This window comes from Canis lupus, chromosome 34, assembly GCF_011100685.1.
Source record: "Canis lupus familiaris isolate Mischka breed German Shepherd chromosome 34, alternate assembly UU_Cfam_GSD_1.0, whole genome shotgun sequence".
Lineage (NCBI taxonomy): Eukaryota > Metazoa > Chordata > Mammalia > Carnivora > Canidae > Canis > Canis lupus.
This window is the reverse complement of record NC_049255.1, coordinates 2,092,042-2,236,220: the sequence shown is the minus strand read 5'-3', so window position 1 is coordinate 2,236,220 and position 144,179 is coordinate 2,092,042.

The window sequence follows — 144,179 nt, the reverse complement described above, 5'->3', positions numbered from 1 at the left end:
AGTGAACATTCTTACATATGCATTTTTGCTTAATAACTCTAAAGGTCAAAAGGAAAGTACATTTTAAATTTTGATAAGTGTTACTTAGTCTGGTCTCTTTCTGGAAAGATTATAACACTTTATTCTTTTATTGCAGTGTCTGGGAGTGTTCATTTTACAATATCCTTTTTTAACATGCTCTTTATTTTACTCAGTAATCCTTGTATTTTATTAACGATATACAAAAACAAACTCTTGATCCCTACACCCCAAACTGCACCTCAGAGTCATTCCTGTCTCAGCAGTGGCATCTTAACTTGTACCGGGGTTCTCCAAAGGCAGGGCTTCTAATGTCACAGTCTTGAAGTCGAATTCCTGTCTCTGTTGTTCAAGATTTCAACTGATTGAATGAGGCCCACCCATATTATGAAGAATAATCTGCTTTACTTAAAGTCTACTGATTTATTCATTTAGTAACTTTTAAAAGATTTTTATTTCAGAGAGAGTGAGAACACAAGCTGTGGGGGAGGGGGAGGACCAGAGGCAGAGGAAGGTGCAGACTCTTCTACTGAGCAAGAAGCCCACTGGGGGCTCCACCCCAGGACCCCAGGATCATGACCTGAGCCAAAGGGAGATGCTTAACTGACTGAGCCATGCAGGAGTCCCAAAGTCTACTGATTTAAATGTTAATCCCATCTGTAGAGTATCTCACAGTAACATCTAGGCTGGTGTTTACCAAACAATTAGATATCCTGGACTGGACAGGTTGACACATAAAATCAACCATCATAGCCATCTACACATTGCTCAGGCCAAAAGTCTTAGAGTGATTTTTTGACTGGTCTCTTTAGATTCCTATAGGTTTTACCCTCAAAACACATCTATTATCATCACATCAATATCTATCACTGTGCTCCAATTACACTGATTCTTGGATGACCACAATGGCCTCCAAGCCACTCTCTCGCTTTTATGCTTCCTGCCCCACACTCCATCCTCCTCCAGCACACATATATTCTCTATAAACACAATCAGAATAATTTTATTAAGTTCACTCCTCTGCTCAGAACGCCTCAATGGCTTCCTATCTGAAGCCAAGTAAAATCAGAATTGCTTGCTGCTGATAAGGCTACAGCTCTGGGCCCTGGCCTCATTTCCCTTCATCTTATGTCACTATAGGCACATTAGCCTCTTTGCTGGTTTTTGACAAAAGTCTTACATCAGAGCATTTTCTCTTCCATTCCATCTATCTAGCATTCCCTTCCCCAGATATCTGTGTTGCATCATTCCTCATTGGATTGAGGTGTCTGGACCCAAATCATCATAACAGACTCTTTCCCTAACAAGCCTTTTTGAAAATACTCATGCCAAACCCTGAAAGTCTCTATGCCTATGATGATGGCTTCTTTTCCTTCATTGCAATGATCACATTCTAATATAAAATATATGGATTATGAACCTGTCAACATGTTCTCTGTTAATTTCCCTCCAATCCCCACACAATGGAATGTAAGTGCAATGAAATTGGAAACAGGACCAGAATTTTTCACTGTGGTGTCTCCAAGTAATTAGAATTGATTGTAGCAATACAAACTGCACTCTAAAAATTTGTAGATTCATTACTTGATTTGCAATATTTATTTAATTTAAATTCCTCTTTTTGAATTATTGAATGAATGCTTATATATAATAGACTCATGCTTTACTAAACAAAATATTTTTATTCCATACTTTCAAAATTCTTCAGTGTGTCTTTCATCTCCCTTTTATAAGTAGGAGAACAGAGTCAAATAATTTAACTATTTGTTACAGAGCTAATAAGAGACAAAACTATATTAAGATTCTGGATTTTGTGACTTAAAGACTGTAATACTATATATGTCTATCTCTATCTATATTCCATGTGAGTAAAATAATGTTCAATCCTCCAAGAAGACACAATGATTTTAAATGTGTATGCACAAAACAACACAGTTTAAAACTATCTGGAATAACAACATATATAGCTGAAGGTAGAAACAGAGAACACACTTATCGTTGGGGACTTCCTTATCTTTCTCTTGGCAACTGATTGAACTATTGGACAAAAGATCAGCAAATATAGGAAGACCTGACCAACACAAATGAAGGATCTACCAATAGAATGTAATAGATGTGTATAGAGCACTTCACTCCAAACTGCAGAATTTATAGTCTTTTCATGCCTAAATGGCACCTTTACCATAATAGGCCAGATTCTGGGGCATAAAAACAAAACAAACACAAAACGTACAGCCAATATGTGAAAAGATGGAATACTTTCCTCTGCAATCGGGAACAAGGCAATGATGTCCTCTCTCACCATCACTAATTAACATTGCATTGGAAGTCCTAACAAGTGGAATGCAATGAGAAAATGAAATTAAAAAAAAAAAAAAAGTAAAGCTGATAAAGCTTCTGTTTATGTGGGAAATACCAAGGAATCTACCTCTTAGAATTATAATTGAGTTCAGTATGGTCATCCAATGCGACATCACCAGACAAAAATCAATCTCATTCTGTGTACTAACAACAACTTTGTGGAAAATAAAACTTAAAGGAACAAAATAACATTTATATTTGCTTCAGAGAAAATGAAAGATTCTTAAGTATAAACATGCTTAAAACTATATGCTTTAATTGTAATACTTATAAAATAAATCAAAGAAGACCTATATAAATGGAATGGTTTATGGTGTTTATGATTTGGAAGAGTTTATATAGGAATAATGTCAATACTTCCCAAATTGATCCATAGTTTTTTTTTTAATTTATTTATTTATGATAGTAACAGAGGGAGAGAGAGAGAGATCCTGGGTCTCCAGGATCGCACCCTGGGCCAAAGGCAGGCGCCAAACCGCTGCGCCACCCAGGCATCCCTGATCCATAGTTTTAATGCAATTCTTACCAAAATTCAGGAAGTTTTTGTTAGAGAAATTAGGCTACCCAATACTGTCTTACTATATGACACAGTAATTAAGACAGAGTAGTACTGGCTGAGATTTAGACTTACTGAATAAAGGAAAGGAATAGAAATCTTACAAAGATACATAAATATGCCAAACTGATTTAGGGCAAAGGTGAAAAGTCAATTCAGATATTTTACAAAAGGTGAATGATTAATCCAAGTGGTGCATACACACTGTAGAGTACTACTGACAATAAAAAAAGAACTGACACACTCAACAATTTTGATGAAACTCTGGGAAATTTTGTTAAAGAAAAGAATCCAAATCCAAAATGTTACATCATTTGCGAATTCATGTAAAAATTTACAGAAGTGAACAACGTATTAGTGGTTAGCAGAGATTAACAAAGGGGGCAGGGTGAAAGAGAATTCAGTAGTCATAACAGAGCAACATGAGGAATCCTTGTGCTGATGGAACTATTTTGTACCTTGATTGTTGCTGTGGTCACACAAATTTGGATATGTTTTAAAATTAAATAGAACTAAATACACGCACAGAAATGAATGCATGAATAAGTTTGATGGATCACCATAAATTTCCTGATAGTGATAGTGTAATATAGCCCTTCGAGAAGTTGCCATTGGAGGAAACTGGGTGAAAGATATATGGCAATCTCTGCATTGATTTTTTAACTTTGTGTGAATCTTGATTATCTCAAAATAAAAGGTGTTAAAAAAATACAATTACAGCTTTCTGTGTATTTCTCAGTTGATATATCCATTTAGTTTTTTGTTGAATTTTTAAATATTGCAAATAGTGTTTCAAAAAATCTGGATATTATCCATATAGAGATCATACAGTGAAGAAAAATACTGTAAATCCAATATCTGTGATTATAATCTTTGGTCATCCTTTATATCTACTATACTGTAGAACATTGACACCTTACAAATTTATTCAACAGAAACGTAGAGGCTGGCCCCTATGTGTCAACATCTAAAATGGAATTTTATTTAAAAGCACAAAAGTATGATACTTTGATTTCAGAGTCAGCCAGGGTAGCACCTGTACTGCTAAATTGCCAGAATTTAATATTGCAGTTGTTGAAACCCATGTTATAAGGAACAGATTTAATCATTTCTAGTGAGCCCAGTCTTTCTCGAGAGAACAGCATGCAGGAAATACCCACTCACTCAAGGGAAGAGACAGCTATTGAGGTAAAGTACTTGGAGAATGAATCTTATGAAAGTCTGTATCCTGTTAAGTACAGCTCTTGGCTGTAAATAATCCTAAAATATGGAAAAAGACTCAGGAAGGCACAGGATTGATTACTTTCTCTGGCATTGTTAGGTAAGCTGAACCTGAATTAATACCATTCAAAGTAGTCTTTACTAATCATCTGTCTCACGTATGGGGGAGGGAATCCTTGTCCATGTCATTTTCTTCTCACCCAAGTAGGAAAGCTCGTTTAGGAGCAAGAAAGGGAGATCATTGCATGGGAACCTGATGCCAGCTTCAAAGAAAGTGTATCTGTACCAGTATCCTCCTCTCTTTTATTAAAGGGAATACTTGCTTTCTCAAAGGAGAGTACATATTTACCAGTGGGATATCAGACTTTTCACTGGAGAGGATGGTGAGGGATTATAGATCACTGAAAACTCAAACCCAGTATTAGATATTCAAATTAAATTTGGCCAGAATTTCCTTTCAACCCTCAAAACTAATAACTGCTTCCTCAGCATAGATTTCATTTTCAGTAGCACCATTAGGTGTTTGAAGGTTCAGAAACAAAGAAAACAGACTTAGCAAATATCTATATCTTCCTGTAGCATCTAAGAAATCAAGCTCTTCACATCAAATAAACTCTTCTCCATAAATAAAATTAATTATAGTTCCCAAACTAGTTTTCATGAAATGTCTGTGAGGACTCAGTAGCCCAGCTTTGTTTAAATATGTTTTAGAAAAAGAGTGTTGCATTAGATAGGTCAGGGTTTGATATGCTGTTATAACAAACAAACTCAGATGCTTAGTTACTTAATGTCAACAAGTTCATTGACCACATCTACAAATTCCCCACTGGGCCACTGAGTTCTCTTCCAAATGATGAAGCAGGCTGATTGTGTTTTGGTCACGTAAAGATCTGGCATTCAGAATCAGAGAAAACTGGAAGAATGTACATAGGGCTTTAAATGCTTCAGAAAGGAAGTAACCTGTGGCACTAATGCCAGTAGATATTAGTCACAGGTAGTCCTGTGACCTTTCCTAAATTAAGGGGGCTGAGACATGTGATTTTTCTATGTGCCTATGATGGAGAGAAGAGCTGCCTATTGTCAAGGCAATAACAATCTCAACTATTTCTTTTTTTTTTTCTTTAAGATTTTATTTATTTATTCATGAGAGACACAGAGAGAGTGAGAGGCAGAGACACAGGCAGAGGGAGAAACAGGCTCCACCGCAAGGAGCATGATGCGGGACTGGATCCAGGATCAGGCCCTGGACTGAAGACGGCGCTAAACCGCGGAGCCACCCAGGCTGCCCAGTCTCAACTATTTTCTGAACATCAACTACTGGGCGTGCTTCCCCCGACACACAGGCAGAGCACGTACTTGTGCCCTCTTCAAGAAAGACATCTTACCTTCATCTAATCTGCTGTGCAAGTTCATGGTCTAAATTCCCTGAGTCATTTACTGTCGCCTTCCATGGAATCCAAATGTAACAACTCTTGGTGTTCATACTTATGCAGTAAAAAGACAAGATGTGTCCCTTAGACACACACACCCAGAGGAATGTTGTTAAGTGGAAGAGATAACCAATGAAATTCTCTCCTTTGAACAGAAGGAAAAAAAAACACATAAGGTGCTTGCATAGAGCAATTTTGAAATCTCATAGGGCCTACAACTGGAAGGCTTGCTATCCTGAGGGCAATTGGCACTATTCTGATTTGCCAAGGGGATTCCTTTGTCTTGTCCTCTCTTCTGTCTGGCACAGTATTTCTCTCTGGCACGTTCTGTTTTCTCATTATTTTTCTTGGCCAAAATCTTTGTGGATGTTGGTGAATACACACAAGTTTCTAAGCCTTGTTCTCACTTGAGTGAAGGTGAAGTACATTTTTGTTTTGATTCTTGAACAAAGTACTTTTGAGATTTCATGGGTAATACACTTATATCAAAAGAATAGTAGACTTCTTATCTATTTGGTTTTAGTAAATTCCATGAATCAGTAAATAAATCAAAATTTATTTGTAGATAAATGTATCTGTTTATTTCTTTGTTTTGTTACTCCCTTCTTTTCCCTATATCTTAGTGTTCACTATTTTGTAACCATATTGAGCAAGAAACGAGAAGATATATCCTTAATCTGATCCTTACTCTGAGTTATTTTATCCACTATGGAGGTTCTGGCGAACAACACATTCTTTAATCAAATGAAATGTTTTGTTGGGTTTTTATCACTCAAAATATTTTAAAAACCCATCTGTAGTTATTGGGAGCTGAGTCTTCTTGCAAGACCCTAAATTCTAGTTTCTATTTTATATACTACACATTTTGTACTTCTTTTTAAATTAGGTCTTCTAATGGCTAATCCATTAAAACCAATCAACAACTACGAAGGATATAATAGAACGGTTTTTGTCACTGTGTGGATGGTGAGGGTGGGTGAAACTAAAGATCCTTTAAAAAGCAAATGTTTGGGGTTGTCAGGGTGACTCCATGGTTGAGCATCTGCCTTCGGCTCAGGGAGTGATCCAGGAGTCCCCGGATCAAATCCCGCTCGGGATCCCTGCAGGAAGCCTGCTTCTCCCCCTCTGCCTATGTCTCTGCCTCTCTCTCTCTATGTCTTTCATGAATAAATAAATAAAATCTTCAAAAAACAAAACAAAAGGGGATGCCTGGGTGACTCAGTGGTTGAGCGTCTGCCTTTGGCCCAGGGCCTGTTCCCAGGATCTGGGATAAAGTCCCACATTGGGCTCCCTGCAGGAAGCCTTCTTCTCCCTCAGCCTGTGTCTCTGCCTCTCTCTCTTTCTGTGTCTCTAAAAAATAAATAAAAAATCTTAAAAAAATGTTTGTTATTAGAATATATTTGGACATTTATGCAAAAACAAATTCAGAATTTTAGTTTTCTGATGAATACAGATATAAAATTTCAAAATTATTTCAAAGCTAAAAATAAAACTATTGTTTGAGGAACTGACCCACAGGCAAAATAATTTTTTTCTTTTGATTATAACTCAGTTTCTGTTTTTGTAACTATTGATGCTTAAATTGCCAAGCATATAAGCTTATTGACGGTGTTGCTTTGCTTTTATGTACTAATTGGATGCTGCTATCTCCTGAATGCCTGGTTAGGGCACTCTAAATATTTTCAGCATGCTGATAAATCAAAGGCGTTGATTTCAGTGAACTATATGTCAGCTTATTATAGAAACAAAAGTTTAAATATGCATATACTCTTGTGATTACTCTGTGCATGTTTAAATTTAAAACATTCAAAATACTTCAAAATATTTTATCTTTGGTAAAGTATGTCATCAGTTACTTAGGCCCTAGTAACGTGGCTCTCTTGGGGGAAATGCTTTTCCATTACTTTTCTCACTCACAGAAACTAGTATGTTCATTCTCTTCACCTATAACTGTCACTCTCGGTGTTTCTGTAAAAGATGGTTGATAAGCAACACTTGGAATCTTTACTTTTTTTTATACTAGTGAATTGAAACATAATCAGTAAAATCAGTATAATCTGCTGTTCTCAAAAATATATAAAAGCTCAAATTGTAGAGGTATATTTATCAGTATCAGTTGACTTAATAGCTCAAATCTATGTACTTAAACAGAAACCAAGCTATCAAGAGGCATTCCTTTGTTATATGTGCTTGACTCCCCTATTTTAAAGCAATTTATCAGTAGTAACATTGCCTAATTACCATTATTTTTAAACTCAAATAAGATTTTTATCATATAAAATAGATGAATAATATGAAAATTTAAGTTATTCTCAGTAGAAAAAAATTAAAGGACTTGAGGATAATAACCAACAGAGTCATAATCAGCTTGATTTCAGTCAAATTTGGCAAAGAGAAATATCAATAGGTCTCTGGGATTTTCCCTATGTTGGGCTCCAGGTGCTGGTCATGCACTGGAATGAAAAAGGGATCATATATATGCTGCAGCTGCTTTAAGATCCTTGGCACCCCCCAGTAACCTCTCTGTGTGAGTAAGCCAGACTGAGATTCAAAAAATTGTTCATCTGGCAGAGACAAGTTGTACAGCAGCAGACCTCTGAATATGATTTGGTCAATAGAGTTTAATTGCCTGTGTTTAAAGTATTAGTGATTGATTTGCTAACATGTATTCAAATGTCCCTGACAGAGAGCATGCTGACTCAGGGGAGATTGATGGAGGCCAGATGACACAGTTGCGCTAAGTCTGAGCAATACTGAAATGTAAAACTGTGGCAATATGTCTGTGAAATTTTGCCCTGTACACTTTTTTTAGTGTTTCAACATAAAAAATAATCGAGATTCTTTGTGGAGGGAGAATTATACATATTAGGGGATATAATATGGGGGAGTTTAGCTTGCAATGCATAAAGGGAAAAATTTAAATTTTGTAGTTAATGTAATTAATCCTATAGTTTTATTAGAAATTTCAGAATTGTTATGGATTAAATTATGCCTCTACCAAAATTCACATGTTGAAGTCCTTACTCCTAGTATCCTAGAATGTGACTCTGTTTGAGGACAGGGTCTCTCAAGTGGTAATTCAGGTTAAGTGAGGTCACATGGGTGAAACCTTAATCCAAAATGACTACTGTCCTTATAATGAGAGCAAGAGACACCAGGGATGGGCAAGGACATAGGAAATGACAGTCAGCAGGCCAGAGAGGTCTCAAGAGAAACCAGTCCTCCTGGGATCTAGATCAGGACTTCAGACTCCATTATCATGAAAAAATTAATTTCTATTCTTAAAGCTACTCAGTCTGTGGTATTTTGTTATGCAAGCCCCTAGGAAACTAATATAATGGGACTTATGTTTGTCTATAACATTTAACATTTGTCTTTATTTTTTAACATCATTTACTATACGTAGACATGTTTTCAGAATGTCAGGGATCCTATGAACTTTTAATAATTCTTTCCATAAAATATGTGACTCTTCACATTATGGTATATTTTTCTTCACTTACTGAGATGATGATTTTTATTATACCAAGTTCAGTTTCCACACCTCAAAGCTGATTATATACAGCAAGTTCAACTTTTATGTATGAAAAATACCCTTCCCCAAGGTTATTTTCAGGTTTCTTAATGAAGAGGAGGATTTCAATTATTTTTTTGTTGTTGTGCTTCATAGATTTCAATTAGGTAGAATAGTGACTTTGACAGAAATAATGGTATTTATTTATTTTTTGTGAATATGAGTGCAATTTTTAATAAATACCTTTTGTTGAATGTGTTAATGTTCGATCTGGTTGCCATGATCATTACAAGGGAGGGTATTTTGATCAAGACACCCAAATGAAGTATTTTATATTTTGCATCCCTTACAGGAGAGAATTTACAGAAAAACAGTTCAGGTACAAAGCATTAATACAGAGAATTGATTTTTTTTAAGGTTTATATTTGATAGGTTGCCAAAGATCTCCTTTCCAGAAAGTGAAAACCAGTTAAGGTTGGTTATTATAAATTTATCATGACCTTTCTAATGTTTGATATCTTGAAATTAGTTAAAAGCAGATTTATTATTCTCTTTGAAAATAAGTCATAGAAAATGTTTATATATCCATATCTACATAAATATACATATAGTAAAATGTTCTTTATGTCTATACAAACCTGAACTGATTTTGTACAGGTTATGTTTGGCTATTCATATAATTCTTATTTATGCTGTATGTTCTGTGCACATAAAACAAGGAAAAGAGGGAGGAGGGGCAAGAGGGCTGAGGAATAGGGTCCCCAAATCACCTGTCTCCACCAAAATACCTAGAAAACCTTCAAATTATCCTGAAAATCTAGGAATTCGGCCTGAGAATTAAAGAGAGACCAGCTGGAATGCTACAGTGAGGAGAGTTCGCACTTCTACCAAGGCAGGAAGACGGGGAAAAAGAAATAAAGACACAAAGGCCTCCAAGGGGAAGGGGCCCCGCGAGGAGCCGGGCTGAGGCCGGGGCGAGTGTCCCCAGGACAGGAGAGCCCCGTCCCGGAGGAGCAGGAGCTGCACCGACCTTCCCGGGGGAAAGGGGCTCGCAGGGAGGTGGAGCAGGACCCAGGAGGGCGGGGATGCCCTCGGGCTCCCGGGGACACTAACAGGCACCTGCGCCCCGGGAGAGTGCGCCGAGCTCCCTAAGGGCTGCAGCGCGCACGGCGGGACCCGGAGCAGCTCCGGGGGGCTCGGGGGCGGCTCCGCGGAGGGGGCTGAGGGGCGGGAGCAGCTCGGGGGGCTCCGGGGCGGCTCCGGGGCGGCTCCGCGGAGGGGGATGCGGGGCGGGAGCAGCTCGGGGGGCTCGGGCAGAAGAAGAGGCTCCGTGCGGAGGGGGCTGCGCGGTTCTAGGAGCAGCTCGGGGGGCTCGGGCGGCGGCTCCGCGGAGGGGGCTGCAGGGGGGGGAGAGCGAATCCAACAGCGCAGGCGCCGGAGCACAGGGCGCCGGGACACAGCCCAGGATCCGGCCTCCCCCGGGACAGGCAGAGGCCGGGAGGGCCCAGGACAGCGAGGACGCTCCTGCCCCGAGCTGAGCAGATCAGCGGCCCCGCCCCGGAGCCTCCAGGCCCTGCAGACGGAGAGCTCTGGAGCTACTGCAGGAGCTGATTCCAGGGCTGCAGAGCTGCCGCCGCCACTGCGGTGGTTCCTCCTGGGGCCTCACGGGGTAAACTACCCCCACTGAGCCCTGCACCAGGCAGGGGCAGAGCAGCTCCCCCAAGTGCTAACACCTGAGAATCAGCACAACAGGCCCCTCCCCCAGAAGACCAGCTAGACGGACAAGTTCCAGGGGAAGCCAAGGGACTTAAAGTATACAGAATCAGAGGATACTCCCCCGTGGTTCTTTTTTTTTGTTGTTTTGTTTTGTTTTGTTTTGCTTTTTGATTTGTTTCCTTCCCCCACACCCCTTTTTTCTCCTTTCTTTTTCTTTCTCTTTTTCTTCTTTTTTTTTCGTTTTTTTCTTCCTTTTTTTTCTCTTTCTCTTTTCTTTCCTTCTTTCTCTCCTCTCTTTTTCTCCTTTTCCCAATACAACTTGCTTTTGGCCACTCTGCACTGAGCAAAATGACTAGAAGGAAAACCACACCTCAAAAGAAAGAATCAGAAACAGTCCTCTCTCCCACAGAGTTACAAAATCTGGATTACAATTCAATGTCAGAAAGCCAATTCAGAAGCACTATTATACAGCTACTGATGGCTCTAGAAAAAAGCATAAAGGACTCAAGAGACTTCATGACTGCAGAATTTAGATCCAATCAGGCAGAAATTAAAAATCAATTGAATGAGATGCAATCCAAACTAGAAGTCCTAACGACGAGGGTTAACGAGGTGGAAGAACAAGTGAGTGACATAGAAGACAAGTTGATGCCAAAGAGGGAAACTGAGGAAGAAAGAGACAAACAAAAGACCATGAGGATAGATTAAGGGAAATAAACGACAGCCTGAGGAAGAAAAACTTACGTTTAATTGGTGTTCCCGAGGGCGCCGAAAGGGACAGAGGGCCAGAATATGTATTTGAACAAATTCTAGCTGAAAACTTTCCTAATCTGGGAAGGGAAACAAGCATTCAGATCCAGGAAATAGAGAGATCCCCCCCTAAAATCAATAAAAACCGTTCAACACCTCGACATTTAATAGTGAAGCTTGCAAATTCCAAAGATAAAGAGAAGATCCTTAAAGCAGCAAGAGACAAGAAATCCCTGACTTTTATGGGGAGGAGTATTAGGGTAACAACAGACTTCTCCACAGAGACCTGGCAGGCCAGAAAGGGCTGGCAGGATATATTCAGGGTCCTAAATGAGAAGAACATGCAGCCAAGAATACTTTATCCAGCAAGGCTCTCATTCAAAATGGAAGGAGAGATAAAGAGCTTCCAAGACAGGCAGGAACTGAAAGAATATGTGACCTCCAAACCAGCTCTGCAAGAAATTTTAAGGGGGACTCTTAAAATTCCCCTTTAAGAAGAAGTTCAGTGGAACAGTCCACAAAAACAAGGACTGAATAGATATCATGATGACACTAAACTCATATCTCTCAATAGTAACTCTGAATGTGAACGGGCTTAATGGCCCCATCAAAAGGCGCAGGGTTTCAGACTGGATAAAAGAGCAGGACCCATCTATTTTCTGTCTACAAGAGACTCATTTTAGACAGAAGGACACCTACAGCCTGAAAATAAAAGGTTGGAGAACCATTTACCATTCGAATGGTCCTCAAAAGAAAGCAGGGGTAGCCATCCTTATATCAGATAAACTAAAATTTACCCCAAAGACTGTAGTGAGAGATGAAGAGGAACACTATATCATACTTAAAGGATCTATCCAACAAGAGGACTTAACAATCCTCAATATATATGTCCCCAATGTGGGACTGCCAAATATATAAATCAATTATTAACCAAAGTGAAGAAATACTGAGATAATAATACACTTATACTTGGTGACTTCAATCTAGCTCTTTCTATACTCAATAGGTCTTCTAAGTACAACATCTCCAAAGAAACGAGAGCTTTAAATGATACACTGGACCAGATGGATTTCACAGATATCTACAGAACTTTACATCCAAACTCAACTAAATACACATTCTTCTCAAGTGCACATGGAACTTTCTCCAGAATAGACCACATATTGGGTCACAAATTGGCTCTGAACCAATACCAAAAGATTGGGATCGTCCCCTGCATATTCTCAGACCATAATGCCTTGAAATTAGAACTAAATCACAACAAGAAGTTTGGAAGGACCTCAAACACGTGGAGGTTAAGGACCATCCTGCTAAAAGATGAAAGGGTCAACCAGGAAATTAAGGAAGAATTAAAAAGATTCATGGAAACTAATGAGAATGAAGATACAACCGTTCAAAATCTTTGGGATGCAGCAAAAGCAGTCCTAAGGGGGAAATACATCGCAATACAAGCATCCATTCAAAAACTGGAAAGAACTCAAATACAAAAGCTAACCTTACACATAAAGGAGCTAGAGAAAAAACAGCAAATAGATCCTACACCCAAGAGAAGAAGGGAGTTAAAGATTCGAGCAGAACTCAACGAAATCGAGACCAGAAGAACTGTGGAACAGATCAACAGAACCAGGAGTTGGTTCTTTGAAAGAATTAATAAGATAGATAAACCATTAGCCAGCCTTATTAAAAAGAAGAGAGAGGAGACTCAAATTAATAAAATCATGAATGAGAAAGGAGAGATCACTACCAACACCAAGGAAATACAAACGATTTTAAAAACATATTATGAGCAGCTAAACGCCAATAAATTAGGCAATCTAGAAGAAATGGACACATTCCTGGAAAGCCACAAACTACCAAAACTGCAACAGGAAGAAATAGAAAACCTGAACAGGCCAATAACCAGGGAGGAAATTGAAGCAGTCATCAAAAACCTCCCAAGACACAAGAGTCCAGGGCCAGATGGCCTCCCAGGGGAATTCTATCAAACGTTTAAAGAAGAAACCATACCTATTCTCCTAAAGCTGTTTGGAAAGATAGAAAGAGATGGAGTACTTCCAAATTCGTTCTATGAGGCCAGCATCACCTTAATTCCAAAACCAGACAAAGACCCCACCAAAAAGGAGAATTACAGACCAATATCCCTGATGAACATGGATGCAAAAATTCTCAACAAGATACTGGCCAATAGGATCCAACAATACATTAAGAAAATTATTCACCATGACCAAGTAGGATTTATTCCTGGGACACAAGGCTGGTTCAATACTCGTAAAACAATCAATGTGATTCATCATATCAGCAAGAGAAAAACCAAGAACCATATGATCCTCTCATTAGATGCAGAGAAAGCATTTGACAAAATACAGCATCCATTCCTGATCAAAACTCTTCAGAGTGTAGGGATAGAGGGAACATTCCTCAACATCTTAAAAGCCATCTACGAAAAGCCCACAGCAAATATCATTCTCAATGGGGAAGCACTGAGAGCCTTTCCCTAAGATCAGGAATAAGACAGGGATGTCCACTCTCACCACAGCTATTCAACATAGTACTGGAAATCCTAGCCTCAGCAATCAGACAACAAAAAGAATTAAAAGGCATTCAAATTGGCAAAGAAGAAGTCAAACTCTCCCTCTTCGCCGATGACATGATACTCTACATAGAAAACCCAAAAGTCTCCACCCCAAGATTGCTAGAACTCATACAGCAATTCGGTAGCGTGGCAGGATACAAAATCAATGCCCAGAAATCAGTGGCATTTCTATACACTAACAATGAGACTGAAGAAAGAGAAATTAAGGAGTTAATCCCATTTACAATTGCACCCAAAAGCATAAGATACCTAGGAATAAACCTAACCAAAGATGTAAAGGATCTATACCCTAAAAACTATAGAACACTTCTGAAAGAAATTGAGGAAGAACAAAGAGATGGAAAAATATTCCATGCTCATGGATTGGCAGAATTAATATTGTGAAAATGTCAATGTTACCCAGGGCAATTTACACGTTTAATGCAATCCCTATCAAAATACCATGGACTTTCTTCAGAGAGTTAGAACAAATTATTTTAAGATTTGTGTGGAATCAGAAAAGACCCCAAATAGCCAGGGGAATTTTAAAAAAGAAAACCATAGCTGAGGGCATCACAATGCCAGATTTCAGGTTGTACTACAAAGCTGTGGTTATCAAAACAGTGTGGTACTGGCACAAAAACAGACACATAGATCAGTGGAACAGAATAGAGAACCCAGAAGTGGACACTGGACTTTATGGTCAACTAATATTCGATAAAGGAGGAAAGACTATCCATTGGAAGAAAGACAGTCTCTTCAATAAATGGTGCTGGGAAAATTGGACATCCACATGCAGAAGAATGAAACTAGACCACTCTCTTGCACCATACACAAAGATAAACTCAAAATGGATGAAAGATCTAAATGTGAGACAAGATTCCATCAAAATCCTAGAGGAGAACACAGGCAACACCCTTTTTGAACTCGGCCACAGTAACTTCTTGCAAGATACATCCACGAAGGCAAAAGAAACAAAAGCAAAAATGAACTATTGGGACTTCATCAAGATAAGAAGCTTTTGCACAGCAAAGGATACAGTCAACAAAACTAAAAGACAACCTACAGAATGGGAGAAGATATTTGCAAATGACGTATCAGATAAAGGGCTAGTTTCCAAGATCTATAAAGAACTTCTTAAACTCAACACCAAAGAAACAAACAATCCAATCATGAAATGGGCAAAAGATATGAACAGAAATCTCACAGAGGAAGACATAGACATGGCCAACATGCATATGAGAAAATGCTCTGCATCACTTGCCATCAGGGAAATACAAATCAAAACCACAATGAGATACCACCTCACACCAGTGAGAATGGGGAAAATTAACAAGGCAGGAAACAAGAAATGTTGGAGAGGATGCGGAGAAAGGGGAACCCTCTTACACTGTTGGTGGGAATGTGAACTGGTGCAGCCACTCTGGAAAACTGTGTGGAGGTTCCTCAAAGAGTTAAAAATAGACCTGCCCTACGACCCAGCAATTGCACTGCTGGGGATTTACCCCAAAGATACAGATGCAATGAAACGCCGGGACACCTGCACCCCAATGTTTCTAGCAGCAATGTCCACAATAGCCAAACTGTGGAAGGAGCCTCAGTGTCCATCGAAAGATGAATGGATAAAGAAGATGTGGTTTATGTATACAATGGAATATTCCTCAGCTATTAGAAACGACAAATACCCACCATTTGCTTCAACGTGGATGGAACTGGAGGGTATTATGCTGAATGAAGTAAGTCAATCGGAGAAGGACAAACATTATATGTTCTCATTCATTTGGGGAATATAAATAATAGTGAAAGGGAATATAAGGGAAGGGAGAAGAAATGTGTGGGAAATATCAGAAAGGGAGACAGAACGTAAAGACTGCTAACTCTGGGAAACGAACTAGGGGTGGTGGAAGGGGAGGAGGGCAGGGGGTGGGAGTGAATGGGTGACGGGCACTGGGGGTTATTCTGTATGTTAGTAAATTGAACCCCAATAAAAATAAATTTAAAAAATAAATAAACTGACCTGAGATATAGCTAAAAGGAAAATAAAAAAAAAAAAAACAAGGAAAAGAATAGAAAATAATTTTGTCTAATTTTATTTAACATATACAAATTCATTTAACATACCAAAATAGTTCATTAAGACATTAAGACATGTAGTAATCCATTTACTCTAAAACTTATTTACTGATTGGCCCATGTCACCTGTAATCTTGCAGAAATGAAACTCTAAGAAAGTATCGACTAGCATTTATTAATATTATATTTTTAATATACTTTCAAAATGAATTTCTTTTAATGATAAATCAGATTGAATAATATCTCTTCACTAGTATTCTAAGTGTTCCTTTATTCTTTGATATCAAGTCACATAATTTTACTTTTAGCTAAATTCAGGATTAATATAGCAGATGAAATGTCTAAAATTTGAAGGCAAACATCAGATAAGTGATTATGACAATGTGTTTTGTTGGTTACGTCATTGTTAATGTGAATCATATGTCATTTGGGATGTGTCTGTGCCTTAATATATACGCATTTTTGTGTTCTTTTTTTTTAATATTTTATTTATTTATTCATGATAGTCACACAGAGAGAGACAGAGAGGCAGAGACACAGGCAGAAGGAGAAGCAGGCTCCATGCACCGGGAGCCCGATATGGGATTCGATCCCGGGTCTCCAGGATCACGCCCTGGGCCAAAGGCAGGCGCCAAACCGCTGCGCCACCCGGGGATCCCAACATTTTTGTGTTCTATAGAATATATATGCTGTCAAAATTTGACAATGTCTTCAAGGCTGATATTTTCATTGCCTTACTGGCCTTGACACCATGCCTGCATTATTTTCTGGTTCTTAAAGCTCTTTCTCTGTTGGCTTGAACTGTTAGGAATATGCTATCAGTTATTTTACTTCTTTGGCTTATAAAGCTGTTCCCTTAAAAAGAGAAGATTTGGGGGATGCTTGGGTGCCTCAGTTACTTAAGCATCTACCTTAGGCTCAGGTCATGATCCCAGGGTCCTGGGAGGGAACCTCCATCAGGCCACTTGCTCAGCAGGGGGTCTGATTCTCCCTCTCCCCCTGCCCATTCTTTCTCTCTTAAATAAATAAATAAATAAAATCTTAAAAAAAAAAAAAAAAAAAAAAAAAAGAGAAGATTTTGACCCTAAGAGCGTTTCTTGAGTTGCTTCTAAGTCACTGGTAGTTTCTTTAAGACACAATGGTTTGTCATTTAATCGCATTAAATTTAATACTTCATTTTCAACCTAAAGTAGTTTAAAAGGTTTTCTATCTCTTCATGTATTGACTTATATATCCTTTCCTGATATGTACATATGTATGTATTTTTCATGTGTCTGTATTCTTTACCCTTATCCTGACCATGCTATCACAAACCTCATAGTTAAACTGCTCTGCATAACTGTGCTGTATGCTTTTTTCTTTTTTATAATGAAATTCTTCAGAGAGCCTCGGAAGAATGATGGGACTTTTCATGATTTTATTGTTGTTTTTGTTATTTATTCCTCTAGAAAACTGTAACTCCATGTCTGTTGAGAGATTTGACTCTGGAATTTCAGTAATCCATACAAGAAAAAGTATTTAGACCTAGAAGTATGAGTTTACAAATATTGTTGAATTCAGTCCATTCTGTATGGAAAGAACAAACCCATCAAATTTTCTTCTACTTGCCGAGACAAAAGTGTAGACAATCATAGCTAGCTTGTTTTGCAGCAACAATGATGGTAATTATAATAATATCCTCCTTTTGTGAATATGAAGTATTTTCTTCTAAAAATAATTTAAAATAATTTTAATGATCATTCATAGTAATTTTATCAAAGGTTTAAATAATATGGTACACTGATTACTGCACAAATGGAATATTTTCTAGTTATTTTTTGTATTATCAAAATATTATTTCTTTCGAATTCATGTGTTATATCCACAGATGCTTCACATTTGTATTTCTAATTTATAGAGCTATGTTTTGTTAAAATTAGATGTTTTTACTTTGATGGTTGTCTTTGAAGAAAAAAATCTGCTTTTTAAGAACTACCTTCCTATTTATTTTGATTTATTTTGTTCTGAAAAAGCTTATCATACACTCAATAAAACACAGGCTAGTAAAAGAAAATCATTTTTTCAGAAAATAAAAAGGTAAGTCTATTTGATGCTCACACTTTTTTCTTACCAAGTAGTTTATATCTCTTCTATGAACTTTTAAAAACCTGTCAGATTTACATTCTTCTAAAATTATGATATAAAGGAAGATTTTCTATCAGTTCTTTTAATATGCCATAAATATGTTTTATTTCTTTAAATTCCTAAGTGATGATGTGTAGAATGCCAACTTAGTCTAACTCCAGAGTCATCATATTTTCTAACTACACAGTCATAAAGAAGCAATCAAACATTTTATGAAAATCTGACTTGTATGACCCAATACCAAATAAAAATCTAAGTAAAGCCAATAAGTATTTAGAAGTTACCTGGTGGAGAGCCAGCATTCTGCTGTACTTGAATTAACAAAGAAATCAGATTCTTAATTTAAGGCACCAATACTCAGGGAGACCAGTATGTATTTAATTAATTATTTAGGAAGTATATGTGATCACTTATATATCAATATAATGATATTATATGGAGATATCAATATAAATTGATGTAATTTATTTTATTTAGTATGTTTTGAAAGAACATAGGTCAAGAGAGATAGGAAGGAAATATGAAAAGGCAAAACTAGAAAGGAAGAATGCAAGCAGGAGTATAGGAAGTGTAGAAGGTAATCAAAATGAAGTCTAAGAGTAAACAAATTAAAACAAAAATGATTGAGATTGAGGGAAAAGTGGTTGATAAAAACATTAAGACGGGAATGTGGCCAAGGTATGATTTGGTCATCTTCTGTTTCTCCACATCCCTTCTCCACCTTCTATGTCCTTTTCTGCCCTCCTGTCTGGTTGTCAGTTTGCATGACTGACCTCTAGGTTGCATGACATGGGTCAGGTCCCTTTGCCCTCTGATGTCCAGTACAGTAGGACCACAGGGCCAAGGACAGGAGACAAATGGTAGGAAGGAAAATCGTTGGATATATGACTCCCTCCCTCCCCCTTGCCTGTCTATGGTTTGGCAGTGTTTGTATTTCTCTGTGAAGGCACAGAATTCCAGCAATGAGTGGTTTCTAATGTTTCTAAGAGCACAGCTCTCTCTCTAAGCACCTACAGACCCAGGTGATTCTATTTTTGCTAGTTTCTTAAAGCTGTACTATTCATTCCTTCTTAATATCCTTAATCTTGACCATACTTTGTAAGTTGTCTCCTTTTGAACTTTTTGAATTGTAATTTTAGATGTTTTATATATGTTACGTTGTTTTAGATTATATACGTGTGTATGTATATGTGTGTGTGTGTGTATAATGATATAGCAGTTGGTAATTGAGTGGCCCAAGGAGAAAAGTCACAAAATTAGATGATGAGATACAGATTCATTTTATGGATCCTCAGAAAACCTCCATGATGAAAGATACTGGGAAGTAATAAAATATGGCATGGAGTGGAGGATCACAATGACACCCATTATCACTGATGTTACCGAGGACAGAGTGCAAGTGAAAGGTGAGGCATTGGGAGACAAGTGTAACTAGCACTTGGTGGTTATGGTAACAGTGTTGATTATTGTTGTTGATTGCACTGGAGGGTATACATGAAGAACGATAATAAGAGAGAGCTCTAAATTCCTATCTCAAGATGCAGGTTGACCTCTATCAGGCTACCTTTATGGTAGATATTGCCTTGGGGAGTACACACGGCTGAAGATTGGTGACAAGGATTAATTGTAAAAGTTGCAGAGTTGTGGCCCAAATAAATACTTTGTAAGGCACTGATTGAGAAGAAATGGAGGGTCTCCCAGGAACAACGCATATAAGGGACTGAGGAAGCAGAATGTGCACAGGGAGAAACTGAAGTGCAGTGCATTGCCACAGAGATTTCAGCTGATCTTTTGGGGAGCTCTGAAGCTAGGATGATTTTTCAGAGTGGTCCTGAATTGAGGAAAAGGAGACAGGCTTGTTATCCCCGTATCAACCAGCAATTTAGGGGTCCTCTGAATGGGGTTGTTTTCAGTTAATATATTGGTGCATTAGAAACCACTCACAAATTTATAAACTTAATAAAATAAAAATAATTTAATATTTTTCATGATTTGGTGCATTTCCCAGTGATGCTTCTTTTGGTCTCGTTTGATGTCACTTATGTGGTTGTATCCAAATGATGGTTTAATTGGGGCCATTTGTCGTCAGGACTAATTTAGCTATTGGCCTCTGTGGGTGACCAAGATTTCAAAAGCTAAGGTCAATGTTAAAATATGCTAGCCTTACAAATTCTAGAATCCAAGGATGCATGGACTTAGTCATTATTTTATTGAACTGATTGCTGAAATCACTTGTGTTTATTTTTTGTTCACTGCATTCAAGAAATAGCAAAGAAGGGTGTAACTATACTAGACATCATAATTGATCCCAATAACCAAGAGGAATTTGGATTGCTGCTACTGGATGGGTATAGTTTGGGAGACTTCTGGGAGCATTTCTTAGATTTTTCTTATTCAATAATAACACCCAATGGGAAATAGTGCAGATACAACACTACTAATAGCTGAAATCGTTTGGTGTGATTCATCATTCCATATCTAAAAGAAAAACAAAACTAAATAATAAAATAGCTGAGTTACTGAAAAATGTTCAAAAGAAAATGTAATGAGTGTTATCCAGTCTGGCCTTTTTAACATCTGCATATGCATTGTAGCAACTACTGCATATTAATTACTTGTAGACCATCCTCTCTTTTCTCAAATACTTTAAGTGAAGAGGGCTAGAGTATGTTTTGTAATTGCTGGGAGGATTTGTGTATCTTTGGTGCTTAAAATATGATGTATTCAAGCTTTGAGAATTATAATTGGAATTTAAACTAAAATTAGGTGATTTATTTTACCTTTGTGATTTTGCACTCAGCCACATGAGAAAAGTATGTTCTACTTGTAAAAATTAAAAATTGCTTGTGAGTTGAGCTTATATGAATAATTTTAATTTACTGAATTTGAAAGTCTTAATGTACTTTGGAATATTTTGCTAATAAACTTTAAAGCTTGCCCAAAGCCTAAAGTTAGGCTTTGAAGAGCTTCAAATGGCTATTGAATATATTATGCTTAAAAATTCTTTTAAAAGTGATTAATGAAATTGCATTAACAAAATCTTAAATGTGAGTAAGAATTGAGTCTGTTCAGGCAGAGTACATAGAACATTAATCAAATTTCCTGAGAAAGTGTCCTAGAATTAATCATAAATAGAATAAAATACCTTCTATGCCAAGTGGAAATAGGTTTTAAACTTTGTTATTACAATAAATTAACATTAATTTTAAACCCAAGACACAAATAATGATCATTTTGTACACAATAAAAGCCCCTGGTATTAAAATATAACAACAATTCTTAGGATACCCTGATGCCTTTCTTTCACATGCAGAAGAAAAATTAAAGTTCATTATTCATAGCCTAAACGGCCCCCATGATGCATGGTTGACTATATACTTCAGCAATTAGGTCTCTTGGTCGCTCCTTCTCTCAACATCTCACCCACGCACCTTGGGCTATGCTGTTGGCAGTTTGCTCTTCCTAGTGGGTGTTATCCTCACATCCTCATAGAATTTGTCTCTCTGTTCTTTAGTTCTGAGCCTGAAAGTTGTCTTTTCCTGATCCCGAGGCTTCCAAGCACTCTTTCTGTCTCTGTCGTGTTGTTTCCCTGCTCCATAAGATTGCCAACCACCATGTAATCTCTGTTTGGTTTTGGTTTATTGTATTCATTTGTCCATTGGAAGATGAATTTTAGAGGGTCAGGTGGTGGTTACCCTGTTCCAGGGCTGCATTCCTAAGTTAGTCCTTTGATCTTAATATGTGCTCAGTTAATGTTTAACTAGAGGTTTTACCCTCTTCCTGTTCCTTTTTTATTAATATATGTCTTCTGACTCCAGGGTCTGAAAGTAGGAAGACATGCTCTATATTGTTTTAAAATATAAATATTAGTTGATAGTGTTAAACAATAAAATTTTGTAAACCCAGAAGGTTTAGTTTCAGCCCACAAAGAACTATCCAGGCAATGAAGATTTAGAAATAAAAAAACCTTAACATCCTCCCTGCCTCTATAGGAAGACTGAACTTGAGCTACCATCGAGGTCCTGTGCATCTAGCTCTTTTGGCTTTTGTGAGTCCACCAATGTAGTTACTATCAGGATTTCTATTATTTAATCTATAAAATACAACCTATTAAATTTTTAAAAGTGTTTTGGCATTATTCAAAGCATAATAAAATAAATAGGCTTAATTTTTGATCTTCAACAATATCATTTGATTGTTACATGTGTGTTTTAACAGAAAAGTTCACACTTTCCCCATGTTTGTATTCATTTTTGTGACTTTAGCGATAGGCTATGCATAATTTAATTCTATAAAACTTAGTTCCTGTAAAAGTATAAGAAGCCAAGCCAAATATGTTACATTGATGATAAAATCCAGAAGACCATGAAGAAACAATCTTAGTGAGGAGCGAATGCCCTGTTCCATGTCATTCCTAGTCCACTTAAACTCTTATTCTGTTGGGAGTTTTTACAAGAATTTTTTTAATAGAAGCTTTCATGGAGTAATTTCCCCTCATTTCATAATATCTATTAGTCATTTCTTATGTATTAATATGATGATTGTATTTGGTAAAGACTAAACTGTGAGTGATGAATAACATTTTCAAAAATACATGGTTACTCATTTTAAAGTAAGAAATGGTAGAAGTGGTGAAAGTCAAATCCAGGCCCTTCCTCCCTTATGAATCTTGGCCATTTTGGAGGGAACACAGTCTGTAGTCTGATTTAGTAAGGAGATAGAATAGTCGCTCTATCATGCCCCAGGTTGCCGCAAACTATGTTGGAAAATGTATCTCAGTCCTCAATCTCCCTGACAGCTCGTCCTTTCCTGTTCTCTCTCCCAACTCTAGACAAGGCCTTTTGAGAAGAAACTGTAGCATTTCTATAGTCCGTGGCATATGCATAAATAGCCTGCTCACATCTTGTAGAGCACAGGGAAGGGGTGTGTGTGTGTGTGTGTGTGTGTATGTTTGAGTATATGAGAAATCATATGTTTGAGTATATGAGAAATCAATAAATAAACAAGGGAGAAGTCTGAAAGTTCTTTTCAATTTGATAGTTCCAGTCTTTCTATCTATCTATCTATCTGTTTCTCACAAGGACTGGCCTAAGTTGTAAAATGCAAAAAAATATTACATATATTTTCTTTATCTTTTAACATCAAACATGATAGAATAAAATATGTCAAAATGTGGAACCTTGTTGGTGAAAGTAGGAAGCCTCAAATAGTGATTATGTGTGTTCTATATTTCCAGGTGAAAAATATAGTGGACAGAATAAATAATTTTCAGGAGGAGTGGCTGGAAGATCCTTGCTTTTCTGTCAATAGAAAGTTCTTCAAGTATGTTGCATGTTTTGTTTGTTTGTTTTTGTAATTGTTATGTGGTTTTTATTTTCCCTCACAAGAACATGGGTTTATAAATGATTGATAGTACTGGCAAAATCAGACATTCAAGAGATAGACTTAAAAATATAACTATCAATGGAATAATGAAGCATCATATGTGTCAAATCATGTCATCCACTATAACTCATTAACAGTGTTGCCTCTCATGAAAGATTTGGAAATTTATGGAAATGTCAGATGTCAAAAAAATTCATTGACGAGCTGGAAGAATTTTTTTTATTGTGTGAGCTTTGAAACACTTGTGAGTCTTGCTTATATGTTGGGCTTTACTTTGTTAAGAAAGAATATCCACAGGTAACATGACACGACTTTCTATATAGGTATGAATTGGCCTCTACTAGGTTTCCTAAAATACTGTGCTCAAGGACAGGAAAATGTAATTCATTTGGAAATCATCACGCTGCTAGCTTCTCAAGATTTGAGGGCAGAGAAGGGGAGCCAACTACTTTAAGTACTTAACAGAACTCTAAATAATACTTTTGTGTTTAAATACTTGTTTTGTTTTTGAGAGAGAAATGAGAAGACACTATTTAAAACAATTTGACAAGGAATTTATTCATGGCTTCCTAGCTTGTTGGATATTTTTAGCTACATAAATGAAGGAAAATAAAATTTCAAGGCTCAGCAGGCACCATCAGGTGCTTTACTGGGGGAAAACAAGCAAATAAACAAAACTCTAAATGGTATTTTTGGTCAGTCACTCTTTAAAAGGTTAATGTCAGGGAATGATATAAGCCTTCCAGTACTTGGAGGTTGAGCTGCTACAGGTTGGAGTCAATAGCGATAAATCCCTGTAAATTTCTAAGCAGACTGAAGATTTCAGATATTGGAAATTACTGCAGGATGTGTTCTTAAGGTCATTTTTTTTGTTTAATGTTATGCTCTATATCTTCAATGCTTCATTTTCTTCTGCTTTTTTTTATAGGAGCCGTATTTTATTTGCTTACCTTGTGTGTGCATGTTTTAGTTCTGGTAAAAAAAAAAAAAAAAAACATAATGTCTGTTTTTAGTCATTGTACTCTTTACCTTTGTGCCTTGTGCAAACAAATGAAGATCAACCAGATTAAAGTAAAGTCTGTTCTGAACTTGCTAGAGCAAGAGAGTCCACCTTTATCACTCTTGTTTTGGCAGACACTCCAAGGCAGGCAGAGGAGTGGGAAAGCTTTAGAGTGGAAAACAGGGGAGGCCTCAGGGTGCTCTGACTGGAGGCACAGAGGAGCAGGAGGCTGGCCACATGGAAGTGGAGTACACTATGTGATGGGTCAGGGGAGCACATGAGGTTTTCTCTGGTTAATCCGAAATTTGAAACAAGGACAAAAATAGGGAAGCTGTCAGTTATGAAACATATCCTGGCCATTTTGGCCAATTGTTACAGAAGATATTATTTGCCTTCCTGAATTGTCACTGGAGATAGAGATCTGGCTCCTGCCAGCCTTAACAGCGGCTGGCTTCCTGGTTGTTGATGTAGAGAAGGGGCTGGTTTCTGGGGCCGGTTGCTGCAGGCCTGGGTCAGAGCTCCATTCTTCTACACAGCCTGGCCATTGTCCACTTTTATACTCCATCTCTCAGCTCGGATGGTATGTCTTTCAGCCAAGGAGATCCTCTGTTCTCTGATCTTTGGTGACTCCTACAGACTCACCTTTGCGCTGTTTTCTGCATTCACCCTGCTTGGGGTGTGATAGCCTTCCTTACCTCAGCAGTTTCTGTTTTTCTTTATAAAACATTTCTTGCCAAAATATGTACATGGCTCTGTTGCATTCTTTTTAAAAAAAATATTTTATTTATTTATTTATTCATGAGAGACACACACAGAGAGAGTCAGAGACACAGGCAGAGGGAGAAGCAGGCTCCACGCAGGGAGCCCAATGCAGGACTCGACCCTGGGTCTCTAGGATCAGGCCCTGGGCTGAAGGCAGCTCTAAACTGCTGAGCCACCCCGGCTGCCCTTTGTTGCGTTCTTTATTCTGGTCTCTGCTCAACTATTACTTCTTCCACTCTCTCTCTCTCTGTGACTATCATAAATAAATAAAAATTAAAATATATATATATATAAAAAGGGATCCCTGGGTGGCGCAGCGGTTTGGTGCCTGCCTTTGGCCCAGGGCGCGATCCTGGAGACCTGGGATCGAATCCCACATCAGGCTCCCGGTGCATGGAGCCTGCTTCTCCCTCTGCCTGTGTCTCTGCCTCTCTCTCTCTCTCTGTGACTATCATAAATAAGTAAAAATTAAAAAAAATATATATTACTTCTTCCGTAGGAATTTCCATGATCGTCCTGCACATACCACAACCAACCCAGTTCAGTCTACTTGATTTACTGTGTCCCCTTCTTGGAGATTATCAATACCTTCTTCAACTGTAAACTTTTTGGTTAGTGTTTCTCTATCTCTCATTTAAACTATGAGGCATTGTGGATATTGCCTTTCATTCGCTGCTATACTCCTTCTTCTTACAATAGTAAAATGTACAAAGTACTTTTCATATATTATCAGCTAATGAATAAAGCCTGTATTCCATGATTTAACAAGTTTAGAAAATAATGTGTCATTGATCATATTAACCATGAAAACCTTAGCTCATTGTCCGTTTCCTTTCCCTTTCTTATGTCTCCCAATTTTTATTTGTTTTATCACATTGAGTTTTTCTAAATGCAAAGTTTCTATCTCAAAATTGTCCTGAATTTAATGTTAAGATAAGAAAAATTCAGTAACATGCTGTCATTTAAAACATTCAGAGATAAAAAAGCACTGATGGTCACCTTATTTAGCTCATCCCTCCCACCCAAACCGTACTTTTCTTCCTGATGATAATCACTGTTGTTATCTGTTCTAGGTTTTCAGATAATTGTGTATTCATTTATATTTGTGCTATATTGATCATGCTAAATGAATGCTAGATCTATAAACAGCAAATCCCAAATTATCAGGAACTTGATATAGTAAAGGTTTATTCTTCATTAAGTCAGAGTCTGATTGAAATTTATTGGTTCTCCAGAAACCATGTATCAATAATCCAGCTTTCTTTTATATTATGCAATGACAGATTAAAAATCATGTGATCCCCAGGGTATCTACCAAAGGAGAGGAGAGATTTTATTTTTTTATTTTTTTTATTTATTTTTATTTATTTATGATAGTCACACACAGAGAGAGAGAGAGAGGCAGAGACACAGGCAGAGGGAGAAGCAGGCTCCACGCACTGAGAGCCCAGCATGGGATTCGATCCGCCCTGGGCCAAAGGCAGGCACTAAACCGCTGCGCCACCCAGGGATCCCCAAGGAGAGATTTTAAATGAGCTTGAAGTAGATCAAGGCCCAAAAGGAGAGGTCATCAATATGCTTACAGTTCATTAAAGATTCCATTAAAGGAACACAAAACTAACATAAAGGGCAGTTGGAAAATAGAGTCTTAATATAAATTCAAACAAAATAAATGGAAGGGAGGAATACAAATAATTAAGTCAGACTTAGTTTCTGAGAAATAAATGGTATTGAAAAAACTTCTAGCTAGATTGATCAATAAAATGATAGTAGACACAAATTATTAATATCAGTACAAAACCAGATGTCAACAGTAGATCTTACACACATTAGAAGGAAAAATGATATATTATTAACAAATGTGTACCAGAACTTTATTTATTTATTTAGTTAGTTAGTTAGTTAGTTAGTTAGTTAGTTATTGGCTTTTTAAATTTTTATTTTAATTCCAGTTAGTCAACATACAGAGTTATATTAGTTTCAGCTGTACAATATAGTGAATGAATAATTCCATACAAGACCAGGTGCTCATCACAAGAAGTACACTCCTTAATTCCCATCACCTATTTCACTCATTTCCCCACTCACGTCTCCTCTGTAACCATCAGTTTGTTCTCTAGAGTTAAGAGTCTGTTTCTGGGTTTCTCTCTCTTTCTTTTTCTTTCCCCTTCACCTGTTTGTTCTGTTTCTTAAATTTCATATGAGTGAAATCATATGATATTTGTCTTTCTCTAATCTATTTCACTTTACCCTATACTCTCTAGCTCCATCTATATCATTGCAAATGACAAGATTTGATTATTTTTTATGGCTGAATATTTCATTGTGTATATACATACTACATCTTTATCAGTTGATGGACGCTTGGGCTGCTTCCAAATTTTGGCTATTGCAAATAATGATGCAGTAAGTATGGGGTACATGTATCCCATTGAATTTGTGTTTTGTATTCATTGAGTAACGACAACGACCATGTCCTATGGTTACTGGATTGTAGGGTAGTTCTATTTTTAACTTTTTGAGGAAAATCCATACTATTTTCAGTGACTCTACCAATTTGCATTCCAATCAACTGTGCAGGAGGGTTCCTTTTTCTCCACATTGCTCATCAACACTTGTTGTTTCTTGTATTGTTGATTTTAGCCATTTTGGCAAGTGTTGGGTGATATCTCATTGTAGTTTTGATTTTCATTTCCTTGATGGTTAGTGATGATGAGCATCTTTTCATGTGTGTGTTAGCCATCTTTATGTCCATGGAGAAATGTCTGCTCATGTCATCTGCCCATTTTTAATTGAATTATTTGGTTTGGGGGGTGTTTTATAAGTTATTTATATGTTCTTTGTTTTATAAGTCCTTCATATGTTTCATATCTAAGTCTTGATCAGATATGTCATTTGTAAATATCTTATCCCATTCTGTAGATTATCTTTTAGTTTTGTTGATTGTTTCTTTCACTGTGAAGAAGCTTTTTATTTTGATGTAGTCAAAATAGTTTATTTTTGCTTTTGTTTCCCTTACCTCGAGAGAATATATCTAGAAAAATTTGTTATAGATGATGCCAAAGAGGTTCCTTTCTAGAATTTTTATGGTTTCAAATCTCACATTTAGGTCTTTCATCCATTTTGAACTTATTATTGTGTGTGGTTTAAGAAAGCAGTCCCACTTTCTTTCTTTTGTGTGTTACTGTCCAGCTTTCCCAACACCATTTGTTGCAGAAACTTTTTCCCATTGAATATTCTTTCATGCTTTGTTGAAGATTAATTGACCATATAGCTGTGAGTTTCTTTTTTTTTATTCTGTTCCATTGATCTGTGTGTCTATTTTTTGTCACTTTAGTACTGTTTTGATTACTACAGCTTTGTATTATAGGTTGAAGTCGAGAAGTGTGAAGTCCATCTTTGCTTTTCGTTTTCAAGATTGTTTTGGCTATTTAGGGTCTTTTGTATTTCTATACAAAGTTTAGGATTGTCTGTTCTACTTTTGTGAAAAATGCTGTTAACATTTTGATAGGGATTGCATTAAATGTGTAAATTGCTTTGGGTAGTATAGACATTTTAATAACATGTATTTCCAAAACATGAGCATGAAATGTCTTTCCATTTATTTTTTGTCATTTTCAATTTCTTTCATCAGTGTTTTATAGTTTTCAGAGTGCAGGTCTTTCACCTCTGGTTAGGTTTATTCTTAGGTATTGGTGCAATTTTAAATGGATTGTTTTCTTAATTTCTCTTTCCGCTGCTTCATTATCAGTGTAAAGAAATGCAACAGTTTTCCTTTTTTTTTTTTTAAGATTTTATTTATTTATTCATGACAGAGGGAGAAACAGGCTCCATGCAGGGAGCCCGATGTGGGACTTGATCCCGGGACTCTGGGATCATGCCCTGAGCCGAAGGCAGATGCTCAACTGCTGAGCCACCCAAGCCTCCTGCAACAGATTTCTTTAGATTGATTTTGCATCCTGCAACTCTACTGAATTTGTTTATCAATTCTAATAGTTTTTTTTTTTTTTTTGGTGGTGGTGGGATTTCAGGTTTTCTATATACATTGTCATATCATATGTGAATAGTGAAAAGTTTTACTTGTTCTTTATCAGTCTGGATGCCTTTTATTTCTTTGTGTTGTCTGATTGCTGTGGCTAGGACTTCCAGTACCATGTTGAATAAAAATGGTGAGAGTGGACATCCTTGTATTGTTCTTAATCTCAGGGAAAAGTTAGCAGTTTTTCACCATTAAGGATGGTATTAGCTGTGGCTTCTTCATATATGGCCTTTATTATGTCGAGGTATCTTTCCTCTACTTTGTTGAGGGTTTTTATCATGAATGGTTGTTGTACTTTGTCAAATGCTTTTTCTGCATCTATTGAAGTGGTTATATGCTTCTTATCCTTTCTTTTATTAATGCGACATATCACATTGATTGATTTGTGAATATTCACTTCAACCCAGGAGTAAATCCCAGTTGATTGTGGCGAATGATTTTTTTAATGTATTGTTAAATTCAATTTGCTAATGTTTTGCATGTATATTCATCAAGGATACTGGCCTTTCTCTTTTTTAGTGATATCTTTATCTAATTTTGGTATCAGGATAATGATAGCCTCAAGGAGTAATTTTGGAAGTTTTTCCTCTTCTATTTTTTGTAATAGTTTGAGAAGAATAGTTTTTAACTCTTCTTTAAATGATTGATAGAATTCACCTGTGAAGCTATCTGGTCCTGGACGGTTATCAGTCTGTACAGATTTTGTACTTCTTGTTTCAGTTTTGGTAGGTTATATGTTTCTAGGGATACACTCTTCTAGGTTGTTCCATTTATTGGCATGTAGTTTTTCATAATACTCTGTTAGAAGTATATGTATTTCTGGAGTGTTGTGATTTCTCCTCTTTCATTTGTGATTTTAATTGAGTCCCCCCCCCCCTTTTTTTTTGAGTCTGGCTAGAGATTTATCAATTTTATTGTATTTTGTTTTTCAAAGAACCAGCTTCTGATTTCTTAGATATGTCCTATTAATTTTTAGTTTCTATATCATTTCTACTCTAATCTTTACTATTTCCTTCCTTCTGCTGATTTTAGTTTTGTTTATTGTTCTTTTTCTAGCTGCTGTAGGTGTAAGGTTAGTTTGTTTATTTGATATTTTTATTGTTTCATGAGGTAGTCCTATATTGCTCTAAACTTCCCTTTTGGAATTACTTTTGCTGTATCCCAAAGGTTTGGACTATTATGTTTTCATTTTCATTTGTTTCCATGTACTTTTTTATTTCCTGTTTTATTTCCTGGTTGACTCATTCAATGTTTAGTAGCATGTTATTTGACCTCTATGTATTTATGGTCTTTCTAGATCTTTTCCTCCAGTTGACTTCTGGTTTCGTCATGTTGTGGCCAGAAAAGATACATGGTATGACTTAGATCTTCTTGAATTTAGGCTTGTTTTATGGGCTAATATGTAATTTATTCTGGAGAATGTTCCATGTGCACTTGAAAAGAATGTGTATTCTACTGTTCTAGGATGGAATGGTCTGATGATATCTGTTAAATCTGTCTGTTCCAATATGCCATTCAAAACCATTGTTTGTTGTTGATTTTCTATTTAGATTGTCTGTCCATTGATGTAAGTAGGCTATTAAATTCTCCTACTATTATCATATTATTGATTAGTTCCATGTATTTGGGTTTTGTGTATTTGGGTGCTCCTATGTTGGTTGCATTAATATTTGCAATTGTGATATATTTATGTTGGATTGTTCTCTTTCTTATTATATGCTGTCCTTCTTTGTCTCTTGTTATAGTCTTTGTTTTAAAATCTATTTTGTCTGATATAAGTATTGCTACTCTGACTTTCTTTTGACACCGATTTGCATGATAGATATTTCTCCATCTCCTCACTTTCAATCTGCAGGAGTCTTTAGGTCCAAAATGTGTCACTTATGGGCAGTGTATAGATCGATCTTGTCTGTTTATTCCCTCTGTCACCCTACATATTTCAATTGAAGCATTTAGTTCATTTACCTTCAAAATTGTTATTCATATATAAGTATTTATTGTCCTTTTATTATTTGTTTTGTGGTTGTTTCAGAAGATGTTCTCTGACCCTTTCTTGTCTTTTTCTTTCATGGTTTACCGATTTTCTTTAGTAATATATTTGGATTTCTTTCTCTTTGTTACTGCATATTTATTAGTGGCTTTTGATATATGGTTACCATTAAGTTTGCATATAAACTATTCTGCATATAACAGTCTATATAATGTTGATGACCATTTAAATTTGAACCCATTCTTTACTGCTCTCGTCATGTTTTAGGTGTATGTTGTTATATTTTATATCCTTTTATTTTGTGAGTTCCTTAATTGATTTTTTATAGAAATATTCACTTTTAATGCTTTCATGATTCCTATCTTCATACTGTTACTTTTGGTGATTCTCCTTTACTATTTCTTACAGGGCTGGTTTAGAAGTCATGAATTCTTTTAGTTTGTGTTTGTCTAAGAATCCAATCGTCCTTCTATTCTGAATGATAGCCTTGCTGGATAGAATATTTTTGTTGGCTGCAGATTTTTCGCATTCAACAGTTTGAATGTATTAATGCCACTCCCTTCTGGGAAAGTTTCTACTAAAAAAATCCCCTGCTAGCCTTATAGGTTTTCTATTATATGTGACTGTCTTATTTTGCTGCTTCAAAAGTATTTTCTTTATCACTATATTTTGCCATTTTAATTACAATATATCTTGGTGTGGACCTCCTTTTGTTGATTTTTTTAAAGTTTGCCTTTAAATTCTAGTCAGTTGACATGCTGCTTTTGTTGATTTTGATGGAGGTTTTTTGTACCTCTTAGATCTGGATATCTGTTTTCTGCCCTAGATTAGAGAAGTTTTCAGCTAATATTTCTTCAGCTAAATTCTCTGCCTCTTTTTCTCTTTCTTCTTCTGGGATTCCTAGAATGCAAATGTTATTATGTTTAATGGAGTCACTGAGTTCCCTAAGTCTATTCTCATTTTGCATAATTCTTTTTTCTTTCTTTTGTTCAACTTGATTACTTTCCACTACCTTGTCTTCTAGGTAATTAATTCATTCCTCTGCTACTTCTAGCTGGCTGTTCATTCCATCAAATGTGTTTCTCATTTCATATACTGAGCATTTCATCTCTGCTATGTTATTCTTTATAACATAGCATTTATATAGCATTCTTTATAACATAACATTAAGGTTCTCACTCATGTCTTCCACTCTTTTCTCAAATCCAGTGAATATCCTTATGATCATTACTTTAAATTCTCTATCAGGCATGTTAGTTATATCTGTTTCACTTAGATCTCTGGCTATAACCTTGTCTTCATCTTTCATTTGAGGTAAATTTCTTTGTTTTCTCATTTCATCTAACTCTCTGTGCCTGTTTCTCTGTATTAAGAAAGTCAGTAGCATCCCCTATTCCTCAGGATATGGTGCTTCTGAGAGTATCTCCAATGTGTGCTGTATATCCTCTGTTGTTTTCCTGGCTGCTTTATCCTTCAGGCCAGTCATCAGCAGAGGCTCTGTTTGCCTGTTGTGGGAAGTATTTGGTCCCTGGCCTGAACATGGCACAATTCAACTATGTGTGCTCTGGTATGTTTATGAAATGAGACCCGTTGCCACCACCACCAGCCCCAAGGCTTTGCAAAACTCCCATGTCAAGAGACATGGTGTGATCAGGGTTTTGGGTTGGTCTTCTTGGGTTATGGGGAGGACCTTCTGAGACTGAGGCAAGTGTGCCTGGGAGTGATGGTCCCACCTAAACATGGGGGTGGGGGCTTGGTGTAAGCAAGTTAGGTAGTTAGTACTGGCACTGTACTCAATCCCACAGGTGGCCCTGTGCTTATGCTGAGGGGCAGGGAAAGGAAATGGCACCAGCTAGTTCCTTTGTTCCCGGAAGGATTCTCTGTGAATGCTGCCTCTTTGAGATGTACTGTGAGATAAGTGAATAACCTCCCCACTGTGTGCCCCAGGTGTTCCTCAGAACACTGCTTCCTGCTGTGTGTCTTCAGATTGTTTGCCTGCCTTATCTCCCAGAGCAGTGTAGTGCCCTCTGGGCTCTATCTCAGCCATGCCCAGTGACCTTTAAAACTTCAAGCTTTCAGGGCAGCCCAGGTGGCTTAGTGGTTTAGTTTGCCATCAGCCCAGGGCATGATCCTGGAGACCCAGGATGGAGTCCCATGTCTGGCTCCCTGGATGGAGCCTACATCTCCCTCTGCCTGTGTCTCTGCCTCTCTCTCTCTCTCTCTCTCCCTGTGTGTGTGTGTCTCTCATGAATAAGTAAAAAAATATTTTAAAAATACTTTAAAAAAAACCAAAAACTTCAAGCTTTCAGCCCTGCTGGTTGTAAGAACTCACAAAATTCAGGCCATCTTGCTTTCAAAGCCAATTGTGATGTGGGTTTGTTTTCTCCCTGTGTGCTAGTCTGTCTTGCCTTCCTCCACGACCCTGCTCTGGGCTCCCTCCCCACTGCAGCGGCCACAATCTGTTTCTCTCCCATGCGGCATTTCTTCACCTCCTGCCTTCTTTGATGTGGTCTCTTTTCTCTACTTTTAGTTGTGGAGTTTGTTCTGTAAGTCTGTAGGTCAATTTCTGGGGGAATTCAGGATGATTTGATAGTTATCTAGTTGTATTTGTGGGGTGAGGTGAACGTAGAGTCTTCGTACTCCTCTGCAATCTTCTAAACTATAAAACACATTCAACACTTTAGATGAAATTGACAAATTCTAAAAACTGACAAAAGAATAGACACGAAGTCTGAATTGCTGTATAAAGGAATAGAAACTGAATTTTGTGTTACTAGTCAAGTTTTAATACTTTCAATATTCAAGACTTGCTCAAAGTATTTTACATTTGTACATTATTCAAAATAGTACTTTTCCATTTTTTATTATCTTTCAGTTTATGAAAATATATTTTTTGTTTACTGCTCTTGTATTCTTATTTCTTAAAGTCTTCATTTGTCCTAGCAGATTTCTTTTTTGTAAATTCCCTAAGATTTTGTATGCATATTAGCACTTATTTATGTATTTATTTATTTATTCCAAAGAGTTTGAAAAAAGAGTTTCTCTAAAAACTGTGTGACTTTTGTTTCATATCATCACTGTGTGACTTCAAAAATGTTGACATAATCTCTGATTTGCCATGATGCTTTATTTCATATATGTTGCTCGATTTTATTGGCCAATATTTAAGATTGTTTTTATATTGATGTTCATGAAAAATATAGGCCCATCATTTTATTTTCTTTTAATATACTTGTCTCATTTTGCTCAGGGTAATTCAGGTCTCATGGAGGAGTAAGATGTGTTCTCTTTGTTTTCTTAAAGAGTTACTTTACTAAATTAGCTTTCCCTGTAGAATGTGCACTTAATTCATGCAGATCACTCATGAAGTTCTAATTAGAAATAATTTCCTTACCCACCCAATATAAAAGAATTTCCCATATCAATGTCTGCTCCCCTATCTGACATACTATTTATTTATTTATTTATTTATTACTTTGCTAATCGTCTGTCTTCCACCTTTAAAATTCATAAGAAGAGAGGGCGTGTGTGTGTGTGTGTGTGTGTGTGTGTGTGTGTTTAAAAATTTTTATTTAATTATTCATGAGAGACACAGAAAGAGAGAGGCAGAGACATAGGCAGAGGGAGAAGCAGACTCCATGCAGTGAACCCGATGTGGGCCTTGATCCAGAAACTCCAGGATCACGCCCTGAGCCGAAGACAGACGCGCTTAACCACTGAGCCACCCAGGCATCCTTCTGCATGTGATTCCGTTGCTCCCCATACCTACAACAATCCCTGGAAAAAACTAATTATTGAATAAATTTATGTTGAATGAATCAATGAAAAATCTCCTCCCTGTTTGGCAATCTAACCTAAAGAAGTGATTTGAAATGTAGCCAAATATCTGTTGAAAAATAAAAATTATTACAATATTATTGACCATGGAAAATTACTGATATGACCTTGTATCTTGGAAATATGAAATAATTTTAATAAGCTTTTGGCATAAACACATAAACAGTATACATAGTGAGGTGCTTCAAAGATATTATGAAATATGTATTATATAATATTATCTATATTGTACCCATGATATCTTTGAAACTACAAAAGTACACAGAAAAGTACATTGGATGAAATGCAACTAAATTATCACTAGGATCCTGTTGAATTAGGTGGCAAATTTTCCCTTCAAACTTTCCTTTTTTGAAATAATTACTAAGTAAACACTATTAATTAAAATGGTCTGAGGGTAAATAAATGTGTTTTTATGCAGTTTTGTTTTAAAAAATCAAACACAGATCTAATTTTCTCAAGGTTCAATTTTAAATTCCCTTTGGAATTATTTTATGACTGTGAACTGTGTTTTTATGCTTAATTATATACCTCATCTATGTATTCTTTTAGTTATGAGAGAAATTAATTTCTAAACCGTGGATAGAACAGCTTAGTTCTATCAGCCTAGTCACATCAAAATTCACTGTAGTAATCAAAGATCTTAGGTTCCAGATCTTAGGTTCTATTAAAAAGCCATGTCTTCATGTAGAAATCTAATTCACAAAAGGATTTACTGGAAATTCACCTGAATTATACCAAATACTATTCATAGAGTCACAGTTAAATTGCATTTTGATTATTCTGTATTTATCTCAAGAAGTCATCATATACAAATTTAACCTGTTGCTCAGATGATATTTGAAAACATACTTTTTCTCACTAGTTGCACAGAAAAGGCATTGTGGATTGACATGTGGGTTCTGGAGCCAGAGTGCTTGGGACTAAACCCTACCACTACTGTGGCCAGAGAATGGCCCCTCCTATGCCTCAGTGGCTTTGTTTTTAAAATAAGAGAATAGTAACTTTCACCTAGGTTTTCTTGATATTTAAAACTAAATTATGTGTGTAAATATCTTAGAGCAATATCTATCATAGCATTACATAGAGCTTGTTATTTTATTCATGTTTTATTCCATCTTTCTGCCTTACTGCTTAGTCTTTCAGATTTTCCTATTTTACTTGCTCCTCGTCAAGATGGCTAACAGATAAAAATAATGTTACTTATCTGTCACTGGGGTGAGGGAAGCTCCATGATGGTCCTGGGATGTGTACTGCCTTCTGTCCTCTGAATTATGACCAGCGGGTAGCTGCTTGTGCATCGTACTGCCATAGTGGACTAATTAATATCTGAAATTGGTAGCCTGTTGGTGCTAAATGTTCTTCTGAACCATAACCTCTGTGTGACTCTAGCCTCCTGGCCTATCAGTCACCTTGTCACCACTCACTTGTCATTGTCTATTATATGCTGAATGTTTGTGTCTCTCTTGGCCCAAATCCTATGTTGAAATTCTAACTCCCTATGTGATGGCATGAGGAGGCAGGGTCTTTGGGAGGTGATTAGGTCATGATAGGAGAGGCCTTATGAATGGGATTAGTGCCTTATAAAAAATATCCTAGAGGGATCCCTCATCTCCTCTGTCACATGAGGACACAGCAAGAGGATGGCTGTTTATGAACCAGGAATGAGGCTCTCACCAGACACCAAATCTACAAGTGCCTTCATGTTGAACTTCCCAGCCTCCAGATCTGTGAAAAACAAATGTTTGTTGTTTCAGCCGTTCAGTTTATGGTAGTTTGTTATAGCAACCTGAATGAACTAAAGACATCATTTATACTCCAATATGAAAGGGAAAAGAAGTCATTTTGGATTTACTATCCTTTCCTCCCTCTCAATGCACCAATTCTGCAACCTCATTCTTTGAGCCCTGGAGTGGAGAGATTGAGACACAAACCTCCACCAGTCTTAGCATCCCCATAACGTACTGGGGCGAAGGGAAGGTGTTCTCTATCTTCCACACTGTGGTGCTTGTTATTTTCCTGGAAAGTTTATTGATAGACATACGAGAGGGTGTGAGAAGAGAGAAGCTATCACACTAATAAGTGTATACATAGGAGACACAGCATATCTGTTATGCATGCATTCATATCACATAGAAAACCACTCCTTTCTCTTCCTTTATCCTACCAAGCTAAAGCTGATATGTATCAACCCTTTCCACACATGTTAAGCAAAATCATCAGATCTATGTGTATGTGAGTTGCCCCCTAGTTATTCCCTCTAAGTGACTGAAAAAATTAATTAAAAAAGTCATATGTTCATTGGTTTATGAAAAATAGAAAGTTAATTTACATGTCAGTTGTCAATATCCCAATCAAATATTCCTTGTTCTCAGTGAGGAGTCTCCTGCCTATGCCTACCAGATAAGGATTTCCTTAAGATTCTGGCAAAAAAACAGCAAAGCTTGTCTGTGTTGCTCTGTGTTAGTGCTTCTCTCATTAGGTAGTGATTTCCCTTAAGTCATGTATTTATACTTCATTGCTCAAGCAGTTATACATTGCACATATTCTAAAAATCTTTAGTGAATTAATGGAAGCTAGTTTCCATTCTTGAATTTAATAGGAACCCTCTCTCCCTACCAAATTTTTGTTGGATGAAGGAGTTTTGTTAATACTTTCAATTGTCATTGTGTCAAAAAATAAATAAATACAACTTTGCAGGTCGTGATGCTATTTGCAGTTCACATGTGAACACACAGTAGAAATTTGGGATCAATAATATCTCAATGCTTGTCTGGAAATAAGCCTGTAAACATGTCCTTTGTGCTTTTATATTTTTATTTTATTTTATTTTATTTTATTTTATTTTATTTTATTTATTTATTTTATTTCCTTTCTGCTTTTAAAATAGCCTCCAGAGATTTAGTGTCAGGAACAAAAAATACCAAGTACTATAGGCCCTTTTCTGTGGACTGTACACATTGCAAAACAGTTCCCATTGCAAATGACACTGACATACCAGCTCTGTTTGTTATGAGATTTATTTCTTCATGCTTGGCAATTATGAATAACCTTTGAAGGGAAAAGAAAACACTTATAGCTTGGCAAGTCATGTGTACCATTTCAGAAATTCCCCCTAAGTTCAAAGAACAAGTAAATATCACTGACGCCTACAGACTTAAAATTCTCTGCCAAAAATAAATGATAAAAGGAGTTTTCTCCTGTTTTCACATCACAGATTGTTTTATAAGGTGTTTCTTTAGAAGAATAGGTGAATTTTTGGCCTCAAATTGCATTGACTTTTTAGATCCTGGGGAATTCCTCCCTTACTTTCATTTCTTGCTGCAGTAGTTGTTCAAATTTTTAAAAATTGATCAAATAAGTTTGATAAAAAGAAAACCATCCTTCTGATGTGACTAAAGCTAATGGTGATACTTTGGTCACAGAGAAATAGAGAAATGAATTTCACAAAGATAATCCAAAGCTCAAAAATCTGTTCTGTCCTGTCCGGGGCGTTAATTAAAATAGAAGCTGCTAGAAAGGACACTGAAGGGAAATATATGGCGTCATTATTTAAAGTGCATTCAGTATTCTTATAATTCAGAATGTGTACATAGAAAAACATTATTTTTCTCAAGCTCAAAACTGAGCGGAAATGACACATTTAACAGATAAGGTAAAGAAAAAACTCTGATATGTCAGAGATGAAAATGTTTTTAGAAATTCGACAGAATACCAAAATAAAGGCCCTATAATAGAAGTGTATCCATCAAATATAAAATATAGAGAGAAATCCATTTTGGTGACTTTCCAATCTTGTTCTTTATCAGGCTTATCCTCAGGCTTATGCAGGCACAATGAAGTGCAGGCCTCTCAGGAGCTCCTGCTCAACCCCTAGTTAAGGATACAAAGAGGTAAATCAGAAGCTGTGAAAACCGACTGTATTCCATACAAAAGAAGAGCTCTCAGTTATTTCAGTTCCAAACAGAGAAGATATAAGGCACTGAAATCCTGATGAAACACTGATATTTAGGTGACTGGAATTGTCAATTTCAAAGCATTAGAACTGAAGTCACCTTATAAACTTTGCGCTTGTCAATATGGTTAGAACAACACACACAACCTAGCAGGTGGTCCATCCACCAATATACTGTGATTTGGGGAAATACAAGAGAGAAAGATGATCTGTTAACAAAAGTATGTTGCCATTTATGCAGGCAAATTTCTGTTAGTACAATGCATATATCCTGCTTTTTACATATTTGCTTAAGCAACTGATTCTATATTTCTTAGTTGTTATGGGTATTTTCCTTCAAACATCTTAAATATGTCAACAGAGAGTGAAAAACACGCGGGCTCCACAGGTAACTTATTAAAATGGTAAAGACCATTTATTGTAGGTTGACTTGAGCATTTTAACTGACTTTTATTCTTAACACAAAATAATCTTGAATACACTATATAAGAATGCACAACAGCATATATATTGGTACAATGAGTTTATGCATAGCTCCATAATATTTGCTGTGTATGTATGTGTGTGTGCCTGAGAGAGAGAGAGAAAGAGAGAGAGAGAGATGTGTATTAATATTTCCATGTTTTCATGGTTAGTAGAATAAAACTTATATTCAGAGACTTGCAACAGACAAGTAAGTCACACTCCTTACTGCAATATTTTTGAAAGAATAACAATTTCTTTGGCCAGTTGACTTACTTTCGTGAATCATATTCATCTTTCTGTATTTTCGTGTATATTGCATATATGTAAATGATAATACTGAATGTGAGAAATTTTAAGGTGTATTCCATGATTTATTTCCATGTGTGCACACTCACTGCCACCATACTAGTGTCATGATAAAAAGCCTGGTTGTGCACCTGGACTCCTGAGTTCAAATATGAGATTTGCCATACACTATCTGTGTAGAGTGAATTACCAAATCTGTATTTTTTCATTTGTGAAATGGGGTTAATAGTAATGTCTGTCTCATCAGGTTCTTTTTTTTAAATTTTTTTAAATTTTTATTTATTTATGATAGTCACACAGAGAGAGAGAGAGAGAGAGGCAGAGACACAGGCAGAGGGAGAAGCAGGCTCCATGCCCCGGGAGCCCAAAGTGGGATTCGATCCCAGGTCTCCAGGATCATGTCCTGGTCCAAAGGCAGGCGCTAAACCGCTGCACCACCCAGGGATCCCTCATCAGGTTCTTATGAGGATGAAATGTGTCAATATATTCAAAGCACTTAGAGGATTGTCTTTCTCAGAGTAAGTGTTCTGTTAGCTATAAGAACAATGATTATACGTGACATTTTGTGTTCATTTTAATAATTCTTATTATTGATTTTGGGTTTAAGAATTATACCAATTGATGATTTATTTTGCTGTGTTAATATATATATATAATCATGTGGAAGAACTAACATTGTCGCAAGTTTTCTAATGCTAACTACATATGGAATTGCATGGGGATATAGCTTTCATCACTGAAATACCATGTTAATTCATATACTTATTTGCTGTCCTCACTAGAAATTTTATCATGAGGTTACTTCCAATTCTAAACTCTATAGTGAATGTGCACCATTTAGTTATCCAGCTCTTGTTATGTCTGAGTGTGCGGGTCCCTTATTTATGGGCTGTACCCAGATCATTACTCTCTGGGTCTTAGGACATGAGCTCAATTGATTTTCATAGGTAGATGGTTGGGGGCTAATCTCTGAGTTTCAGGCCCTAAAGGGTAACAAAGGTGGTCAGGTTTGAACCCTCCACTTCAAGAAGAAGTTCTGGGTTTTGAGTTCCCGCCTGGTTGTGGGTTGATGCATCCAATCTGGGGTTTATGACAAGGCTATTTCCTCCCCTCTTCTAGTAAACTTTGATATGATTTTCTACTCTTACTTATTGCATCATTTTTACTCAGTAAGCCATTGATTTTTTTTTTTTAAATAGGAAGTTGTTCTATATATAGCTGTAAGCTCAGCATGTCTGTAAGAAGAGTGAGTCCAGGGGGCACCTGGGTGACTCAGTCGATTAAGCAATGGACTCTTGGTTTCCCTCAGGTCCTGATCTCAGAATGATGAAATCAGCCCCAGATTGGGCTCCACACTCCACAGGGAGTCTACTTGAGATTCTTTCCCCTCCCCTCTGACTCCCCCTGCTTGAACTTTCTCTCTCTAAAAATAAATAAATTATTTAATTTTTTTTTTAAAAAAAGAAGAATGAGTTTGCATCTCCCTATGTCACTTTCATCGAGAATAAATGGTACTGGGAAAACTGGACAGCTACATGCAAAAGAATGAAATTTGACCATTATCTCATACCAAATACAAAAAATAACTCAAAATGGATTAATGGTATGAATGTAGGCCTGAGATCACAAAACTCCTAGAAGAAAACAGGTAGTATTGGCATTGATTTTTTAATCTAACACCAAACACAAAATCAACCAAAACAAAAATAAATAAGTGGGACTTCATACAAAAATTTTTCTGCACAGCAAAGGAAACCATCAATGAACTGAAAAGGCAACCTACTGAATGGGAGAAAATATTTGCAAATTTTGTATCAAATAAGGACTGATACCCCAAGTATATAAAGAACTAAACTCAATAGCAAAACAAAATAAAACAAAAAACAGTAACAAACAACATCATTAATCATCAGGGGAATGCAAACAAAAACCACGAGGAAATATTACTTCATACCCATTAGAATGACTATTATAAGAAAGAGGAAATAACAAGAGTTGGTGAAAAAGTGGAGAAACAGGAACCCTTATGCACTGTTGGGAATATAAATAAGTGAATAACCACTATAAAAACAGTATAAAGTTTCCCTAAAAAATTAAAAATAGAAATAGCATATGATCCAGCAATTCCACTTTAGGATATTTATTCAAATAAAATGAAAACTTTAACTAAAAAAGATATGTGTGCCCCCATATTAATTGTAGCATTATTTATAATAGCCAAGACTTGGAAACAACTCACAGTGTCCATTGATAGAGGAATGGATAACACACACACACACACACACCGAAATATTACTCAGCCATAAAAGAAGAATAAAATCTTATAATTTGTGACAAGGATGGGCCTCCTGAGCATTGTGTTAAGTGAAATAAGTTAGTCAAGGAAGGTAAATATTGTGTGATGTCTTTCATATGTGGAATCTGAACAAACAAACGAACAAAACCAAGTTCATAGATATAGAGAACAATTTTGTGGAGAGGCACATTGTGGGGGGAGAGGGAGATATGGATAAAAGAGGGAAAAAATTCAGCTACCACTAATTCTTAGATAAGATAAAGTTTATAAATGGAATATTACTCAGGCATTAGAAATGACAAATACCCACCATTTGCTTTGACATGGATGGAACTGGAGGGTATTATGCTGAGTGAAGTAAGTCAATCAGAGAAGGACAAACAGTATATGGTCTCATTCATTTGGGGAATATAAAAAATGGTGAAAGGGAATAAAGGGGAAAGGAGAAAAAATGAGTGGGAAATATCAGAAAGGGAGACAGAACATGAGAGACTCCTAACTCTGGGAAATGAACTAGGGATGGTGGAAGGGGAGGTGGGCGGGGGGTGGAGGTGACTGGGTGAGGGGCACTGAGGGGGGCACTTGATGGGATGAGCACTGGGTATTATTCTATATGTTGGCAAATTGAACACCAATAAAAAATAAATTCATAAAAAAAGATAAAGTTTATAATTTATTATGATTGGAACATTATACCTCATGTATCTCTCTCTATATATATATATGCATATATACATACTAATAAATATATCTTGAATAATTTCTCAGGACAATATTGCAATATACATACTGAAGCATGAAAAACAAATATCCTATTATCTTGAGTAAGATACTTAAAATACAAAAAAAGAGTCAAACAATAGCCTCAATAATATAATACAGTCTTATAAATAGAAGGACAATTATCCAGTAGGAAAAGAAATGGGCAAATGACATCAAAAACTATTTCAAAATGGAGAAAACATGTGTAGCAAAACACATCAGAAAAATGTTCCAATTCATTTACAGGGTAATTCCAATGAGGACCACATTGATTCAGTTGGTGAACATTAAGAAAAGTGGCAATACTGTATAGTACAGTATGGTACATTGTAGGTAGGAACTTAACATAATGCAATCATTTTGTGAAGTGGTTTAGCATTACATGTGAAGACCAAAGTTCACATATGCTATGATTCAGTAAATCTTCACCCATGTTTATGCCCCAGGGAATCTCTAGCACCTGCCTCTCAGGAGAGAGCTACAAAAATACGTTTAAATTGGCACTGCACCAGATATTTAAAAACAAGGATGGAACATCAATCAAAATCTTTACTAATAAGGAAAAGGAATAAGTTGCTGCAAATTGCCAGTAAGTATTTATATGCCTCATCAAGAAAATTAAATTGTAACTACCCGTAGCAATATGGATGAATTGTCCTAACACTGAGTTAGAACAACAACAAGAAAAAAAAAAAAAAACAAAAAACAGCTACAGAAAAATATACACCCCATGATACTATTGTTGTGGACTTCAACAACTATGTGTGTGTGTATCTGTGTGTGTGTGTACACATTAATATGAAGTGCATGCATCAATCCCTAAATACATTAAGAAGTGAGGAAATGGTAAAATTTCGTGGAAGGGCCTGCAAAGGAAATATGTAAGTTAGGATGTCAGAGTTGGTTAATGGATTTGAGGATGTTCATTATATTGTGGGAAGCAAATATCTACATGCATACATAAATTTCACTGTATATAATTCAAATTGTATCTCTTTCAGTATCAATTAATAAAGCAGTCTGCACATTCCTAGGTGCCTCTTTTTCTCTCTCTTCTATTTCTTGCAACATCTAGAATCTGATTTTTCTAAACTGCAAAGTAAAGCTGAAATAAGCTTTAATTCTTGACATGCTAAGAGAGAATTTTGTAGGGAAAGAACAAAGAAATAGGATTTCTTTTGTTGTAAGAGAAAAAAAGAAAGAATGAAAGAGAAAGAAAGAAGAAAGAAAGAAAGAGAAAGAAAGAAAGAGGAAAAGAAGGAAAGAAAAGAAAAGAAAAAAGAAAAAAAGAAAAGAAAAGAAAGAAAAGAAAAAGAAAAGAAGAAAAGAAAAGAAAAGAAAAGAAAGAAAGAAAAGAAAAGAAAAGAAAAGAAAAGAAAAGAAAAGAAAAGAAAAGAAAGTCTTTTATCACTCCTTGTCACATAAGTCTAAACTGGCACTTGACCAAAATTTTGTCAGTGAATCCAACACTGTTGAGTTTTCCTCCCAGACTTCTTCTATTTCTCCTTCTTCTTCTTCTTCTTCTCCTTCTCCTCCTCCTTCTCCTTCTCCTTCTCCTTCTCCTTCTCCTTCTCCTTCTCCTTCTCCTTCTCCTTCTTCTTCTTCTTCTTTTCTTCTGGCTCTTTCTAAATAAGTAAATTATACTAGTTATACTACTTTCTATTCTGGGAAAAAATTAAGTGAAATCCTGATGAAATAATCCTCAGAAAGTGTTACCTTACACTTAGGTATTACAAGGAATTCCTAACACATACATACAAATTAGAAAATGTTGTAGTCTCAAATGTGCTCTAAATGAGTTTAGACCTAACAATAAGTGTCATTTGGGATTCTTTTTCTGACATTTGAAGGACATTTTATCAAAGTAGCTAAACAATCAAATCTTAGATCTTAGATTCAGTACTGGAGTCTATGTTTGAAACCTAAGAGCTGACACTTTCAAGCTCTACGACCCAAAGCAAATTATATATCCACGTGTGCCTCAGTGTAAAATGTAAAACTGTAAAATGGAGATGGTAATCCTCTCTACTTCCCTGGGTTGTTGTAAGGATTAAGTTAATTTAAAAATGTAGAGGAATGAAAACCATTTCTGACAACACGGGAAGTACTAAACAAATATTTGCTATTTTTTCTTCATAACAAACCTTTGTTCACCCATTCAAAATTTTGCATTAAATAAGTAATAAGTGTTATGTGTTCTGTTAGATGCCAGATACATTGTAATGTGAAATTTATACTAATCTCTCTACATAGAGATTAACTAGTAATGAAGGTACTTTGACCAGAAAACATTAAAAAAAAATTATTTCATATAAGAGATGATGGAATGGGTGAATTAGTTTAGTTTGATGTGTGATGTGAAGTTTCCTTGAGGAAATAATATTTTAGGTTGCATCTAAGAAATGAAATAAAGGAAGCAGCTGGACAAGATATTTCCAATCACAGTGAGCAGAGACCCTGATATCAGGGAGAGGGAAAAATGGAAAAGACGATGTTTGGGAGAAGAACAACGCTTTTAGAAATAAAGAGTAAATTTCCCTTGGTCTGGCATTCTTTGCATTATTTTATAATTTCTTTAAAACCTGTTGAGGGGCGCCTGGGTAGCTCAGTTGATTAAGTAAGCATCTGCTTTTGGGTCAGGTCATGATCTCAGGGTCCTGGTTTTGGGGTCCCTGCTCAGTGGGATGTCTGCTTCTCCCTCTCTGTCTGCTCCTCTCCTGCTTCTTCATGCTCTCTCTCTCTCTCTCTTTATTTCTGTCTCTCTGTCTCTGTCTCTCTCTCAAACAAATAAATAAAACCTAAAAAATTATAAAACCTGGGAAGAGAAGGGTATTACTTAGTGGTCCTCCTTACAATTTTCCTAAATGACTTCAGCATATCTTGGTCAGTATCTGTCAACTGAAAACCTGAAAATAGCATACGTACCTTCTAATAATTTAAAAAATTTAGTCAAGAATTTTTTAGTAGTGAAAATTCTAGAACAGAAAGTGAAGGGTATAGATAGAGTTAGCTGATTCAATATAAAGAATCATACAGTACTGATTATGAGAACAAACCGATGGGAAAACTTTCTTATCATGGAAAAAGTTACTGATAAGATTCTTTGAAAAATTTGCTCTATGAAAAAGAAGACATTTAATGGTACAATATTTTAAGGCATTAAAGATATTAAACAAAGTATGAACAACATGAAATAAGATGACATTTAGAATAGTTGAAGGCATACTGGTAGGATAAAGAAAAGAAAGCAAGAACACCACAATAAAATGAAAGGATTTGATATATTTATGGGAAAAAAATCCTGTAAAATGGATTCTTCAGATAAACCAGCAGGAGGAGAAACAATGGAGGCAAATTTGAGACTATCCCAGAGCAGCAATAGAAAGCAATAAAGAAAAATGAGTTTCAAGAAAATTATTCTTTTGGATACATATACACTATAGATACAAAATGCACATAATTTATGTATTTGAAAATTTATGTGTAGAGCAGGAAAATGATACTGAAACTATTCAGAATAAATATAAGAACATTTCCTAAAAGAAAGAAAAAGAATAAGCAGTTCAAAACACTCACTGTATTTCAATGGCTCAAAAAACATTAACAAATATAAAAAAGACTGAGAGATTTTCTGGTAAACTCATTGATCTTCAAGTTTAAAGAAGAAAACCTGCAACTATTCAGAGAAAAGAAACAGGAAGTCACTTTAAAAGGAAAATAGAAAGATGGTTTTAGATTTCTCAACAAATTTAAGTGACCACAACAGAGAAAGCTCTATAATGTATGCAAACTAAATGAATGCAGCTCAACAGCTCTGTGACCTGGTGGCATATCATCCACTACAGCACAAAATAAAGCTGGGTTTGACAAATCCAAGGCTTCAGGAAGCAAAGCACTTACCTACTCACTTTTAAATATTATACTGGCCTAATAATGTCCATTTCAGCAGAATTATACATAAAGAACCATGAGAAATAAAAATATAAAATGGAATGCAAAACCTATAATTTAAAAAAATACTTAATATGAATCATAATTTAACACTAATACAGCGATTCAAAATATATGGGGATATTTAACCAGTTTGCTAGAGAAGAAAATGGCTAAGAAATTGTGAACATATATTCATTCAAACATTCTTAAATTAAAAAAAATGTATGTATTGAATGTCTACATGTCAGATATTTCTCTAGATGCTGTGAATACTGTAGAGGAAAAAAAAATGAGAATTTCTTCCTAACAGAGCTTACATTCTAGAGAAATGAACATTAATTTTAACATTAGGTAAATATATGTTAAATGAGAATGTGCATAGACAAAAAAGTTTAAAAAAGGCAAGGGAGCAATGGATAAAATTGAGATTGCGATTAAAATTTTTTTGAGATTTTAAAAAATATTTTATTTATTTATTTGAGGCTGAGGAAAAGGGGGGGGGGGAGGGAGAGAGAATCTGAGACAGACTCCTTGCTGAGTGGAGTCCAACACGGAGTTCAATCCATGACTGCAAGACCATGACATGAGTCAAAACCAAGAATCAGATGTTTAACTGACTGAGTCACTCAAGTGCCCCTTAAAGATTTTATTTATTTATTTGAGAGAGAGAGAGAGCATATGTGAGGATAGAAGCAAAGGTAGAGGGAGAGAGACAAGCAGACTCCCTGCTGAGTATGGAGCCCAATGTAGGGTTGATCCCAGGACGGTGAGATCATGACTTGAACTGAAACTGGACACTTAACCAAATGAGCCACCTAAGCACCCTGAGTTTGCAATTTTAAACTGAGCTTTTGATGGTGACCTAAGTAAAGTGTTATTTGGGCAAAATCATGTATATGACCTTTAGATCCCTTGTGATCTGGATACCTAGATCTTATCATCGTTTTGATGCTGAACTTGGGGTCAGAGGAAAGGGGGGATTGAGAAGTTTGATGGGAGAGAGCAGCTCCATTGGGAAAGCAAGTCTTTGCACATACTTTCAGCTTTGAATGGCTGCCCGTTGGTGCAACTCTTAGTTAACTCTGGACAAATTCAAGCATCATCATGCATAGAGTATGCCACCTTCTCCTCATACCACACACACTTCCTCTCCTGCACTCATACTTTGCTGTTGACCCTGAGCAGGAGAAGAAGAGAAGCTAGAGGACTGATTGCTTTTTCTGCAATAATGAAGTCTGGCTGTATTAATGCATTAGGCAAAAACTTGCTGAATAACAGATAAGAACTGGTGAATACATTTTTTCTTTCCACCTTTCAACAGACTTTACTGACAATCATTTATATGACTTCTTAGAAGAGGGTCTTGCAAGATTCAGCAATCAATACTGCTTGACATTAAGTGATGGCCACTTGTATTGGTTTTCTATTTTTCTTTGTCTCATTCCTTCCTTTTCTGTATTTTTTTAGTCATGGGGTTGCACTTCCTAAAATATAGTAGAATATAAGCATATGCCACAGGATCTGCTTTTGGGGAAACTCAAGGAAAAATGCCCTTGATAACTTTACAAATTATAATAACAAATATAAATTCAAGAGTCACAGCTAGCTTATTGTACATGTTTTTCTGTATTGGCATCATATCTCTCTAAGGAGTCAAAACCGACCCCTTGTGTTTTTGGGAAAGTAAGTGTATACAGATTTAGTAGACAAAGTGTTACCTAATAAAAAAAAAATGCCCTGGAAATAAGGGTGTTAGGATCTTAGCAGATGTTCTGAGACAGTAAACTGCATCTCACGAAACCAGATGTTTTATGAGTGACAGACTGTCCCTGTTTACACCCTCGATAGAAGAAGCTTATTTTCTCTCTCAAGGATTAAGGTGTCTCCCTTCACTTCTTTCCACTTCCTTTTCTTTATCCAGAGAAAAGAAAAATAACAGAAATGAACCTAAATTGCCTTGTGTTTATTTAGAATGTTTTTTGGATCTATGGACATTCATTTCTCATGTATTAAGTAAGGGAGAAGGTAGTACACTTACGAAAATTCAGTTGACACTGGTATATGAAAGGGGCTCATAAATTTAAAGGGTACACATGCCATGGTTTTGGATAAGGGAATGGTGATGCAGATGAGATCATGCTGTATGTACCATATTCTCAGAAAAGCTCTGATGTCAGCTGCTGCTGTAGTGGACAATTCTGTGCAAGATTAGCCTGTGCTGATGGCATCCTGTCTCATGCCTACACTATGAGTCTTATTAATTTCTACTCCAGTTCCAAGTTCCAAGTTCTTTTCTAATACCTGCAAATGTGATCCTGGAATGTAAGAGAGCTTATACCTAGGATCATCCTTTGGCCACATGGATAAGTGCTCCAGCTACCATACATTTCAGGGAGAAAACTTTTAAAGACAATTTATACACTGCTTGGGAGGTGTCAGTAGAATTCAGTCTGACTTTCCCACCTTTTGTGTCTCTATCTTATGGCTTTCACTCTTCTTTCTATAGTCTTCTTCCCAGTAAAATACCTCCACTTACATCATGGATTCAAGCTCTGCTTGGGTGGGAAGTTCTAATGGAATAGGGTTTTTATTTCAGAGGCAGAATACAACTTTTGCAGGAAAAGGGAAGATCTGATGGTAAGTAATAAGCAACTAGAAGAAATAAAATGTTTTGCAAGGGAAGGGGATAGCAAGGAAACTAATAAAGACAAGTCTTAGCTTCTATATAGTTTTATGTGGGTATGACCCTATTTATATGATTAAGGATTCTCATTGTTATTTCAAATTGTTTCTCTTATTGCACAGTAGTTTTCTGTGACATAGGTGATCAAATTTTCTTTCTATATTATTTCTTTCTAAATAAGAGTCACTCTTTGGAGACAAACGTAAAGATTCTGTAGAAAATCTGATATAAGTAGGTAACTTGAAGTAAGCATCCCTCACCTCCAATCGTGTAACCACCACCACCATGGACTGGAAATAAGGAAAGTAATAGTTCATGCAAGTGCCTCAGAATGTTGAAAATTGGTGGCAACACAAATTTTCTGTCACAAAATTATTTTATGATCTAATGACACCCAGGGGAGCATGATCTTAATATAGTCAGATTGAAGGCATTGCACACAAAGAAAAAGCAATCCATTGAAGTTCACTCAGTAAGAAAACTCAAAGAAAGAATCCCAGAAGCAAATCCTAGGAGCAGAAAACCAAGTCTCAGTTATAGTTTTAATCATACTGTTAAAATGGATACATGAGATAATTTTCTAACTCTTTCTATTTTGACTCCATGATCAAAACATAGCTACTGCTTAGGGATTTCTGTGTGAGAAGAGTGAGAAAAGAACCCACGAGTTAGTGGACAGGAAATATCATGTTACTATATGGAAATATGATGGGGAAATGTACATAAAGTCAACAATATTAATTCATAAGACATGGGTGGTTTTTTCATTTATTCTGAAGCAATTTTTATATTTAGATACAATGTGAGATATTTCATACCAAAGAGCAGCAATTGTAGGCTAAAACATTTACTTGGGCTTAAGGGAATCATAATTTAGGAAGATCACAGATTCAGGGACTTCGTTTTCCTTTAATTTTGAATTTCAAGGTGAAAATCAAGTAGTCTTATATAAAATCAATAACTTTACAGACTTTGATTAATGTTCACATATATACATTTCACATAAATAAATTAGTTCTACTTCTACTCTGAATTGATAATCTTCCTTTAAATATTTTAAACTGTATTTATTAATTTACAAGCCTTGATTTTATTTTAAAGAATGAATTGCTTCCTGATTGAAAAAATTTGTAAATTTATAAAATAAATTCCTGTGTACTTAAACAACATATGTATATCTAGTAAACTAAAGCTATAAATATGATAAAAAGAGTTTGCTAAAACATTCGAATACTCTTTATGTATTAATTAAAATTGCCATATCTTTCTAATTAAAGTCATAAATCTAAGGTCACTTTCATATTCTTAGATTGAGATCATAGGCCTGACCTATTGCTTTTTAAGTTTTGTTTTGCTTTGTTTTTTAAAGATTTTATTTATTTATTAAAGGGAGAGAGAAAGAGAGAGAGTATGAGCAGGGTAAAGGACAGAAGGAGAAGCAGACTCTCCGTTGAACAGGGAGTCAGATGTGGGGCTCCAATCCCAGGACAACAGGATCATGATCTGAGCCGGAGGCTTAACTGACTGAGCCACCCAGGTGCCCTTGGACCTGTTGTTTTTATAAAAAGCTAAAATCTTTCAAACATTCAATTAATACTTCAATTAATAAACAGATTATTCCTAAGTTAACAAAAATTGTCAGTGGGATATATATAATCTGCTTATTCACCTCTATATTTATTTCCCTGTTTAAACAAACTTGGATACTCATCTATCCCCTTGGGTAATCAGATTGTCTTATCAAATATTTGAGAGTTATCAGGTCAACTACTTAGGACCACATGATACTTAAGATTTGGCAAGTGTAGGTTGTAGTAAGGGCCTGATGACTGAATTTCTCAGGTTAAATAATTTCCTACTATACATGAACATACTGAGGGATTTTTATCATTTGATGATATAAGGCATTTCCATTGCTAAAACTTCCATCACTACATTGAGATTGATTTCAAACATTCATTTTCCAATTCAAATTACTTCCATATGTAATGGGTTCATCTGATTAGAATAGATATACATTTGCATACACACTGATGCAAATAACTAATTTTACAACTCACTTAGATTCTTTATTACATGAGAATTTAATATACTTTCAATATTTAAAAAAATTAATGACATTCTTTTGAATTCTAAATACCCCAATAACTTTATCTGACTGTCTGTTAACAATTTGAATGTCAGGCAAATGAAATAAAAAACAGGAATAGAATTGGAAAATCAGATTATCTCTCTGGGTCCAATAAAGTTGTACCAAGCCATCTCTCAATCATTTTAGACATGCTATATCTATGCTCTCTAAGCAAAATTAAAATAATAATTTGTATTCTCATGTAGCCTTCAGAAGGAAAAGAATAGTGGTATTATCATTGTCATAAAGTAATTTAAAATGCCAATTCACTTTATATACTTCAACTTATTGTATCGTGCAAAATCTCCAAAGATCGTATTTTATTTAAATTCAAGTTAGTTAACATATAGTGTAGTATTGGTTTCAGGAGTAGAATTTAGTGATTCATCACTTACATATAATACCCAGTCTCATTATATCAAGTGCCCTCCTTAATGCTCATCACCCTCCACCTAACTCCTGCTCCAGCAACCCTCAGTTTATTCTCTATACTTAAAAGTATCTTATGGCTTGCCTCCCTCCCTGATTTTATCTTATTTTATTTATAAGATAAAATAAAATAAAATCCAAATATTTTTATTTTTTAAGAGATTCCTTTATTTATTTGTGTGTGTGTGTGTGTGTGAGAGAGAGAGAGAGAGAGAGAAGGAGGGGGGGGAGAGAATGATTGGAGGGAGGGGCAGAAGGAAAGAATCTTCAAGCAGACTCTCCACTGAGCCCAATGTGGAGCTCCATCTCACTATCAGAGATCATGACCTGAGCAAAAACCAGGAGTCTGAAGCTTAACCAACTGAGCCACTCATGTGCCCAGGATCCAAAGATTTTTTAAAAAGCAAAATTACAGTCTTAATTGCATACCTGAAAGAAAATCCTTGAAGTTATGTGGAGATAAATGGGAAGTGTTGGCTTGGTTGTAGGGAAATTCCTTAGGAGGCTTCTGCAGAGAGGTAGGCATGAATAATGTAACCTAAGTGGGTTTGTAAAAAATGAAACACAATTGGAAGATATTTAGGAAGCAGAGTGGTTGGGAAGTATGTGAAAAATAGGTGGTTGTCTAACACAGCTGTGAGAGTTTGGCTTGAGTTGTGGAGTTATTGTCAAAGAGAGTTATCTTAATTTTGCATTTCTTGTGACAAATGCAATTTCTCCCTCTCAAAAGTGTTTGGTGAAAGGAAAAGGAAGGAAGGAAGGAAGGAAGGAAGGAAGGAAGGAAGGAAGGAAGGAAGGAAGGAAGAAGGAAGAAGGAAAGAAGGAAGAAAGGAGGGGAAGAAGGAAGGAAAATGGATGGAAGTAGGAAAGGAAAGTAGGAAGAAAAATGAAGAGAGGGAAGGAAGGAAATGAAGGAGAGTCAAACTCCAGATAGAGTGAATTGGACCTTATTCTGTAACCCACCAGGAAGAACTATTGAAGAAGCTGTAAACTGTGACTTTGGAGCTCATAAGCCAGTTCTCAACTAAAGAGGATAATTTAGGAATCACCAGCTATGGGTACAAATCTAATTCCAAAGATAGCTCATAGATTGTAAAGAAAATAGGAAGGGGAGGAGGAAATAAACACCATGAGTGGTTTGGTGAGACAGAGAGAGGAGCACTTAATATCATATCATCCCTGTTGCACTAATAAACTTCCTTTCCTGTTCCATAAGAAGACTTTAAATAGATGCCATATTTCAAAACCTGTTTTTCTACATCACACGTTAATGCTGCTGCTGCATCATATTTCACAAAGAAATTAAAGGCAACTTATACCTATTCCTCTCATCAGTAAATTTGAAAATCCTCTGTATTTGCTCTCTTTTCCCTTTGCCCCCTTTTGTAATAAAGGAACCATTGTTCATGTACTCTAGCTTCTATGTTTTCAACCCCTTAATGACCAAGAGTTTGAGCCTTTTGTTACTTTATCTGTTTTGGATTCACCTTTCTCTCCTTTTCTGCAGTGAAAATATATCCCCAAATGCCCTCCAAAACAAATGATCCAATTTCAAAAATGGGCAGAAGACATGAATAGACATTTCTCCAAAGAAGACATCCAGGTGGCCAACAGACATATGAAAAGATGCTCAACATCATCAGGGAAATGCAAATCAAAACTATGATGAAGCATCATCTCTTGCTTCTCAGAATGGCTAAAATCAATAAGACAAGAAACAACAAGTGTTGGCAAGAATGTGGAGAAAAAGGAACCCTTTTACACTGTTGGTCGGAATGCAAACTGATGCAGCCACTGTGGAAAATAGTATGGAATTTCCTCAAAAAGTTAGAAATAGAACTACTTATGATCCAGCAATTGCAATACTAAGTATTTACCCAAAGGATACAATACACATTTGAAGGAACACATGCACCCCAATGTTTATAGCAGAATTATCAGCAATAGCCAAATTATGGAAAGAGCCCAAATGTGTATCAACTGATGAATGGATACAGAAGATATGGTATATATATATATATATATATATATATATATATATATATACCCCAATCATCAAAAAGAATGAAATCTCACCATTTACAAGGACATGGATGAAGTTAGAGAGTATTATGCTCAGTGAAATAAGTCAGAGAAAGACAAATACCATATAATTTCAGTTCTATGAGGAATGTTAGAATTGAAACAGATGAACATGGTGGGAGAGAAACAGACTTAACTATAGAGAACAAACTGATGGTTAGCAGAGGAGAAGTAGGGGGAGGGTGGTGAAATAAGTGAAGGACATTAGAGACTACATTTATCATGATGGAGAAAGTTTTTTAATGCTTACATATATCCCATCTTAATAGAATTTTCTTTAGGTGCCCCCAAAATCTACTTAGAGTAGTTTAGAAAACATTGTATTTTCTCACAAATCAAGAGGTCTGGAGATGGACTACTACTCCATGGTTCTATGGTTACACAATTCCTTAACCAACACTTAACCAACTTCTCAGGTGCCCTTATTCCAACTCTTAAATTTGAGAAAAAGTATTTAGATTTTCACAGGTAGACATATTTATAGGTCCAACATATTACAATTGGGGGAAACATTGTAGAGAATGATATCATATTCAAGAAACTTATAAATGCTTCTCATTTTCCCACTATTTTTCAACTTTCCTGTATTGCATTTCCATTTGATTTTATTCATATGCAACATGTCAAAACCTCTCAAAAAATTAACTTATAAGCCTGATCACATTTTTTAAAGATTTTATTTATTTGAGAGAGAGAGCATGAATGGAGATGGTGAGGGGGAGAGACAGAGGGGGGGGAAAGAAGCCAACTCCCCACTGAGCAGAGATCCAGATGCAAGGCTCCATCCTGAGATAATGACCTAAGCCGTAGTCAAACAGTTATATGACTGAGTCACCCAGGAGCCCCCTTGATCACATTTTAAATATGATTTTGACTTTCACAACAACTTTTGGAATGGAATCTCAAGAATCTAAAATTGGAGCATTTTGTAAACAAGTTGTTATGAGGAAACAAAACTCTCATTGTAAAGATTTTATGTTCTTAGATATTGTTTATGTTCTATAACTGTATTTATTTTGTATAAGAAAAAGAAAAGCTAATGTACATATTTAAGGATAACAATACAGGAAAATAAAAAAGTACTACCTTTTAGTTTTATACTTTTATTATTTTGTATGTTGATTTAGAAAAATAAAACCCAAATTTTTATTTAAATACGTGAACATAAATTAGGTAATATGACCATTAAAGCAGTGATACAGGAGGAGGGGTAAGATGACGGAAGACTAGGGTCCCCAAGTCACCTGTCCCCACCAAATTACCTAGATAACCTTCAAATCGCCATGAAAATCTACGAATTCGGCCTTAGATTTAAAGAGAGACCAGCTGGAATGCTACAGTGAGAAGAGCTCGTGCTTCTATCAAGGCAGGAAGACGGGGAAAAAGAAAAGACACAAAGGCCTCCAAGGGGGAGGGGCCCCGCGAGGAGCCGGGCTGAGGCCGGGGCGAGTGTCCCCAGGACAGGACAGCCCGGTCCTGGAGAAGCAGGAGCTGCACCGACCTTCCCGGGCGGAAAGGGGCTCACGGGGAGGTGGAGCAGGACCCAGGAGGGCGGGGATGCCCTCGGGCTCCCGGGGACACTGACAGACACCTGCGCCCCGGGAGAGTGCGCCGAGCTCCCTAAGGGCTGCAGCGTGCACGGCGGGACCCGGAGCACCTCGGAGGGGCTCGGGGCGGCTCCGAGGAGGGGGCTGCGGGGCGGGAGCAGCTCGGGGGGGCTCGGGGGCGGGGCGGGAGCAGCTCGGGGGGCTCGGGCGGCGGCTCCGTGGAGGGGGCTGCGGGGCGGGAGCACGAATCCAACAGCGCAGGCCCCGGAGCACAGGGCGCCGGGACACAGCCCAGGATCCGGCCTCCCCCCGGGATAGGCAGAGGCCGGGAGGGCCCAGGACAGCGAGGACGCTCCTGCCCCAAGCTGAGCAGAGCAGCAGCCCCGCCCCGGAGCCTCCAGGCCCTGCAGACGGATTGCTCTGTATTTACTGCGGGGGCTGACTCCAGGGCTCCAGACCTGCCGCCACTGCAGTTGTTCCTCCTGGGGCCTCACGGGGTAAACTACCCCCACTGAGCCCTGCACCAGGCAGGGGGCAGAGCAGCTGTCCCAAGTGCTAACACCTGAAAAACAGCACAACAGGCCCCGCCCCAGAACACCAGCTAGCAGGACAAGTTCCAGGGGAAGTCAAGGGACTTAAAGTATACAGAATCAGAAGATGCTCCCCCTGTTTTTTTTGTTTGTTTGTTTGTTTCTTTTTCTTTTTTTTTCTTTTTTTTTGCTTTTTGATTTGTTTGCTTCCCTCACCCCATTTTTCCCCTTTCTTTCTTTTTTCTTTCTCTTTTTCTTCTGTCTTTTTTCTTTTTTTCTTCCTTTTCTCTTTTTATCTTTTCTTTCCTTCTTTCTCTCCTCTCTTTTTCTCCTTTTCCCAATACAACTTGTCTTTGGCCACTCTGCACTGGGCAAAATGACTAGAAGGAAAACCTCACCTCAAAAGAATCAGAAACAGTCCTCTCTCCCACAGTTACAAAATCTGGATTACAATTCAATGTCAGAAAGCCAATTCAGAAGCACTATCATACAGCTACTGGTGGCTCTAGAAAAAAGCATAAAGGACTCAAGAGACTTCATGACTGCAGAATTTAGATCCAATCAGGCAGAAATTAAAAATCAATTGAATGAGATGCAATCCAAACTAGAAGTCCTAACGACGAGGTTAACGAGATAGAAGAACAAGTGAGTGACATAGAAGACAAGTTGATGGCAGAGAGGGAAACTGAGGAAAAATGAGACAAACAATTAAAAGACCATGAAGATAGATAAAGGGAAATAAACGACACCCTGAGGAAGAAAAACCTACATTTAATTGGGGTTCCCGAGGGTGCCAAAAGGGACAGAGGGCCAGAATATGTACTTGAACAAATCCTAGCTGAAAACTTTCCTAATCTGGGAAGGGAAACATACAATCAGATCCAGGAAATAGAGAGATCCCCCCCTAAAATCAATAAAAACCGTTCAACATCTCAACAAATTCCAAAGCTTGCAAATTCCAAAGATAAAGAGAAGATCCTTAAAGCAGCAAGAGACAAGAAATCCCTGACCTTTATGGGGAGGAGTATTAGGGTAACAGCAGACCTCTCCACAGAGACCTGGCAGGCCAGAAAGGGCTGGCAGGATATATTCAGGGTCCTAAATGAGAAGAACATGCAACCAAGAATACTTTATCCAGCAAGGCTCTCATTCAGAATAGAAGGAGAGATAAAGAGCTTCCAAGACAGGCAAGAACTGAAAGAATATGTGACCTCCAAACCAGCTCTGCAAGAAATTTTAAGGGGGACTCTTAAAGTTCCCCTTTAAGAAGAAGTCCAATGGAACAATACACAAAAACAGGGACTGAATAGGTATCATGATGACACTAAACTCATATCTTTCAATAGTAACCCTGAACATGAATGGGCTTAATGACCCCATCAAAAGGTGCAGGGTGTCAGACTGGATAAAAAAGCAGGACCCATCTATTTGCTGTCTACAAGAGACTCCTTTTAGACAGAAGGACACCTACAGCCTGAAAATAAAAGGTTGGAGAACCATTTACCATTCGAATGGTCCTCAAAAGAAAGCAGGGGTAGCCATCCTTATATCAGATAAACTAAAATTTACCCCGAAGACTGTAGTGAGAGATGAAGAGGGACACTATATCATACTTAAAGGATCTATCCAACAAGAGGACTTAACAATCCTCAATATATATGACCCCAATGTGGGAGCTGCCAAATATATCAATCAATTAATAACCAAAGTGAAGAAATACTTAGATAATAATACACTTATACATGGTGACTTCAATCTAGCACTTTCTATACTCGATAGGTCTTCTAAGCGCAACATCTCCAAAGAAACGAGAGCTTTAAATGATACACTGGACCACATGGATTTCACAGATATCTACAGAACTTTACATCCAAACTCAACTGAATACACATTCTTCTCAAGTGCACATGAAACTTTCTCCAGAATAGACCACATACTGGGTCACAAATCGGGTCTGAACCGATACCAAAAGATTGGGATCGTCCCCTGCATATTCTCAGACCATAATGCCTTGAAATTAGAACTAAATCACAACAAGAAGTTTGGAAGGACCTCAAACACGTGGAGGTTAAGGACCATCCTGCTAAAAGATGAAAGGGTCAACCAGGAAATTAAGGAAGAATTAAAAAGATTCATGGAAACTATGAGAATGAAGATACAACCATTCAAAATCTTTGGGATGCAGCAAAAACAGTCCTAAGGGGGAAATGCATCGCAATACAAGCATCCATTCAAAAACTGGAAAGAACTCAAATACAAAAGCTAACCTTACACATAAAAGAGCTAGAGAAAAAACAGCAAATAGATCCTACACCCAACAGAAGAAGAGAGTTAATAAAGATTTGAGCACAACTCAACGAAATCGAGACCAGAAAAACTGTGGAACAGATCAACAGAACCAGGAGTTGGTTCTTTGAAAGAATTAATAAGATAGATAAACCATTAGCCAGCCTTACTAAAAAGAAGAGAGAGAAGACTCATATTAATGAAATCATGAATGAGAAGGAGAGATCACTACCAACACCAAGGAAATGCAACCGATTTTAAAAACATTATGAGCAGCTATACGCCAAGTAATTAGGCAGTCTAGAAGAAACGGACGCATTCCTGGAAAGCCACAAACTACCAAAACCGGAACTGGAAGAAATAGAAAACCTGAACAGGCCAATAACCAGCAAGGAAATTGAAGCAGTCATCAAAAACCTCCCAAGACACAAGAGTCCAGGGACAGATGGCTTCCCAGGGGAATTCTATCAAACGTTTAAAAAAGAAACCATACCTATTCTCCTAAAGCTGTTTGGAAAGATAGAAAGAGATGGAGTACTTCCAAACTCATTCTATGAGGCCAGCATCACTTTAATTCCAAAACCAGACAAAGACCCCACCAAAAAGGAGATTACAGACCATATCCCTGATGAACATGGATGCAAAAATTCTCAACAAGATACTAGCCAATAGGATCCAACAGCACATTAAGAAAATTATTCACCATGACCAAGTAGGATTTATCCCTGGGACACAAGGCTGGTTCAATACTCGTAAAACAATCAATGTGATTCATCATATCAGCAAGAGAAAAACCAAGAACCATATGATCCTCTCATTAGATGCAGAGAAAGCATTTGACAAAATACAGCATCCATTCCTGATCAAAACTCTTTAGAGTGTAGGGATAGAGGGAACATTCTTCGACATCTTAAAAGCCATCTACGAAAAGCCCACAGCAAATATCATTCTCAATGGGGAAGCACTGGGATCCTTTCCCCTAAGATCAGGAACAAGACAGGGATGTCCACTCTCACCACTGCTATTCAACATAGTACTGGAAGTCCTAGCCTCAGCAATCAGACAACAAAAAGACATTAAAGGCATTCAAATTGGCAAAGAAGTCAAACTCTCCCTCTTCGCAAATGACATGATACTCTACATAGAAAACCCAAAAGCCTCCACCCCAAGATTGCTAGAACTCATACAGCAATTCGGTAGTGTGGCAGGATACAAAATCAATGCCCAGAAATCAGTGGCATTTCTATACACTAATAATGAGACTGAAGAAAGAGAAATTAAGGAGTCAATCCCATTTACAATTACACCCAAAAGCGTAAGATACCTAAGAATAAACCTAACCAAAGAGGTAAAGGATTTATACCCTAACAACTATAGAACACTTCCAAAAGAAATTGAGGAAGACAGAAAGAGATGGAAAAATATTCCATGCTCATGGATTGGCAGAATTAATATTGTGAAAATGTCAATGTTACCCAGGGCAATTTACACGTTTAATGTGATCCCTATCAAAATACCATGGACTTTCTTCAGAGAGTTAGAACAAATTATTTTAATATTTGTGTGGAATCAGAAAAGATGCTAAATAGCCAGGGGAATCTATAAAGAACTTATTAAACTCAACAGCAAAGAAACAAACAACCCAATCATGAAATGGGCAAAAGACATGAAGCAGAAATCTGACAGACGAAGACATAGACATGGCCAACATGCACATGAGAAAATGCTCTGCATCACTTGCCATCAGGGAAATACAAATCAAAACCACAATGAGATACCACCTCACACCAGTGAGAATGGGGAAAATTAACAAGGCAGGAAACAACAAATGTTGGAGAGGATGTGGAGAAAGGGGAACCCTCCTGCACTGTTGGTGGGAATGTGAACTGGTGCAGCCACTCTGGAAAACTGTGTGGAGGTTCCTCAAAGAGTTAAAAATAGACCTGCCCTACGACCCAGCAATTGCACTGCTGGGGATTTACCCCAAAGATACAGATGCAATGAAATGCTGGGACACCTGCACCCCAATGTTTCTTGCAGCAATGTCCCTAATAGCCAAACTGTGGAAGGAGCCTCGGTGTCCATCGAAAGATGAATGGATAGAGAAGATGTGGTCTATGTATACAATGGAATATTCCTCAGCCATTAGAAACGACAAATACCCACCATTTGCTTCAATGTGGATGGAACTGGAGGGTATTATGCTGAGTGAAGTAAGTCAATTGGAGAAGGACAAACAGTGTATGTTCTCATTCATTTGGGGAATATAAATAATAGTGAAAGGGAATATAAGGGAAGGGAGAAGAAATGTGTGGGAAATATCAGAAAGGGAGATAGAACATAAAGACTCCTAACTCTGGGAAACGAATTAGGGGTGGTGGAAGGGGAGGAGGGCGGGGGCGTGGGGGTGAATGGGTGACGGGCAATGAGGGGGGCACTTGACGGGATAAGCACTGGGTGTTATTCTGTATGTAGGTAAATTGAGCACCAATAAAAAATAAATTTATTTTTTAAAAAAGTAGTGATACAAGGAGTTTTATTATATGTGTGGTGTTCCAAGAAAATATATTTTCTTTCATTGCTCGACTATTTTGGCTATAATGTTCTATTATATGACTCAGATGATTAAAATATTGGATTTTATTAATTACTTAGAGAGTAGCATTTGAATTTCCAGATTATTAAATGGCCATGCAAATTTAAATTTCCATATTAAATACTTCCAGGATTAAGACAGCTGACCACAAAAAAAAAAAAAAAAAAAGAATGAAAGAAAGAAAGAAAAAAGAAAGTCATGAGAAACTTTTTTAAAAATAGAAGGTAGTACTGACTTAATGACTTCTTATTTGGAAAAAACTCACCTTATAGATGTGGAGCTTGATGGACATGGGATATTGTTAACCTTGAAAACGAAAGGCCTGACTTTTGATACAAAGCTAATACTGCCATCTCCCAGAAAAGGTAATTATTTATCATGAATTTGTGTCTTGGATATAGTCTGCGCTCTCACAGATATTAGGTTGAATTTGATCAAAATGAAATACAAGATTGTCTTTAGTATGAAAGAGATAATGTTGTATTGGTATCATCATCATCATCATTTGAGCCTCTATATCTGGCCCTTACCATATTTTACATGTGTCATTTTTTTGTCATTTGTCTTTTGCCCTTTTACTTGGTTTAATTTGGTTTGATTATCTGTAGCATGCGAACAACAGCATCAACACATAAACATTATAGAGGGCATTCACATTATGCTAGGCAGAAGGCTTTTTCTGAATTGTATATGGGGGAAGGGGCATGAAAATACTGGGCAGCTAATATACACAAAAAGAACACAGACTAAAGAAAAATTCCCACAGGTACTCCAGTATCTCAGTCCAGCACTTCCATGTTGATGGTATGCCTTTGCAAAGTTTATAGATGAATTTTCTTTTGTTCTTTACACTAACCTATTATTACCTGCACAAAGTTTCTTCTTAGCAAGTTAATGTTGAATTCTGTTCTTGGTGACCAAAAGATCCCTCAGAGATTCAAAAAGGTTGGTAAATATATCAGTAGATATTGTGTGCCTGTCTCAGCTTATCCATAACCTTCTGTCATGGTAGGATCTGCCCTTGTGATTCTGATTGTAAGACAACCCTAGCAATAACCATCAGGAAACTTTGGAAGGTCAAGATTTATTACTTAGAAGTCCTGGAGATTACATGGCACATCCGAAAGTTCACAAGAAGTGGGGTGCACAGGCCCGGGATTCTGCTTTGTTAGGGTTGAGAATGGGGGCCAGGGTAGATATAATAACAGATGGTAGCTACACTTGAAGTGGGCATATCAAAATCTATAGAACTCTCTATAGAACTTGATCTACCAATTGTACAACTTGAAAGTAATGTGATGTTGTATGTCAACTATACTCAAATTAAAAAAAAATAAAAAATAATAAATAAAAAATAATAAATAATAAATAGAACATAAGAGATGGAATTTAAAGCATGAGCATGAGGAAGAGAAAAAAAAAGTGGCCCCAAATCAACCATGATATTTTTTAAAGAGAGAGGACAGAGACATAGGCAGAAAGACAAGCAGACTTCCCACAAGGAGCCCAATGCGGAACTCAGTCCCAGGACCCCAGGATCACACCCTGAGCCAAAGGCAGATGCTCAACCGCTGAACCACCCAGGTGTCCCTTAACCATGATTTCTTAAACAAAGGAGCCTCAGCGTGGGGAGGCAGCCTAGTTTTTTATCAAGTCCTGCAGCTGGCCATGTGCTTATTGGAGACAGACCTCTTTGAAGTGGATGACTTGTCAATATAAGCTTAATGTCAGGCACTTACCTTACCAAAACAGGGAAAACAACTGGCTGGCTTTACACTCCACGGGGGTATTTTTAAAAGTTCAGAATGAATTATACATGAATAAGTGCCCTTATGAAGAAATGGATAAAAACAATAATTAGGAAGATTGTGATTATAAAGTAAATAATAAAATGTGTGAAATAAATCTCCACCAAATCAGAGACACATAATAAAATATCTTTGCAGATTCTTAGGATGGAAGTTAGAGACAATTTGTGTTCATTCAAGTTAAAATACCCAGTGTCTTAGACCCTATAGTATAAAAGTATGTGATTGTGATCTCAGGACACAAGATAAAATTTTAGTATTTTAGGGCTATATATGCTAATTTAATCTAAATTTTTTTACTTGACAAATAATGACATTAAAATTCTTTAATATGTCGTGATTTTTTTTTAATTTTTTTTAATTTATTTATGATAGTCACACACACACAGAGAGAGAGAGAGAGAGAGAGAGAGAGGCAGAGACATAGACAGAGGGAGAAGCAGGCTCCATGCACCGGGAGCCCGACATGGGATTCGATCCCGGGTCTCCAGGATCGCGCCCTGGGCCAAAGGCAGGCGCTAAACCGCTGCACCACCCAGGGATCCCAATATGTCGTGATTATTACTATAATTATTTTAGACAAACTAATATTTAGTGTCAAATATTGAACTTTAATAAATGTAAATTCTTTTGGAGAAAACCCAATTAATTCTTTCATTGGTGAAATGACCATCAAATCCTACTCTGATAATAAATTCAACACGTGGAGTGAACATACATAAAGCAAAAAGATGGGTGTCTAACAAAGACATTTCCATATGACCACTAAGTTATTCAAAACAGAGAGTTGTATAAACCTTAAGTGTTTGTCAAATCATCTCACCTACAAATATTAAGAGAAATTATCAAGTAAGTAGTTGATGTGCAGTAACATATATTTGTATAATCTACATGTCACTCTTTGGAAATGAAAAATACACACAAATGCTAATTTCATTTCTTTTTGCCTTTTATTTTGTTATTACACAGAAGAGAAACTTCTTAAATATTAATGATAGTTTTTCCTCCAAACCTATTTTGATATGATCTTGAAAGACCATAATGCCTTAACATTCTTTTAGACAGTAGATAATATTTCAGTTATTCATATATGTATTATGTTGTGATGAATGTAAAGGACACAATGAGAATTTAATAATGACAACTAGAAATACGTTTCTTGTAGTTGAAGATTCTTATAAAAATATTTAACAGGTAGCTGATTCTTTTATGATATTTAAGTACATAATTTCTATTTAAACTTTTGCTTTCTAGTGTATATTTGAATATCTTTGTTTCATTATGAACTTAAAGTAGATTGTTGAAATTTCTTAGAAGTCTACACAGACACTTGTGTCTTAGTTAATATGTAAAACAAAACCTCGATATAAAAGAGTTTTATCTCAAATGAATATTCATTATGAGGCTACTGCTTGCAAATCTCAAGGACCTTGGGCTATTTCAATGATGCATTATATAACACAATAGAGAATCATCTCAACCAAGAATACTCCTCAATATTGCTGAAGTTTTCAACACATTTTCAACCATTGAGATGTGGATTGTGGATGACAAGAAAGATAAGGAGGGCAGCTATATTTGCCCTGACTTAAAGTTTTCTACTTTGGGAAATTAAGTAAACTATGTGTGTTTTCATTTAATAACTATGATTAAATTCTATTGTCACATGAGGCACTGATGATAGCTCTTCCCCAGGACATCCTGGTACACATTGGCTGCCAAATCCAGACTACTTCATTGAGGTTGCCACTCTTCTGTCTGGTGTCAGTTCTTGCCTTGCCCACTGAGCTTCTGAAACATGAAGAAGGTACTTCAACCATTTTCTCTTCTCTAAGATACTTATATTACAGTATAATAATATATGTTAATATAAATCAATAACATTATTTTTGTTACATAAAATGCATAATACAATTTCTCTTATTTTCATAGTCAGAGTTTTGCATTTTTTAAATTTAATTTTATTGATATTATTTTCTTCTCGATTTCGCTTACTCTTAATTCATCTGATTTGTTGTCAAAACAGTAACTCCTTCCTAATTATGCCTTTATTTAAATTAAACCAAATGGGAGTGGATCAGGACATACACAGAATACCATGAATGTTTCAATTTTACTCTTCTTAAGAACTGGAATTGTTTATATTGCCACATATGTCATGCTTGATTGTCTAGTTACCTAAATATACTATATAAAAAGTAATGACTTCCATCCCTTTGACTTCAGAAATCTGTGATGCTATAAACCTGTTAATGATCAGAGGAGATTGTGGTGATTATGACTGAGAGGGTGATTTGCAGGCAAGAAAACGTCTTTTTTTTATTATTTGTAACTACAAATGCAAATTAATCAAATTCATTTTTATTAAATTTAATAATACAGTTGTTATTGCTTACATATTTATACTTCAACCCAATCTACTAAATTTAAACAAGTATTTCTACAGGCCTGGATTTATAGAATCATCTATAGAAGGTTAAAATTATCTAATATTATTTTTTAAAGATTTTATTTATTTATTCATGACAGACACAGAGAGAGAGAGAGAGAGGCAGAGACACAGGCAGAGGGAGAAGCAGGCTCCATGCAGGGAGCCCTGACGTCGGACTTGATCCCAGGTCTCCAGGATCACTCCCTGGGCTGAAGGCAGCCCCCTCTAATGTTATTTTTGAAGCTAGTTCACGAATCCCGATTTTGTACTCAAATTCTTGCAAATCAGTATTCATGGGTCATATAAATGTATTTATTTTATTATTTTATTTATTTGAGAGAGAGCATGAGCTCCTGGAGGGGCAGAGGGAGAGGGACAAGCAGATTCCCTACTGAGCATGGAGCCCAACACTAAATAGGAATTATCTAAAACTTTCAATGCCCTTTGGCTTCCAAATATTAGTTACTTATTTGATGAAAACCACTATAGTAACTTTAAATATTATAATAATTTCTCAAATTTGTATATTGACTTACAATGTCTAAGTTATAAAGGTGTTTCTCATGCCTATTGACTCTAAGTTATGTAATTGTTATGTTATTATTTTGCATAAAAAAAGAAGTTATTTCTCTCACTCTTCTGAGAAGATGAAGGCACTGAAAAATATTGAATGAAGTAAACAGAGTTAAATGCTACTCCGTAATTAGTTTCATGAATTCATCTTTTTTTAGTTTATCACTTAAAGGCCTTGATTCATTGCTGTTCAATTGCATTTATTGGTACACTAGGAGACTTTGTAAAAAAGTGGTATGTACATGTTGATTCATATTTACAAGCCACAGGACTTCCCATGTGATCATTACATTAATTGGTCTAATGAAATGTGTTACTCTTACAATGTTCTTTCAATCTTCCATTTTCAATCTGTCACAAATTCTTATGGTGGATACCCAAATTGCAGCTGAATCATGTCAGGATTTTCATCAGAAAATTAGGAGACACACTCAGTATCTGGAACCACCAGATTTCTTTGACCCACCATGAACATTCCACTCTCCAACCTATCTTAACTATTCTTTCCAGAGTCAGATCCAAAACTCCTCCTTCATTGCTGAGTACTACAGTCTAAAAATCTTTAAATATTTTATTTTCTAATGATATTACAAATGTATCCAGCCTGCTTTCTCAACTATATATCATTTGGTCATCCAATCAATCTCTCTACCATCTCCTATACCTGCTTACTTCTCTATTCAACTTAAAATTCATTGTCTATTATTTCAATATTATTATTGCCATTTTCAGAATGTGTCTTGTCACTCCCTTCTGACAAAACTGTAATTCATGTTACCTAAATCCTATACAAATAGCCAAGAATTGGAGATGAAAATCATATACAGGCTGTGTGCTACTACAATTAATTCATAGCCACTAATATCAACAAAAGCTTTATAACTACATATGTTTTTTTAAGTTTGTGTTTATTCATTTATTATTATTTTTTTATTTTTTAATAAATTATTTTTTTATTGGTGATCAATTTACCAAAATACAGAATAACACCCAGTGCTCATCCCGTCAAGTGTCCCCCTCAGTGCCCGTCACCCACTCACCCCCCACCCCCCGCCCTCCTCCCCTTCCACCACCCCTAGTTCGTTTCCCAGAGTTAGGAGTCTTTATGTTCTGTCTCCCTTTCTGATATTTCCCACACATTTCTTCTCCCTTCCCTTATATTCCCGTTCACTATTATTTATATTCCTCAAATGAATGAGAACATACACTGTCCTTCTCCGATTGACTTATTTTACTCAGCAGAATACCCTCCAGTTCCATCCACGTTGAAGCAAATGGTGGGTATTTGTCGTTTCTAATGGCTGAGGAATATTCCATTGTATACATAAACCACATCTTCTTTATCCATTCATCTTTCGATGGACACCGATGGCTCCTTCCACAGTTTGGCTATTAGGGACATTGCTGCTAGAAACATCGGGGTGCAGGTGTCCCGGCATTTAATTGCATCTGTATCTTTGGGGTAAATCCCCAGCAGTGCAATTGCTGGGTCGTAGGGCAGGTCTATTTTTAACTCTTTGAGGAACCTCCACACAGTTTTCCAGAGTGGCTGCACCAGTTCCCATTCCCACCAACAGTGCAAGAGGGTTCCCTTTTCTCCACAATCTCCAATATTTGTGGTTTCCTGGCTTGTTAATTTTCCCCATTCTCACTGGTGTGAGGTGGTATCTCATTGTGGTTTTGATTTGTATTTCCCTGATGGCAAGTGATGCAGAGCATTTTCTCATGTGCATGTTGGCCATGTCTATGTCTTCCTCTGTGAGATTTCTCTTCATGTCTTTTGCCCATTTCATGATTGGATTGTTTGTTTCTTTGGTGTTGAGTTTAATAAGTTCTTTATAGATCTTGGAAACTAGCCCTTTATCTGATACGTCATTTACAAATATCTTCTCCCATTCTGTAGGTTGTCTTTTAGTTTTGTTGACTGTATCCTTTGCTGTGCAAAAGCTTCTTATCTTGATGAAGTCCCAATAGTTCATTTTTGCTTTTGTTTCTTTTGCCTTAGTGGATGTATCTTGCAAGAAGTTACTGTGGCCAAGTAACAAGATTCCATCAAAATCCTAGAGGAGAACACAGGCAACACCCTTTTTGAACTTGGCCACAGTAACTTCTTGCAAGATACATCCGAAGGCAAAAGTAACTGCATATGTTTTGTATTAACCATTTATAATTGATATCTTTGAAAGGCAGGCTGCCTACATTACTTGTTAGGACCAGTACAAAAAGAAAATGCAGGTCAACAGCTTTCTTCTCATAAAGCCAGACAAAGTGCCTAAAGGCATTAAAACATATCACTTTCTTCTAAAATATCTTACAAATTACAAAATGTAATGGAATAACAGTAACACATGAAAAACAACAAAAATTATAAATTGCAAAAATATATGATACGATATTAATATTATATACTTGATTAAGTATTTTATGGCTATTTTCTGAATATTAAGTTATTGAAACATATTTTTAGCAATTGCATTTTCAATCCATATGATTACAAAGTAATGCTACTTTCTCTTTGAAAATGCATGATTGAAAAATAATTTTTGATAACATTTAATTTTGAGAAGGATATTTCTGCTGATACTCTAGTTATTAGAGCTGATAAATTCTTATATATTATGAAAGTATTTAGATAAACCTCTGATAAATTCTTTTGAAATATAGATTTTAGTATTTTTGGAACTGATCATACTTATGGAATAATTGTTTTCAAGATATTTAACTTCATACAAATCAATTTTGTGTATGAATTTAATTTTAAATATAAATGCATTCAATAACCTGAAAGAACCAAAAGGCACTTCATGAATTGTCTCTAACTCAAAATGCCTGCCTGTTTATGCTTTCTATTGTTCTATTTTCAATTTAAATTAAAGGATAGCTTTAAATGTGACTTTTTCATTAATAATTGTTTACCTCACTTACAAAACACAAGTTGAATATAATACCATGCATTTCAAGTCAGTGACAGCAGGGTGAATGCGCTTTGTGTAAATAAGGCACAAATTCCATGATTTGGTGCCTAAAAGTATAAATTCCTAATAATAACCTAATATTTCTGCAATATTTCCTAATACTATAATACTCTTTTTAAGCTGTTGACAGTGCCAGGTCAGAAAAACACAGAGAAGCATAAACTCTAGAATGCATTTTTAATTAAAACAGTGAACACAGTGGCTCTATTTGTGAATGGGAGAAATCATAGTGTTTTATATTTTGTCATACGGAAGGAAGATTAATTTATTCTCTTTCTCCTGAAGCTATTTCTAGGATCAAAATGAGTATATCATGCCCCAAGATAAGAATTTGTAAAAGTTGAAATCTATCAATCAGTTAAATCTCCTTGGGGAATCAGAAGTGGATGATAAGTGGGAAGAAGTGACTAGAGCATTAGGTGAAAGGCTAGCCTAGAAGGGACTCCTTGTTCCCTCCCCACATTATGGTCCAGTGATTTTCTAACCTCCAAACCTTTCCAAACTGGAGTAAAATGGAATGACATCAATACCCAAATCTCATAGATGAGCTACTAATTCCGTATTTATTTTTCCTTTAAAAAATTGTTCTCTATTTCTTTTTTTAAAAGATTTTATTTTTTTATTAAAGAGATAGAGAGAGCATACAAGGGGGGGAGGGGTAGAGGAAGAGGGAAAAGCAGACAAACCAGTGAGCAGTGAGCTTAATGTCAGGCTCCATCTGGGGATCATGACCTCAGTCAAAGTCAGACTCAACGGACTGAGCCAATCAGGCACACCAATTGTTCTCTATTTCTAAAACAAACTAACCACCCCCCCCCAAAAAAAAACAAAAACTATTAATTAAGCCACATATAGCCTTGATGTAGCCAGAGAAATGACACCAGTGAAATGTCTACATGATCTGCATTTTAAGCCCTATAGTGGTAGTTTTACTTAAGTCACTCCCTCCACCCAGGATGCATCCATACTCTTCAGATTTAAAGTTGACAGAGAATGCTTTTTTTAATGGTTTTTCTCTATTCATGCTAATGAAATCATCTTCTGTGTTTCTGCGCCACGCTTTGCTCTGCTCCTATTGAGACTGACTCTGTTACTGTATAACCCACACCACCTTCTCCTTGAGTTTGCAGTTGGCTTTGGAAAATAGCAGGCGTTACAGCATGTCAGAGACAGAGGGAGGAGAGAAAGTTTGTGGCATTTAAATCACACCGATCCTCTGATAAACTCAACTTTGACAATGGCTCTGTGAATTTCTTCAGTATACAGATCTAGCCTCATTGTATTCCTCCTGAGATATAATTCTTACTGGATTCAGAGTTCTACTTTCTACCCACCGCTTCAAAGGTGAGTTGTTGGAGCCTTCTTATTGTTGTTAGACCCTGAATGCTTCACCAGCTTTTGTCTGTTATCTTAACTGAGACCTCATCTCTGTGATCAGTTTTCCATATTAAGGCCTTTTAAATCACTTCTTTTCAGAATACAACTGTTTAATGCTATAACCTTGAACACAAAATATCCTTAATGGCTTTTTCCCCACTTCGGTTGTTTGAGCAAGATTTAAGAAATGACATATTATACTTAAAGTTATGCATTCCTCTCTGAAAGATATCAAGAATGCTGAAACTTTTTGTAGATAATGTTTATAGGAGCATGTATTTTTCTAGGGCCTTAAAAATAAATCTTTCTCTTTTAATGACAGTGATGGGGTAAAAATTATATTCTCCCCATAATTGAGTGTTTCCAGAGAAGTTGGAGTTCTGTTAATAGCATGCCTCACTGAATCAGAGCTATCCAATGCAATGGTCTATCTCTAACCCAATCTTGATATTGATAGCTTTATTGAGATATAATTTATATGCCATATTATTCACTCAGTTAACAGGTACAATTCAATGTTTTTTACTATAATCACAAATATAACAGCCATCATCACTGTTGATATTAGAATAGTTTTATTACCTCATAAAGAAACTGTATACCCTTTAGCTATCACCTTAGATATCTGGGCCCCCAGCCCTAATCAACCACTAAGCTACTTTCTGTTGCCATAAATTCTTTTATTCTGGACATTTAATAAAAAATGGAACATGTAATATGTGGTCTTTTGTGACTAGCTATTTTCATGTAGCATAAAATCTTCAAGGTTCATCCATGTTGAATATATCAGTATCTCATTCCTTTCTATGGCCAAATAATATTGCATTGTATGCATATATCACACTTTGTTTATCCATTCATCAACTGGTAGACGTTAGACTATTTCAACCTTTTGACTAATATGTGTAATTTTGCCATAAACAAAAACATAAATACTGTACAAGTTTTTGTGCAGATTTAAATTATCATTTCTGTTGGAAATACACCTCGGTATGGTAACTCTATGTTTAACCATCAGAGGAACTGAGGAACTGCCAGACTGTTTTCCAAAGTAGCTGCACCATTTTATATCCCCACTAACAGATTATGAGGGTTCAGCTTTTTCCACATCTTATTCAATCTTTATTATCTCATTTTTTATAATTATAATTATATAATTGTATGATTATAGCCGTCATGAAAGACCATCTTATTCACACATGCACATACACACACAGACACACACCCCCACAAAGTAGGTGTGAAATGATATGTTAACATGGCTTTGATTTGTAACACCCTGATGAGTAACATGTGGAGTGCTGTCATATGCTTGTTGGCCATTTGTATATCTAACCAGAAAATTTTCTCATTAAAAAAATTGGTTTAATTTTATTACTGAGTTGTAGATTCTTTATATATTCTAGATGCAAATTCTTTATAAGATAACATGATTTGCAAATTTTTTCTTCCATTTGTAGGTTCACTTTCTTGATAGTGTTCTGTATAGTTCCAAATAAATATTAGGATCAGCTGCAATTTCTACAAAGGAACAAGTTGAGAATCTGGTGTGGATTTGTTGAGTCTGTACATTAATTTAGGAAATATTGCCATTTTAACAACATTAAGTCTTCTGATCTGCGAATATGAGATTTTTTCCATTTATTTAGATTTTCTATAATTTATTTCAACATTTTTTGTAGTAAAGTATTGCATTTCTTTTGTTGAATTTGTTCCTGAATATATTAATATTTTTGATACTATTTCAAGTGGAAATTTGATTTCATTATTGTATTGATCATTGCATTGTACAGAAATGCAAGTGAATATTTTATATTAATCTTATATCTTGCAATCTTGCTGAATTTGTTTATTAGTGCTAATAGATTTTTAATGGATTCCACGGGATATTTTTGTAAACAAGACCATATCATAGGTAAATAAGATAGTTTTACTTCTTCCTTTCCAATATGCACGTTTTAAATTTTGTTTTCTTGCCTAATTGCTCTAGCCAGAACTTCTAGTACAATGTTGAGTAGAAGTGGCAAGAGCAAATATCTTCATTTTGTTCCTGATTTCCGAGGGAAGGCATCCGGGCTTTTGCCACTAGGTGTGATGTTAGCTGTGGGTTTTTCATAGATGCCTTTAATGATGATTACTCCTTTGAATAAAGTATTCTTCTGTAATTTCATATGATAACATGAAGGATGTGAAATTGCCTGGTTTGAAAGGTCAGTTTTTCGATTCCATTTTCTCTGAGGCTATAATTGAGTAAATAAGTCACAAAGGATTTGCTCAGGAGAACTGATCACTTTTTTGGAGAAAGAGAAAGGCAAAAAAGCATATCAAATACAGACCAGGCTACCTTCTCCATTGCAACACTTATCAGAACCCCAAAAAGGGGGTGGAAGAGAGGAGCTCATGTATTTTTCCCAATCATGAATTAACTTGTAAATTGACCCCCTTCGAATATCATTTCTTATGGAAATAACTTCTTTCAGGCAGAGACCTCAGGTGGCCAAAATTTGAATAGTAAGTTTTATCATAATAACAACAAAAATGAACAAATGGAGAGGAACAACGAATTTAAAAACTTCTTACTAAACGTTACACAGCAAATATTATGATTATTTTTTGTGTTTAAGAAACTATAGGATTTGAACGCACTTTGGATTTCATGTGCATTCATCCAAAATGCCAGATGATTTCTGAACTTCACATTCACATTATATCAATGCAATTTGATGTGCACATATTTTGTCTCAGAATGAAAGGAATTATATACCAAGCAGAGTTGTGATTTCCATTTTACTTATGAACAGTCTTTTATCCTTTCATAATTTTATCAGGATTTTACAATTCATAAAACTTACACCTGAGTAGTCTCATCAAAAATGTTTGTGATTTTTTTCTTTTTAAAAAATATCATATAAGTAGAAAATGAAACACATAAGACAGATTCAATTTTATTGTTTGAGGCAAGAACTTTTTTTTTTACTCTGTCACTTTCTACAGAGTCAAGAGGAGACTTGAGGAAGTGAAAGTCTTCTTAGAAATTTTATCTGAAACATTTGAAGGAGGACAGGATGTCTGAATAAATATTCTATTGTATTTCTCATTAAAGCACACTTGTATTCATTGGATGATTACAATGAAATTTTTGTTTCTGTTTGGGTAGATGTAATGTTATGATTAAGAATGTGTATAGTCTTTAGGGGTAGAAAAAAAAGAGATACTGATTCACTGCTGTTAGGTGAATCAGCACAGTGGCAAACAGAATGCTTGTGTGAAAGGCACATACACCCATTTTATTCTCAGCTTCCCAAATGTAATTTTAGTTTTTACTTTGTATTTTCAACCTGGTAAGAAAAAAATACTTCAAAAGAAATTCTTATTTCAAACCTTTATGTCTTTAAAATATAATATGACTCATTATTTATTCCTCAATAATAATTCAGAATGATTTGGAGCATGACAATTTAGTTTAAAAAATTGTCTCCCATTTTAACTCAGTTGTCACAGTTTCATTGTCATCATTGAATTGCCATATCACTAGGCTTAACCAATTGTTCCTTTTTTAAATTTTAGGTATTCTAGAGCCTATGACTTTTCTTTTTTTCTTTTTAAAAATTTAGATTCAATTAGTTAACATATAGTTTATTATTAGTTTAAGAAGGCAGAGTTCAGTGATTCATCAGTCTTGTGTAATACCCAGTGCTCATTGTATCATGTGCTCTCCTTAATGTCCATCACCCAGTTACCCCATCCCTTACCCCCTTCCCCATTCCCCTCTAGCAACCCTGAGTTTATTTCCTATGGTCAAGAGTCCCTTATGGTTTATCTTCTTCTCTGATTTTGTCTTATTTTATTTTCCCTCTCTTCCCCTATGATGCTGTTTTGTTTCTTAAATTCCACATATGAGTGAGCTCATATGATAATTGTCTTTCTCTGATTGACTTATTTCCCTTAGCATAATATCCTCTAGTTTTATCCATGTCAATGCAAATGGCAAGATTTCTTTTTTTGATAGCTGACTAGTATTCCATTGTGTGTGTGTGTGTGTGTGTGTGTGTGTGTGTGTGTGTGTATACATAGCACATCTTCTTTATCCATTCATCTGTTTATGGATATCTTGGTTCTTTCCATAGTTTGGCTATTGTGGACATTGTTGCTATAAACATTAGAGTACAGGTGCCCCTTCGGATCACTACATTTGTATCTTTGGGGTAAATACTTAGCAGTGCAATTGCTGGGTAGCAAGGTAGCTCTATTTTAAACATTTGAAGAACTTCCATACTGTTTTCCAGAGTGGCTGCACCAGCTTGCATTCCCACCAACAGTGTAAGAGGGTTCTCCTTTCTCAACATCCTCTCTGACATCTGTCATTTCCTGACTATTTCTGCAAAGAAGACATACAAAAATGCTCAACATCACTCAGCATCAGAGAAATACAAATCAAAACTACAATGAGCTACCTACCACCTCACATCGGTCAGAATGCCTAAAACCAGTGATTTTTAAACATGTTAATTGGAGGCCATGTACATACTACCATCCCAACTTTAATTGAATTGAAATTATTGGCATCATTATTTTCCATTAGAATGAAAATTTGAGGGGGAGGTAAAAATCATGTGTGATTAATTATTCAACCATATTAAATTGCACTGTTTTGACACAGGGCAAGTATTCAATAATAGTTTATTAAAATTCACTGTATAGGACTACACCAAAAGTTTATTTCATATATTTTTTAAGACTTTATTTATTTTTTCATGAGAAACACAGATAGAGAGGCAAAGACAGAGCAGAGTGAGAAGCAGGCTCCATGCAGGCAACCCGATACGGGACTCAATCCCAGGACTCCAGGATCATGCCTGGGCCAATGCTCAACCGCTGAGCCACACAGGCATCCCTTATTTCATATTTTTACATGAATCTTAATTCTTATAATTTTGCCCAAGGTAAATCAGAAAAGGAATAGGAAAAAAACTTAAATAACATGTACAAAAGTTAAATATAAAATAACTACTAAATTTCTCTTTTATTTATTTGTCTCAGTTTCTGCAAAGCCAGCTGGTAATATAAATTGAACACTGGTTATAAGTAAATAAGTAGTTAGTGATATAAGTTGGGCACTGGACATGGGTTACAAGTAGTAGGAGTTACAGCTTGGATGAAGGAAAATGACTGTAGGCATTGTTATACCTATTTGTTTCTTTTAAAGGAAGACGTGAAAAAGAAAAAAAAATAAAGGAAGACGTGTTTGCCATATAGATTTTCCTCTTAATGTGGCATCAGAGGTATGTGTGGTTGGCTTTGAATTTCACCTAAATGGAACCACAGACTCTTCTTTTGCGCCTTTTCTCCCTTAATTAATATGTTTGTTAAATGTATCTATATTATTGCATAAATATATGTCAATTTTCATTGCTATATGATATTGCATTATATGAATACACTGCATATTTTTTCATTCTAAAGTGGATCAGCATTTATGTCGTTACCAGGTTTCGGGTGCTATAAATATGTCTGTTCTTTCCTTTGGTGTGGTAAACGTGAAGACACTCCATCTGGAACTCTCTTCAAGGGATGACTTTATGTTAGGCTTCAGGGATTCCATGGCGAGCCTCCAGCCATCCGCTTCTTTAGGGGCAGCCTCAGATGCAGAGAGCCAGCTTGCTCAGTGCTATGATAGCTTGGTGAATTTGGTCTGATGTGGGGCAAAGATGAAGGACAGTTTTACTTCAGAGTGTCCTTTGGGTTAACAGAGGCTTTCTTTGTTCTGCCCTGCAGTCAATGCAACTTTGCTTCATTCCCAATTCCTTTTGCTGATGTTGAGATTTTTAAAAAAATATCTTACACACTGACTCACTGTCTTCCACTAAAAAGCCATTTGTTTTGGAGGAGGGTTTGGTTTCTCACAAGGGGAAGGTAACGTATTGAACATGTAAACCTCTGGCATTTATTCTCTCCATAGGAGAACGGGAAGATGATTTCCCTGTGGAATACTTTATGAATGAAAGGAACAGCTCTTAATTCTTGTGTTTTGTCTTCAAGTAATTGAAATGCCTGTAACAATCGACTGATACCAAAACTTACTTTTCCATTATTGATCCTCTAAATGAATCCAGAGCCAACCTATGTGCCTTTTTCTTGCTTAGAAATTCTCAATATAATCCTTGTTATTCATAAAAAAAATACTGAGGCTTGAAAAAATTCACAGGTGATTCACTTGTGTTTTAATTTCTACTTCACAAAATACTCCTGGCTCCAGACACTAAATAGTTTGAATGATCATGTAAGTTACATACTAGATGAAACTGTTAAGATCTGAGTTTTTAAATTATTATTTAGAACGTGGTCTGTAGTTTAATCTTCTTTGATTCAGAAGACTTCCCCTTTGTTATCCCAGTATAGATAGCATTAGAGCTTTTGGTCAATTTGCTTGTCTGTAACTAATAATGCAGACTCCGGTGATGAATTGTACTATTTTATTAACTGAGATTAAGTGGATCCAATAGGAGACTCCATTCTTGAACCTAATGAAGTCTGTGAACCTATGTTTTGAAAAATCAAGTGCAGGGTACCTGGGTGGCTCAGTCCGTTAAGCATCTGCCTTTGGCTTAGGTCATGATCCCAGGGTGTTGGGATCGAGCCCTGTTTTGGGCTCCCTGCTCAGCAAAGAACCTGCTTCTCCCTCTTCTTCCCAGCTTGTGCTCTCTCACCATCTCTATTGCTATCTTTGTCTCTCTCTCAAATAAATAAAGTCTTTTTTAAAAAAAAGAAAAAAGAAAAAATCCAGTGCATGTGTATATATACATTTTGCTGGCCCAAAGGATCTCTGAAACTCAAAATGCAAAGAATCCTATTAACACAGGGTATAATATGAGAACACAAAAGCAAAAATTTGTTACCAAATTTTAGGTTGAGCATTCCAAAATGTCAGGCCTGTCAGGATCAGATAAGAAGAGGTATCTTAAGACAGTTGAGAGCTTGTGTTATAGAAGCAGAAAACCATCATCCTACACACATGTGTGCTCACACACACACACACACATACATATACACATACACACACATGATAATTATATTCTAGATTCTGGAGTTATATTGATGGGAGAGGTTTGAATCAACACCTCCAAGGTGTGTGCCCTTGGCATTAATACCATCTCTTAATCTCTTTTCCAAATGGCCCTGGTCCTAAAATGGGAAACCTGCTACTAATTAGGTAAATGAGGTAAGTACTGTTTTATAAAATTGGTATATGTGGAAAATGTAACTATCCAAATGAAAATGATAGCACAAATTCTGCAATGTCAAAAGGAATCCTAAGCGTGGTAACACCATAAATTCTGATACACTTAGGATGAAAAATAAGAAATAGAACATTATGATTTTCTATGTCCTTAAAAGAAAAAGATCTTCATTCACCAATAATATTTGAGGTATGGTTGTGAGGTGGAGTTTATGGTTTAAGAATAAGAAGAAACTAAAGCAACAAAACCAAATAACAAATGCAGGGTTTCCATGTATTAGCATTTAGTATTTATAAGGCCCTCAATCTATATTATATAACTGATTTTTTTTTTATTGCGATGTGGTGGTAGAGACAGGGAGAAGAAATCATTCATTGTCCATAAAGTTTGACAAGTTTAGATGAATACTATTTGGGCAATGGAACAACATAGTGAAAAGTAATACTTCAAAATGTAAAGACTGCATAATGACAACAATCACCACTAACATGTAATAGATGTTGATTGTGCCACTTTATTATATCACCAACTAGAAATAGGTAGAATTAATGCAGTGATTTAAATCCCCAAACAAAATATGAAGAAAACTACAAAATCCTTCATTGTTTAAAGTAAGCCACATTTAACAAATCCAATAGATGTGATTTCTGAAAAGTATCCAGGTCTGTGAGTAATATTCATTGATTAGAAATGGTGAATTACTCATGAGTCTGGCAAGTTCTTATAAGTGGACCTTTTTCCCTGTATAGGAAGTTAACTATGCTGTATATAAATAGTGATTTCTGAGCTTTCCTCTAACAGAGGTAGACTTAATAGTGGGAGTAGTGACATGCTGTGCTTATATAGTTAGTAATTCGCTGGATATTACTAGAGCAACAATGATAGGACCTCTTTGAATAACGAGGAAATCCACATGGATAGACCAGGTATTCGCACAGGACACTTCTTAGAACTACATGCAGGAGACATTTTCTAAGAGATTGATATTTTGTTTCTCTTTCCTAGCACCTAATTGTGTCCAATAGAATGAACTATATTCATATTTCTGTTGTTTACCATCCTCCTCTGAATTCCTTTGTCAAAAACGGACTGTCATTTGTTTGGTTTGAATTTCTAAATGAGAATCTATTTCTTCTTATATCTTGCTTACTCTAATTCAATTAGTGGTGAGGCAGAAGCATTTTGAATTAAGAACATATTTGCCACATTACTCTGTAGAAAACAAATCATCCTGACACAGACGACATGTGAATCCCATGAATACCAGTTAATTATGAATTGCTATTTTGCGAATTGGAAAGACTATGCATATATAATACTCTGCAGTGATTCTAAATTTCAGATTGGTCTATGCTAATTTTTATGATTTGTAAATATTCATGAAAAAATTAGTTAAAATTCTACCCAGTAACTTCTATGAGTCTATTTTTATTAGATATGGTTTGGAGCCTAAATGTACTTTCCCAGGCACATCTACAATCAGAGTCCTCATAGGTCATACAAATTTGCTACAAATAATATAGGTAGGTGTCTATATTGAGTGTTTTCCTCTGCTTCAGTGAATTTCCTCATAACTTACTTATCTGATGAAAAAATACACTTCTGAGCTCTCTTGAAATGGTTTCTGTACTGCCCATTCACATTCACTGATAAAACAGTTATCAAGACCACTGATATTTTGTTGTACAGAAAAGTTAGAATTGTTTTAATTATTTATGTGCTGAGAGAAGATGTATACAGCATTACCTTACTCGTTTTCAGTTGGACATTGACTTGGAGGAGTAATTAATAGACTCTTCTTGTGGTAAGCAATATAACAATAGAAAATGTGATCAGAGCCCTTTTGTTTAATATACTTAGATATTGGAGAGAAGTTTTGATACAAAAGTTACTTTTTTTTTTTTTGAGATTTTATTTACTTATTCATGAGAGACACAAAGAGATAGAGAGAGAGAGAGGCAGAGACATAGGCAGAGGGAGAAGCAGGCTCCATGCAGGGAGCCTGACGTAGGACTCCATCCCAGGACTCCAGGATCATGCCCTGGGCTGAAGACAGATGCTCAACTAATGAGCCACCCGGGCATCCCCAAAATTACTTCATTTTCTAAAATAAATCCTGTTGCATCCAATGGTGCAATTCCCAATTCATAAGACCAAGTTATCTGTGCTCTATTAAATAATTTGTAAATTTCTTCTCATAGGTAATGATGCATCTTAGAGGAATATAAAATGAGACATTGAGTTTTTTTATCTTGTCAAAATTTCTTAATAGCAATAACTGTCTCAAAACAATCCTAAGAGGAGTAAGCTGTTACTATCAATTCCAGTTTATGTGTACAAATACTATATATAATAACAGTACATATAAGAATTTTCCTGATGATAAAAGAATTGACTTGAACCCAAACTTATTTACAATGGCTTTTAAATATAAGGAACACTCAGGACCATTGTCCTGTATCCTTGTAGGTTGGAATAGAGTTCTGAGTTTCATGTAGAAAAAACAGTGAACACTTATGGATTGGTAGGCAGTCATAATTATAGAGTTTTCCATCTGTAAGCATATAACCATGAATTATAGTTAGACTCTTATTTTGTTATAATTCTTTATAATTTTAATGTTGAAAATACATTGTTCTTATCAAGATTGATTGTATTGTTTATCTACAGTGATGTTGGGGTACTTTTGCATTGAAAAATGTTTTTCTCTGGAGAGAAAACATCCAACCTAATATAATTTCATTAAGAATTGAAAATAAAAATGAATTTATTAGAAATGTATGCAAATTTACATAGCAAAACCATTTATTGTTGAGTTAATATAGCTAGGTTAATGGACCAATGAGTTTCTACATTTAAACATAAAAATAATTTTTTGTAACTCTAAATCAACATTACTTCAGATATATATTCACCCTCAACATCTGTGGGACTTACAGCAGGAGCACAAATGGAGAGATCCATACCACATGTCAAGATTTTAAAGTTGTAAATTTGTGTATATGACTGCCTGTCAGCCACTATCAAGGTTGATTGAATTTAAATTTTATTGCTCCTCTTAGGCATTTTACTAGTTGGTCAACATTGTGGTGTAGGACATAATTGATCATTTAATATTTATTTTATGAATTATTTCTTTTCCTATTTTCGATTCCTTTCGGCATAAGCACTAATAAGATTAAGTCTATTTTCACATTTTTTTTTGTTTTTAACATTAATCTAAATGATTAAAAATATAATTGTATGAAGGTGTACACAAATTATTTTCCTCCAAAGTATAAATTAAAAAAACATTAAAAATTAAAATTATTTTATGTGTATGTTCATAAAAGCCAGCATTAGCATAAATATTTTTAATTAAAATGAAATATAGTCAACTAAATCTGATTTTTAAGAAATTTAAATATCACTAAATGCTTTTTATGAGATGAATCCTAGTTGCCTAAATTTTTAGAAAAGTGCATTTAAGATAGGTTTTGAAGCAATCTACTTAAAGAAATATATTAATATTAAGTGTTTTTAATAAAAAAGAAAATAAATGTGAAATTACAACATGTCAATTACTTCTTTAACTGGATATATTAGAGTATTGGAAAAGTAGTATGTCCAAATTAACTTTTTAAGATGATCTCTGTTTTATAAGCACTTCATGTTTACATCATTGACTATGCATGCAGGTCAAATATGAATGGTTTAACACAAAAATTTCCTATCAACATTATCATTTAGCAATGTTATGTGGCAGAGAGTAAGCAAGTATAAACGAAGGTTTAAGGAGATTTCTAGTAAATTATATTGTAAAAATTTACATGAGGAGACAAGTAACAACAAATGATAACACCCCAGAGGGTCTGTTGCACTGGAGGTGCTATCCACCAGAATAGCTGAGAAAATTCAGCTGTTATCTTCTATAAGATCAAATTTATGACAAAATTTTAAACACATTGTTCTAAGATGTTCACAGGCTTCACACTTTTTTCCTGAAAGTATCTATTTTGTGACTTTCAAATATAGTAAAATCCATCATGTATTTTTAAAATTATGTCAACATTTGTAATATCTACATAATTTAGTAAGCTAACATTTTACCAATGGCTAATGCATGATTTTTGTAAAATCATGTATGGCAGGACAGCCCCGGTGGCTCAGCGGTTTAGCACCACCTTCAGCCCAGGGTGTGATCCTGGAGACCTGGGATCCAGTCCCACATTGGGCTCCCTGCATGGAGCCTGCTTCTCCCTCTGCCTGTGTCTCTGCTACTCTCTCTCTCTCTCTGTGTGTGTCTCTCTCATGAATAAATAAATTTAAAAAATCTTAAAAAAATTCATGTATGGCTAAAACATTCATTCAACCTACAAGATATAAGAAATAATTTTAATGCAACAGAGTTTACTAATATGAATTCAGATTCTATTTTCAATTAATTTCTTAAAAACTACCAATTGCTGAGTTTTGGTATACCATCAAAGAAGAATATCCACAATTATCTAAAGGTGCCATTAAAACACCTCTTCCAGGGCACCTGGGTTAGGTGGGTTAGTGGGGGTAAGCGACAATTCTTGATTTCAGCTCTGGTCATGATCTCAGGGTTGTGAGATGGAGCCTGGTGCTGAGCTTCACACTGGACATGGAGCCTGCTTGAGACTCTCTTTCCCTCTCCCTCTGCCTCACCCTTCCACCTCCCACTCATGCATATGCATAACGAGTGCACTCTCTCCTTTTCTCTCTCTAGAAAAATCCAAAAACCAAAAAAAAGCACCTTTTCTACTTCCAACTAAAAGTCAATATAAAAGCTAGCTGTTCTTTGTGTACTTCAACCAAAAGAACAGATCACAACAGATTGAATTGAAAAATGGATATGAAATCCCAGTTTTCTTTTTTTTTTTAATTTTTATTTATTTATGATAGTCACACAGAGAAAGAGAGAGAGAGAAAGAGGCAGAGACACAGGCAGAGGGAGAAGCAGGCTCCATGCACCGGGAGCCCGACGTGGGACTCGATCCCGGGTCTCCAGGATCGCGCCCTGGGCCAAAGGCAGGCGCTAAACCGCTGCGCCACCCAGGGATCCCGAAATCCCAGTTTTCTTATTAAGCCAGACATTAAAAAGACTTGGAAAGATGAAAATCAGTGCTCCCTTTTTCACTATTTTTTGCTCTTCAGTTAAAAAGGTTATGTACATTAGGATGTAATAGGTTGTGATATTTTTAAAATATTTAGCAAATATTTTAAAATTTCAAAATGTAAATCAAATATAATTTTGTAATCCTCTCTCCTATGAAATAGATAATTTCTGCATTTGGTTGCTTTTTTAAAAATTTAACTTCAATTAATGAACATATAGTGTATTAGTAGTTTGAGAGGTAGAAGTCAGTGACTGAACAGTCATATATAATACCCAGTGCTCATTATATCATGTGACCTCCCTAATGGTTTCTTCTTATACATTTATTTTTTTGGTTTATAGAAGCAATGAAATTAATGGTAGATACCTAGGTTGTTTTGTAATTATTGATTCCTATCTTGACATAAAATATTGAAGTATTTTAAAATATTGAAAGCCCCACAAAATAAAATAAAATATTAAAGTATGGGGGAATGCTATAATTTTGAAAATTTTAGTAATTTAATATAATCTGATGATTTCAGGCAATTAGGGCAGCAATTATGCTTATCTGCTTTTGCAACTTCAAGTATAAGATAATGTCTGCCAACTCTTAAGTGACTTATAGAGAGCAAATAACAAAACATAATTAATACATTACTTTTGCTTGTCATAGTAGTGTTTTCCAAATTTTATTAATTTGACAGAGCTTTGCAAATATCAGCTTTCAATAGGATATTGAAACAGAATTTCTTAAGAAAAAATATTAAAATGGTACTGCAACTATTCTGTTTCATTATCTAAGACGCACTGTAAAGGAATTATTTCTTCTAGCAAATTCTCTCTTATCAGGAACATTAATATGGTGAGATTATAGAGTATTTTATCTTTTTTTTTTAAAGATTTTATTTATTTATTCATAGAGACACAGAGAGAGAGAGAGAGAGGCAGAGACACAGGCAGAGGGAGAAGCAGGCTCCATGCAGGGAGCCCCACAGGATCACACCCTGGACTGCAGGTGACACTAAACTGCTGCACCACTGGGGCTGCCCTGGAGTATTTTATCTTAAAGAAGAACTAAGTAGAACTAAACTTTCAACATTTAATTTTATTTAGTATTTAATGTAAAATCCTAATCAATGGCTGTATTAAAATTAAAGTCTATGTTAAATAACAATACATTGAATAGAAAAAGTAATAGTAACATAATACACTATGAAACATTTGCTCTTAATATACCACAGGCATAATTTTTTTTATTTTAAAATATATCTGAATAGTTTTTGTCACTATTACACAAATTTTTCTTATGAGACAATATGAGTGAGACATAGATGATGCTAAATTTTATTAAAAATTAATTATGCATATGTTTTAGAACTATGTTATGAAACCAGAGTAAGGTATGAATAAATGAATGAATATGGAGAGACAAGTTAGAATCTGCCACAGAATCCAAGGCATATATTTTTCCTGTAGTAATTAGGGTGCAGATTTAAAAAGGTCAGAAGGTATGAAAGGTATTCCAGAGAAAAATGCAACAAGATCTAGTGATTGCTTACAAGATGAAAATGTATAAATCCAAGGAACTATCAAGTAAAACTCAGTGTAAGACATGAAACTATAAAACTCCTGGAATAAAATATTGGGAAAAAGCTCCTTGACATTGATCTTGGCAATGAGTTTTTGCATATGATCCAAAAAGCATAAGAAACAAAAGCAAAAATCAACAAGTGAGACTACTCAAACTAAAAAGATTCTGCATATCAAAAGAAACAATTCACAAAATTAAAAGGCAATCTGTGAAATGGAAGAAAACATTTGAAAAACATGTATCTGATGGGGTTTAACATCCAAAATATACAGGGAATTCATACAATTTAGCAACAACAGAAAAACCTTCCAAAATCTCATTAAAAATGGACAGAAAACTTGAATAAATATTTTTTAAAGAACACATACAATGGCCAACCTATATAAAAAGATGCTCATCATCACTAATCATCAGGTAAATGCAAATCGAAACTTTGAGATGTTGTCTCACATCTGTTAGAATGGCCATGATCAAAAAGACAAGAGATAGCATATGTTGGCAAGGATGTAGAGAAAAATGAACCCTCATGCACCATTGGCGGGAATTTAAATAGCTACTCTGAAGAAGGATGGAGTTTCTTCAAAAAAATTAAAACTAGAACTAACATATATGATCTTGCAATCCCACCTCTGGGAATATATCAAAAGGAAATAAAATCACTATCTCAATGAAATACCTGTATTCCCATGTTCATGGCAACATTTTTTACAGTAACCAAAATGTAGAAAGAATCTAAGTATTCACTGAGGGATGAATGAATAAAGAAAATGTGATCAATATATTTTATATGTTATACACGGTATGCATATGTATGTGGGTATAATATGTATGTATGTGAATGTGTGTGTGCATATATACACAATGTGGTGTGTATGTGTATATATACATATATATACCGCATTTTATATATGTAGTAGATTATACAATGAACTGTTATTCAGCCATGCACAAGAAGGAAATACTACCATTGTGATGTTTGTGACAATCTTGAAAGTGTTTTGCTAAGACAGTCAGAAAAAGACAAATACATATCATATCACATATATATGGAATCTAAAATAAAAATTGAACTAATAGAAACAGAGTTGAATGACAGTTGGCACGGGCTAAGGGAAGGGGGAATGTAAAGATGGTCAAAGGTTACAATCTTCCTATGATGAAATCAACACAACTGAGGATCTAATTTACAATATGGTGACTATAATTAATAATACTATATTATTATATGCTTGAAAGTTACTAAAACTGTGGTCATAAATGTTTTCACCATAAACACACACATAAGTAATTGTGTGTGGTAATGGAGGTGTTAGCTAACTGTATTGTTTGAATCATTTCACAGTACATACATGTAGCAAATTATCACATTGTACACTGTGAACTTACACAACATCGTATGTCAACTATTTCTCAATAAAGCTAAATGGTGGAAAAGTTCATACTTTTCTTTCAAACTTCCTTCATTGAATATATACATTTCTTTTAAAGAAACATGTTCTGGGTACAGTTATAACATTTTAAACTTGTTATCTAATTTTAGTTTACCAAGGCCAAAGAAAAATCAGATTTTAATTTTCAAGGAAATGTTGTATTAAATGAAAATAAATCCTCAGTTACCATATGTTGCCATTTATCTCTGTCATTGTAAAAAGTTATGGAAAGATTAAAAATTGCAAAAAGAAATTAAATTGCAGAAGAAATGAAAAGTTGCAATATTTTCCTGTGACTGAAAATATTCCATTTTGATGCATTTTCTGCTGTTTATCTAAGAAATTGAGTTTATTTAGTTAGTAAACATAGCTCATTAAAGTCATCTTCTTTCATAAACATGACTTGAGAGAGTTATTTCCCCAGCAGAAAGAACATGACAACATTAATACAATTTAATAGTTGATGATTGATATCTCCACTTTTATTCTAATGGTATGAATTTTTGCTTTAAATTTAATTTGTATCAATGTTGCCATTTTTAATTGTTATAAGGCTGTTTGTGCTCTTGAATTCCCTTTTTCTAAGTTTGCTTTCTTAAAAATAGTATCATAAACAGAATGAATTTATGAAGTATTTGAACATAGCAAAAATGAACATAAAATACCAAAATTGTTTGCCAAAAAGATTATTTAGTTTAGAAACAATGTTACCATGCTGTGGATAAAATATGTCTTTGGAATAGCTGTGCTATTATTATAAACGTCTTTATCTTGTAACATTTTGATGTATAATAGATATTAAATAATCCACCAATGCCTACCTTGTGTGAATGTGTAAAAGTAGCATAAGCACCCCCCAAAATATATTGTCATGTACCTATGCTTAGTGACTTTTTATCTTGAAACCATTTCATTCATAGGTCATTAAGACATTTTAACTTGGAGAAGATTATTTTCAGTGCTCTCAAGTTGCTCAATACAAATTAATCAACTGTGATTACCTAAATGATAATGACAGTCTAGGAGACATCCTGCTTTGTGGCTGCAAGAGAAATCTGTAATTAATGAGGACAAACTTTTAACAATCATTATAAAGATAAGCAGTGGATACTGAAGTGCAGAGAGACACACATTTTAGATTTCTTTCTGCCTCAATCCTGACACTCTGATTCTCAATCCTGATCTCAGTACTCCTCTCCCTTGACGCTCCTAATCAAGCTTTTTGTCAGCCTCTCATTCTGTTCAACATCTTCTTCTAATTTTCTAAAGTCTATCTAAGCTCTCTATTATCTATATTGGCAACCTGAGATTTCTTCTAGACCTGATTTGAGTCCCTATTAATCCCCATTTGTCTTCATTTGCAATGTGCAGAGACATATTGAGTCTAAATAAGTAAATTGCTGAGAGATGTTTGCTTGGGTATATGATATTTGTAATATATTTGCTTCTGAGATTATAGAATTATAGAAGAATAGTTTGATTTAAAAATAAAGGTAAAGATCGCATATTCATTTGAAAGATTACATTGATAAATCAATATTTATTTAGCATGTGTTATTCCACTTGTAACTGTAAGTGATTCCAAATCTAACATTCAGGGACTCCTGGGTGGCTCAGCGGTTGAGTGTCTGCCTTTGGCTCAGGGCGTGATCCTGAATTCCCAGGTTTGAGGTCCACATCAGGCTCCTTGCATGGAGCCTGCTTCTCCCTCTGCCTGTGTCTCCGCCTCTCTCTCCGTATCTCTCATGAAAAAAATAAATAAAATCTTTTTTATATTTAGAAAAAAATCTAACATTCAATGCTTCTTGGAATGCTCACTTCCTAGAGAGAAAGACAATGTATGCCTTTACAGAGGCAGCTACTATAATGTTACTGGTTACTATATATAAGTATCAAAGTAACATGTGACTTTAGGTGCTGCAGAGTTCTAAATAAGGAAGAGGCTACTATACATTCTTTTTCTTTTAAGTCATTATTAAATTAAGACATGTTTCTGGATTATCACAAAATCATTTACAGAGGAATAAAGCAATTCCAAATTCTAGGTTTTTAAAATTGATTTTGTATTTTATTTGTTACATAATCTTTAAAAGCTCTGTCAAATAGCAGGTAAAATTTCTAGAAATTTAAGTAATGATTAACTAAAACAGAGCTTTTAAAACAAGAATAAAGAAAGACAGCATAGGAGTTGTGATTTCTAATTGCTCTTCCACTCTTAAGTTTGGTGCTTCTAAATATGTTTCCAGGGACTATGATTGGTATTAAAAATCTTATTTTAAAAAAATATTTACTTATTTATTTGAAGTTGGGAGGGGTAGAGGGAGAGAAAGAGAATCTTAAGCAGACCCTGCACTGAGTACAGAGCTGGAGTGGGGCTTGATCTCACAACCCTGAGATCACAACCTGAGCTGAAATGAAGAGCCAGGCACTTAACCAAATGAGGCCACCAAGGCATCCCAATCTTACCTATATAAGATTGGGAATAACAAGAAATAAATGTATTATCTTTTTTTATTTCCATATTAAAAACAGCTTTAGGGGACGCCTGGGTGGCTCAGCGGTTGAGCATCTGCCTTCAGCTCAGGGCATGATCCTGGAGTCCCAGGATCCAGTCCTGCATCAGGCTCCCTACAGGGAGCCTGCTTCTCCCTCTGCCTGTATCTTGCCTCTCTCTCTATGTCTCTCATGAATATAAAATAAAATAAAATATTTTAAAACCCCCCAAAACAAAACAAAACAAAAAAAACCAACAACTTTATACTAATGTAGTGATTTATAGCACTAGACTGTTGAATTCAAAACTGAGCTTTACTATGTACTACTGCTTGTGTGGCTTTGGGTAAATCAGCTAACCTCTCTGTATTTTATTATTTTTAAAAAGATTATTTATTTATTTATTTGAGAGAGAGAGAGAGAGAGAGTGAGCATGAGCAGGAGAGGCAGAAGGAGAAGAAGAGAGAATCTCAAGCAGACTCTACTCAGTGTGGAGCTGATGCAGGGCCCAATCTTATGACTGAGATCGCGACCCTGACATCATGCCACTGAGCCAAAACCGAGACACTGATGCTTAATCCACTGTTTCCACCCAGGCTCTCCACAGTTTTATCATCTTTAAATGGGGTTAATAATAATGATGGTTTCATAGGGTTCTTGTGAAGTTTAGTGAGTTAATATATGGAAAGTGCTTAGAAGATTGTGTGGCTGATCATAAATGTTCTGTTAGTTATAATAGTTACAGTAATAGTAATATAACTTTCATAATCTATGACATTGACAAACATTTGAGAGTGTTTATTTTTGTTTGGGTTTAAAAAGTTAAACCAATGACTGATTTTTTCTATTCATATGTTGAAACTTTTCTAATGTTAAATACAAAGCAAATAATATGGAAATGTATTTGTTTAGAAAAATGCCATATTAATTCACATATTTATTTGGCATTCACTTTTCTAACTAGAAATTATATCATGAAGTTGACTTAATTTCAATGAAGTATGTAGTGAGTAGACTCTATTTAGTATTAAATTCCTAGTTATTGGTCATTTTAAGGTGTTTCCAATTTTACAACATTATGAATAATATTTAGGTAAACAACCCTTTATGTTTTGATCTGTGTAAACTTCCCCATTATTTCCTTTTAAAAACTCATAGAGAATTGCTATAGAGCACTATTTTATAATTCATATATTTTGTCAAATCATCTTCCAGAGACCTTGTATCATCTTTTCTTTCTTTCCTCCCTCCTCTTCCTCTCTCTCTCTCTCAATTTTCCTTTTTTTTTCTCTTTATCTCTAAAGACATAGATTAAGAGTGACTGCATAAAAAGTAAATGTTTGCCAGATTCTTACTAACTGGACTATATTTACTCTAACTAGAATTCAGCATCACTCTTATGGTCAGCTTTCCTAGAGAGCAACATGTATATGAAAACAACAATCATTATTAGATTGGACAGCTATTTTATGGTAAATGGTCTGGAAAGTAAAAGTACTAGAATATAAAATATTTAATTATTTTGGATAACAGAAAACATGTTCCTCATAAGACTCTTCCATAAGCAATGAAAAGTAAACCAGGAACTCTTCCATAGTAAAAAGGTGCAAAAAATAAATAAATAAATAATAAATAAATAAATAAATAAAAACAAAAGTAATTCCTCTGAGCAATATATCACACATAGTAGATTGTGACACAAAAATCAATGAGAAAAATGAACATAAATTCCTTATGGGATTCAGCATTCTATGTCAAAATTTATATATAGATTATCACACAGAAATTAAAGAATCACTGGCTTAACATTCATAAGCAGTGAATATATCCCATAAAGGCGATTGGGGTTTACTTGTGGAACTAAGGTTAGTGTTACCAGAATGAAAATCAGTGCAAAAAATCTTTCAGAAATCATGTCTAAACATTTGGAGGCACCTTAAGTATGAAATAAAATGATTATGTCATAATAAAATAAATGTAGCCAGTGGAACATTTCATCTTACTTGGCAATTTTATAAATGTGCAATGAGGCAAAAGGCTCTGTCACAGAATAACGATGATTTTCAAAATTCTGAGACTACTTCATTCAGCTTAACAGGAAGTATAACCAGAAGCTCCCTCTCAATCAGGATTTTTCCCTATGACCCATATTTTGTAAAACAGTGATGCAAAAACAATAAACTAGAATTTGTCAAAAAAAAAGAAATTAAAGAATCACCAGCTCCCCTTTTTGTCTTTCAAAACATCAGAATAAATTTTTGATTCAACTTGCATTAGAGTTCAGATGCTTCAGATATTTTTAAATTACACAGTTTACCCTTAGTATGTGTAACAAAAGTGGTAATTTTTTACAAAATGGACAATGATGAAGTCATATATGAAATTGAATATAATGGATAGCCCATTTTATGGACAGTGGAGTGCTCAAATGCATAGAAAGTGATTCTTCTATTGACAATCTGAGTTGATAAAATGACACTAGAATATAACTTTCTAGGAATTAAGTAGAAAGTCAGGTGAAGTCTCATTATCTATAAACCCATACAGGTTGTGACAGGCAGTGTTAACAATTCAGTAATTGAGATTTTCTGTTAAAATACACTAGAGAAGTTGAAGGAAAAAAATTCAAGGGGTAATATCCATAACTTTCATGTATCCACTGTCCTCACCTGGAAGTTGAACACAGTGACTACAACGACCTATGCTCACAGTTTTAATTTTATTTATTTTGGGTAATATGTAGGTATAATATTAGATATCTTAAGTATACCACAGTTTTCAAAATATAGCAAAAGTGATAAAAGTCTTGTGAGTAAAAAATGAGCTATGAAAAGATAGTGATTAAATAGAATTTGCCAGGATCTTAAGTGAGAAAGCTTGTGACAATAAGGTCTATCAATAAATTACTCCCCCTAGGCAAACAATGCTTTAATTACTGAATGGGAGGGAGTATCTTCATTTATATTCATTTCCAACATCATAACCAGAGGGTTGTTTTGGGACAATGTTTTTTCAAGGAGTTTATAGCTTCTTTATATGTGAATTAGAGAGTAATAGTGTGTATCTGTGTGTGTGTGTGTGTGTATGTGTATTTTAATCTAAAGTCCACTAGGAAAGAGTGCTAGTAAGTATGAAGAGAAAGTTCTGTCAAGGAGAACAAAATTATTAACAAAAAGTAGGACAAAGGAGAAAAAAAGAAAAAAAAAGCCATATGTAAATATTTCAAAAGAACTTTATTAGGAAATATAAAGAGACTCAGAGATAGAAGAAATTACGGAATAATTTTCAAAGTCCCATTAAAAAAATAAGAACATGCACTTACTACATATGAATCAGCTTAATATTTGTTTTTTTTTTTGTTTTTTTTTTTTTGTTTTTTTTTTTTAATTTTTTTTTTTCAGCTTAATATTTGAATGAAACTAATATGTAATAGTGCTAACTGAAGCCAGGCCACAGGGACTTAAAGAAAGTATATGGCCTTATGGTAAATAGTGAATTAAATGCATTTGATTTCTTTACAAAAACTATGAGATTTATAGATTTTATGAAACATAGCTAGTTGTATCAAATTGACAGAAGAATCGATTCTATTCATGTAAAAGTACTTAAATGATTTTATCTTTCAATTTTACATAATTTTTTACTTTGAAAAAGAAAAACTCTACATTAGAATTTTGAGGATTTGAATTAAATAACCATTAACAAATGAGTTGTTTTTTTCTAAGATGTTCTAAAATGCATTGGGGGAAGATACCATAAAATATATGATTGTGAGATGAACATTTTGTATTAGTTACCAATCTAAGACACATCACATGTTAGCAAACTTTTCACTTTAAAACTCATAAATATGTGCCTGTGTTGCTCAGTAGGCTGAGTTCCTTACTTTTAACTTTGGCTTAGGTCATGATCTTAAGATTGTGAGATAGAGCCCTGAGTCAGGCTCCGCGCTGGGTTTGGAGACTGTTTAAGATTCTCTCTCTTCCTCTGCTCTTTCCCAACTTCCTCTCTAAAAACATTAAAAATTTAAAAACCCCACAAATATAGAATCTGAATAATAAGTCTTAATATCTGGTGGTTGCCTTAAGGAACCTCTTTCTTTTGTTGGCCAAATAAAGGAAAATGAAAACACCATAGGGTACAGATGAAATGAGTTTGCTTCTTATTGTTAGAGCATCCCCAACATGTTGAAAATACTTGATAAGTGTTTGCTTTTATAATTAATGTTTTGTTATTATAATATTGGTATCTTAGAAAAAAACTTGTATACAGTATGGATTCCTTGAGCTGTCTGTAGTGTTCTTTAACTTAAAAATTATAGTAATTTGGTGAGTGAATCAAATTCAGCTGATCTTCTTACTACAAGCTTCCTTAGAGTATATACAATGCCTATTTGAGTCCAGGTGTACACTTTTTATTTTTACATCTGAAGTCTGTTGATATACAACACAACCTACACTCCACATAGTACAGCTAGAGTGCATTCTTAACTATCTAAGTGCTGGCTATAAATCTCTGCAATGTTCTTCAAAACCTTTAGCTAAGGTCTCTGTATTCCTTAGTATTGCAAAGGTAAAGAATTTAAGTTATAACCCTTATATTACCACTTTAATTCTCAACCATTGTAAACTAGTGGCTGTATATGCTTCGTTATTTTTAACTTAAAAGGAAATTATTTATACTAACTTTTTCAGTTTGTGGAACTTCAGTTTACTTAAAACCTAAACTAAACTTGAATTAAATAGTAATTCATTTTCATGAATAATGAGAGTTTTTAAAGGAATGACCAAGCTATGGGTAAGGAAAATTCTTTACATAAATGACAGCATAGTCTAGATCTAGTTCCTGTCTTTAAGCAGGTGCATGGTAAGGGATCCTGTGTAAATATCCTATTACCACAGTTCACATTAGAGTAAGTCATTTAGAAGTGTAAATTTGGACCATCAAAAATTATGTGATCAGTCCAGGAATCTACTTTAATTTTGTGATTTTGATTTCTTTGCCTATAAGCCCTTTAATTAGGACTTATTTTAAAAATCAATGTCAGTAGAATATTAAGGAATCCACCGTGTCATTAAAAGACATTATTTACTTCTATAAAAATATACTGTATCACATAATGTGAATATTGAACTGAATGTGAATATAATGGGGATATACACAGTTCATTTGTTGTATCTTTAGTTTTTAGACAACCTCTTACCATTATATAAAATATCATGTGAAATACAATTGGATATTTTTCTAAGCCAGGAATAAGCAAATTAACGGTAATATTTTGAAAAAGATCAATTCACAGTCTGACTCATTCTCATCAATACCCATGTATTTTTAAAATTAGTTTAAAAACAATATACTATTTTGTTGTCTGTATCAATAATTAAGCATTCATCTAAGCTGCTTCTTAGTCTTTGTTTCTAAATTGCCAACATTGAATTAGGGAAACACAAACGATTTTGCTTTGTGTTGTGTTTCCAAATGTTTGTAGTAGTGGAAATATTAAATAGAACATGCAGAGGTTCTTACAATACTTGTTCTGTTTTTCATTTCCTAATCATTTCTTTTTATTCTATTTGGAGTAGTCTTGCAAATATATGTAAGTTAATAATATCAAGATTTAGAAGAAGCAGTACAGTGATTATATCACATCATATGAGGAAAATTTGTATTCTTTTCATTCTTCATGTAAGAACATCTAGTGCTCAGAACATGATAGGTGTTAAATTGTGTGATGTCTATAAATAAAAGAATAAATTTAAAAAACACAGGATTTTTTCTATTGATTTCAACAGATTGCTCTGCCTATTCACTTGCATTTCTGTGTATATCTTTAATATACATTAAACACCTTCAGTCTTTTTTTTTAACATTAAGTAGTCAGCACGTGGATTGTGCTGGGCTTAAAAACTATGAGATTGCTTAAAAATGAAATGCTAGTGTATCCTGATTATCCTTAAAAGGAGCACGGGTACATCACACAACTATACGTCAAGCCATGATATTATGCCACCAAAATCACTTATTTTCAAAAAAGACATCCAGTGTCTTCACAAAAACTGAAGGCTTTCAAAGGCAATGGAAAATATAGACTTTTTTTTTTTTTTAGAATTAATTGTACTCAAACAAACATCACTTTATTTATTTATTTATTTATTTATTTATTTATTTATTTTTGGAGATAGTTAACCTGGCTAAGTTTATTTCTTTATTTTTAATTTTATATATTTATTTTTTATTGGTGTTCAATTTGCCAACATATAGAATAACACCCAGTGCTCATCCCATCAAGTGCCCTACTCAGTGCCCCTCACCCAGTCACCCCCGCCTCCGCCCACCTCCCCTTCCACCACCCCTAGTTCGTTTCCCAGAGTTAGGAGTCTCTCATGTTCTGTCTCCCTTTCTGATGTTTCCCACTCGTTTTTCCTCCTTTCCCCTTTATTGCCTTTCACTATTTTTTATATTCCCCAAATGAATGAGACCATATAATGTTTGTCCTTCTCCAATTGACTTATTTCACTCAGCATAATACCCTCCAGTTCCATCCACGTCAAAGCAAATGGTGAGTATTTGTCGTTTCTAATGGCTGAGGAATATTCCATTGTATACATAGACCACATCTTCTTTTTCCATTCATCTTTCGATGGACACCGAGGCTCCTTCCACAGTTTGGCTATCATGGACATTGCTGCTATAAACATTGAGGTACAGGTGTCCCAGCGTTTCATTGCATCTGTATCTTGACCCAGCAATTGCACTGCTGGAAAATATAGATTTTTAATTCTTTTTTTGTTTTGTTTTAAGGAACAGAAGTGTAAGGAGACATGTATTTTGTTTCTTTTGATGGATGTTTGGATTAGCAGATAAAGTAATTAAATTTTGTCAAGCACCTCTGTGTATTTCCATCTTATAACTACTCTCTGAAGTCAAAAAATATCAATGTTAGTGCATTTGTGGTGACTCTAAGGAGTATTTTATATTCCTTAACTAGATACTGTAGATGTATAATGGTACATGATGTACCATTATAAGCAATGGCTCAATCATGCATTAGAGACTTTCAGTTTAATGTCCTTATTCAACATTGGTAGGAAATATCAGCTCTGGGTTGATACACTTGCATCAGCCTTTTCCATGTTTGAGAATCGCTCTCAGTCTGTTAGGTTCATAGTCATGGACCAGAGGGAGAAATTGCACACTACCAGGCTTGCTATATCTCCTTTGACAGAGTTCTAGCCACCCAGAATTTTCACTTTAAAACTTCACTAACTTTTCTCCAACCTCACAGTACATTTCCATTTGACAGCTCAGCCACTCAGACCACATAGAAAGAAGAAAAGTATACAAATGCCATGGGCTATTTCTCAGTCTCCATTGAGATATCAGTTGGGTTTACATGGTGGTCATGAAACTCTACGAGGCCAGAGAAATTCTAAGGTTGACTTTGGAAATGAGGGCATGGGGAAGTGCTGTGCCCTGAATCCATAGCTTTGGCATCTAAATCCATCTGTGTTCTCCAGGCTGACTTGACAACTGAGATGTATAGTTTGTAGGTATAGGTTTTCTCCTAATGGCACTTAAACCTTGATTCCTGTCACATCTGACACTTCTTTCGGCTATGGTTGGAATTGCTTGAAAAGAGAGTGGAATGTTAACAAATGGTTACCAAACTGATTACCAAATAGTTGTCAAAACCTCTTTGAAAAGTGCCAGAAAAAACAAAAGTTAAGAGTTTCTGGTTACATAAACATACACATTTCAAACAGGAAAATCTTAAATTCTCCATATGATCTTCAAATACATGTATTATCACATGGAATGGAATAAATCAGCCCATGAAATGGGTCATTGCATAGAGGTGATTCCTTTTGTTTTTTGTTCATTTGTTTTTACTTTTCCTGTTTTGCTTTCTGGCTCATAGTTGGAAATTAGAAATCTTTTAATGTGACACTGCTTTCAAGTAACCAGATAGGCTAATGATGAAGCATTAGGTGGCCATTGTGTGGTCAAGTCTTAAACAGCTCTCTTATGAGTGAGTATATATGAGAATGGGGCAAATAAATCCTAAGGATTCCAAGTTTTATACATATATATATAATTATAAATAACTATAAATATATAAATATTATATATAAATATTATAGATAATAAATATATTACATTATTATAATATATTATTATATTATATATTATAATACAATATAGTATATTATATATCTCTCTATATAGAGAGAGAAAAGAAAGTTTTTTAAAACAGACTCTGGTGGACTTGAAAATTCTGGGTATTATATAATATAATATATATTATAATAATATATTATATTATATATAATAATGGAATATATAGAGATAAAATATATAATATAATAATATATTATAATAATATAATATATAGAGAGATAATATAATATATTATAGGATATTATATAATATTATAATATTATATTATGATATATTATATCATAATATAATATATTATATATAGAGAGTAAAGAAAGTTTTTTATTTTTATTTTTTAATTTTTTAAAATTTTTATTTATTTATGATAGTCACAGAGAGAGAGAGAGAGGCAGAGACACAGGCAGAGGGAGAAGCAGGCTCCATGCACCGGGAGCCCGACGTGGGATTCGATTCCGGGTCTCCAGGATCACGCCCTGGGCCAAAGGCCGGCTCCAAACCGCTGCGCCACCCAGGGATCCCAAGAAAGTTTTTTAAAACAGACTCTGGTGGACCTGAAAATTCTGGGTCTTGTTACTATTTTTGCATATATTTTAGAAAACAGATAACTCATCTGGAATTGTTTATTTCTAATTTAAAAAGAACAAAAGCAAGGTCATTTTTATTCCCATTTTTAAGGGCTCATTAGTATCTGACTTTGGAAAGCCTATTCCACATCATATCAAATCAAAAGCACTCTCATCCCTCATTAGATTTTAGGGCCAGTATAATTTTCTTTCAAGTACCAAACAATTACCTAGGATTTTGAAGGGTTCTTGCTTCCTAGAGAATCATGGTGAGGGTGCCTAAGGGATAAAATGTGCTGGGTTGAAACCACGAAGTAAGTCCTCAGCGGAGTGGGAACATTGTGGGGAAGTGTTCTTTCATCATCTTAGAGATTCTGTTTGAGGTCCAAAATGGCATTTGATTAACTCAATAGAGGAAGTGGTTGTGAGGTTCTGGGCATGAGAAAAACCTTTAGAACAAGTACTGTTTCGACATCAGTGTATCTCTGGTTATAATAAGGACTGGGCTCCAAATACAGCACATATCAACTTTAAAATGAGATTAGAATATTTATACATTGATCTATATTATTACTTATTTGTAATTTTATATAACACGTATATAAATACCAATATGTGCATACCGATAAATAATTAAGGAAATTTTGCCTCTATCTGTGCACCCATTTCCTTATTATTTTCCTAAAATAAGCTTATTAGATGATAATATAACATCAAGTTTCAAGTGTTCATTTCAATTATTATACTATATGCATAATAGATGATAAAGTTAATTCTTCTTTAATTGAAAATTTCAATGATCACTTCTTAAACTACTAATATTTCTTGCTTTTTGTGATTCTACACTCTCTTGGTTCTCATTGTTTCTTGTTTGCTTTACCATTCTTTTCTATTCCAATTTTCTCCTCCTGACCCAAAATATATTATAGAAAAAGTTTAGTTCTGAACCCATATCTACTCTTTACTGTAATTCAAAAACCTCACTCACTCGGATGGATGGCTTTGTCTTACTGCTTCAGATTTATTTGTCTACAAGTGACCTCTCTCCTGAGTTCCATTAGCTCAGTCTGCATGTGGGATGTTTTCATTTGGATGCCCTTCTGTCCATTTGAATCTATCTTTGTCCCACAAGTTGCTGCTCCTCTGGACTTTTTCAATTTTTAGTTTTGAAGTGATGATTTTCCCATCTCTCCAGTTCAATTTTTTGTGGCCATTCTTGGCTCCTTCTACTTCTTGTTTTTACTTTCACACTTCTACTTATCAAGTCCTTTCATCCTCTCTGAGGCTAGTTCAATGGAGGGCCCTCATCGTCTTGCACCAGCATCTTCCATTATCCTTCTAAAGGCTCCTTGTGCCTTTCTTTACCCTTGCAAAGAAATTTCGTGAAACATTACTGGCAGATGCTTTTGAGCACTTAGATTTCTAAGACTTCACCACCAAAGCCTTCAAGAACAGTTTAGTCAATGCTTGATGTCTTCTGTGCTTGGTGTCGGTTGAGAGCTTATATTCTCAGGTTTCTGCCAATTTCCAGTTCCTCAGGAATTCTTGGGGCTCCTTTGTTAATCTGAAAGTTCATAACAATCCTCTATAAGAGATTAACTAAATGCCTGTCTTACATTTTTTATTCCTGTGTGGTCATGTGAAATTTCAAAATTTGCCAGTTTTTAAGCAAATAATATATATACTACAATATATATTGCATTCTAGCATGTCATTAATGTGCCAACATTTTATTAAGATTTTCCTGACACCTAACACATGTTTCCATAAGAAACTTTTCTGATAGTTTCTCCTTCAACCTAGCAATTTAACCCTGATCTGTACTCTCCAAAGGGATCAGTGGGATAGATGTAATCTTTGCAATTCAAGATTATGCTATTTTTTTAATAAACAAATACTCATGCATAGTATAATGATATGCACTGAGAATAAAAAATTGGTAAATACAAAACTGGTCCTTTTTCTATGTTCTTCAAACTCTGTTTGCTTAGCATTTATATTTTTTATCCTACCATAAGATCTTTCTTATTCTCTTCACAATAAAAGTTCTCTCATTCCATCTATTCTAACTCACTAAAGTCTGAAATTGGTCCCCTAAAGTTTACTGAATTTACTTACTCATATGACATTAGTAAAAACTAAATTTGATGCCATGTTCTAACAATAACCTTGATTAGTATTCATGTTCAAATTATTTTCACATTTATTACTCATTTTACTCTGAGTATAATACTGAATATAAAAGGTAAAATACATATAGAAATTATTGAAAATATGTGAATGTTATTGGTATTGTATGATTTTAATGAAGAGCTATGGACTGTCTGCTTCTCTCTCCCAAATACAATTTAAAAGCTTGATAAAAAAAAGAAATTGAAGGCATTGGAAAGTAAAGATCAATAAAAGTCAAAATTTCAGAGAGAAGAGAAGCAAACAGTGGTTATACCAACATTAGCCTTCCGTTTTTCCCCTGAGGCATTTGCCAATTCATTGCTGGCAATTATATGAGTATAAGGAGATATAGGTTGGAGTTTGAAGCTGCCAAGTAGCTGGGAAGGGCTGAGACATCTAGGGAAAGACAATCTCAAGGAAGTTAGCACCAAATTCTATACATTATTTACTCCTGGGTCACTCTGTGGATGCAAGATGTAAGACTCCTAATAATCAAATATAAAACAGCAGAAAAGCATCTAAAGAACAGAGCAGAGATATCAGCAGTTGTATAGTGCTGAGGAGGCAGAGATTTGAGATCATGATAAATATTAATGAAGTGAAGATCTATTTGAAGGATTTCAATTGCTGTTCCTCTGGACTTTTCAATTTTTAGTTTTGAAGTGATGATTTTCCCATCTCTCCAGTTCAATTTTTTGAACAAAGACCATCCAAACCTTTAGAGTAAGAGCATACATAAAATAGACAGCCCTAAAAATATTTGTATTATTTTCCATGTACGATGTCCAGTATTCAAGGAAAATTTTTGTGGAAAGCAAGGAGAGAAATACAGTATCAGAAGAAAACTAAATCACAGACATATGGAACACAGTAAGATTTCTAACATATATGTAATTTGAGCTTAAAAAGGATAAAGACGACAGAAACAATACTTTAAAAGTATGGCTGATAATTTTCTAAGACTGCTAAAAAAATATTAAGTTAAAAGCAAGTTTAAAAATAACTCCCCATCACCACAGCAACAATAACAGCAACAACATAAATCTTAGAAAATGAGAATTGCACTTTCAAAAAAGGAAAACAAAAAATAGTTTTGAAAAGACAGAGTACAATCCAGATTACTTTTAAGGAATCAGAAATAAGGCAGTCTAGTTCTCAAGAGGGATGTTAAAATCTTGATGATAGAAGACAGTAGAATGACATTCTTAAGTACCAAATGATAATAACTTCTAGCCCGTAATTTTATACCCATTAATATATCTCCCAAAAATAAATTCAAAATTGATATGTACTCATAAAGGAAATTAATGAGATTCACTTGTCCACAGTGTTATACGAAGAGAAATATTACAGAGAATTCTTTTTTTTTTTTTTTTTTTTTTTTTTTTTTACAGAGAATTCTTTAGGTTGAAAATATATCGGGCTGCCTGGGTGGCTCAGTCAGTTGGATGCCTACCTTTGGCTCAGGTCATGATCTCAGCCCCATGTTGGGCTCTCTGCTCAGCAGGGAGTATGCTTCTCTGTCTCCCTCTGCATTCCTCATAAAATCTTAAAAAGAGTAAGAAAAGAAAGAGAGAAAGAAAGAAAGAAGAGAGAAAGAAAGAGAAAAAGAAAGAAGAAAGAAGAAAGAAAGACGAAAGAAGAAAGAAAGAAAAAGAAAGACAAGAAAAAACGAAGAACGAAAAAAGGAGAAGGAGGAAGAACGAATGAAGGAAAGATAAAGAAGACGCCCGCGAGCCAGCCCTCCAGCCAAGACACGCCATCCCTGCATCCAACCTCGCATTGGAACTAGCAACCCAGAAAGAAAATAATTAGTATTGGCAAGGATATGGAGAACCTGGAATACTGATGCATTGCTAGTCAGAACGTAAAATGGTGTAGCTGCTTTGAAAACCAGTAAGGCAATTCTTTAAAGTATAAAAAAATAAATTAAACAGAATTACCAAATGGTCTAGCAATTCCATTTCTGAGTATATACCTCAAAGAATAAAAATCAAGAGCTTGAACAGACATTTGTTCATGAACACTCATAGCAGCATTATTCATGATAGTCAAGAGATGGAAACATCCCAAGGGTTCATTGACAGCTGAATGGATGAATAAAATATTGTATGCACATGCAATATAAAACTATTTAGCCTTATAAAGTAGTGAAATTCTGATATCCACTATAGTATGGATGAACCTTTAGGACATTCTGGTAACTGAAATAAACCAGTCACAAAAGACCAAATATTATATGATTCTTCTTATTTGAAGTACCTAGAGTAAGTAGTTGAATTCATAGAGACAGAAAGTAGGATAAAGGTTACCAGGGGTTGTGGGATGTAGACAATGGGGAGCTCTTATTTAGCAGGTACAGAGTTTCTCTTGGATGATCAACAAATTCTGGATATACATAGTGATAATAGTTGAATAACAATATGAATGTCTTTAGTGCCGCTGAGCTATACACTTAAAAATGGCTAAAATTAGCAGTGCTTGTGTGGCTCAGCCAGTTAAGCATCTGCCTTTGTTTCATGTCATGATTCCAGTGTCCTGAGATCCAGCCCCATGTCGGGCTCCCTGCTTAGTGGGGAGCCTGCTTCTCCCTCTTCTTCTCCCTCTGCCACTCCCTGTCCTTGTGCTTGCTTGTTCTCTCTGTAAAATAAATAACACCTTTCTTAAAATGGTTGAAATTGTAAGTTTTATAGTGGTGTATAGTTTACTACAATTAAAAAATAATAATAGCACAAAGAAAGGACTGTGCAATGGGAGTTCAAGTGTCCTAAGTTTTTCTTAATCAATAAATGGTAAAATATTACTTTAATGTGGATACTAAAAAGTGAAGGATGTGTATTTAAGGTCAAGATAAAGACTAAAATAATAATCAACATATATACTTATTAATAGAGTAAAAGAGAAATTTGATTAAAAAGCAATTATGTGTGTGATATGAATAAAGCCATTAAAAAGAAAGAGAGAAAACAGATTAAAGAGCTAGAAAATAGAATAAATGGTATATTAAAACCAAATATATTTACATTATAAATAAATGGAATAATATTCTGATTAAAAAGCACAGTGATCAGATTAGATACATAGACAAAAGAAAAACACATATAAGAAAGGCTGATGTCAAAGTGATAAAAAAGGTATCAAACACTAACAAAAAGGATAAAGGTGTCACTTTTCTAACATCAGAAAAAGCATTTTAAGATATTTTAAGAGACCTAGACAGGGATTTTTCACAGTAATATTACATCTAAGTTGAAGGGAGCATAAAAATGTAAGAGGAGCTTGGCCATGCCACCCAACCCATTTCCACCCAAACTTGCAGCCCTAGCTGCTCAACCCAAGGGCTCAAACCAATGCTACTGCTCAGATCTGGACCACACTAAACAGCATTGGCCAAGTGAACCAGACATCACCTGGTACTTGATAATGAAGGACCAAGGCCTCAGTGGGTGGTGGGTGTGTGAATTGCTATAAGGTATCTTGGCAATCGTTGGTCCACTAGACCTTGATATTGGAGGAGAGAAATGGTGGAGCAAGGTACCACGTGTTGTCCACTACACTTGCAGTTTTAAATTAATTTTAAAATTTAAAAATTTAAAAAATTTAAATTACCAATGTTTTAAATTCTGAACTTCTAAAACGTTTCAGGGAGGCAAAACCTGATTTGAGTTGATTTAAGACAGAATTGAAGAGAGAAATCTGAGAGCGTGTGTATCTGGACAGCTCTCTCAATGTTTTGCTGTTTAAGGAAGTCAAGAAATGGAGTGACAGGGTGGTAGGAAATAAGGTCCAGACAAGGTTTTTTTAGATGGGAAGTGCTCCAACAGCATGCTTGAATGCTGATGAGAATGATCAAGATAGCACTCCCTCCTCACAAAAAAAGGTTTTACTTAGGAGAGACAGAGAAATTGCTGAAGTGATGTACAAAAAAACCTTTCCATTAATTTTTTATACCTCCATCCTGCCAAGATAACAACTGTTTGCTGAAATTTCTTTCCTTTTAATATTTATTTATTTATTTGAGAGACAGAATGCACAAGGGGAGGGAGAGAGGGAGAGGGAGACAAGCCGACTCCAACGTGGGGCTTGACCCCAGGACCCTAAGATCATGACCTAATATGAAATCAAGCTGACACAACTGACTGGGCTACCCAGGTACCCCTCATGATTTTTCTTAAACTGTTTTTTATGCTTTTTTTTTTTAACCTGGTTGAGATCATAGCTAAGATAACATGTTTATAGCTATTTGAGATAGTTAATTCAGTAATACACACAGATCCAGAATGGAGTATTATGTGATCAGGGTTTGGCAATTAAAAATATCTGCTATTGGATATTTTTTAAATGTCTTGATCCAATTAATATAAGATGCCCCAAAAATTGTTAAATTTCTTGACAAATAAATGGTCATTGTGGAGATCCATGCAATTCTGCTTTTGTAAGGGTAAAAAGACTTCACTATATCATACACCTGAAATTAATATAACACTGTATGTTAACTATGCTGGGATTAAAATACAAAATGAAACGTTTTAAAAAGAGCAAAAAAAAATCTGAACTTCTATTTTATCCCTTGGGTGTTTGTGGAAAATGAGAAATTGTATATTTGGGTGGTAGCTTAGAAGGCTTAAATTATATTTTTAAATATGTAATTCAATCAGAATCTTAAGTATCATCTTTCTATCCTTTATAAGGATTGCCATTTGATTGGAGTTGCACTCAGTTTGGAAATAGACATTGTGACAAAATCAATGGACCAAAAAAGGTGCAGGGTGGAGGTTTTTCAATTTGACTCGATTTCATGATTATCTCCTTGTATCTTATCACAAGGCACTGTAGGTTTTCCTGTACAGAACTGATATGAAAAGTCAAACTGGAAGTTGTGCTGATGATACTGTTTCTGTGAGACTGAAACTCATGTGTGTGTGTATATATATGTGTGTGTGTATATATGTATACATATACATATACATACATATATATATATATATATTGCATTCTTTGCATTTACAACTCATCCTAGGAAAGTGTTTGAGAAGAGTATTTTTGAGGGAAAAAAAAGCATCAAGTACCATTTCTTTCAGAAGCCCGAGAACCAGTAGTAAATGATTAAATCACAGCATTGAGATGTCTTGAACAAATCAATGAACCTTATCAGATATATGTTTGTGACAGCTATTTGTAATTGTTTTGATAAGAACATGTCTTAAATATCTGAGGTGATCATGCTGATGATAATGACAATATTATATAACATTTAATATGTTCCAGTCACTGTTACAATCAGTTAACAAATTTAATCTTTAAAAATCCTCATCCTTTAATCACAAATTATTAGAGGCAGAGGGGTTCAGAAATTTGTCCAAAGTTAAATGCTAAGGACATTTTGTGTCCTGGCTTTGAGTCCAGCTACTGTGGTCCAATTTCCCATTTACCTCTCATGTTCTGATAAATGAAAGTCTGTAGTAAGAGTGAACCATTTTTTATTCTACGTAAAATTTATCTGTTCTAGTTCAGTGGGTTACTCATATTTTTTTCATAGTTTTAACTTTTTCTGGTCCATATAGTAAGCCATCTATTGAGAAATCATGAGCCAATAAACTGAACAGTAAATCTGTGAATATGTGAATATTTCAGCATGAAATTACACAAGGAAAAACTTAGTGGTGTTTAGTAGATAGCACATATGGGTTTAGCAGGAACTCAGAAAAGTATAGAGGAAATTCCAGATATATGGTGGCTAATTACAGTAAATCCCACATATTACACAGTGGCACTGGCAGAGAATTGAAAACATTAAGTTTGCTCCACACAGAGGGTACAGAAGGATATTAAAATACCATCATTAAGGTGAGTTGAAGCATAAATAAAATTAATATTAAAGCCCAGGCTTTGCATGTATTATAGATTATTTAGGCATATCAAATCAAGCAAAACTTGTTACAACAAGCAGATACCAAATGTCTTCTTTAAAAAATATACTTTGGGCAGTGTGTTCTGCTCTGCTCACTAAGGGACAACATGAGATACATTATCTGGGCCAAGTAGAGCTCTCAGGCTCTCAGCTGTTTGAATCTGTCACCACTGGATTTGGAGTCAATTAACTTTTTCTGGGATGTGGATCTCTTCCACCTGGTCCTTTTTTCAGCTCTTTGCGGTTAATAAAGATTATTATCTTCAATGATCATGACCTCAATAAGACAGTGAACGTAGCATAAACAGGTCTAGATAGGAGGCTATGACCCACATAACATTAACATGCTGACACTTCATGCTAGCTTATTGCCAAAAAATTATATTTCTGATACACCCAGAATATTATGATATATCACCTGTACTATACAGATGCCCTCTAGGCATACTGAGAAAAAAAATGTGTGAATATGTACAGGAGATTTTTTCACCTTTTTATTAACCATCTAGGAATTTTGTTAAAATGAACTGATTTAATTTTAGTTACAATAATTAATGATAACATAAATAGCAGAAAAGGGCAGACAATAAAAATAAAAAAAAACACCTCTATACCGCAGACTAAATATTACATGCTTTGTGTTTGAATTAATGTTTTTAATGAAAAGTTTATAGATTTAATGGAGCATTTTCTTTCATTCTCTTTCTCTCCCAAGAGGTAATCACAACCTTTAAATGTATACATATGCCTATATGTATATGTTTGCTCTATAATTTTCTTTTGCTCCATTACAAGTGACATTCAATATCTTTTCTTATGTTTTTTGCATATTTAGGTTTCCTTTCCTTTTAGGTAACTGCCTATTTGTCTTTTATCGTGTCATTTAGATTTACTTATGGGTTCAGAGTGTTTTTTCTATAACCTGAATACCAATCCTCGGTCATTAAGCACTTACAAATATAGTTTTGCACTCTCTAATTTATCTTTTAGCCCCTTGTACCATATAGTTTTAAAACTGTTTTAGAAAGCACGTGTTTTATTGAAACCTATTCTGATTCTCCACTTTTGTGGTTTGAGTTGTTTTGAATTTATTTTATCATTTGACTGCAACTTAATAACTAGATTATTCATCCTAAAAATTGTGTTCTTTGTATCTAGGTTTTTCTTTCCATTTGAACTACACAGGATGTCTATAGAAAGATAAGTATATGACTATACATACACATATACACACTTCTTCTTAATGTTGGAGAGAACTTGTTCTAGAACCACACATTAACTAGCCCATTTGTTCTTCATTGATTTTCAGTGCCACTCCTGTTGCAAAGTGATATTCATAATGTTGAGAGCGTAGACCACTAATTAATTCCGATTTTCATGTCTCCCTTGAATACAACAAAAATTAAGTCAGAAAAAAAAATCAGTACATTAAAATATCCTCATAATAAGATGCAATTTTATATGTGAATCTTAAAAATATTTTTTCAAATAGACACAACAAAGGATCAGTTATCAAAGCACATGAAGAAGTCCTTCTAATTGATTAGATTCAAACAAACCAATTTAAAATATTGAAAGAAATATTAACATGAAACTGAAAATGAGTGAATATTTGGAAAGAATGTTCTAACTCATTAACTGGAGAATTGCAGATTTATCCATACAAGATATCATTTGTGTGGACAGATTAGGAAAAGTAATGCATTTTGCCTGGAGTGCAACTTTGTATAGCCATGTTGCAGAGAAATTGAGTGTTTGTAGTAAAATAGAAATCTGCATGCTTTCTTTCCTTGCACTTCTATTTCTTCAAAAATACCAAAGAGAAAGATGTGCAGTTACATACAAATGGCCTGCACAAGGATGAATGCTCAACACTGTTTCCCTAATGGAAAAATGAAAACATTTTAATTGTTCATCTGTACCATATAATGGTTTGTAAGAATGTTATACAGAATGACTGCCTTGCTGTTTTCCCTCAAAAGGTTTTGCAGAAAACTCTTACCCTTCTCCCACCTCTCTCCATGCACCCCACCCCCATTTCATTACCTGCTTCTCCTGGGAAATGACTCCAATGGCCATGACTCCACATTTATCACAGATGACTTTCCTTCACTTTCCTTCCTTCCTTCATCTTCTGTGTTTCCCCTTCTTATGACAACTAGGTCGGTGAGGCTAGCTGCATTCTTACATGTGGTGTACAGAAAACATTTCCCAGAGTTTGTGCTGAAGATATGAATCTCTACAAGAGAGAGCCAAGGTGTATATTTTTCAGAGATCCTATGCATGACCTCCAATTTTGCCAAAAAAAAAGTGTTTACTGTCAGCTTTATTTTTCAAGCATGTGAGTCGTAAAATACACTAATTTGCCCTTTACCAGTTTTTTTTTGTCTTTATACAACAGCAATGGGAGAATTTGTTCCAAATGTACAGTTCTGCATTCAGTTTGGTTTATCCATTCATTTTACAAGGAAACATTTGAAAGTGGTATCATTAAAGTATCATTTATAGATAACAATCCTCCATGAATTTTTCTGGCCAAAAACATTCCCGCTCCTCAATATGCCTTTATGTATTCTGTTTAGGAATAGTCTCATGTTTCTACTTTTCTAATGTCTTTATCATTCCATGATATATTTTCTCTTCTTTACTGTGAGGATGAGGAGGGATGGCACAGAAGACAAAGTTACAGTGAAGGATTTTGCCAATATTCTGGTATCTCCGTCTCTTCCTGGTTAAATGACGTGATTGTCCTTTTTGTCTTTGTGGTAGAGATGGGCAGTCTACTCAGCAATGCCTGAGGAGCTGGGAGTGAAAGTGAAATGTATCATGTCCGGGCTGATGTATTTTTTTGCTGGTGCAAGAGCCTCTAGAGGTCTCTTTACTTCTCCATTTTATAAAGAATGTTCCAGATTGTTGGCCAGTCCATCAACCTGGGTCTTGGAGTGAGGTCAAAAACAACATAGAGGACAGCCCAGGTGGCAGAGCAGTTTAGCGCTGCCTTCAGCCCACGGTGTGATCCTGGGGCCCCCTGGGATCAAGTTCTGCGTGGGGCTCCCTGCATGGAGCCTCCTTTCCCTTGCCTGTGTCTCTGCCTCTCTCTCTCTCTCTCTCTCTGTGTCTGTCATAAACAAATAAAATCTTTAAAAAAAAAAACATGGAGGACAAGCTCTCAAGTTATGTTTGAAGGATATGTTGTGAATTAGAAATAAATTTTAATTGTTTTAAGCCATTTTATTGTTGGTTTGGTGTATTACTATAATATCACTTTACCAATATATTCAGATCGACACAAAATGACTATGCTTTGAGTTAACTATCTCTTACTTTTAAGTTAGACTATACCTCAAAAACATCACCCTCCTCTATGTCTCATGAGAAACAATTTCCCAAATTTCTGGATGTTGAGGCAATTTGTGATCAGGTTTTCTCTGATATTCTTCCAAGTCTTGGACTTTAATTTCATGTCACTTTGGGACAGACTGGACTGTATATGACCTACTAAGTCCTCTCTGCAAATGAAACAAGTGAAGAAAAATGCCAATTCTGTTACCACAATCACCAGGTTGGGGTTGAAATAAATATAGGGAAAGAAATAGGGAGAAGAGACATCGTAGTGTGGCTTTTTAGCTGCCAAGTATCCATCTTGTAAGTGAGATATTGTTCCTTTTATTTTGTCAATCTTCAAACCTATCTGCTTAAAACATTTTTATCAATTATATCCATTTACAACTAGCATTCATTCACAACTTCTATAAATGATAGCTATGAACAGGAGTGCATTAAATCTTCAAAGGACTGAGTGTAGAGATCTAACGATAAAAGAACTATAGGAAATTATCAAAATGAAGAATAACTTTCCACTCCTTTCTGCCCATGGATGCCGCTGAGTAAGCATCCTTAAAGTCTCCCCTCCCACCGCCCTCATGTCTAAGTCAGAGTCTCCCAAAGAGCCTGAGCAGCTGCACAAGCTCTTCATCAGAGGTTTGGGCTTTGAAACAACCAATGAAAGTCTGAGGAGGCTTTGTGAGCAATGGGGAATGCTTATGGAGTGGCAATAAGAGATCCAAACACCAAATGCTCCAGAGGCTTTGTCACGTATGCCCCCGTGGAGGAGGTGGATGCAGCCATGGATGCGAGGCCACACAAGGTGGATGGAAGAGTTGTGGAACCAAAGAGGGCTGTCTCAAGAGAAGATTCTCAAAGACCTGGTGCCCACTGAACTATGAAAAAGATTTTTGTTGGTGGCGGTAGAGAAGACAATGAAGAACATCATCTAAGAGATTATTTTGAACAGTATGGGAAAATTGAAGTGATTGAAATCATGACTGACCGAGGCAGTGGCAACAAGAGAGGACTTGCTTTTTTAACATTTGATGACTATGACTCTGTAAACAAAATTGTCATTCAAAACACCATACTGTGAATGGCCACAACTATGAAGTAAGGAAAGAAAGCCCTATCTAAGCAAGAGATGGCTAGCGCTTCATCCAGCCAAAGAGGCCAAAGTGGTTCTGGAAACCTTGGTGGTTGTCATGGAGGTGGTTTTGGTGGGAATGACAACTTTGGTGCTGGAGAGAACTTCAGTGGTCAAGATGGCTTCAGTGGCAGTTGAGATGGTGGTGGATACGGTGGCAGTGGGGATGGCTATAACGGATTTGGTAATGACGGAAGCAACTTTGGAGGTGGCGGAAGCTGTAACGATTCTGGCAATTACAACAATCTATCCTCAAATTTTGGACCCATGAAAGGATGAAATTTGGAGACAGAAGCTCTGGCCCCTATGGTGGTGGAGGCCAATACTTTGTCAAACCATGAAACAAAGGTGGCTAAGGTGGTTCCAGCAGCAGCAGCAGCTATGGCAGTGGCAGAAGGTTTTAATTACTGCCAGGAAGCAAAGCCTAGCAGGAGAGGAGAGCCAGAGAAGTGACAGGGAGCTGCAGGTTACAACAGATTTGTGAACTCAGCCAAGTACAATGGTGGCAGGGCCTAGCTGCTACAAAGAAGACATATTTTAGACAATACTCATGTGTATGGGCAAAAAATTCGAGGACTGTATTTGTGACTGTGTAACCGGTTATTTTAGTTTCTGTTCTGTGGAAAAGGTAAGCATTCCAACAAAGGGTTTTCATTAGATTTTTTTTTCATCCATGCTGTTGATTGCTAAATGTAATAGTCTGATCATGATGCTGAATAAGTGTGTCTTTTTAAAAAGAAAACTAAACAAAAACCTCTCATCAGTACAAGACATTTAAAAGACAATGGTGCTATGTTTCTAAATTTTAAAAATATATATAATAGAGAAGTTACAGATTAATTAAATTTCTCCTATTCTGTGTGTGTGGGTGCATACGTATGTGAGTGTCTCCCTCTCCCCATGTCCCTTTCCTCATCCCCTTTGCTCTCACTCTTTTTCTCTCTTTAGTAGTGTACTAATTGCCTTGTTAAGAACCTCAGATTTGATCCATTGACCCATTGCTATCTAACCAAACTCCAAGACAATAGAATCAAATCATTTTCACCCCCTTTATTATCTAAACCAATGTAGTCAATATACTGCTGCAGTCTTGGCCATTAGTTTAGTTGAAATAATGATCTTACTCTTGATACAGATCTGTGATGTAGCAATAGGAGAATTATGCAAACTGGGGATAGAAAACTGTTTGTATGCCTGGAAATTCCATGATTTATGTTGCGTTTTTCTTCAACCATTAATATTTTAATTGAAATAATTATTTCTTGTCCCTATTTTTAGTACCTATAAGGAGCAATTTATAGGAAACAATAAAGAAAATCAAGTTATTGAACTTTTAAAAATAAAGATTTTTCATAATCCATAGCATAGGTTTTAACTTGAATGACACAAGCCTGAATTCTATTTGTTTTGAATATTGGTTAAAAATAACCAAATCATATGGAGTCATTAAATATCTCCTACAGCTTTAATACAGTTTCCTATTCCTTCTTTAAGATGAGGAGTCAGTTTTATTTTTAAGGTTAGTTCCAATAGGTTTGCAGTATATATTGAAATAAAGGAAGTGATTTTACATATTCCTATTAAATCACTGGAAGCCAAGAAATGCAAAGTTATTTATATAACTCCATACTGGCAATAATTACATTGGAGCAAACATTACATTTTGGAAAAAAACTTTTTGTAAGACTGTTTCCAAATACATGATTTTTCTACAATGAACATAAAAATACCTTTAATAGGTCATGTTATATAAAAAATTTCATCCATTCATAAAAGGTTTAGTTTTTATTAATTTTATATGTTGATTCTTTATGAAGTAAACAAGTATACTTCATGTATAGGCTGGGATTTTAAATACTGAGGTGTTCTAAAAAAATTTTTTTAACATAGGAAATGACCTGATTGGTTTATTTAAACTCAAAGACACAATAATTTCTTTGGAAATAGAACAAAATACTTTAATAGTAACCTGGAGTGAATCCTTTCTGGAGTGATTCCCCTTGATATGTAGTAATCACAGTTTGATATTTCTGTTAACCTTCTCAACAGGATATGACAGGAGTTCAATAGAAATAAAATATCTTTTCTTAGGCAGTTCTTTGTAAGTTAGGAGATGTAGTGGTCCCCAAAGTTCTTGAGAAAAGCAAATATCTATGATGGAGCAAAAAACTGTTTTAAGGCCCTTAAGGCAAAACCAGTACATGTTCACAGTTAAAGTATGGAGACCTGTCAGAGAGTGTTTAATAAACAGCTAAGTAGACTGCGCATGTTGGTCAGAAGGGCATGCAACCACCATTCTACTCTCTGTTTCTATGAGTTTAACTATTTTGGATATCTATGTAGAATCATGAATTTCTTGTATTTCTGTGACTGGATTATTCCACCTTAGCACAATGTCATGAGGATTCCTCTATGCTACAACATATACAAGATTTTTTCTTCCTTAAGCCTGAATAATATCCCATTATATGTATATACACATTTTGAAACTCCATTCATTCATTGATGAATATTTAGGTTGTTTCCATAAGGTGACTACTTGAATAATGCTACAATGAACATGGGAGCGTACATATCTCTTTGAGATCATAAGAGTAATTATTTTGGATATACACCCAAAGTGAGACTGCTGAATCAGATTATAGCTGTATTTTCCATTTTTTGAGGAAGTTTTAAACTGATTTCTGTAATGGCAGCACTATTTCACATTCCCACTAAGAGAATTATATTCCACATCCTCATAATACTTACCGTTTCCTGGTGTGGAAATGAGACTAAATAGGACAGCAGTGGGGTAAAGGAGCCCCTCTACCACTGGGCACTAAATAGAATCACACACTTGCACCTTCACCCCAGTGGATTCTGACAGCACTTTGATACTGGATGATGTTGTGCTTTTGCATGTATGTTCAGGACTTCTGTGTTATCACTGTGGCGTGGACTTCTGACAATGCTTCTTTAGCAGCCATCTATATGAAATCAAGAAGTTAATGCCCTATGGGGTGAACTCTTCGACAATAAGGAGCTAGAGCTGATGGTTAAATACTTCTCCAAATCTGTCTCCCAGTGCTGGATCTACCCAAGAGTCAGTCACGCAGAGCAGTGGTCAATTTGGTAACACTTCCTTCACATTACCCATTTCCTTCCTTGCATCTTTCCTCCATCCTTTACCCTTGCCTCTGAGATCACATTCCAAAAAAAAAAAAAAAAGGACTTCTTTGACTCAATACTGCTTTCTTTTGATCCTAGACTAAGAAGTTAAATGATTTATTTTTTTTCAGAATAGAAAAATCACTTATCTAGATTACTTTTATATATTGGGGGATCCCTGGGTGGCTCAGCAGTTTAGCGCCTGCCTTCGGCCCAGGGCATGATCCCAGGGTCCTGGGATCGAGTCCCACATTGGGCTCCCTCCAGGAAGCCCGCTTCTCCCTCTGCCTGTGTCTCTCCCTCTCTCTCTATATCTCTCATGAATAAATAAATAAAATCTTTAAAAAATAGATTACTTCTATATATAAACAAGAGAAATCAATGTTTCTAGGGAAATCGTGTCCTCCAGACCAAAGTGTATTGCATTATATAGTAAATCCTTTCAAATGAATGCCACCTTTAGTTAGTTACAATAATCAATTACCACTACAGTATATTTTCTTAGGCTTTTAGTTTCAGCAGTGTTTTCAATCAAATCTTCCTTATTACTTTATGACTTTTAACTACTCCTACACGGTACAAAACTCCCCTACATAATGTATTTAAGCATTTTATTTTACACATGCTTTGGACTTGATTTCATATTTTCTGGCATCAAATTTCTCCTTTTTCTTACAATTCTGAGTCCCATCTAGACTCCACTTTGGTTTATCTTTATTGATAAAACCAACATTGTCATTTTCCCTTATTAATTTTATTGATTTTGTTTGAAAGTTAGTCATAGTGTGTGCTTAAAAACAAACACAAAATAAAAAAGAAAAAGAAAACTTTACTGACAAGTATTTCTCTCAGGTTAAAATTCAATGATAAGCATCTCCTTTATATTGATACGTATCCAATGACCCTATTTGTATCTTATTTAAATAGCCAGAATCCTCTTCTAAAGCTCTTTATTGTTTTGTGTTATTTCTGTGTTTTTCCATCATCCCTGCTTACCCCTGGATTCCGTTTATTGTGAACTATTTTCTAGATGACCAACTAAGAACTTTAGATAGATTTAAAGTTGCTTCCTCCTTTTCACACAGTTGACTACCGCTCTGATTCCCATGTTCTGCTGACACAGATATTTCTTGCTGTTAGCCTATTTTTCTCCCATAGCCATACTAGGCTTTGCATAGATCATCTGTTTAAGTCCATCAAACAGAATGTAAAATGTGGCATCTCAATAACTTTTCCAGCCTTCATAAAGTAGCATCATCCATCACACATAATAGCATCCTTTCAGGCACTGAAACACAACATGTTTAAAGAATAAACACATGAATCAAAACAGGAAATGACTTAAAAACACTGTATTAAGAGCACACAGGTAAATGTTTGGCATTACTATGTAGTTATAACCTTTTACTGAAATAAATAATCAGAAATAACAAATTAAATTTAGTTATCACATTTCCACTCATCCTTAGATTTTGAAATATTATTATAATATTAAATATTTTGAATATTATTATTCCACTCATCCTTAGAATTTGAAATACTCTTTGGTCATATATTTTGTCTTCAGTGTTTGAAAATGGTACAGGCCCAGGCTTTAAAGCTATCCTCAGCTACCCACAGTCCTTCTACAATATTTTTAAAGTATTCTCATATTTAGTTTCTAAATGACTTTATTTGGAATTAAGGTTTGGCTGTCTGTTGGCCTATAGATTGAATTTTTTATGCCCTTAATATAGATAGATTAGGGACCTGAATCACTCACAGGAGCTAGAAAGTCACATATGTAATTAGTCTGCAAACAAATTTCTCAACACACACAGAAAGACAGTCAAGAAAATCAAACAGAAAATCAGTGCATGTTTCAAATATATTAAAAGAAAATTAAGAGATGTCTTTACCTGATACAATAAGAAAACATAAAACCATAGAAGTAGAAGTTTTCTAAAAGCAGGAAGATAGAAGAAGAATAAAATAAATCACATAAATGAAAACACATTTATTACAATTAAAATATTAATAGTTGGAATAAATTATGATCTGGAAGAAACATAAAAGAATGTTAAAATTGTTCTGAGAATTCTCAAAGAACATGACTCAGACATTAGAAAATTTGAAATATGTAAAAATATTAAGGTGAATGGAAGACACATTTAACAGCTCGAGAAAACACCTAATAGGATTCCTAGAAGGAGACACACGGGAAAATAGTGAAGCAGCAAAAATTTGAAGGGATAACTACCAAGAATTATTCAGGTGTAAAAAAAAAAATCATGAATCCTAAAAAAAAAAAAAAAAAAAAAGATACTTGAATACAAAGAAAAACTTTCTAAAAGCCCATATCTAGATGCAGAAGTAAAACTACAGGATATTAAGAATAAAGACACTTATTAAAGGTACCAGAGAACAATACCAGATTATCAAAACCAGCAAAGAGAACAGCAATTAGACTGAGCATAGAATTAATGTCAGGGTTATTTTCAAAGTGCTAAGGGGAAACTGCCATACTACATTTTCCTGCTCAGCTAAACAATCATTTAATATTGACAGGTAAACACAGATGTATTTCGTTATGAAAAAAACTAAGAGTTAAAAATCCTATCATCCTCATTAAAGTGTTATCCAAAGCTTTAATTAATCAAAACCACACACACACATGCACACAGAGAAAGGCTGAATAAAAAATTATGGTCTAAGAAGGTAGTATGTTTGGGTATACACATGCACATACATAATGACTTAAGTGAGTTACATATTAATTTAAAAGTGATACACGAATTTTCTGTTTCTTTTTTTTTTTTAAGATTTTATTTATTTATTCATGAGAGATACAAAGAGAAAAGCAGAGACACAGGCAGAGGGAGAAGCAGGCTCCATGCAGGAAGCCTGATGTGGGGCTTGATCCCGGGTCTCCAGTATCACTCCCTGGGCCAAAGGCAGATGCTAAACCACTGAGCCATCCAGGGATCCCCTTGTGTTTCATTTCTGAAGATGAAACTTATTTCTAGGTGACAATAAAATGTAATAGAACTATGGATACTTATAGGTTCCTAAATTCATTTTATTGTTTTAAATGCTTACAAAGTTTTAAAACCTTACAATAAATATATAAAATAACATAAAATCATGACCCTTAAAACCAATAAAATGAAATTTAAAAGCTATAGTAGAATATTATCAAGACTACATTAACAAATGAAAATAATTACATTCAGCATTCATGAATGAACAATAACAAAAAATGCTTTTCTAGAGAGCTAAGAAGAGAACAGAACCTGTGTGAACCGGTAAAATATATTTATTAAACTTATAATCACCTTTTCTTATGGAGAAATTTCCCAAGAAGATCAGGAGCAGAAAAAGTATGCCTCTGTGATTGTTTCAGTTCGCACAAAACATGGATTAATGTTAGTGCCATAACCTGGAGAAATAAATTAAATTATAGGGCTTGGATAAGAGTAATATCATCATTTTTATTCAGAGATAATATGATTGTATACTGAAAAAAATTAAAGACCACATAGTTCAACTAGTAATTTATACTGAGTAGAATGATTGCATTCCAGATCAACATATAAAAAGCCTGTAGTTCTAAAATACAGATTTGAAATATGACTGAGTATACAATCTACTCAAATGTCAGAAAATATAAAGAGGATTCATGAATGCATGTGAATAGATGTGTGGTGTGTTTACTTGAGTCCTATCATGTATAAGGACATGAAGTATAAGAAAAATATCAATTTTCCCCAAATTACTTTACAATGTTTTGCTTTATTAGTGGAATTTCACACAAAACCTGACATTCTGTTTCCTAAAATCTGTATAGAAAAGGAAAGATTGGGGATGCCTGGGTGGCTCAGTGGTTGAGTGTCTGCCTTCGGCTCAGGTCATGATCCCCGGGTACTGGGATCAAGTCCCACATCGGGCTCCCCACAGGGAATCTGCTTCTCCCTCTGCCTGTGTCTCTGCCTTCCTCTGTGCCTCTCATGAATAAATAAATAAAATCTTAAAAAGAAAAAAAAGAAAGACTGAATAAATGTCAATACAACTTTAAGGAAAATATTTTTAGATATCTGTTATAAAGAGGTATCAAAATTAAATGTAATGCTACATTAATAAAGGAATAAAGAACTAGTGAAAGTAGAGAGAAATAGGCCAAAGAACAGAGGCAGGTCTCAAAGAGACTTATATAGAAACACAATATATTATTACGATGACATCAGAAGATAGAAAGTCTAGAGGGACTTCCAAATATATGCTGTGGAGCCAACTCCTTATCATATGGAGGAAAAAAAGACATCAAACACATACCTTATCCTGTATACTAGATGTAAAGTTTAAATTTTTAATTAAATTTTAATTTTAAAAAATTTAGTTTATACAAATCAGAGTCCACTCAAGAAAACAAAATCCATGCCAGGTAGCTTAATCAAGGGTGATTTAATATAGGAATATAGGTGACTTTTATAGGTTATAAAACTGATACAAGATTAAAAGGCCATACAGGGGAGGATGAGACAACCCAGAATTTAGTAACAGCAAAACAGGATTCGAAAAGACAAAGGGGTGTTAGTAATACCAGATGTGAGAATGTGGAACTCAGGGCAACAGTGTGGGGGAAGTAATGTGGAAAACACGAGCTAAAGCAAAAGTTAAATTTCCTTACGACTTACAGCCCATTCGACGGGTCTTTGAGATTCTTTTTTTTTTTTTTTAATTTTTATTTATTTGTGATAGTCAGAGAGAGAGAGAGAGAGAGAGAGGCAGAGACACAGGCAGAGGGAGAAGCAGGCTCCATGCACCGGGAGCCCGACGTGGGACTCGATCCCGGGTCTCCAGGATCGCGCCCTGGGCCAAAGGCAGGCGCCAAACCGCTGCGCCACCCAGAGATCCCTCGATGGGTCTTTGAAAGAGGCAGAGTGACCTTCTTCTGGGGACTTCCCTGCCCCCATGTTGACACATCGTTGAGGGCAAAAGGCAATTTCAGCCCAATCCCCCAGGATCCTGTGAGTCTACTTTAAAACATATAGGAATTCTTTGGGAAAGTCCTTTATCACTCTACTCGTCCATACATGTTAGCAATCATCTTCCAAGCATATGGCCCACCGATATACATCTGAAGGGTCTTATGACTTAGTTTTCACTAAACGGTAATAACTGACCTTTCCCAACAACAGCTGGCCCCCTCACAATCCTGGAAACTTTGCTTCCAAAATACCTTGGAGGCTTGTGCTGTCCCTAACCCCCTCCCAACTTGAAAGCCTACAACAGGCCAACTCCTCATGACCCCGGTGAAATTCTTCCTACCCATGGGTCCTGTCCCAGTGCTTTAATCAAACCACATTTTTGCACCAAAAACATCTCCAAGAATTCTTTCTCAATAGTTTGCTCTGAACCCCAACATTTCCACATCAGGAGGTTCTACCAAGGAGGGAACAGCCACTTGAGGGAATTGAGGAAGCAGCTACGGGAGAGGTCATCACCCAATGTCCAAACTTCTTATTTAAGAAGAAATCAGGCTGGACCAGAAGCCAGAAAATTTGTGGAGGCAGTATCAACCATCTGCAAAGCAAAACAAAATAGGAAGAAGGTGGTAATGAATATGACAGCAAGATGACACAAAAACAAAAGATCAGAATATATTTATTATAAGAAAAAATTGATAAACGTAAGAAAAAGAAAAGCTAAATAAAATACAATTAATTACATTTATATTGTGGAAGCTTTTATTGAAGTTCAATATTCATAAGGTAAAAATATTCTTATATACATGACACATTTCAAGATATACATCATTTCTGGCGCTGTAAAAATTCAATTGAATATATTTACTAACTCAGTAAAATTATGCTGTAAGTTTTTTCTACTTCATTTAACAAGTAAAAATCATATAAATCCAATGTAGTTCATTTTAGGCAAATGTTTTCACCAAAGTAGGGAGAATTGGGACCCCTGGGTGGTTCAGTGGTTGAGCATCTGCCTTCAGCTCAGGGTGTAATCCTGGAGTCTCGGGATCAAGTCCCACATCGGGCTCCCTGCATGGAGCCTGCTTCTCCCTCTGTCTGTGTCACTTCCTCTTTCTCTGTCTCTCATGAATAAATAAATAAAATCTTTAAAAAATAAATAAATAGATAAAATTGAGGAGAATTAATTGGGAATTAGTTTCCTCAAAGACCTCGTTTGCTGAAATGGAACACTGGAATAAGTATGGTTTAAAATGCACAAATATAGGGAACTTTGGCAAAAAGAGAGAAGAAGAGTGCACACCTGTGACTGTGGAGTTGTGTGAAGCTTTCATTTCCCCAAGTAAAATTCTACAGCACTGGCTTTGGTTCAGCGCAATCCAAACAGAAAAACCAGCCAAATTTCGTACAAATAACATTTAGTTCTCCAAAGCTTCACGTCAGGCAATCCACACAACTTTTTTGGATTTCCTAGTTAAGTTTGCAGTAAAAGTTTAAGAACTATTTTTGATACATTTTCCTGCAAAATTTGAAAGATATTACATTCAAATCTGAAAATTATTACTATTAATTTTGACCACTGATTTTCAAAAATATGTATGTTCACCTATAAACATTACAAGATACTAAAATGTTTCACCTCCTGTAGTGTTTTTTTTATTTAAATGGAAAGTCTTAAAAAAATAAGTAAATAAATAAATAAATGGAAAGTCTTCTAAGCAATACATTCATGTAAATCTTATCAAAATAACAGCAGCTTTTTCACAGAGCTAGAAGAATCCCACAATATATATGGAGCCAAAGAAGATGCTGAATAGCCAACATAATGTTGAAAAAGAAAACCAAAGCTGGAGGCATCATAATTACCTGACTTTGAGCTCTATGACAAATCTGTGACATCAAGACAGTGTGGTACTGGCACAAAAACAGACACATAGATCAATGGACCAGAATACAGAACCCAGAAGTGGGCCCTCAACTCTATGGTCAACTAATATTCAACAAAGCAGGAACAGATATCCAATGGGAAATGGGCAGTCTCTTCAATAAATGGTGCTGGGAAAATTGGACAGCCACATGCAGAAGAATGATACTGTTTAATCATTTTAAAGCAGACTCACATAATCAGGAGTTGAAAGTATGACACTTAATATGACATATAATTAATACATATGGTTATTTAACTTAATATTTTATAGTGGGCAGGTGCTACAACCTATAGCATCAAACTAGCAATCCTGTTTAGGGTGACACACAGTTCTAGGGGATGATGTCGGAAAGTCAATGTAACAGTATCATACCTATTAAAGATTTTTTAAAAATTTATTTATGACAGACATAGAGAGAGAGAGGCAGAGACACAGGCAGAGGGAGAAGCAGGCTTCATGCAGGGAGCCCGACATGGGACTCGATCCCGGGTCTCCAGGATCACACCCCGGGCCAAAGGTGGCACCAAACTGCTGGGCCACCAGGGCTGCCCTGTACCCTACCTGTTAACTGTCCTACCTAACTTCATTATAGATATATATTTTATTTAAGAAATTTTAAATTTTCTGAAAAGAGCTGAAGAAAGGATAAAAAGAAAAAGAAAGAAATGGATGCTTTTATATTTGGGGCATATTTTGAAATGTTTTGGTATATGTAACAGGGCAGTATGAATTATATTTATTGCTATGGCTTACAAGTTGATTCTTCTGTTATGTTGAAATATTTGTCTTTATGCTAATGACTCTTATCTCCAAATATCTATTTTGACTGATTTTAAAGTAGCCACTAATACCTTCTTAGGCTCAATTCTTATCCATTATTTTAGTTTTAACAAACTGCATCGTTATTTTTAAAATGCATCTCCTGTGGAGAACTTATAGTTGGTCTTGTTTTATTTTAAATCTAATGATAGTCTCTGTCTCGTAATTGGTATGTTTAATCTATATTTAATTTAGTTACTGTTATTTTGGGACTTAGTACACAATTTTGCTATTTTTCTCCCCTTCCAACTGATTTTTACTCTTAATAAAGAGTAAAAGTGTCATGCCTTACCTTGGGATGATTAATATTTTTAGTATTCCATTAAATTTTCTTTACCAGCTTTTAGCTTAACTTCTTAGTTTGTTTGCTTATTTGTTTATATTTTAGTGATTGCTCTGGGAATATAAAAAATAACCTTGAACTTATCATTGTCCACTTAGAGCTTATGTATAGATAGCACTTTATGCAATATATAGGAATCTTGTAGTCACATAATTTCATCTGCCAGTACTTAGCCCTTTGTGATAATATTTTCTTGTAATGTTACAACTATGTGTGATTTAATACCTAGAGTAAAATGTTATTATTTTTGTACCTTAAGTTGTCTTATAAGCAAATTAATGAATGAATAAAAACAATATTTTGGGACTCCCATTCCTGGCAAAGATGGAGTAACAGAGACCAGAATTCTCTTTCAGGTTGAAATAACAAGCAAATACAAAAGCTTGAACAAAATAAACGTGAACAGTTTTCTATGTCCTCAAGAATATGAGGCAATGAAGGGTAGTGATCCCTGAGAGATGGGGAACAGATGATGTAATCCAAAAGTGCCTGAGCTTACTGCTTTGAGACTACAGCATTGGAGGGACAACCTAGATGGAGTCCCAGTAGACTCCCAAGTTGAGGAGATGGAGCTGAGAGTCCAGGAAAATCAAGGCAGCTAGCTATAGGATGGAGTACCAGTGAACCTTCCAGATATGTAGAGTCTCCTCTGCATCAAGCAGTAATCAATCAGATTACTGATTGATACATTCATGTGAGGAAATTACCTGAAGGAATTGAAAGGAACAGCATCCTCCAGGAATACACAGGGTCTGCAATATTTCTTGTTACCATCCAGACTAAAAAATTTGTTAAATAATGGACCATTTGGGAGAGCATTTAGAAGGACCTGACCTTGGTAATGAATTAAGCCCTAAACCAAACATTGTTCATGTATCACCCAACAGATTTTAAAAGCAGTGTGAAAAGTCATCATATCACTTAATCCCAGGAAAAAGCTAAATCACATATATGCATATATTATATATATGTATGTGTGTATGTGTATATATATATATATATATATATATATATATATATATATTTCTCTAGAGAGAAACCTACTCAACACTCAACAAAATGAAATCAATAATACGTGACAACCAATCAAAATTTAAAAGATATGCAAAGAAAAATGTGACCTGTGGTATGGAAAAAAAAATCAATCTGTTGAAACAGCCCCAGAAATAACACAGATGTTAGAATCAGGAAACAAGGAAAACAAAAAGTTACTATAACTGCATTCCATATGCTCAAACGTTAACTATAGATATGTTCATTCTAAATAAACCAGAGTCAAACTTCTAGAAATTAAAATCACAATATTGGAGATGAAAAATAAACTGGATGGGAAAAATAAAATGGAAGATTTAGCATTGCAGAAAAAAAGATTAGTGAATATGAAGACACAGCAAGAACCCATAAAACAAGAAATAAAAAAAAAGTAAGAGAATCAATGAGTGTGGGAAAACCTCATTAAACGTAAGGAAGAATAATTGGCATACCCGTGGTGAAGGGGAAGAAAGATAATTGGAGAAGTAACAGCTGAAAATTTACCAAATCTGATGAAAATTATAAACCCTTAGATGCAAGCAGTTCAATGAAACATAAGTATAAGAGGAAGGAAGGGGGGAGGGGGAGCAGGAGGTGGAGGAAGAGAACGACATCATGCGGCATAACAATAATAATTTTCAATACGAGTGCTAAAAACAAAACCTTAAAAGAAGTCAATTATTAAAGGCACATAATTGGGGATCCCTGGGTGGCTCAGCCGTTTAGCGCCACCTTCAGCCCAGGGCGTGATCCTGGAGTCCCGGGATCGAGTCCCACGTCGGGCTCCCTGCGTGGAGCCTGCTTCTCTCTCTGCCTGTGTCTCTGCCTCTGTGTGTGTGTGTCTCTCATGAGTAAATAAATAAAATCTTAAAAAATATATATGTGATAAAAGGCACATAATACACTGAGAAACAAAACTAAAGAAGTCAGATTATTCATCAAAAACAATGCAAGTGAAAAAGGAAATCTAGCAATATCTTTAACCCATTGAAAGAAAAAAAAAACCCTCTTTCATCCTAGATTTATATAGCCTTCAAAAAAAAATTCAAATGAGTATATATAAAGGACTTTTTCAGACTTAGAAAATCTGAGGATTCCCCAGCAGTGGACCTGCAGTACAGGGAAGCTTCTCATTGTTGAAGCAGGTTCTTCTGTCAGAAAGAAAATGACACCAGATGAATATCGATTTTCACAAAAAAACAAGAGTGCAGGGAAGGGAATGACTTGGATAAATATAGACTTATACATTTTAATATTTAATATTTTAAATATTTCCAATTGTTTAATATCTTTAAAAGTCAACTTACTTCTTTAAACAAAAATAATAGCTTGTGTTATTTATTTACTAATCATATCCATTACAGCCTTGGGTAGGCAGGACCTTCAAATTTGAATTTATAGAAATACAAGTCAGTAGAGTTGTTATTCACGTTAAAATATCATTAAGAAAATATTATACTTTGCAGGTAAATGCAAAAATATCCTTGAAATAGAAATTTTTGTTTTAAGTTAACTTTGAAAGTTTCCTTACAAATAAGGATGCTTAAAGATTAGAATGTCGAAATACTAATCTCTGTTGCTCTCAGTAAGAAGCAATATATACTGTGTGAAATGATTCTGAAGGTAAAAAATTTAAATACGATTTTCATAAATATTTGATAAATATATTACTGCTCAGAAATGGAACTCAATTACCAAGAAAATACAGCTGTGGTCATGTTTAACTTTTTAATTTCCATCAACTTCTTTATCTCTACCATACTGACAAACATTCTTTCTTTACTGATTGTCCTATAAGTTTCATAATTAAACTATATGGACAGTGATTTGCAATTTTTTTCCTTCAAGACACTGACATGCCGTACACTTAGTCTTTCCTTGTCATTGTCCTCAGCATTTTTCTGCTAGAGCAAATTTTATCATCTCACTTCTGTCTTCAAAAGTTTCTGATTCCCATTATCCTAAGAAAGTGTTACAATCTGGGTCCAGTTCAATGAGTTGTCATCAGCAAGCACATAGAGCAGCATGTGCCCGGAGTAGGCGCTCAGCACGTTTGTCCTTCGCGTGGATGTATCCGCTGACACTTCACCTTCTTTGTCACGGATTCCAGCCACAGAGAGGCTCTCTCAATTATCTAATATAATTCTGGGCATCCCGTTTGACCGCTCCATTCTTTTTCATCTGCTATTCCCTCTTCTTCAAATTTTTGTTCCCCCTTGACCCTTTCAATAGCTTCATAGGAAAACGTCCACTGCCTTCCCGATTTGGAGTAGTTACCACCACCTCTGGACTCCCAGAGTCCTTTACCTGAACAATGCTAAAACAGTGGTTTTATGGGTCTTGCTAAGATTTTATTTATCTATTCATCGAGACACAGCTAGAGAGACAGAGACAGAGACACAGGCAGAGGGAGAAGCAGGCGCCACGCAGGGAGCCCGACGCGGGACTCGATCCCGGATCCCCAGGATCACGCCCCGGGCTGCAGGAGGCGCTAAGCCGCTATTTGTCTATTTTCAACATCTGTAAAAGCATTGCATGTGTTTAAGACTGTGAGTCATTTCTGAAATCATGGCCCAGCATTAACACAACAATTTATTTATGGAACTGAGTAAATCCTGGCCAGCCTTTAGAAATAGTTTCAGCGGGCTCTTTAATAAAACATATTTTTACCCTTTAAATATTGACAGTCCTACAGTTGGCATTGTAAACAATTCAGCAAAGAGAAACATGGCGTTGGAGGAGGAAAACAAATGACTTTAAGATATAATTTTTATTGTCTACAGTAGACTAAGGTGACATGTGGCGAGCATTTAAAAAGTCTTTGCCCTGACATTTTACTAAATATTCGACAATCTTATAAATGACTTCAGACAGTGTTCTTCCAAAGACATTTCCCACAGTGTGCATTAGAAATTGTGAGTGCATAATCCTCCACCCAGTGACACACAAGGACTTGGGCGATCTCAAGAGTGACAGGAGAGCAGATTTATGAAGAGGGGTCTCAGGTGTCTGAACTGTAAACACTTCAGTGCTCCTTAGGAAAGCTTTAATCCGTGGGGCTCAGGGAACTACTAGCACACTTCAGGCGAACCCTGTGTCCCTATTTAGCTTACTGAGAAATGTAACTTCCAGATGTGTTTTTTGTTATGTCAGTTTTACATGGAACATATTCACAGGCTGTACAAGGTACAGAAAGGTGACTAATGATTTAAATGTCAGAATTCTATAATAATATGTACATTGTATTTTTAAAAATCACAGAGTACTAAAAGTAGGACATGAAAGACACCAGTCCATTTTTTTGTAAACTGCATTTCCAGGGTCCAGTTTGTTTTGCAGAATTAATCACTTTTACTTCTTTATTTGGACCCCTATATTATAGGGAATATGCTTTTTTAAAAAGATTTTATTTATTTATTCATGGGAGACACAGAGAGAGGCAGAGACACAAGTAGAGGGAGAAGCAGGGGGTCCTCTGGGAAGCCCCATTCCAGACTCCATCCCAGGACCCTGGGGTCACAACCCGAACCAAAGGCAGACGCTCAACCACTGAGCCCCCCAGGTGCCCCCAAGGAATATGCTTATGATTTTTTTCTCATCTTATCAATTTTAGGCAGTATATATCTGTTGGCTTTTGATCTATTGGTTAAAAGATTTCTCTTGTTTACACAGTTTTGACTCTATTTTTCTAGTCCACCTAAAATCCATCGCTTGTCTATCGTGATGTTTTATTTTACATTATTATGCTTTTACTCTATTATCATTTTGAATATCATGCTCTGTGCTGGGCCAGGTGGTCTTGTTTTAGTGAGATTGTTTCAATTATTGTGCAATGTTTGCTTTTCCTTTAATTAATAATGACTGCTTGCATTGTTTTTTTCTAATTTTAACATATAGCTGCTGCTAAATACTGAGAGAACTGTCAATCACCTAGAAATCATGTCCAAATATTTAAACACTTTAAATCATCTGTCAGTGTAGTTTTGTTTGTTTCTCATTTGCAGCAACGATCTCATCACGGGGGTCACCTCTCTTAATATGACATACTCTGTGGACCCCATGTTCACCACGGTGCTCTACACTTGAACTTCTACTTGTTGGGCCACAAGTCTTCCTTGTTGGCTGCGGTTATGTGTAGGAAGAAGAATCTTGTGCCAGGGGCTGCCTCACACAGCAGTAGGCTGTGACTTTTCCAAATCGCAGGGTTTGACAAACAGGTGTTTTTTACCTTAGGCTGCCTTTCAAACATGGGACAGGAGGGGGCGCTGCCCACCGTAGTCAACCGGGGACCCAGGCTGCTGCAGTCTCTTTGTCCAACTCCCATTCATCCTCAGCAAAGGGCAAGGGACTGGGCCTGTGGCAGATCCCACACTGCTTTTAATGCCAGGTATGTCTCCATATGGCCAAGTTACTGCCATCACTTGCTCCACTGCAGGGTCTCACCTAAGATCAGAACTAACTGGAATTGCGGGCGGGCTGCTGTTCTTTCTGTGCAAAGCTCCACTACATCTTGGGGGTCCAATTTTCCAACTTGGTCACAATTACTGGGGCTACTGAGCATGCCTTCAGTAATTTTCCCAGAAACCTGGAATGCCATGGATCTCTCCAAAGCTGGCGATAGCCGTTTAATTATGGAGTAAAATTGCAATCTCATTATCAAGCTATTGATAAAAATGCCAAAAGGGTATTACAATTGTTTCTACCTTAGATTGGTATTGTGCTATTAACTCCTCTTTAGCACAATCCTTCTATCATTTGGAAATCCGCAAAGCTGCATCAGAGCCTAAATGATTTTTTACTTAAATGATGAGTAGATCATTTTAGACAGAAGCAACAGCCTTTTTTACAGTTAATTTCACTGCCATCTATTGATTCTTCTCAATATCATGGAACTGGAGGAAAGACGTTCACAATTCAATGCATACTTTTTGCAGTGAATAATGCAAATACACCCGGTGATTGATGATCTATTTATCCAAAGTTAGACATTTTGAAACTTGCCCTTAATAGTATGGTCTGGAAAAATCTACTCATATATGTAAGAAAATGAGCATACAATTTTATTTAATGTTTAGTAAGATTAAAATATGTTCAAAATTTAAGAGCAAAAAAGGACCAATATTTCACCTCAGTAAGCCAGATTTAAAATATCACTTGTGGATTTTTAATAATGCAATTATAATTTAATCTTGAAACATCTAGCAACATGATATTTGCAAACTTTCATGAGCTTAAAACCATAGGGATGAGGTTTTGATTGCTGTTTAAAGGCTGCATTACATGATAGCTCTTCGAAGTGTATAGCATTGAAGATAGCTGGGACTTCAAGCTTACTCCATTTTAATACATGCCTCTTTACTTAAAGCTATTATTTCCTTTTCTTCCAGTTACAGATGACTGAGACTTTATTTTAGGCTTATTTTTTTGAAAAATAATTAGTTTATTTAATGAGGCCTCAGCCCCTAATAACTAGCCATGAGGAGAAAGACCTTGAGAGTCCAAAAGACAATATTTTGTCATTAATTTATGTAAAAATATTTCCAAGAACGTATCACATTTTAAGCACCAATGAATAGGAGTGGATTTTTTTTAAAATTGTGTCTTCATTTTGAGCAGGAATCATTTGTCTTTTTGCCGTCCGATCTATGTAAGTCCCTCGAAGAGTTTTCAAGATCCCTGTGGCTTTAACAATCTCAGGCTAACTCTTTGTGTGTTTATACTACATATGCACATTGAGGCCCCACATTCAAATGGATCAAAGCGAGATGACCAATTAAAAGACAGGAATATGAAAGAGACAAAAACGGATAGGGCAATATCTAGTCAAGCCATCTCATGTGGTCTTCCACCTCTGTGGTAGCATCCTGCGATTTGTGAAATGCATAGGTCCACAATTAGTCTCTCAAATTTATGTAAGTCCCATCTACTAATCCTCCTAAAGTCTAAATTTTCCTGAGGCAAGGCAGAATGATCTTCTGTAGACAGAAATAGTTTTGTCAATTTCTGATGCAGATGAACTAATCTCATTTTCCTAAACCCTGTCTTAACCCAAATAGTACCCTTCCCCATGCCAAAAATACCTTAACTTTTATCTGATTTCTCCCAAGAAAAGACTAACATGGTAGCAGCAACTTTTTTTGCATATGTAAAAATTGTCTATTTTTCTCCTTCAAGATTTTAAAAAATTCAGAAATTATTTTATAGAAGTAAATATACAAAATAATTATATAGAAGGCTTTCTTTACGTTTCAATACAATAGACCAAGAAATACTGGTCCACAGTGGAAGCAGTATCAATAGAGGCTTCTGATTCTCAAGAAGGAAAATAGAGTAAGCAGAAAAGATTTAGTAATGCTTAGGAACAAGTTAAACTGCTCAGAGCTGTATAGTAAAAATAAGAGTAATTATAGCTGAAATAAACTGCTTATCATGCGATAGGCATTGTTCAAAGATCTTTGTCTTTGTTTTAGACATTTTAGACATTGTCCACTTCAGTCACGTAGCTGACATAAATATAGCATCATTTCTAAAATTTCAAAGTAGATAAAGAAAAAAATGCCCTTTTTTAAATTTTATTTTTTATTGAAGTATAGTTTATGCACAATGTTACATTAGTTTCAGGTGTACAGCGCTGTGATTTGACAACTCTATACATTATGCTGTGCTCACTATAGGGTAGCTATCACTTGTCACCATGCAACACTATGACCATACCATTGACTCCACATTGTTCCCAGTTTTTTCCATGGATGCGCTTGCCATCCATTTGGCATGCAATAATTTTTCTATTTTCTATGCCATATATACACATTTTTATATATTCAAATATTGTAACATCTCATCAGGCAGGTAAAGAGACTTGTTTTTTCAAAATCAAGTTGGCTATTGTTAATATTCTTAATTCCAAATTCCATAAAAATCCACCTGACATTTTCATTATCTCTTAATATATTGTATTACATATGTTATTTGGATTTTCATTTTATTTCAAAGGAAATAATAATTTTCATGTAAAAAATTGAAAAAAATTTATTTGGCTTATAAAAGAGAAAGCACATCTTTAGAAAAATCCTCCTTTATTTTGGGATAGAGTATCACATTGCTATAGAATCTGGACTGCAAGAGCAAATTAAGACTTACATTCAGGTCTTATTTCTGCCCGAATTGGCTGTTATTAACATCTCTGGGCCTCAGTAACTCCATTATGAAATGAGCACAAAAATGCCATCCAAATTAGAACATAATAGCTCATGATGGAGTTAGAATAATAAAGGTTTGTAGATGTCAATATATTCTATAACTATTTCTGAGAAGACTTACTTTAGGTGACTTTTTATATTAGATTATCACTTAAACTTTCAAGTAAAAATAGAAAACATTCCATTTTCTTTCAATATATTCCAGGACAGTGACACAAAATAAAATATTTAACATCTCAGATCAAAAGGACATTATTATTATCCCAACTGGTTATTTCACTTACTCATAATAAAGATAATCCAGAGATAACAGGAGTGGAAGTTTGTCACTACTGAGAGGATATTTTATAAATAGACAAAGCAAGATTCATTAAAGAAACAAAATCAAATTTTGAAAACAACGTGTATGTTCAACTTGTAAAATAATGCAAACTGAACACATGCATGAACTATAATTGTAAAAATAATTTTAAAACCACAGATTTAGGATTCACAAGGCATTTAGAATAATTATATCATAGGATTAGGCAGATTTGTAGGGAATGTTTAAAAAATGCAACAGCAACAACAAAAGCAATCCAAGAACTCATAAAGTCCTCTGTGATTTGCACTGGATGTTGAAAAAATATTATTGTATGTGATGTATGGCATCATTGTGATTCCAGAGATGTCATGCTAAAGTGGATATGAAAATTTCATTTTGAAAAGAAAAATATATTCTACAATAATGAAAACAATGACTTTTATCTGAGAAATGTGGTTCTTCTGCATAAGAATGAAGTAATGTCTGTGAATTTCTTACATTTGAAAAGGGGGGTAAAGTGCAACAAGGATGTAATTGTTCCATATCCTTCAGATACATTGTAACTAATTAAAAAATAGGCTTCTCCAAGAATGGAAGATATGCCTTATAAATTAGCAAACTCATAATCCCTGTAAATACTTATGCAGAGCTTAAATTCCTATTTACTTGTAATGTGGAAATAAGTCTTGAAAATTCCTAAACTCTCAATAATAAGAATTTGTTTTTTTTTATAATAAGAATTTGTGATTTTATGCCTATCCAATGACTTTTCATTAAAGACTATATGTTTAATTTGGATTTAACAAATAGTCATGCTTTAAAAAGTATGATTTTACAAACAGCTAAACAATTAATATAAGCAGATTAGTTAATGTGATTTTGGAATTAAGCAATTTAAAAAGCCCAACTCATATTCCTATGAAATGCTAGGATAATTTTTGGCTCATAAATTAAATTTTTATGTAAAATAGGTGTCAGAAAAGTTGCAGGGTGAGCTAAGGGTCTTTCTGACTCTACTTTTCCATGCACTGTGTAGTTTTGGTAGGATGGTTGGTGTCCATGTGATAGTGGATTGCTGTAATGATACACAGAGCATCATACCCCCTTCTTAAAAACCTGACATGTTGTAAAGATATTTCTTAAATTTCTTCCAGAAAAAAAATAAACTTTTTTCCCAGAAGATGCAAAGATGCTTCTCCTCACATATCATTGGACCAAGAAGACCACTTGTCTCCTGAGTAAATATTGAAACAAAGGTTAAGAAATTATTCTGGTGCGATTTAAGACATGTTAGTCCTAGACATGGACCTGGAGCCATAGTATTTTAAAACCCATGTGATACATGGAAAAAGAGTGGATATCTGGATAAACCAAGGTTCTATTTAAAGGGAAGAAGGGGGAAGGGAAAAAGTTGATTTGGGGGCACAAAACACGACTTACATGACTATATACCGAAATTGTTAGGTTGTTAGAATAATGCATTAGATGTTGGGGTGCCTGGGTGGCTCAGTCAGTTAAGCATCTGCCTTCAGCTGGTCATGATCCTGGGGTCCTGAGATCGAGCCTCAAGCCTGCTCCTCCCTCTCTGCCCCACTCATGCTCTCTCACTCTCTCTATCAAAAATAAAGAAAATCTTTTAAAAAACCTAGCACAATTATACACCAAAAATGTTAGTTTCTTAGAATAATGCATTTGATGTAAGCAAACCATTTACTCTACTTATGAGATACTATAATTTTAGGATATTTTAATATAAAGACAAACACTATGTGATCTCACTTAAATGTGGAACTGAAGAAAAATCTGACTCATAGATACAGAGAAAAGATTGGTGGTTGCCAGAAGCGGGAGGTGGGAAGTGGGGAAAATGAGTGAAGGTGCTCAAAAGATACAAACCTCAAGTTATGAGATAAATAAGTTCTGGACATGTAATGTATAGCGTGGTGACTACAGTCCACAGCACTGTGTATTTAAAAGTTGTTAAGAAAGTAGGTCTTAAAAGTTTTCATCACAGAGAATAAAAGTTTTAACTATATGAGGAGACGGATATTAACTAAACTTATTGTGGTGATCATTTTGCAATATATACATATCTCAAATCAGTACAATATATACCTTACACTAATGTATGAGTATATGTCAATTACATTTTGGTAAGCCTGGGAAAAAAATTTGAAATAAAATCAATTCAGTTAAATTATAACAGAGTGCAATTCATAGCCATTAGTTTCAAATCCTTCAAAAATTTATAAAATGGCTATTGTTGGATAGCTAAATTAGTGGTGGCCATTATAATCTTCTCATAATGAGGATCTCCATAAAGCTCTACTAGAATCTCCTAGCATATTGTGTAAATACATTAAATCATACAAAAAGCCACGCCTTCAGCAAACCTGGAAGAGACAGAATCCTCACGAATTTTCATGTGCTGGGAGGTTGACAAATAAAATTTATTTCTGACAGAAGAAACCCACTTGTGGTCAAGTCTTTATGGAGAGCTAGAGAACCAAGATGAAACAAAAAACAAAGTCAACAGACAAAAGCAAGCAAGCAAACAAACACACAAAAAGCTGTTTGGAAGAGAGAAAGCCCTGAGAGAGTTCATGGGTAAACAGACAGCAGCGGGACAGTCCTTGGGAGGTGATGCTTCCGACAGAGGACAGAGAAGCCGGCACAAAGGAAGCTGCAGGTGAATTTTGAAACTGGAAGATGAAAGAAAAGGAAACAAGACAGAAAAGTTCAAGATCTTAAAGGACAAGATGTGGGCAAAGGCTATAGGGTAAACAGGAAGTCGACTTAACTGCTGATCTAAGACTACTTAGATAAAGCAGGGATGAAGGCCGGGACATCATGTATAAATGTTTCACAGACTTTTACAATAAATAATGCCACTGAAAGGATTGAAAGGGACCAAGGTGGACTACAGGAAGGAAGAATATACATATCCACTCCAGAGGCTCTGGGTGGGAGTCAAGGAAACCTTTATGACCGACAGTGTTAAAAGACAAAATAAGGAAATAGGATGGAAAAGGCACCAAAAACATAGAAGCTCAAAGGTAATTACTCTAAACAAACAAACTATGAACATTTAAAAATTCTTAAACAAAGCATTTGACAAAATACAGCATCCATTCCTGATCAAAACTCTTCAGAGTGTAGGAATAGAGGGAACATTCCTCGACATCTTAAAAGCCATCTATGAAAAGCCCACAGCAAATATCATTCTCAATGGGGAAGCACTAGGAGCCTTTCCCCTAAGATCAGGAACAAGACAGGGATGTCCACTCTCACCACTGCTGTTCAACATAGTACTGGAAGTCCTAGCCTCAGCAATCAGACAACAAAAAGACATTAAAGGCATTCAAATTGGCAAAGAAGAAGTCAAACTCTCCCTCTTCGCCGATGACATGATACTCTACATAGAAAACCCAAAAGTCTCCACCCCAAGATTGCTAGAACTCATACAGCAATTCGGTAGCGTTGCAGGATACAAAATCAATGCCCAGAAGTCAGTGGCATTTCTATACACTAACAATGAGACTGAAGAAAGAGAAATTAAGGAGTCAATCCCATTTACAATTGCACCCAAAAGCATAAGATACCTAGGAATAAACCTAACCAAAGATGTAAAGGATCTATACCCTCAAAACTATAGAACACTTCTGAAAGAAATTGAGGAAGACACAAAGAGATGGAAAAATATTCCATGCTCATGGATTGGCAGAATTAATATTGTGAAAATGTCAATGTTACCCAGGGCAATATACACGTTTAATGCAATCCCTATCAAAATACCATGGACTTTCTTCAGAGAGTTAGAACAAATTATTTTAAGATTTGTGTGGAATCAGAAAAGACCCCGAATAGCCAGGGGAATTTTAAAAAAGAAAACCATATCTGGGGGCATCACAATGCCAGATTTCAGGTTGTACTACAAAGCTGTGGTCATCAAGACAGTGTGGTACTGGCACAAAAACAGACACATAGATCAGTGGAACAGAATAGAGAATCCAGAAGTGGACCCTGAACTTTATGGGCAACTAATATTCGATAAAGGAGGAAAGACTATCCATTGGAAGAAAGACAGTCTCTTCAATAAATGGTGCTGGGAAAATTGGACATCCATATGCAGAAGAATGAAACTAGACCACTCTCTTTCACCATACACAAAGATAAACTCAAAATGGATGAAAGATCTAAATGTGAGACAAGATTCCATCAAAATCCTAGAGAAGAACACAGGCAACACCCTTTTTGAACTCGGCCATAGTAACTTCTTGCAAGATACATCCACGAAGACAAAAGAAACAAAAGCAAAAATGAACTATTGGGACTTCATCAAGATAAGAAGCTTTTGCACAGCAAAGGATACAGTCAACAAAACTCAAAGACAACCTACAGAATGGGAGAAGATATTTGCAAATGACATATCAGATAAAGGGCTAGTTTCCAAGATCTATAAAGAACTTATTAAACTCAACACCAAAGAAACAAACAATCCAATCATGAAATGGGCAGAAGACATGAACAGAAATCTCACAGAGGAAGACATAGACATGGCCAACATGCATATGAGAAAATGCTCTGCATCACTTGCCATCAGGGAAATACAAATCAAAACTACAATGAGATACCACCTCACACCAGTGAGAATGGGGAAAATTAACAAGGCAGGAAACAACAAATGTTGGAGAGGATGCGGAGAAAAGGGAACCCTCTTACACTGTTGGTGGGAATGTGAACTGGTGCAGCCACTCTGGAAAACTGTGTGGAGGTTCCTCAAACAGTTAAAAATATACCTGCCCTACGACCCAGCAATTGCACTGTTGGGGATTTACCCCAAAGATACAAATGCAATGAAACGCCGGGACACCTGCACCCCGATGTTTATAGCAGCAATGGCCACGATAGCCAAACTGTGGAAGGAGCCTCGGTGTCCAACGAAAGATGAATGGATAAAGAAGATGTGGTTTATGTATACAATGGAATATTACTCAGCTATTAGAAATGACAAATACCCACCATTTGCTTCAACGTGGATGGAACTGGAGGGTATTATGCTGAGTGAAGTCAGTCGGAGAAGGACAAACATTATATGTTCTCATTCATTTGGGGAATATAAATAATAGTGAAAGGGAATATAAGGGAAGGGAGAAGAAATGTGTGGGAAATATCAGAAAGGGAGACAGAACGTAAAGACTGCTAACTCTGGGAAATGAACTAGGGGTGGTGGAAGGGGAGGAGGGCGGGGGGTGGGAGTGAATGGGTGACGGGCACTGGGTGTTATTCTGTATGTTGGTAGATTGAACACCAATAAAAAATAAATTAAAAAAAAAAAAAAAAAAAAAATCTTAAACAATTTGTAAAGAACAAAGACAACACATGACCTAGAGAAACACAGCAAACATGATAACCACAGTATCATAAGAGAGCAGACCTCAAACTGTCTTATCAATAAAAGCAAATGATCTGAACCCACTTGTTTAAGAAACATTTTTCAGTTTTACTTACAAAGAAAGACCTAGCTGTACGTTGCAGAGTTGGCACACACATTTAGTGTAAGAGAAATAAAATGGCTAAAAATAAAGCATGGTCAACATCAGGCAAAATAAATCAAAGGAAAAGAAAAGTAGGGTTTGTGATATTAATATCAAACAAAGTAAAATGCAGGGCCAAAATCACTGGAGGAGCCAAGGAAAGATATATTTTAAAGTTAAAGTCACAATTTACAATAAAGTTATAAACAGGAATATACAACTACCAGATAACCCAACTTCTTTAAAAATCAGAAATGGCAGTAAATTCAAAGAGCTATAAAATGAAATATCCTAATAAAATACTTTAAAAATACAAGATGTTAAGCCACCAGTGCCAGCATAAAGTAGATATGATTCACAAAATTTTTTAAAAGATAGGATACCTAATCATGTATTGGTAAGGCAATGATGGTTATATATGTGAAACTGCACATCCCAATCATACAAAATATACCTTCATTTTACATGCATTTTAAACAATCACAAAAAATAATTCTATATAAGGATATAAAGAGACCACCAGTAAATTCCATTGAGTAGATATATTGTTAAATGCTACTAATAACAATGCATTAAAAATTAGACATCTAATGAAATTGCAAAGTAAAAAAAATCATTTTAAAGAAATAGAATGAGTAATACTTTATTAAACATCTCACACTCGAAATGGGATATATAGGCTAAAATTACAGTGTTATAAATAATAACGGTAAGGCAGCAGGGTGGTTCAGCAGTTTAGCGCCTGCCTTCAGCCCAGGGCGTGATCCTAGGGACCCGGGATTGAGTCTTGCCTCCGGCTCCTTGCAGAGCCTGCTTCTCCCTCTGCCTGTGTCTCTGCCTCTCTCTCTGTTTCTGTGTCTCTCACAAATAAATAAAAATAAAATCTTTAAATAATAATAATAATAATGGTAAAAACAAAAAGCACTTTATGGGATATATGTAAAGCAGTTAAAACATATTTTAAATCTGAAACACAAATAAACAAAAGTAAGAAATGATTTAAAAATGAATTCAAATCCAGTCTCAGCAGCTAAAAAACCAAGGAAAGTAGAAGGATGGAAATCATAAATATAAAGCCAGAACGTAATGACACAGGAGATAGTAAAAAATGACCTAATTAATAAATCTGTCTTCTTTTTGGTAAAAATAACAAAATAACCAGCTCACTAGCTCAATTAATTAATAGACAAAAAATTATTGAATAAAATACACTAAAAATAAGAGAACATGTGAAATGTTAATGAAAATAAATTTAAAAACAAAAACCAAGTAGTACAATATAATTCACTAAATTTGATCCAGTGAAGAAGAAAAGCTCAAAGAGGTCAATTTCTGTAGATGAAAAAGAAATAGTTATTTAAAAGCCACACTTCATAAAAGCACCAATCCTAGAGGGTTTTGTCTTCAAAACCCCACATTGGCTCAATGTTCAATCAATCGTTCTAGAGCATATACAATGGAGCAAAAGATCCAAATTCTTTTCACATTGCAAGGAAAACTTTAATATGTAAGCCTGAAAAAGACAACACACGGAAAGAAAGCCATAGACCGATTTCATTTTTACTGTCATATAAGCCCATTCATATAAATGGTATCCACTCAAGTGATTCACATTTTCTTTTGTGTGCTTGTTCTGTGAACGCTTTGCATATAGAATAATTTCTATATTTTTATCTTGTTTTTTCTAATGGATTATAAGGGTCCAGGAGCAGTGAGATTTCCTTTTTTTTTTTTTTTAATTTTTTTTTTTTTTTTGAGATTTCCTTTTTAAATTACTCTTGAATCTGGCAAACTTGAAACTCTTCAGATATCATGGGTGAACTGCTATTTTGTTTTGGTGGTTTTCCTATGTAGATGTTCATGTAATCAGAGTTCCAGGCAGCATCAGGATGCAACATTAGACAAAATAAACACGTACTTCACAGTTGACCAGAGTTTCTCAACTGAGGACAATTTTCTGTACTCTACTCCCCCCAACAAATGTTTAGCAATATCTGGAAACATTTTTGGATCACATTTCTTTTTAGAGGGTGCTCCTGTGACCTAGTAGAGAGAGTCCAGAGATGCCACTAAACAAAGAACAGATCTCCCAAACAAAGAACTATCCAGGCCTGAAGAAGACTGAGGAACTATCATATTGTCCATATTTGGACAGAATACATTGCACATTGTGCATGGTAAAGTTTTCCCCAGCTTCTATATTACAAGGAAATTGCCAATTTATATCAGAAAACTCACTTGACTTAGTTCTACTTTTTTCAATAAGCTATATTTTAAAGGATTGGCTTCAAGAAATTGGGTTGGCAATTAATCCTTCTATTAGCTTGTAAATTCTGTAGTTATTCAATTCCACCAGGTGTTGCTAAGATAGAGCCCCACAAAATAGTGAATTCTACATGCAGAAGATAGGGTTGACCAATTGGATAAGCAATATACTTATTTAACAATATTTTTTAAACATGGCATATTAGTATAAATATATGCGACAAATGACACAATGTAAGCATCTGCAATTTCATTTAGAGTACACGATTTATGTAGTTCTTAATTTCGTAGAAATGTAACTCCAAATGTACTTTGTTTCTTTTGAGTTCTTTAAATAGAAAATATAAGAAAGTAGCAAATAAGGCTTTGTTTATTTTAATAAATCATAATGTCTTATTAGCTATATTTTCCTTCCCTTTTTACACATACACTATTTTAGTTTTCTAGAAGAGACTCCAACTTCATATAGTCCATGGATTCTTGAAGTCTATTTTCCCTCAGATCTCATACGCACAACTCATGCTTTTTTACAAGAGTCTGTATTTTGCAAGCTCCGCTCTTGTATACGTAGGGAGCTGTAAATTCAGCTTTTTGTTTGTTTGCTACATGTAAGTGATGAGTCCTTCCTTTGGCATTCCAGGTGTCGCTTCATTATTAAACAAAAGCCACAACTTGAAATACATTTGTTTTTCAACACAGCAATGTGTCTACAGTAGTCACTGAAGAGAGCTGTAAATACTAATGAGAAAAGCTACAAGTGAAAGGAAATACAACATGAAATTATTTTAGATCAATACAAAACTGGAGAATAAAGTAAATCAAATACAGAATCTCCCTCAAATGCCCGTGACGCAATGTTGCAAGTTAAAGCATCTGTCACTGTTCCCAGCTCTTTGCTAATTGCTATATTCATTGCACCAATTTTATCTCATGTAGGATTTGTCTTGAATTGTTCACATTTTTATCAGTCACATGCCTTAAGCATGTTCCTGTCTCAATAGAGATATGTCATCTTTATCCAAGGCATGAATTCTTGTCTAAGCCACACTGATTGGCCTAATTCTGGTTTCCAAACAACTTACATTCCCTGGGAGTGTCCTGCCTCCTGCAGTTGGTCCCATGTGGACACAGGGAGCTCTTGACTGCGCCTTATATTCTCAAAGCCCAGATTGGCTTAACAACATTTTTTTAAATAAAAAGAATGAAATCTATCATTAAATATATTGTAAAGCAGTTGACAAAAAAGATAAACTACAGTCATCAGATGTGATTGTGGTTGGTGATGGTTTTGACACACCATTGATTGGCTTGTCTCTCCTATTGACTCTTATCTTTCTTCCCAGATGTGTGACGGAGGATGACAGTTTCCTGCCAGAGTGCTGGGGGGGACATGGATGCCAGGTTGTTTATGACAGAACTGTGCAAGCTTCTCAAACATGGACCAGAATTGTTCTAAGACACACACTTTTACATGTCTATGTTAAACATGTATTTATAAGCTAAAAGTGAAGACTTTGACAAAGATATTCCAGGCAACTGTTAACCAAGAGACTTGGATGCCTGTGTCAGGCAAACTAGATTTTAAGTAAAAAACTACCACAAGAGATGATGAAGGTCTTTATATAATTATATGAGGATCAGGAAGATATAATGAGTGTCTTCTGAAAGAAGAAATAGTAATATAAAAATAGTGGGGGTCTTCAGCATCTCACTTTCCATAACAGATAGAACATCCAGACCGGAAATCAGTAAGGGAACAGCCGACTTGATGGCACTATAGACCATGTGGACCCAACACAAAACAAATCCTAACACATTTAAGGAGTTGGAATTCATACTAAATACTTTTTCTGATCACAGTGGAATGAAACTAGAAGTCAAACAGAAATAAAATTGGAAAACTCACAAAAGATGTGGAAATCAAACAACATACTTGAAACAACCGATGGATCAAAGAAGAAATCAAAAAGGAAATTAGAAACAATGATATATTTATTTTCCACACCCTTTTTATTTTTTATTTTTTATTTTCCCTTTAACCAAAAGAGGATTACCGGATATAATAAAATTATTTCCTAATATAAAGGTTATACATGATCCATATATAATCTTGATTTATTAAATGTAAGTTACTAGATGACTATTTATTAGAGCATCTAAATATCAAAGACTTTCACTAGGCCAATCTCAGGAGAAAATGCTGTTTTGCATTGTGTCATTTTAATCCTTAGACCATGCTATGACATATGCACTGCCATTTTACCATTTTACTGCTCACAGAGGTTCAGTGATTTGTTCATATAAGTATAGGTCCCAGGGGGCGAAGCTTTCATTCAATCCACAGTATCCCAGCCCATTAGCTGGCAAGCTTAGTATATATGGAGGAAAACCTGCTGGCTTCCCACATCACTTACCATCCTGTAAAATAGTAACGATTAAACAATAATCACTGCTTTTAATCATGTTGCTAAATACACTCTTTTTTTCGCTACAGAAATAAGACAAGCTTTTGAAATGAAAAAGTAATTTGGTTGCTTGTTAAAACAAGGAACACTTTCCAAGACTACAATTTTGTTTATGGTAACTGCTGAATATTCAAGTGTTCTTAAGGCTTTGAAAGAATCTACAAGTATCATTTATATAAGAATATTGTTTAAAATATAATAATATTCAAATGTAATCATGTAAAAACTGTCAGCTTATCACTTCTATTAGAGATTAAATTAACTTTCTAGATAAGCAATTTTTATAAAGCAGCTTCACATAATGAAAAATAGAAATTGTTGCAGGTTCAAAAATGTGATTAAAGAGAGAATGGTTTTCAGTACTTACTCAAGGGAAGAATGACTCAGGTAGACAGAAAAATAAATATTCTATGTTGATGAAGTGAAACAGTGTTGCATAAAAAGTTATTTGTATCTGCTTTTAATAAATTCTGAATACATTCATATGTTCTTTTGTCATATTTTATTTAGATTTAAATTAAAACATTTATTAATTTTTAAATATATTAGGCAATACATTGTAAGACAGTACAAAGAATGATTATGGTTCCTGCTGTAATAAATGATGTAGAACATGTTAGAGTTCAGAGCAAGCAGCCAAGAAATAATTCTTGAGACATCCTCAGTGCAAAAAAGTGGTTTTTATTAAAGCACAGGGACAGGACCTGTGGGCCAAAAGAGCTACACTGGGGTTGTATCCTAAGGAATTTTAGAAGCTAGGTTTCCAGGACCCTGAGAGGGCTAGCTATTAGGAAAAGGTCATTTATTTCTATTTAGTAAAAACTAAATCATGAGACCCTTTGTGTGTGTATCAATGGGCCATATGCTTGGAGGATGATTGCCAACATGTATCTCCGGAGGGGTGTGTGGGGGGGTGCTTAGAGACAAAGGATGTTTTCAAATAAATTTCTATGTGGAGGCCAAGAAAATTAAGGCCGTTCCACTTTAAGTTCAGCGTTAGCACAAGTATAGCCATCCCAGGCCCCTGTGAATAAGAGCTGAAATTTACATTACTTCAGTTACAGGAAAAAAACAAAAAACAAAAAAAAAAAAACAGTTTACAGCTTAAAGACCTAGAAAGCCCCATATTAGAATGAGAACAGAGCCCAATGCCCTTGAAATCCCCATATCAGAATGTAAACAGAACTTGAGAAATTCCTCCATCCCTTCTGGAGGTCCCCTAGACCAGCCCATAAAACTAAGCTGAAACCCCCCTCAGGGTCCAAGTCCCTGCTCCGTTGTGTGGGGTATACTTGGACCCAAGCTCGAACTTATAAATAAATCCTCGTGTGTTTGCATTGGTGTCGGCTCCTTGTGGTTTCTAGGATTCACAATCTTGGGCACAACATTCTATATGTTTAAATTCACAGGATCCTGGAGGGTCAGGCTAAGACTGCCTTTGTCCTTAACAAAGTGTCAACCAACATGGGGGCACCTGAGCTCCCAGAGGAAGGTCACACTGCCTATTTCAAGGACTGTCAATGGGCTGTAAGTAGTAAGGAAATTTAATTTTTTTCTTTCGCCTTTGTTGTCCATGTGCATAAAGAGAGGTATGCTAGGACTTTGTGATCTATAAATCTGTTTTATAATCTACAAAAGTAAAAAAACAACTGCATGTACTTGAGTGATGCATATAAGTAGGAGACAGTGACTGAACTAAATAATAAGTTGGTGTAATAGTGACTCATAAAAACAATCATTGGAAAAATTCAGTGAATGTGGATGGGAGCAATTGTCACTCTGAGACAGGAACATGAAAGGGACTCATGAGAGAAAAAGCTCTTTTTTTTCCCCTTTGCTTCTTTTCTGGCTTTTATTCTTGCTAGGACCTGTACCCCCAACTCTACATATGCCTTGTAATGCAAATAGCATTGTCCTCCTTGCAAGGGACTAGGAGTTAATGATTCTCTAGAATAGATAACATCTAAGGAAAGATCAGGTGAGAGTAACTAGAGGAAACTATCAAATGTGCATTCCAGATCACTGGAGCTAGACCTCTCCACAGCAAGACTCCCTGGCTCCAAATGAATAACACCTGGGCCCTCTTCTTTGTTCTAACCTGTTCCTGGATGCCTGAGAGAACAGGTAAATCAGACCAATGACCTCACTGGAAATCCCTAGGCCCTGAACAAAGCTGAGACTCACACTTTTTCCTTTCTGGGTCTCTCAGATGGTCCAGGTCCATCTGTATTTACTGTCTCTATATCTTGCCAATAAACTCTGTTTTCATCTCTTGCTGACTCATGCTTGATTTCCATCCTGTGTGAAGCCAAGGACCCTCTTGGCTGGTCATGTGAGACCCTTGGAGACCCACACACCTGGCCTGCCCACATCACCTCCATTTCAGTGTATAGGTTACTTTGATAAATAAGATCCTTTCCAGGTTGCTATTTTTTTTCTAACAAATTATTAACACTTCACTTAAAATTCCCAAGTCTAAACCTGCCACCAAGAGTCGTTTTTATAGACCATAATTTGCCAGAGTATATCCCAAGGAACCTTACACTGCTGTGTCATCTTTAAAACAAAGCAAAAAAAAAAAAAAAAAAAAGAAGAAGAGAGAGAGAGAAAAGAAAGAAGGAAAAATCCCCAAAATGTTTAAGATGGTTATATTTGGAAAATGAAAAATACGTTTTCTCTGTTGTAGAAAATCATAAATTACTTTAGTAGTAGAATTATGCCAACTTTGCTAGAAAGTCCATAAAAGCAGATCTTCCCTCAATGACAGGAGAGGAATATCTCCAGAATGTGGCACTGTGATTAGTTATCCTCATTTCCAATTTATAGATTCTCCATCTCTAAGGCCATGATTAAAACTTCTTTGGGCTTTTTGTTTTGTTTTGTTTTTCTCCTGAGAAGAAAAATCTAATTCGTATTTTTTTAAATGTGAAATTTTCTAACAGATAAATATATATAAACATGTACATTTTATTCTATACCTTGATTTGACCATCTAACAAAGTATTTTATATATCAAATTGTCAGGGTCATTAATTTAATTCCTAGAGGGGCTCAGAACACCTTATAAAAAGTACTCATTCTTAGTATTTGATGAACATGTCCTTGCATATATATGTAATACATAAACAATATCAAAACTAATGTATTGCATGTATACAATTTAACCTGAAAAAGTACCATTACACAAACTCTTCTGAGTCACATTCTTCACTGAGTGGTATGTTTTTAAAATATGTTCAGTATTATATAGTTATAGACTTTGGCTTCTATCTGGTGCATAGTATACCATAACGATGATCAACGCAGGTTTATCTATTTATTCCTCTAGCATTGGTCATTGGGATAAATCCATCGGACAGCTAGCACAATCACTAATGAGGTGATTAGCCTTATTCGTAGGGCTGTGGCTCTGTGTGAGCATTTCTCAAAAAAGATACAAATTCAGAAATGGAAATACTTTGTTATATATATATATATATATATATATATATATATATATGGATATTTAATTTTTGGAAGCAGATATTTACTTTTTGATATTTTATGTTTAACCTTAATAATTTCCCACTTTTATTGTATACTTTAGTCTCTGTATCTGTCTTTTTCTCTCTGTTGAATATTAACAAATTCATATAACTTCATATTTTAAAAGAATGAGGTTTTTTTTTAAAGATTTTTATTTATTTATTCATGATAGATGCAGAGAGAGAGGCAGAGACAGGAGAAGCAGGCTCCATGCAGGGAGTTCAATGTGGGACTTGCTCTGGGGACTCCAGGATCACGCCCTGAGCCAAAGGCAGATGCTCAACCACTGAGCCACCCAGGGATCCCAAGAATGAGGTTTTAAGGGAACATGTTTTGCAAGTCAACCAAAATTTCTGCCCTTTCATGCAGTGGACCAAATGTCTATCATGTTCCCATCTGGAAATTGTGCTGAGTTAAACATCTGTGTGTAATCAGATTACAACCTGCTTCTTCCCACCAGCCGATGGCACACATGGACAATAGGTGGTTAGACTGTGGCTTGTGTGAGGAGCTCTGTACTAAGAATTTGCAATTAGTTTATATACCACCGAACAGTCTTGCTCTTCACCATGTTTGACTCTGCTCTACAATACATGTGATGTATATCTACAGAGCACATTGTTTGCCGTAGATTCATGTAGTCATAAAGAAATGCTCATATAGGAAAAATATGAGCCTTAATTTGTTATGTTTCCATCAAAATATTGCTGACTCTTTGGTTGATGCCATTCTTTAGAACGGAAAAATCACACTGACCTTTAAATCAGTTTGAGAATTAATGTGTGCAATAGTTCACCTATAGGGAAGCTTGAGTGGCTTAGTGGTTGAGCATCTATCTGCCTTTGGCTCAGGGTGTGATCCTGGGGTCCTGGGATTGAGTCCCACATCAGGCTCCCCACAGAGAGCCTGCTTCTCTCTCTGCCAGTGTCTCTGCCTCTCTCTCTGTGTCTCTCATGAATAAATAAAATCTTTAAAAAAAAT